General features: G+C 43.3%; 2 protein-coding genes and 1 long non-coding RNA gene across 3 annotated transcripts; 2 read left to right on the top strand and 1 right to left on the bottom strand.

The window, feature by feature from the left end:
- The first annotated feature begins 55821 nt into the window (after positions 1 to 55821).
- Positions 55822 to 121054, top strand: PPP1R16B (protein phosphatase 1 regulatory subunit 16B). Its single transcript, XM_075845444.1, has 11 exons — positions 55822 to 56011; positions 65231 to 65548; positions 101895 to 101965; positions 103477 to 103622; positions 109795 to 109898; positions 110032 to 110156; positions 111247 to 111372; positions 112835 to 112910; positions 113194 to 113323; positions 117029 to 117176; positions 119668 to 121054. Exons 2-11 carry the CDS (start codon positions 65293 to 65295, stop codon positions 120142 to 120144), a joined length of 1659 nt encoding a protein of 552 aa, XP_075701559.1. The 5' UTR covers positions 55822 to 56011; positions 65231 to 65292; the 3' UTR covers positions 120145 to 121054.
- LOC142665700 (uncharacterized) lies at positions 111430 to 115029 on the bottom strand. Its single transcript, XR_012851547.1, has 3 exons — positions 114885 to 115029; positions 113139 to 113234; positions 111430 to 111650 (listed from the first exon to the last, which is right to left on the bottom strand). It is a non-coding gene; the product is annotated as an uncharacterized LOC142665700 (long non-coding RNA).
- A 10739-nt stretch (positions 121055 to 131793) lies between the features above and the next one.
- FAM83D (family with sequence similarity 83 member D) lies at positions 131794 to 139285 on the top strand. Its single transcript, XM_075846605.1, has 4 exons — positions 131794 to 132400; positions 136446 to 136613; positions 136701 to 136825; positions 136927 to 139285. The coding sequence occupies exons 1-4, from the start codon at positions 131885 to 131887 to the stop codon at positions 137852 to 137854; spliced, it is 1737 nt and encodes a 578-aa protein (XP_075702720.1). The 5' UTR covers positions 131794 to 131884; the 3' UTR covers positions 137855 to 139285.
- Positions 139286 to 144179: the final 4894 nt, after the last annotated feature.

Raw genomic sequence — 144179 nt, 5'->3', positions numbered from 1 at the left:
CTCGCCCTTGGGACGCCACAAGCATTCGTAGCATCTGCTTGAGGGTCCCGTTAAACCTTTCACACAGACCATTAGTCTGAGGATGGTAAGGGCTGGCCACCAGGTGTTGCACCTGTATTTTCTTACAGAGGCACTGCATCAAATTTGACATAAACTGGGTCCCCTGATCTGTGAGCATCTCCCTGGGAAATCCTACACGGGAAAATATGGTCAGAAGGGCGTCTGCTACCTTATCAGCCCTGATGGAGGATAATGCTATGGCTTCTGGGTAACGTGTGGCATAATCCACTACCGTCAGGATAAAGCGCTTTCCAGAACTGCTGGGTATGGCCAAGGGCCCTACCAGATCCACAGCAATCCGTCGAAAAGGCTCATCAATTATGGGCAAAGGAATGAGGGGGGCCCGGTGCACAGGTCCCGACTTCCCCATCCTTTGGCACACAATACAGGAACGGCAGTAATCTGTCACATCATTCCCCAGGCCAGGCCAGTAAAAGTTGTGTTTTAGACGACTCTTAGTCTTACTTATCCCTAGGTGACCAGCTAGTGGTATCTCCTGAGCCACCCGCAGGAGTTGTTCCCTGAACTGACGTGGCACCACTAGTTGCCTGTCTTTTAATACATCCTGCTGGGGGTCAGTGGAAATACTTTGTCTATACAGTCTCCCCTGGTCCCAGGTTATTTTTTCAGTGTCCCCCTCCTCTGGGGTCCGATCAGCCAGCTGTCGCAGCTTCTGCAGACTATCGTCAGTGCGTAGGGCCGTCTGAAACAACTGACATTCTGCGTCTGTACTGGCTGATAGCAACACATTCTGACTAACTTCTGCCGCTGGCTGCGGGCTGTCAGTTGTCCCCACTTCCTCTGCAGCAGACACAGTAGGGGGCCCAGAACCCAGGTTTGTGTTACAGGCACCCTGACTGCGTGTCACAGGAGAAATGGACACAACCTTCTCCCCGTCTTGGTGAACTGGTGTGTGTGTGCATGTGACAGGGATTTCATGCATGTTTATGACGTTTCCCGCTACTAAATCTACACACAAATCATTATCTAACGCTATACAATCCCCACATCCTACATCATTGCTAGTTATACAGTCTATATCCAATGCATTGTTAGATGAGTCTAGGTTATCACTAAGTACAGTAACATTATGTAAGTCTATAACATTGCTGGACACAGGGTCATCACATTCCATAGTATTGACAGTTTCATGATTATCATATACTACCTGCGGTGACACACATGGGGCAGCAAGTACGCTAGAGTCCTCCTCATGGTCTGAAGAAATATATCTGGAGACTAAACGTCCCAGATCGGTTCCTAGTAACACATTAGTGGGGATTTTATCCGTCACTCCCACATCCATCATCCCTCTTCCCGCCCCCCAATCCAGGTAAACTCGTGCCATGGGTAAGGCCGGGATCAGACCACCAACTCCAGAAACAGTTAGAGTTTTTCCTGGGATAATGTCTTCTGAAGAAACAAGCTCTGGGTGGACAAGAGTCATTTCGGCACCAGTGTCCCTCAGTCCCATGGTAACCGTCTTGCCCACAGTGACCGCTTGTAAATTGTCACAAGATGCCCTCTCCCTCCCACCCACAAACAAAACTGCTGGGGACAAAATAGATGGTTTGGGCAAAGGGGTAGTTTTCCTCTTCTCTGGGCAAGCAGTGCTGATATGCCCCACTTGGTTGCATCCAAAACACCTGCGATTATCAACAGCAGGCCTGGGAAGTGGGGCAGGGGCAACACCTCCTGGTGATCTGCGAGTAGGGGCAAAAGTGTTAATAGGGGGCTTTCCCCCTTTCCAGCCTGGAACAGCAGGCTTTCGCGCCTCTGGCGCTCTGTTGGCGGCATATACATCCGCTATCTGGGCAGCTTTATCCAGGGTCTTGGGCTCACGGTCCAAAATAAACTGTCGTACTTCCATAGGACAGGTGTGGAGAAACTGGTCCAGGATCATCAGATCCTCCAAATCTTCAAAGGTGTTGACAGCTAATCCCTGCGTCCACTGCCTGAAGTGGTTCTTTAGTCCATCGGCCAGGTCTGAGTAACTGTCAGTACCCGTGCGCTGCAAAGCCCGAAATCGTTTCCTGTATACCTCTGGGGTAAGGTTAAATCGTTGGATTAAGGCCTTTTTAATAGCCTCATAATCTTGATCGATAGTTGTGGGCAGGGCTGCAAACACCTCCAGAGCTTTGCCTTTCAGCCCTGGAGTCAGATACTTAGCCCAGTCTGCAGGTGGCAGTTGGAATTGTCGGCAGACCTTTTCAAAACCTTTTAGATAAACATCCAGATCACCGTCTTTCTCCATGACAGGGAAACGCTCTAGACGGGGTTTAAGGTTGACTGTGTCCGTGGGCTCACCCTGAGGTGAGGATGAAGCACTTGGCAGCTGCATTTGGGTCAACTTGAGCTGGTACTCCCGCTCTGCCTGGCGTTCTGCATACTCTCGCTCCGCTTGACGTTCTGCAAACTCTCGATCTGCTTGGCGTTGTGCAGCTTCTCGCTCTGCTTGACGTTGTGCAGCTTCTCGCTCTGCTTGACGCTCTTGCATCACCAGTTGCATTCGCATATCTGGATCACAGTTGCCCATCTGCTGGAGGATTAGAGAAAGAGAAGACTCCATACCGTTTTGAGACCTGGTACTGCCATGCCCAGCCAGATCCTGACTAGAGTCTCCTGTCTGTTCCTCTGAGGCTGAAGTTTCCCGCTCTGGTCCCACGGAATGGTGGAGCTGTGTATCATCTGCCACCAATGCTTGGATCAGATCCGCTTTACTTTTGTTCATTCCGTCCAGCCTTCTCTCCTCACAGAGGACTAGCAGTTCATCTTTCCTCTTATTTCTATACACCTCTGCCATCTTATCAGTGGTTTTTAAAAATAAAAGAAAGAAAAGAAAAAACAAGAAGGGGAAGGGAAACTGTTTTGCACGTGTGTATGTTAGCTGACAAATAGTATGCACTGAGTTCTTCCTTGTGGACTGTTGTATTATTTTCAAAGATACTCCAGCCCTTAAGTGTAAAGGTTAATTTCTTAAACAAAACACTTAACGTCTTTAACAGTGTAAATGACAATAACACTATCCCACCGCTGTGCCACCAATCTGTGACGATCGCCGATCTCAGGTCACGTCACAGGGGTGAACTACACTACTGAGTTTATTAATTTACCTCATAAATCCACGCCCACCTACTCTAGATGACAGGATTATGCTAAATTACTCCCGTAGTTTCCAACACCCCAATAATTTATACCACAGTATGCTACCACCACCTATACTTATCTAGGCAATAGGGGCCTAAGTCTCTATGTTCCCTTAACACCAGTTCCTATAACACAGGTTATCTAAATTGAACATAAAATACAGGTAACGTTCCTCACCTTCGGAAGATTAAGTTCTGTAAGACTACAAGGAAGAGACTTATAAATATTTCAAATTTAATACACAATAGGGCAGTGCAATACATAAAATAAATGTCAGATTAAAAGATGAAAAATATATACATACAGTCACAATGCAATCAAACAGTTTATGAAAATAAAAGGGATAAAATAAAACAGAACAAAACCTTACTGATGTACAGCGGCGATATCCTGGCTGTGGGGGCAGCTGAAAATATGGGCAGTCACTCCAACCGAGATATGGATCCCCAACGACTGACCCTGACCCTCACTTCTCATGGCATTTTAAACCCAGTTTTTTCCCTCCAGTTCACTGGCTGGTGATGTCACTGAGAGGAGGCTGTTCATATGATAATGAAGGGTACTCCTCCCATTACACAGTTGTATTTCTATAGAGAAACATATAAGTGGTCATGTGTCCTTGCAGGAATCCCCTAGAAATATAATATTACCTGCATTCACCTGTGCAGACATTTACCAACCAGGGCATATCAAACACCACTATAATAGGCCCATGTTTTTAGCCAATAGCCAATCCCAGGTAGTTCCTCTGAGTGTAGGGATCTGAATTTGACATATATATGAGGGCTATTTTCCCTGATCATAACTAGCTATGTGGGTCATTACAAATATAAATTATGACGGGGTTTGCCTTGATGTATCATACTTTCTTTGAACACCATGCCATTCTCCCATGTTTCTCCTGGTCCACAGACAGACACACCACAGGCATCCATTTGCATAGCTTTAGATGTTTGGTCAGGATGTTTGGTCAGCCCTAGTGACAAATCCTTAATCAGCACATCTCGCACCTTGGTGAGGAAAGAGCCAATTAAACATTTGTCAGACAGTGGACATCCTTTGATGGCCAAAGATCTGCATTTCCTATGCAAATCAGATGTATCTTCTGTGTCAGAGGGAGTTATGAAATTACCTCCTAGTAACCTACTTTTGATTCTCTTACCTATAACACCACACCTCCCCCCTTAAGACATGGCATGGGATCATTGATATAGCCATCAATATCCCAAGCCGATCTCCGCAGCTTCCCCCTGGCGCGATAACCCATCTGCGTTGCCATGCTCACTGCCCTTTTTGTGCTGGATAGTGAAATCATATTGTTGCAAGGCTAAACTCCATCTCAGCAGCTTCCCGTTATCACCTGCTACCCTGTGCAACCAACTAAGTGGGTTGTGGTCGGTCACTACGGTAAATCTGCGCCCATAGAGGTATGCCTGTAATTTCTGCAAGGCCCATACAATGGCCAAACATTCCTTCTCTACAGTGGCATACGCAAGCTCCCTCGGTAGAAGCTTTCTGCTCAAATACATTATTGGATGTTCATGCCCTTCTGGATTTACCTGGCTGAGCACTGCGCCTAGCCCATAGGCGCTGGCGTCAGTCTGCACCACAAACTTACGAGTGAAATCCGGGCTTTGCAAGACTGGGGAGCTAGCAAGGGCAGCTTTTAAAGCTGACAGAGAACTCTCGCAGTCGGCAGTCCAATTAACTATTTGAGGCTGTTTCTTCTTTGTGAGGTCTGTCAAAGGTTTTGCTAGGGAACTATAGTTAGGAACAAACTTTCTATAGTATCCTGCGGTCCCCAAAAAGGACATAACCTGTTTTTTGGTCTTAGGAGTGGGCCAGGCAGAAATTGCATCAACCTTTCCTGGCTCTGGCTTTAGTGTCCCTCCACCCACCTTGTGCCCGAGGTACTGCACTTCGGTCATGCCGATTTGACACTTCCCAGGCTTGATGGTCAGTCCTGCATCCTGGATACGCCTGAGCACCTGTGACAGGTGGGTCAGGTGATCCTCCCAGGTCTGACTGAATACAGCAATGTCATCCAGGTAAGCGACAGCAAACCCTTCAAACTTCTCTAACAGCTTGTTCACCAAGCGCTGGAATGTGGCAGGAGCATTTTTCATACCAAAGGGCATTACCTTGCACTCATAGAGTCCAAAGGGGGTGATGAAAGCGGACCTCTCCTGCGCTTCCACGGACATAGGGATTTGCCAATACCCCCGACTTAAATCCATAATTGTTAGGTACCGGGCACCGGCTAGCTGATCCAAAAGCTCATCTATGCGGGGCATTGGATACGCATCAAACACAGTGATGGTATTCAACTTCCTGTAGTCCACGCAAAATCGGGTTGTCTTGTCCTTTTTGGGGACAAGCACTACAGGTGATGCCCAGGCACTTTGAGACTCTTGGATCACACCCAGCCCTAACATTTCCTCTATTTCCTTCTTCATGTCAGCCCTTACTTCTAGGGAAACTCTATAAGCTGCTTGCCTAACAGGTTGGTGATTCCCCGTGTCTACATGGTGAGTTGCTAGCGGAGTTCTCCCAGGTCTCCCTGTAAAAGTGGCAAGGAAGGGGTTAAGTACCTCCTGCAGCTGGAACTTCTGACCCTCAGACAGCTGTGAATTGACTACGGCATCTTCAATGGATCCTATCTCCTTTGCGGAAGCCACTAAATCCAGCAGTGTTTCACTTTCTCCCTCCTCTGGCAAACTGCAGACTGGCAGAGCGCACATATCCCGGTCATAATGCGCCTTGATCATATTCACATGAAAAACTTTGTGTTTCTTGCGAACATAATCGATCGTGACTACGTAGTCCACATCGTTGAGGCGTTGATGAATTGGATATGGGCCTTCCCATGCCGCCTGGAGTTTGTTTTGGGTCATAGGGACCAGTACCCATACCTTCTGACCCACCGCATACACTCTCTCTCGGGCATTCCTATCATACCACCTCTTCTGACTTGCCTGTGCCTGCACCATGTTCTCATGTACTAGGCCTGTCAGTTCCTGCATCCTCTCTCTGAATTTCAAGACATAATCTATCACAGAGACCTCTGGTGTAACCAATTCTCCCTCCCATGCTTCTTTCATGAGATCTAGGGGTCCCCGTACCCTCCTTCCATACAGGAGCTCAAAGGGTGAGAAACCGGTTGATGCCTGCGGTACCTCTCTGTAAGCAAATAGCAGGTGCGGGAGATAACGCTCCCAGTCTCGCCCTTGGGACGCCACAAGCATTCGTAGCATCTGCTTGAGGGTCCCGTTAAACCTTTCACACAGACCATTAGTCTGAGGATGGTAAGGGCTGGCCACCAGGTGTTGCACCTGTATTTTCTTACAGAGGCACTGCATCAAATTTGACATAAACTGGGTCCCCTGATCTGTGAGCATCTCCCTGGGAAATCCTACACGGGAAAATATGGTCAGAAGGGCGTCTGCTACCTTATCAGCCCTGATGGAGGATAATGCTATGGCTTCTGGGTAACGTGTGGCATAATCCACTACCGTCAGGATAAAGCGCTTTCCAGAACTGCTGGGTATGGCCAAGGGCCCTACCAGATCCACAGCAATCCGTCGAAAAGGCTCATCAATTATGGGCAAAGGAATGAGGGGGGCCCGGTGCACAGGTCCCGACTTCCCCATCCTTTGGCACACAATACAGGAACGGCAGTAATCTGTCACATCATTCCCCAGGCCAGGCCAGTAAAAGTTGTGTTTTAGACGACTCTTAGTCTTACTTATCCCTAGGTGACCAGCTAGTGGTATCTCCTGAGCCACCCGCAGGAGTTGTTCCCTGAACTGACGTGGCACCACTAGTTGCCTGTCTTTTAATACATCCTGCTGGGGGTCAGTGGAAATACTTTGTCTATACAGTCTCCCCTGGTCCCAGGTTATTTTTTCAGTGTCCCCCTCCTCTGGGGTCCGATCAGCCAGCTGTCGCAGCTTCTGCAGACTATCGTCAGTGCGTAGGGCCGTCTGAAACAACTGACATTCTGCGTCTGTACTGGCTGATAGCAACACATTCTGACTAACTTCTGCCGCTGGCTGCGGGCTGTCAGTTGTCCCCACTTCCTCTGCAGCAGACACAGTAGGGGGCCCAGAACCCAGGTTTGTGTTACAGGCACCCTGACTGCGTGTCACAGGAGAAATGGACACAACCTTCTCCCCGTCTTGGTGAACTGGTGTGTGTGTGCATGTGACAGGGATTTCATGCATGTTTATGACGTTTCCCGCTACTAAATCTACACACAAATCATTATCTAACGCTATACAATCCCCACATCCTACATCATTGCTAGTTATACAGTCTATATCCAATGCATTGTTAGATGAGTCTAGGTTATCACTAAGTACAGTAACATTATGTAAGTCTATAACATTGCTGGACACAGGGTCATCACATTCCATAGTATTGACAGTTTCATGATTATCATATACTACCTGCGGTGACACACATGGGGCAGCAAGTACGCTAGAGTCCTCCTCATGGTCTGAAGAAATATATCTGGAGACTAAACGTCCCAGATCGGTTCCTAGTAACACATTAGTGGGGATTTTATCCGTCACTCCCACATCCATCATCCCTCTTCCCGCCCCCCAATCCAGGTAAACTCGTGCCATGGGTAAGGCCGGGATCAGACCACCAACTCCAGAAACAGTTAGAGTTTTTCCTGGGATAATGTCTTCTGAAGAAACAAGCTCTGGGTGGACAAGAGTCATTTCGGCACCAGTGTCCCTCAGTCCCATGGTAACCGTCTTGCCCACAGTGACCGCTTGTAAATTGTCACAAGATGCCCTCTCCCTCCCACCCACAAACAAAACTGCTGGGGACAAAATAGATGGTTTGGGCAAAGGGGTAGTTTTCCTCTTCTCTGGGCAAGCAGTGCTGATATGCCCCACTTGGTTGCATCCAAAACACCTGCGATTATCAACAGCAGGCCTGGGAAGTGGGGCAGGGGCAACACCTCCTGGTGATCTGCGAGTAGGGGCAAAAGTGTTAATAGGGGGCTTTCCCCCTTTCCAGCCTGGAACAGCAGGCTTTCGCGCCTCTGGCGCTCTGTTGGCGGCATATACATCCGCTATCTGGGCAGCTTTATCCAGGGTCTTGGGCTCACGGTCCAAAATAAACTGTCGTACTTCCATAGGACAGGTGTGGAGAAACTGGTCCAGGATCATCAGATCCTCCAAATCTTCAAAGGTGTTGACAGCTAATCCCTGCGTCCACTGCCTGAAGTGGTTCTTTAGTCCATCGGCCAGGTCTGAGTAACTGTCAGTACCCGTGCGCTGCAAAGCCCGAAATCGTTTCCTGTATACCTCTGGGGTAAGGTTAAATCGTTGGATTAAGGCCTTTTTAATAGCCTCATAATCTTGATCGATAGTTGTGGGCAGGGCTGCAAACACCTCCAGAGCTTTGCCTTTCAGCCCTGGAGTCAGATACTTAGCCCAGTCTGCAGGTGGCAGTTGGAATTGTCGGCAGACCTTTTCAAAACCTTTTAGATAAACATCCAGATCACCGTCTTTCTCCATGACAGGGAAACGCTCTAGACGGGGTTTAAGGTTGACTGTGTCCGTGGGCTCACCCTGAGGTGAGGATGAAGCACTTGGCAGCTGCATTTGGGTCAACTTGAGCTGGTACTCCCGCTCTGCCTGGCGTTCTGCATACTCTCGCTCCGCTTGACGTTCTGCAAACTCTCGATCTGCTTGGCGTTGTGCAGCTTCTCGCTCTGCTTGACGTTGTGCAGCTTCTCGCTCTGCTTGACGCTCTTGCATCACCAGTTGCATTCGCATATCTGGATCACAGTTGCCCATCTGCTGGAGGATTAGAGAAAGAGAAGACTCCATACCGTTTTGAGACCTGGTACTGCCATGCCCAGCCAGATCCTGACTAGAGTCTCCTGTCTGTTCCTCTGAGGCTGAAGTTTCCCGCTCTGGTCCCACGGAATGGTGGAGCTGTGTATCATCTGCCACCAATGCTTGGATCAGATCCGCTTTACTTTTGTTCATTCCGTCCAGCCTTCTCTCCTCACAGAGGACTAGCAGTTCATCTTTCCTCTTATTTCTATACACCTCTGCCATCTTATCAGTGGTTTTTAAAAATAAAAGAAAGAAAAGAAAAAACAAGAAGGGGAAGGGAAACTGTTTTGCACGTGTGTATGTTAGCTGACAAATAGTATGCACTGAGTTCTTCCTTGTGGACTGTTGTATTATTTTCAAAGATACTCCAGCCCTTAAGTGTAAAGGTTAATTTCTTAAACAAAACACTTAACGTCTTTAACAGTGTAAATGACAATAACACTATCCCACCGCTGTGCCACCAATCTGTGACGATCGCCGATCTCAGGTCACGTCACAGGGGTGAACTACACTACTGAGTTTATTAATTTACCTCATAAATCCACGCCCACCTACTCTAGATGACAGGATTATGCTAAATTACTCCCGTAGTTTCCAACACCCCAATAATTTATACCACAGTATGCTACCACCACCTATACTTATCTAGGCAATAGGGGCCTAAGTCTCTATGTTCCCTTAACACCAGTTCCTATAACACAGGTTATCTAAATTGAACATAAAATACAGGTAACGTTCCTCACCTTCGGAAGATTAAGTTCTGTAAGACTACAAGGAAGAGACTTATAAATATTTCAAATTTAATACACAATAGGGCAGTGCAATACATAAAATAAATGTCAGATTAAAAGATGAAAAATATATACATACAGTCACAATGCAATCAAACAGTTTATGAAAATAAAAGGGATAAAATAAAACAGAACAAAACCTTACTGATGTACAGCGGCGATATCCTGGCTGTGGGTGCAGCTGAAAATATGGGCAGTCACTCCAACCGAGATATGGATCCCCAACGACTGACACTGACCCTCACTTCTCATGGCATTTTAAACCCAGTTTTTTCCCTCCAGTTCACTGGCTGGTGATGTCACTGAGAGGAGGCTGTTCATATGATAATGAAGGGTACTCCTCCCATTACACAGTTGTATTTCTATAGAGAAACATATAAGTGGTCATGTGTCCTTGCAGGAATCCCCTAGAAATATAATATTACCTGCATTCACCTGTGCAGACATTTACCAACCAGGGCATATCAAACACCACTATAATAGGCCCATGTTTTTAGCCAATAGCCAATCCCAGGTAGTTCCTCTGAGTGTAGGGATCTGAATTTGACATATATATGAGGGCTATTTTCCCTGATCATAACTAGCTATGTGGGTCATTACAAATATAAAATATGACGGGGTTTGCCTTGATGTATCATACTTTCTTTGAACACCATGCCATTCTCCCATGTTTCTCCTGGTCCACAGACAGACACACCACAGGCATCCATTTGCATAGCTTTCAATGTTTGGTCAGGATGTTTGGTCAGCCCTAGTGACAAATCCTTAATCAGCACATCTCGCACCTTGGTGAGGAAAGAGCCAATTAAACATTTGTCAGACAGTGGACATCCTTTGATGGCCAAAGATCTGCATTTCCTATGCAAATCAGATGTATCTTCTGTGTCAGAGGGAGTTATGAAATTACCTCCTAGTAACCTACTTTTGATTCTCTTACCTATAACACCACAACATACCTTAAAGAGGCTCTGTCACCACATTATAAGTTCCCTATATTGTACATGATGTGATCGTTGCTGTAATGTAGATTACAGCAGTGTTTTTTATTTAGAAAAACGATAATTTTTGATGGAGTTATGACCTATATTAGCTTTATGCTAATGAGTTTCTTAATGGCCAACTGGGCGTGTTTTACTTTTTGGCCAAGTGGGCGTTGTGGAGAGGAGTGTATGATGCTGACCAATCAGTGACCAATCAGCTCCACACACTTCTCTCCATTCATTTACACTGCACATAGGTGACAGAGCCTCTTTAAAGTACAAACTCTAGTATTAGTGACTATCAGGGCTTACCTTAGGTTTGCCCTTCGAGATTTCTGTGCTTTTTATATGCACAGACAGTAGTGTACCGTAGTATAAATACTGTATATGACTGTACATTATAGTTAAAACAAATAACAAAAAGTCCCCTAATGGGACTAAAAATAAATTGTTAAAATAATTAAAATTAAAAAATATGATTACAAAGTTACGCAGCAACACAAAAAAACCCCACAATAAATGCAATTTTTGAAAATCGATTTTATTTTAAGTAATTCAACAAAAAAAAGTGTTAAACATACATATTACGTATCCCCACATTCTTATTGACCTGGGCAATAAAGTTATGCGCTTCGTTAATTTTATTGATTAACACTGAAAACATTTTTGGGCAAAATAACTTTTATTACTGCATTCCGGCGTACTAAAAACCAGAAAACAAGGCCTTATAAAAATGATTAGTCTCTCAACAAACATGGCCTCAATTAGCTACATAGCCTTAAAATGAAAACGTTGTGGCTGATGAAATGCGAGAAGGCATTTTAAGAGATTAAAATTTGAAAATACAAAAGTTTGTCGGTCCTATGTGGTGACTAAGTTGTAGTAACTTTCATAGTGACACTGTCATGTGACCGCGTCTACCAATCTGGTCAAACTAGCAGGTCATCAGTTGGGTATCGACTCCCTGGTATATAGTAGTGCCTTGTGTATAAAAACGACTGCAGGTAGCAAGTGGACATAATGCCGATGACATCCAATGATTCCACTTGCTACGTGCTCCATTTTTGGCTGCACTGTTTTTTCCCTTGAGGTTCGTTATATCGAACGCTCTGAGTATATACCTTAACCCTGCAGATAATGCTCTTCGGAAAATTGGTCTCACCAGGCAGATATAGACAATTATGTCAAATTCTTACCATGGTAGACAGGAAGCGGGATGGAAACAAATGTACTTCAGAAAATAGTTGCAAGCAGTGTGGGCTATGCAAATAATGTGGGTAATGGAAGGTGCAGTTTATTACTACCTTGTCTACTCTCTAAAGTGCAAGCTGAACTATGTACAACCACTAATTCACGAGGGCACGCTCTCCATTTACAGCCATAAAACTGTTGTTAAAGATGAGCTGTTACCTCTCCTGACATGTTTAATTTAGTAAATACTTGCATTCCCCATAAAACAATTCTGGAACATATTTTCTTAGAAGTCTGTTAGGTCGTTCCTCTGCTATTCCTTCTAGAAACGTATAAATACATTGACAACTGGGTGTGACCATTCCCCTTTAAAAGGGGTGTGTCACTACAGTCTCAATCTGTCAGCACTGATTGGACAGTGTCAGACTGTGTAGGGACACACGCCCAACTGGTAACACCCAGCTGTCAATTTATTCATACATTTCAAGTAGGAATAACAGAGGAACGAACGGGAAAACGTAGAATTCTAAGAAAAGATGCTCCAGAATTGTTGTTTCATAGGGAACACAAGTATTTACTAAAACAGACATGTCAGGAGATGTGACAGGATTTCTTTAAAGAGGCTCTGTCACCACATTATAAGTGCCCTATCTCCTACATAATGTGATTGGTGCTGTAATGTAGATAACAGCTGTAATGACAGGGTAGGGAGACAGACAGGTGAGCCCTAATCTACCCGCCACTCAGTCCCTGCCTACTTGCAACGACCCGTCCTAAGCGACGGGGTACAACTGGGCGACGGTCCCTACGCTCAGTAAGTGTAAGACAGACAAACAGACAAGGGTACACAGAAGCTAGGGAAAACGGGGCAGCTGCCCACGGAGATACCGTGAGCAACAAGAGTAGTGAACGAGCCGAGTCAAACCAGGAGAGAACGAGGTACAAAACGCTGAGCAGGAGAGTGGTCAGCAAGCCAAGGTCAATAACAAGCAGATGATGAGTAGTACAAGCAGCAGCAGCAACAAGCCAGGAAACAAGCATAGAAGAAGCATAGAAGAATCACAGGCAAAGGAGGAACAGGAAAGGCAGGTATAAATAGACAGTGGGCGGGAGCTAGCTCCCTCTGGCCAGGCTGTGATAGGCTCTCCCACTCCTAAGCCTGCCATCCTGAGTGGTGGAAGATGGAGTCAGTCTCACAGACATAGGAGCAGGTGCAGACTGATTGCCAACGGGCGTCGACACAGAAGCTGTGTCTGGCAAATCCTTTACAACAGCAGTGGATTTTATTTTGAAAAACGATAATTTTTGAGCAAGTTATGAGCAATTTAAGATTTATGCTAATTGGTTTCTTAATGACCAACTGGGCGTGTTTTTACTTTTTACCAAAAAAAAAGTCCTTGGTGTTGCAGTTTCATTGTATGCTTAAATAAAAGCATAATATGGGAGAGTTGGATGTCGTCTATGTCTATGGCCATCTTAAGAGGATTCCCCCCTGTCAATATGCCCTATTAGTCAGAATGCAGAGCAGCTAGGGGATGTATGTATTATATGGTCCGCCATTGACTTGAATGGTTGGTGTGTAATATCCCCCACTTTTACTGCAGGAAAATTTGTGTAGGTGTTGGCTGCCAAACCCTCTGCGATCATCTCACTACAAGGCGCTGCCTAATGAAAGGGGGTGGTCATAATGACAGACCCCTTTAATCCCTTCCTGCAAAATCACATACAGTTACGTGATGGGCGCTAGTGTTTTAGCGAATTCCCACATAACTATACATGATGGTGATGGAGCTGGCTCAATAGCTGAGCCAGCGCCATCACTGCCAGGTGTCGGCTGTATATTACAGCCGACTCCCCACTGTAACGGCCAGAACAGGAGCTAGCCTCCGATCTGGCCGATTAACCCCTTATATGCAGCAATCATCTGCATCTAGATGGTTTCTAGGCTGTCGGAACCCTTGAGACGTAGTCTTGGGGATGCTGATGGTTGCCATGGCAACCGGAGGCCTAACAATTACCTCCAGGTCCGCCAAGTACAGAAGCCTTTTAGGCCCGACCCGGAGGCGAGGCCTAAAGGGCTTGCTATCAGGGCCAAGGAAATAGCGTAGGCTCAGAAGATGAGCCTGCGCCATTAGCTGCGGGTGTCAGCTGTTTGTCACAGCTGATATCCTGCTGTAACGGCCAGGACCGGAGCTAGGCTCAGATCCGGCCGATTAACCCCTTAGATGCGATCGCTGCATCTAGGTGGTTAGATTGCACCCAATGGTTGTTAATGGCAATGATCAGCACCCGCGAGGGTGCAAATTGTCGCTAAGCAACCGGTGGCCTAACAATGGCCTCCTAGTATGGAAGCATATTAGACCCCCCCCCCGGGAGGTGAAGCCTAATAGGCTTGCTGTCAGTGAACTGCTGACAGCTCTAATACACTGCACTATGTAGGTAGTGCAGTGTATTAGAATAGCGATCAGGGCTTCATGCCCTCAAGTTCCATAGTTTGACAAAAAAAAATTACCGCATTTGTTATCCAAACGGTTAACACCGTGAAAAAATAAAAATAAAAATAATTCCAGAATCGCTGTTTTCGGTCACTACCCTTCCCAAAACAGAATAAAAAAAAGTGATCTAAAAGTCGCGTGTACCCCAAAATAGTACCAATAAGAATCACTGCCCATCCCGCAAAAACAAGCCCTTACATAGCTTTTTTTGTCGGAAAAATAAAAAAGTTATGGCTCTCAGAATTTGATGACACAAAAAATTTATTATTTGAAACAAAAGTGATTTTATTGTGCAGACGCTGCAAAACATAAAAAAACTATATTCATATGGTATCGCCGTAATCGTATCGACCCGCAGAATAAAGTAAAATGTTATTTATAGTGCACGGTGAATGCCGGAAAAAAAAAGAATAAAAAACATTGTCACAATTACTGGTTTTTGGTCATCTTGCCCTCCAAAAAATGAAATAAAAAGTGATCAAAAAATCGCATGTACCCCTAAATGGTACCAATAAAAATGCCAGATTGGCTCGCAACAAATAAGCTCTCACACAGCTCTGATGGAGAAAAAAATAACAAAGTTCTGACTCTCAAAATATGGCGACTCAAAATGTGCAGTGTTCCAGAAGCGGATAAGATTGGCCGCCATTTATCACTGCGACACTGGCCCACTGTGCTTGCTGTCAGTGAGTAACTAACAGCTCTAATATACTGCACCACGCATATAGTGCAGTGTATTAGAATTGCCATCAGGTTGTCCTGCCTTCAAGTTACCTAGTGGGACAAAATATAAAAGTTAAAAAAATTTGTGTAAAAATAAAAGTTTTAAAGTAATAAAAGTTAAAATCTCCCCTTTTCCCTTATCAGTCCTTATATTATTAAAAATAATAATAAAATAAACTATACATAATTCGTATCGCCGCATCCGTAACGGCTTGACCGACAAAAGTATTTAATTAATTATCTTGCACGGAGAACGCCGTAATACAATAATAATAAACCGTACCAGAATCACAATTTTTTTGCTCACTTCACCTCCCAAAAAATGGAATAAAAAGTGATCAAAAAGTCGCATGTACCTAAAAATGCTTCTGATTGAAACTACAGTTCGTTATGCAAAAACAAGCCTCGCACGGCTTTCTTGATGGAAAAAATAAAAAGTTATGGCTCTTAGAATAAGGTAACACAAAAAGTTAATCATTTTTTTTTTAAAGGATTTTATTGTGCAAACGCTATAAGACATAAAAAAAACTATAAACATCTGGTATCACCGTAATCGTACCGCCCTGCAGAATAAAGTGAATATGTCATTTATAGCGCACGGTGTAAAAAAGGAATAAAAAACCATAGTAGAATTTCTGCTTTTTAGTCACCACGCCTCTTAAAAATAGAATAAAAACTTAACAAAAGGTCAAATAAAAAGTACAATGAATTCCTCAAGGGCTCTAGTCTCCAAAATGGGGTCACTTTTAAGGGGTTTCCCCTGTATTGGTACCTCAGAAGCTCTGCAAATACGACTCGGCGCCCAAAAACCAATCCAGCAAAATCTACATGCCAAATAGCGCTCCTGTCTTTCTGAGCTCTGCCATTTGTCCAACCAGCAGTTTATGACGACATATGGGATATTGCCGTAATCGGGAGAAATTGGTTTTCAAATGTTGGGGTGCTTTTTCTCCTTTATTCCTTGTAAAAATGAAAAATGTGGAAGTTTTCAATTGCCCAGCCTAATTTCACATAATGCAGCAAAAAACCTGTGGGGTCTAAATGTCCACTATACCCCTCGATAAATTCCTTGAGGGGTGTAGCTTTTCCAATGTGGTCACTTTTGGGGGGTTTCTACCAGTTTGACACCAAAGACCTCTTCAAAGCTGACATGGTGCCTAAAATATATTCTAATAATAAGAAGGCTCTAAAATCCTCTAGGTGCTCCTTTGCTTCTGAGGCCGGTGCTTCAGTCCATTACAACACTAACGCCACACGTGGGATATTTCTAAAAACTGCAGACTCTGGGCAATAAATATTGAGTTGCGTTTCTCTGGTAAAACCTTCTGTTTTACAGGATTTTCTGCATAAAAATTGGAATTTATAAATTTCACCTCTACTTTGCTGTGAATTCCTGTGAAACATCTAAAGGGTTAAAAAAACATTCTAAATGCCATTTTGAATACTTTGAGGGGTCTAGTTTTTAAAATGGTGTGTTTTACGGGGGGGGGGGGGGTTCTAATATAGAGGCCCCTCAAAGCCACTTCTGAACTGGTACCTAAAAAAAATGGCTTTTGACATTTTCTTAAAAATATGAGAAATTGCTGCTTAAGTTCTAAGCCTCGTAACATCGTAGAAAAATAAAAGAATGTTCAAAAAACGATGCAAACATAAAGTAGACATATGGGGAATGTTAACTAGTAAATACTTTGGGTAGTATAACAATCTGCCTCACAAGCAGATGCATTTAAATTCAGAAAACTGCAATTGTTTCAAAATTTTCTTTCAATTTTGCTATTTAAAAAAATTAAACACTGAATGTATCAACCAAATTTCACCACTAACATAGTCCAATGTGGCACGAGAAAACAATCTCAGAATCGCTTGGATTAATAAAAGCGTTCCAAAGTTATTACCACATAAACTGGCACAAACTAGGCTGCATCCTTAAGGGGTTAAGGCCAAAACAGGCTGTGTCCTTAAGGGGTTAATAATGCTCTGCAGTTGCTGCTGCACCTGTACAAACTCTTGTTTGGGGCTCTTCCCATGCTCTATGTAAGGGCATGTTCACATCACCGTTCATTTCCGTTCCGTTCCATTCAGTTCGTCACCATTCCTGCAGGTTTCCGTTTTTTTGACGGAATCAATAGCGCAGTCGACTCCACTATTGATTCCGTTGGAAAACCGGAAACCTGGTGGAATGGTGACGAACGGAAACCATTAGCGATGTTTCCGTCACCATTGAGATCAATGGTGACTGAAACGGAAGCTGTGCTTTCACTTTCCGTTGCGGGGTTCACCCGACGGAAACCTCAGACGGAACCCCGGAACGGAAAGCGAACGGTGATGTGAACAGGCCCTAAGTTACGAATGCCTCTCCACCCATCATTCACATAGAGCTTTGAAGTGTTTAGGGCACCGTTCGGAACACGCAAGAACTCCCAGAGATATTAAAAAACACATTTCCTGATGGGGCTACCCCATTAAGGTTTATAACAATTTTGAGAGTTGGCAATCGCTAGTCAGTGATATAAAAATTGTAACAATACACTTTAGACTGATGGCAGATCCGGCAGCAATATAATGTGTATGAAAGCCTCCCGCCTGTCCCCCAATGGCAGCTGTTTGTCTCCCTCTCCAAATTTAAATAAATGTCAAGCCGAGCCGAGGATGCATGTTTATGGGGAGGTCGGCGGAGATATCTCCGCCAAACAAGTGTTCGACCGACATCTGTCTTATGTGTATGGTCAGTCTGAGGGCTTATTTACACGAAAGCTGATTTTCACACGCCTCGCACGGACCTATGTTAGTCTATGGGGCCTTTCAGACAGTCCGTGATTTTCACGCAGCGGACATGTCTGAACGCACGACATGTCCTATATTTGTGCATTGTTCGCGCATCACGCACCCATTGAAGTCAATGGGTGCGTGAAAATCACGCGCAGCACACAGAAGCACTTGCGTGTGACGAGCGTGATTCGCGCAACAGCAGTCAAAATCACCACGTGCTTTACTGTTTACAAACATACAAACAGAGTGTCATAATGATGGCGGCTGCGCAAAAATCACGCAGCCACGCATCATACGCTGCTGACACACAGAGCTGTTATGTACCCTTTGCGCGCGCAAAACGCACGTTTTTTTGCACGCGCAAAATGCACACGCTCGTGTAAATCCAGCCTTAGGGTATGTTCACACGGCTTACTTTCAGCCATTTTTCAGGCCGTTAAAACGCCTCCAAACATCTGCCCATTGGTTTCAATGGGAAAATCGACGTTTCGTTCCGACGGGGCATTTCATTACGTGGCTGTTTGAAAAAACGGCCTGAAAAAAAACGCCTGGTAAAAAGAAGTGCATGTCACTTCTTGAGCTGTTTTTGGAGTCGTTTTTCATTGGGTCAATAGAAAAACAGCTCCAAAAATGGTCATAAAAAACGGCTGAAAATCAGGGGCTGTTTTCCCTTGAAAACAGCTCCATATTTTACGGCCCCTGTTTGTTTAGCGTGTGAACATACCCTAAGTCTCCAAGAAGCTGAACGCTCCAATCTCAATTTCACCACTTCTGTGCGGTGCCAATATTGCAGATTGGTTCTGTGCCCACTAAGCTGCAGGGGCAGGATGTGATGACGCTCGGCCTCTAATTGCTAAACATTGTGGAAATGAGCTGTAAATAAATAATGAGCTATCTATCACATACAGGATTTCCGTGGTGAGTCTACTTTGGAAATATTGATAACAGGTTTATTTATCTTGTATTACATAGTGATTTAACTTTCTTTTTACTAATTGGGTATCTGGTTTTCCAGAAAGGAATTTTCCATGGAAATAGAGCTGTTTAGCAAATGCACAGTAATGATGACATTTCGATTTGCTCCAACCCATTCACTGAGCCGCTTGTCTCATATTTATTTTGCCAAGTTGTAAGTTTGATTTAGTTTCTTGTCGTTAATAATCATTCTGTCTTTACTGGAAATCATTAGCTTGCCATACATTCACTTCCCGGTAAGCTTTGTGGTCAGCTTGTACTTACACACAGCAGGCAATTTCAGCAAGCAAAGCTGCAGTGTAAAGCATGAGGGTGGGAGAGTGCAATAGCCTGAAGATAACATGAAGAGGTCCTGCAACGTCCACGTTCCTGCTCACCCCTCGACGGCCATGAACTTGTGAGTGCTGGCCGGCATCTCCTTCCTAGGAAACGCGAGCACTCACTTCCGCTCCATTCTGCAGTGTCCCGTAGTGTGTGTGCGCGTGCGCTCGTGCCCGGCCTTAAAGGGCCAGCGAGCAGACATGTAAAATATTTTTAGTTAGCCCTAATCACCATGGACTATAAAAAGGGCTCTGCCCTTTCACTCCTTGCCTGAGCGTTTTTGTAGTCTTCCCATGTTCGTATTGCACATGGTCCCTTAGTGTTATCCTGCTCCCAGTGTTCCCATACCCTGCTACCTGTATCCTGTATCCCGTGCTGCATTTTGTTCCTGAGCCTGTCTAGTTTTGGAGTCGTGTTGTGCCGCCTGGTTATATGCCGAGGCCGGTGTTATCTGCCCCCCCCTGGTATCATCCGCCACGTCTGGCGCAACCTGCCACGCCTGCTGTCATACACCACGTCTGGTGTCATCTGCCACTCGTGGTATCATTTGCCACGTCTGGTGCAACCTGCCACATCTACCCCCATCCGTGCCAGAGCCTCTGCTATTGTCTGGACTATCTCAGGTACCCTTGTGCTATGAACTCTTTGAATAAAACTTTTCATAGACTGTGACTTGGCTAGCTGCCCCTCCGCTATAGCGGAGCGGCCTAGTGGGTCCACATACACCCGTCTCCTCCATTGCTTCTCTGAAAATGGGCCAAAGCAAAAGGGAGGCCGTTAGCATTTTAGGCACACATTTTCTTGGCGATCTCCATACGAGTCTATGTAGAGTGATCTAAACCAGCGAGTGCCTATATATGATATAACATACCATAAATGATTTTAACTAAAAAATATCCCCTCTAGGTTGTTTGGGCAAACTGGAGTTGCTGTTTCCAAGGGCACCTAACAGATTTTTTTTAATGCAGCAATGAACAGAGAAAACGACATTTAGACCAGGATCATACACAAAGATTTGATACAGGTTTTTGGCTGAATTTCTTGGGCCAAACTCAGAAGTGGATCCAAAAGGTGCAAAGGTATAAATGAAGGACTGTTTTTTGTTTTTTTTATCGCCTTTCTTTTATGTCTCTACTCCTAAGTAGGCTCAAAAAACTGAGCCAATAACTGCAACAAATCAGTGTGTGTGTGATCCTGGCCTAAGGTTTTTTTTTTGGGAAAAAGCACCACTGCAGTTTTAAACTTTGATCTAAAAGGGACTGCTTTTTTGTAGAAACCGTGCTGTCTTGAGCAAGTGCGGTGTCTGGTATTGCTGCTGAGTCTCTTTCACATGAATACCAGACACAGTCCATGGACAAGAGAGGTCTGTTTTCTTTCTGAGAAATATCGCCATTTTTCTAATCTCAGCCAATCCCTTTTAGTTTCCATCCAGCTAGAAGAGAACTGTGAATAATTAATTTTGTGCATGGTTTCTGGGAGTGCCCAGCAGGATGTGGATACTGATGAGATAACGCATTGCCCTTATGAACTGTGGCTTTAATGACGGATTTATAGGTTAACATGCTGGTCTCTGTCTGGCCTAAATTCTATAGATGACACATAGCATGGACATAAAGGCCCTTTTACACGGGCCAGTTATCATGCAAATGAACGAGCATATGAATGCTCGTTCCCGATCACTTCCCTGTGTAAACAGGGCGGCGATCACTGATGAACGAGCAAACAATCATTGGCTGATCATATCATTTATGCAACAGAAAATATTATCGTTGTCGGCAGCACATCTCCCTGTGTAAACAGGGAGATGTGCTGCCGACATGATAGAAATGTAGTGATGTCGAATGTAGAAATGTAGAAGTGTAGAAATTAGTGATTGTAGTAACAAGCGCTCGTCCCCATGCATTGCTCCTTGTGAAATGAGCCAACGAGCGCAAATCAACAAGCTGTCTCATTGATCGGCGCCGTGTAAGAGGACCCTTAGTCAAGAGGAAAGCGAAATTGAAGATCTAGCTCAGAGAGTATAGTTTGTCTATCTGTGATAGGCCTAACGGACATGGCCATATTACGGCTCCGCAATAGGGACACCCATAGAGGTGCATGGGGCCTTACTGTACCTTCTTATGCCTTCGATATGTACAAATTGTGACACGCAATTGTGGGTAATTATATAGTCTGGTCTGGTGTCTGAATCCTTTTTTTTTTTATCCGGGATCTGAATTAAGGTGGCCATACACCTTAGATGTTTATCGTCGAACCTGCCAATTTAGGTGGGACCGGCCGACCATCTGATGTCTGGGGAGAGAAGCATCGGGCTGTTGAATTTTAACCAGGGGCGTAACTAGGAAGCACTGGGCCCCATAGCAAACTTTTGACTGGGCCCCCCTCCCTTGGGTGCCACACACAGCCCGCCTTTGTAGATAGTGCCCCCCTGTAGATAGTGCCATACAGACCCCTCCTGTAGATTTTGACATACAGCCTTCCTGTAGACGGTGCTATACAGCACCCCCCGTAGACAGTGCTATACAGCCCCCCCTGTAGACGGTGCTATACAGACCCGCCTGTAGATGGTGCTATACAGACCCCCCTGTAGACGATGCTATACAGCCCCCCCTGTAGACAGACAGTGCTATACTTTCAAGTATCACAAAGAGGGACAACCGATGCGGGGCACAGCGTGTCACGGCAATTTTTTTTTCTTTTAAGCCACGCCTCTAACCCCACCCATATTCACCCGGTTCAGCCCACACAGTATCATGCTCCCATAGTTCCTCCCAGACAGTATAATACCAAATAGCTACCCCCACACATTATAATGCCCTCTAGCTGCCACCATACAATATTACGCCCCCATAGCTGCCACTAAACAGTATACTGACCCATAGATGCCCCCATACAGTATAATGCCAACACAGATGCCCCCATACAGTATAATGCCAACACAGATGCATGCCCCTATACAGTATAATGCCAACACAGATGCCCCATACAGTTTAATGCCCACAGATGCCCCCATACAGTACAATGCCCACACAGATGCCCCATGCAATATAATGCCCAAACAAATTCCCCCATACAGCATAATTCGCCATAGCCGCACCATGCTGTATAATGCCCCCATAGCTGCTCCATACAGTATAATGCCCCATAGCTGACCCCATGCAGCTTACTGCTCCCAAAGCTTCCCCATACAGCTTAATGCCCCCAAAGCTGTCCCCATACAGCATAATGTCCCCATAGCTGCCCCATACGGTATAATGCCCCCTAGCTGCCCTTATACAGTATAATGCCCCCTTAGTTGCCCCTAGTGCTAGTGCCCTTGTAGATAGTGACACAGTGCCCATGTAGATAGTGCCCCTATATAGTGCCACTGTGTCTATGTAGATAGTGCCACGTCTTCCTTGAAGATAGCACCACCCACCCTTCCCTGTAGATAGCGCCATTGGGACTCCCTCTAGGAGTCGAATCCCCAGCCAGAGCATAGGCCAGGGATTCCGCTCCTAGAGGGAAGCCCTCATGTCACTGTCCATATATGGACAGTGACATCAGTCGCTACTCCTTGAGCGGAATCCCCATTGCCGACTCTGGCCAGGGATTCCACTCCAGGACAGTGACATCAGGGCATCCTCGAGCACAGCGCTTAAAGTAGTGCTGTACCCGGGGAGTCCCCAGTGAGCAGAGGAGCGCCCTCTGCTCCTCCGCTCTGAACTAATTCTGAAGCAGGGAGCTGATGGTTCCCTGCTTCAGAATTGAGTTCAACTATATCTGCCCCCAACAGTCGGACATACCCCCGACCTCCCGGTACAGTGTGACACAGCCTGGACGGTTGGGAGGTATCTCCGTGCTCTGTCATAGCGTTCAATAGTATCTGCGTCGAATGTGGCGTCGCTACCGCTGTATCAGCCATAGTGGCTGCTAGCGGAGCCTACGGGCACTGGGGGCCCTGCTGGTGGGCGGCACAGACCCCTTCATGCCGCGGGCCCCATGGCTGCCGCTATGACTGCTACAGCGGTAGTTACGCCACAAATTTTAAAATGTCCAATTTCTTTGTTTGTAAGAAGATAAAGCGCTGTCAGAGGAGTCTGGCAAAAGCTCTCCCCCCTTCCCTTTTGAAAACACATGCGCCCGAGACGATTATTCGACCAAAAGCTATCTAAAGTGTATGACAAGCCTTAGGTTAGGGGTCTTAATTAAGTTAGGGGTCTTGTCTGGAGTCTGAATTATGTTAGGGGTCTTTTCTGAATTAAGTAAAGGGTCTGGTCTGGGGTCTATATAAGGGGTATGGTCTGAGGTCGGAAATTAATTTAGGGGGTCTCAATATATTAGGCATTAGGTATGATATTTGCATTAGGGCTTAAAGGGAATGTCTCATGTATCTAATTTTAGTATTATTAATTTATTAAAATGTCTGTAGAAGAGAAATAATGTTGTTCTTTTCTTTTTACATTTTAAATTTATATTTTTAAAAACACACACTTCCTTTCTGTATTGTCTATATAATCAGTGAGGCAGGGAGTGTATGCTTTATGGCAGCTGCGAAAAATAGGAGTTAAAAGGGTTGTCCAGGAGAGAAAAAAACTGCTTTCTTCTAAAAACAGCACCACCCCTGTTCATGGGTAGCATCTGGTATTACAGCTTGGCTCGATTAATGTGAATGGGGCTAGGCTGCAATACCAAGCACAACCTATGGACAGGTGTGGTGCAGTTTTTGGAAGAAAGTAGCTATGTTTTTTTTAATCCTTGACTACCCCTTTATTTTATAGAGAATTGTCATAGCCTATTACAGTCTCCAGGAAGTGATGTAATGTGTGTGGGGGCCAGATATTGGGGAAAAGAAAGAACGGGCATGTTGTATTATGAGTGAAAGAGAGAGAGCTGTTGGCCGAACAAGTGTGCCTGACCACTATAAATGTGGGTATGACCACCTTAACACCACCTGAGCTCTCAAAATGCATTGCCATCTAGTAACAGAAAGCCAGCAGACTTCTTAGTATAGTTAAAGTCCTAAAGAGATGAAAATACTTTATGGGAGACTTAATAAGCAAAATACTCCACAATTTCATCGCAAATTCATGATGTCCACCAAAAATAGTATGTGTTTTTTGAAATTTTGTATACCTACCTCGACAGATTTAATAAATGACGAGAGCAGGGCATGGCTAAGAGAAGTTGTAAATTACATCAAATTAATTATAGTGCTGCATTTTTTTTTTTGCAGATTTTTTCATCACCTCATCAGCAATGAGGTGATGAAATGTGCCTAACATGCCTGGTGAAGAGAGACCAACATAATATACCATGTGTGCCATTTTAATAAATTTGGTACGTTGTGCAATATTTTTTCGACAAAATTCTTAACTCAAATTTAGCACAAGGTATTCAAAGAGTTGACAAAGTAACACCCTGTATTATCTAGCTTAACCCATGAAATTCTTGTTGAAATGCAGAGTTTTGACATTTTTAAATAGAGCAACTTATTTTTTTCCTTGAGATGGAGAAGGAGCTTGTTTCTCTGTTTATAAGATTTCTCATCTTGATAACACTATGTGAAATGTCTCACATTTCTGTCAAGGTATTTGCTTGTATTAATATATTATTAAGCTGCTTTACTCCCAGTAATGATGCGCAGACATTTTCACCATATTGTAGTCCATGTAATATGTATGAAGACATATGTGGGGTAGCAATACAGAAGGCAGCACGATATATAAGGGGGTACTATCATATGATGTCCTAGAGACATAGCCAGTGTTAATGGGATTTTCCGACGTCAGACATTTATGGCATACCTACAGGGCCACTGGGACTCCCACCTATCATGAGAATGTTGGTAACCTGACCCCCATTCTGCAAGCTGAAGCAGACACATACTGTACAACAGAAGACCAAATTAAAGTAGCGGACGTACATGGCTCTCTCCATTGAAATCTATGGGTGTTATGGAAACAGCCAAGCAAGCGTGGCCACCTCTTTATTTTGTCTCCTCTTTTATGTATCGGCCAACTTGTCTTGCTGACAGGGGATCAGAAGATCCCTGTCCTCCCAGTATGGAGAATTCCAGAGGTCCTGTGTAAATGCCATAATGTCCGAACTGGGGAAAACCATTCATGTTGGTCCTCTCTTAGCAATGTATGGATCACCTACAACAAGAGTAGCTGCTCCCATGGTCCCAGGACTGAGGAATTCAACACTTTGGCCCCATGCACATGACCGTAAAATCGCCAGTAATTACGGGCTCATTCATTTCTATGTCTGACGGACACCTTCCCGTATGTCTACGGGAGGGTGACCGTGCCGTAGAAACCTGCCGAAAAAAATAGGACATATCCTATTTTTTAATTTTACGGACCGTGCTCCTATACTTTATAATGGGAGCACAGCTCGTAAAAACAGCCTGCTGTCCGCGGGCACGGTCATGTGCATGAAGCCTTACAGACAGGTGTAAACTCCCATATATCTCCTATGTACACACCACATGGACATTGAAACTAACAGTGCTGTGAAGTATTTGCCCCTTCAGTATGTCCCTTATAGTGGCAAGAATCACCTATGTGAGAAGATCTGCCCCCTTAAGCTGATTGTGCCATCTTTAACAGCAATGACTTCAATCAAACACATCCTATAATGTGAAGTCATTCTTTTCTGCCAATGTTGAAACTAAACACTAAAATCTATAAGGCTGGGTTCACACGTGGCGGAATTTCACTTAAATTCCGCTGCGGACACTCCGCAGCGTTAATCCGCAGCGGAGCCGTTTGTCCATTGACTTACACTTTAATTTAGCAGTGTTCGTTTAGACGAGGCGTAAAATTCCGCTGCGGAGCATAGGCTGCGGAGCGGAATTTGGTGTCCGCAGCATGCTCTGTCTGTTGCGGAGCAGTGGCGGACTCATGGCGGAATTTCTCCATTGACTTCAATGGAGATTCTAATTTCCGCAATGAAGTCCGCAGCTGTCATGCACATGTTATGTGTGCTGCGGATCCGTCTTGCTTTTTTAACTTGACATTTCTTCATTCTGGCTGGACCTATGTATTTCTAGGTCTACAGCCAGACTGAGGAAGTCAATGGGGCTCCCGTAATGACGGGAGCGTTGCTAGGCGACGTTAGTAAATAGTCACTGTCCAGGGTGCTGAAAGAGTTAAGCGATCGGCAGTAACTGTTTCTGCACCCGGGACAGTGACTACCGATCCCAATATACATGTATCTGTAAAAAAAAATGAAGTTCCTACTTACCGAGAACTCCCTGCTTCTGTCTCCAGTCCGGCCTCCCAGGATGACGTTTCAGTCTAAGTGACGGCTGCAGCCAATCACAGGCTAATAACAGGCTGCAGCGGTCACATGGACTGCCGCGTCATCCAGGGAGATCGGGCTGGATGCCGAAGGAGGGACGCGTCACCAAGACAACGGGCGGTAAGTATGAATTTCTTTGACTTTCACAAGGGAAAGTGCTGTCCCTTCTCTCTATCCTGCACTGATAGGGAGAAGGGAAGTACTTTTACCGCAGTCCGCAGCAGCTAGTCCGCATCAATTTACTGCACATTTTGTGCAGATCCGCTGCAGAATCTGCAACGCAGATTCTGTGCGGCATTGATGCGGACAGTTGCGGAGGAAATCCGCCAGTGTGGTCATGCCCTAATACTTTAAGGCCGGATTCCCACGGGTCGGATATGCTGATTAAAAATCATGCAGCGTGTCCGACTTGGAACCCGTAGCACCTTCCATCCCAAAAAATCACACCACTTTGTGGTGCGTTTTTTCTAACTGAATTTCCACTGCGGAAGAAATCACTTACACTTACCCCCTCCGTCTACTCTGCGCGTAGTCCGGCCTTCTACGATGACGCTGCAGCCTGTGATTGGCAGCAGTGGTCACATGGGATAAAACGTCATCCCAGGAGGCCGACTGCAGGAAGAAGGAGAGCGTTCTGGGTAATGATTTATTTTTTTCCCGGAGTTGCGTTTTTTGAGGCATAACCACTGCGATTGCGCCGCAAGAGTCGCAACACTTGGCTTTCTGTTGCAGGTTTTGCATCCCCATTGAATTCAATGGGGAAAACCCACGACAGAAAATCAACAGAAACGCAGCATAAATTGACATTCTGCGGAACTAAATTCCGCACCGCAGGTCAATTTATTAACATTTACGCTGTGGTTTTTTTCCACAGCGTTGGCATGAGATTTTCTAAATCTCATCCACTTTGCTGCTACTGTAAATGCTGCATAATTCTGTAGCGTTTACGCTACGTGGGAACCCGGCCTAAAAACTGTGTTATACGATTACTCAGCAGGAATGGGACAAGGTGCTCATGATCCTCTTTTCATGCTCCTGAATTCATAGACCATACATTCCATGCATTCTAACAGTATATGTATTTTTGGATCAGCGTTAAACCCTGCCCACACAATATTGTGCTGGAAAATATTGCTATGCAGTGTTTGAGTGCTTGAATATTACAGCCATACATTGCCCGATACATAGCACTATAATAGTATGCAAATAATACTGTCATAATGTCCAAACAATACTATAATGTTGTACTACCACCGTACAATGCCCAACAGGGGCATAACGAGAAAGTGCTTGGTCCCATACCAAACTTTAGAGTGCCCTCTCCCTTCCCAGTATTTACCAGCTCCATTTGAAAGTTAGGGTGAGGGAAGACGTGGTGGTACAAAAAAAAAAAAAAAAAAGACACAACTTCTATGAATTCTTCCAGCATGAACTGACAAATAATCAGAGTATTCTGGGCCAATGGTACCACACACAATATCTGCCACATAAGTAGGAAATGCTGGATGGGGCATGAAAGATATCAAACCCAAGGCTAGACCCCCAGATCAGGCCCCGGAAGTAATTCAGTCTTGACAAGATCCCTAAATAAATTCAGAGCCAAAAATTAATCAGACCCCCAGATCAGAATAAAAAAATAAATCCAGATCCAAGACTACTGTAGACCCCTCTATTTACTTACTGCTCTATGATCCCAACTTCTCTTCTCTTCTATGCCAGACACAGCTGCACACAAGGTCCTGACTCTGAACAACATCAAGACCTTGTGAGCCGGGTCATGAAGGAACTGATGTGGCATGGAAGCCTGTGGGCCCCCTAGGCTATGGGTAAGGCCAGATGTGGCAGATTTGCCACTACGACACCTGGTACCCTATAGTTTTGCCCAAATAATGCCACTATACTGTGCCGAATACAGCTGCTTTCCAACATAGTAATACGTGTAGGCAATCCTCTCTGAGCTATACATCCTGGAGTTCAAGCTAATACAATTTATGAACATTGATACTTTTTAGCAAATTATCGGTGGAGAATAGATTTGCGCTTCCGATATATCACCTCACAGAGGGTTAACTAAAATGTAGAAAATGTAGAAGACCCCCAGGTGTGAGAAGATTTGGATTTTCATTTCATCCAGCAAGCCGACATCTTTACCATGGTAAAGACTTCTAAGAGAAAGTGTATTAGAAAGTTTCTGAACGATTAATCTTTATTTACATACAACCGTTAAAACCGTTTTAATGTTTTGTTATGTCTGTACGACATCTGGGACTTCGGATTCTATTTCTGCTTTTCCAATAATAGACAAATAAGATTGTGTGCCGCCACGAGATTTTTGCAGCCAGGTATTAGAGGTATCATTTACTGTAAACATTCCATGTGGTGCTTGCCTATTTGTTATGCCTACATTACTGAACATTGTGTGCTTGGGAGTTATTTAGTTAATATAATGGCAATAAAAAATATAATGTTCTTTTTATCTTTTGGTTCAGAGGTGGGGCCCTAGCGATTTATACATTTCTCATCTCTCCTGTGGATAGGTTCCTTTGAAGGAAAACACCTTTAATTGTATTCTCCTTCCAATGGTCAAAATTTTCAACTTATACAAACCCTTAAATTGAGAGCTGATGCCGCCGTGAACACCTGGTCACCGTGCGTCCAGCTCCCACAGCTGATTTTCCCAGGAGGGAAAATGCGGCCGGTTGATCAGATGTAGCATTACATGGTGACCATTCAGATCATTCAGCCCGAGTCTGCAAGAGGTGCTGCTTATTAATCACTCTCCACTTTGGCTTATAGAGGGGGGTCTCGAGCAGGTAACCCTTCTATATAATGTCAATATACCCCAGTAGACGTAGAAATAAAAGGTAGGGTACATTAATTTTATGTTCTGGTTTCAAAGCAAGAGAGTGAATCTTGTCAATACTTTTTAACAAAGTAATAAAAACCCTGTTAAATTGTGCTTTTCTTCCTCCCGTTACCTCAGTTTAAAAGGGTTCTGTACCATTGCTAGGATATAGCACCAAAATGTGATCACATAGGTCTGACTGCTGGCACTCCCACTGAACAAGAGAACATAGAGGCCAATGAGCTCGGGGGAGCGACGTGGTGTCGTTGGATTTTACCAGATACAGGATTACCTTCATCCAGTGGCGTAACTACTGCTGTAGCAGCCATAGTGGCTGCTACAGGGCCCGCGGCATGAGGGGGCCTGTGCCGCATGCTATCACAGCCCCGCCATTTCCGGAGGCTCAGCTAGAAGCCGCTATGGCTGCTACAGAGGTAGTTACGCCCAGGGCTGGCCTTAGTGGTGTGCGACATGTGCGGGTGCACAAGGCGCTTCAGCCTCCCAGCATGTAGGGGGCGCCACTGTGAAGGTCATTTGAACTCTATATTCTCTGCTCCTCTTACACACACTGAGGAAGCAGAGGCAGAGCAGAGGAGGAAGCTCCACCCACAGCCCGTCCTGCAAGAAACCTGTGCAGCAAGGAGAGATGCTAAGTTCCTTTCTGTGTTCACATGTCTGTGTGTATATGTTCCAGCATGTGTGTGTCTATATGTGTATATATATGTCTCTGTATGTGTATATTTTTTTATGTGTGTGTCTGTTTGTGTGTGTATATATATATATATACATATATATATATATATATATATATATCCCAAAAGTAAATCCAGCAGCACTCCGATGTTTAAAAGTGAAAAAAAGTGGTTTATTATGCCAGCATGGCAGGTACAATGCAACGTTTCCGTCCCACCTTGGGACCTTTTTCAAGCAGCTTGAAAAAGGTCCCAAGGTGGGACGGAAACGTTGCATTGTACCTGCCATGCTGGCATAATAAACCACTTTTTTTCACTTTTGAACATCGGCGTGCTGCTGGATTTACTTTTGGGATATCTATATGGTCCTTAGATCAGGACTATCAGCTGGCAACCGTCTATTACTGGATAACTTCTGTTTGGAACCAGAGTGCTGCTGCTACTCTTTGCTGGTGTATATATATATATATATATATATATATATATATATATATACATGTTTGTTTGTGTGTGTGTATATGTATACATGCCTCCTGTGTGTGTATATGTTTACATGTCTCCTGTGTGTGTGTGTGTGTGTGTGTGTGTGTGTGTGGTGTGTGTGTGTGTGTTTGTGTATATGTATGCATTCCTCGTGTGTGTGTGTGTGTGTGTGTATATATGTGTGTGTATATGTAAACAAGCCTCCCGTGTGTGTGTGTGTGTGTGTGTGTATGTATACATGCCTCCTATGTGTATGCATACATGCCTCCTATGTTTGTGTGTGTATGTATACATGCCTCCTGTGTGTATATGTACACATGCCTCCTGTGTGTGTGTGTGTGTGTGTGTGTGTGTGTGTGTGTGTACATGCATCGTGTGTGTGTGTGTGTGTGTGTGTGTGTGTGTGTGTGTGTGTGTGTGTGTGTGTATATACGTGTTTGTGTATATACATACCTCGTGTGTGTGTGTGTGTGTGTGTGTGTGTGTGTGTGTGTATATATGTATACATGCCTCCTGTGTGTGTGTGTGTGTGTGTGTGTGTGTGTGTGTGTGTGTATGTGTGTAAGTATGTATGTATGTATGTACAGACAAATCAAGGGTAGGAACAACACTGTGATTCCTTGCCTGTTAAGGCTGGTGCTCAGCTTTCAAACAAGGAGTGACCTCTCCCTGCACAAACGTGTATCCAAAAAAGAGAGAAAGAAGCAGCACTCAAAAAAAAACTCTGGTTTATTCATCCAGCATCCACTGCATCGTTTCACCTTCTCTATGAAGGCTTTTTGAAAAAGCCTTCATAGAGAAGGTGAAACGTTGCAGTGGATGCTGGATGAATAAACCAGAGTTTTTTTGAGTGCTGCTTCTTTCTCTCTTTTTTGGATATATGTATGTATGTATGTATGTATGTATGTATGTATATATATATATATATATATATATTTATATATATATATATATATATATATATATATATATATATTATTTATTTATTTTTACCTGTGTGTGTTTGCATGCATGTCTAAATATATTTTTATGTACAGTATATTTGTGGTTCATTTATTTTTTTGTGGAGGGCAGCAATAGAGTATCCCGCACATGGCGCCATCCAAACTAAGGCCGGCCCTGGTTAAGCCACTGCGCGGGTAGTAGCTGTTAACTACGCCACTGAACACTACGACAGTGCTGGGAGGTATCTCCCCGCTCTGCCATAAAAGTGGTTGTCCCACAAATCACACTATCCACAGGAAAGGGGATACATGTGTGATCGCTGGGGTTCCGACCGCTGGGACCCCCAGCGATAAGGATAACGGGGGACCGAAAGTCCCTCGAAGTGCTCCATGAGAAAACTTGGACTTCCGGGGTCTGTGCCCGGAAGCTCCGTAGAAATGAATGGAGCGCTTGTCGCGCTTGTGCACATGCGTGGCCGGCGCTCCTTTCATTTTTATTTAGCTGCCGGACACAGACCCCGGAAGTCCAAGGTTTCTCATTGAGCACTTCGGGGGACTTTCGGTCCCCCATTCTCCTTATAGCTGGGGGTCCCAGCGGTCGGACCACCAGCGATCACACATGTATCCCCTAACCTGTGGATAGGGGATACATGTGTTTTGTGGGACAATCCACAGGCTACAGGCCATTTTTAGTTTTTTTTTTTTTGGGGGGGGGGGGTTGGGGATGTATGGCGTTATCTACGGGGGGCTGTATGGTGCTATCTATGGGGGGGTTGTGTGTGGCGCTATCTACAGGGAGCTGTATGGCGCTATCTACAGGGGGCGCTGTGTCGCAGAATCTACAGGGAGGCACTATCTACAAGGGGGGGCTGTGTGGCACCCAGGGGATTGGGGGCCCTGTCAAAAGTTTGCTATGGGGCCCAGTCTTTTCTAGTTACACCCCTGCCTTCATCCATGCCCTGTGTGTAGTATTGCAGCATCATTTTAGCATGACGCTATTGAATTTAATGGGGCTATGTCTGGTAAATGCCGAAGGGTACTCCTAGCAATATGCCATCAATAACCATTTATAAATAACCTGTAATATTCTGTGAGCTGAATTCTTGGTCCTGCCAAAGGTCCACTGCCAAGGTTGAACATCACGCAGTGACACAACAGATAGGGGAGACCTAAACTGCTGGATCTGTGAAACCATAAAAAATACACTAGAGTTTTGGGACAGACCTCTTAATCATTGAATTCAGGTATCTCATTCAGTCGCATTCCCACAGATGTATAAAGTCCAGCACCTCCAGCACCTCTCCATGCAGTCGCCTTTACAAACATTTATTAAAGAATGGGTTGTTCTAAAGAGCTCACTGAATTCCAGCGTGGTACTGTAATAGTGGAGACCACATAAAGTCACAGAGCGGTGTCGCCGAGTGCTGAGGCGCATAATGCATAAAAGTTGCCAGCTCTCTGCTGACTCAATAACTGCAGAGCTCCAAACCTCCTCTGGCATTAACATCCGCACAAAAACTGTGCGCAGGGAGCTCCATGGCATGGGTTTCCATGTGGAGTGATGAATCACAGCTCTATCTGGCAGTCTGATGAATGAGTCTGGGTTTGGCGAATACCAGGAGAACGTTACCTGCCTCACTGCATTGTGCCAACTGTAAAGTTTGGTGGAGGAGGGATAATGCTATAGGGTTGTGTTTCAAGGGTTGGTCTAGGCTCCTTAGTTCCAGTGAAGGGAAATCTTAATGCTTCAGCATAGTAAGACATTTTGGACAATTGTAGCTTCCAACTTTGTGAGAAGAGTTTGGGGTTCGTGCCTTTTCTGTGTCCCAGTGCACAAACAAAGGTCTATACAAACATGGTTGGGAGAGTTGTTGTGGAAGAACTTGACTGACCTGCACAGGGCCCTGATCTCAACAACATTGAATATCTTTGGAATAAACTAGAATTGAGAGTGCGAGTCAGGGCCCCTCATCCAACATCAGTGTCTGATCTCACATATGCTCTTCTGGATGAATGGGCAAAAATTCTCACAAACGCTTCAGAATCTTGTAGAAAGTCTTCACAGAAGGGTGGAAGCTGTTTTAGCAGCAAAGGGAGGGGGGAGGCTACCCCATAATAATGCCTATGGATTTAGATCTAGATGTAATAAAAGCTGCTGTAGGTGTCCCAGTACTTTTATCCATATAGTGTGCCTTGCTGCCTGTCTACACCAGCTGTCCTTAGGTTTTCATTAGAAAACATGAAATTGGCAAAATATTAGGTAGATCCCAATGATAAATTCTGTTATATAACCATGGTAATAATTCTGAGTATTAGTTGTGTAAACTGCGGACAGTTTATCTGCTGCTGAGTAGTCCTAACCATTAACTCGTGTGTAAACACTAGTATCCTCCTTCTGAGAACAGGAACATATGATTAGTAGGTCTCAAGGTCCCTACGCAATGCAACCTACTTGTATTCTCACTTTCATGTATACACTTCAATACTATACAGTTCAATAGGTAAAAGAAAAGTACTAATAATAAATATCTTTAGTACACTGATATCTACAACACTAGTGTCAATCTCAATGGAAATGGTCGCATGCTTATAAATTAGTGAACCACCCCTTCATGATTGTATAAATCCTGACATATTAGGGATGATCAAAAAAAAGCAGACCCTTATTTCTAATTTTTAAGTTTAAACATTATGAGCCCCACTCTCTCAACTAGTTGAATTACTGTGGCACAGGCCTAGACTGGCAATGTGGCATCTGCCAAAAAGGTTGGATGTGATCAAAGGTGGCATGGTCTGTAGGTTATTCAGACACAGTCATTTTCCGAGATCCTACCTCAGATATTATAATGAGGATCTGAGTCAACCGTAAGATCATATAAATATAATTGAGACCTCCAAATCCTTGTCCCCCACACTTTGGAGGAGAATTAGTTACCTGCAAGATATTTACTCCTAACCAGTATAGATGTCTGTGAGTATTCGTGACCGGACCTTACAAATGTGATTTTTCAGTGGTTACTCCGGAAGAGTTGGTCTCCAAGACCTACCTTAGACATTATGATGAGGATCTGGGGCAACTATAGGACTATAACAGCAGTGATCCTATAAATAATGTTTACTAGTCCCCACCCAGTTCTGATTTTATAAGCTGAGCTCTTCGCTCCTGGAAGATCTATAGTCCCCCCGATCCCTTAAACTTTTACATACGTTCTAATATAAATGAATAGAACAGGAGTAGATCAACTTTTTTTTTTAGCAAGAAGCTACATTTTGTGCTGTCTCTGAGTTAGTTGATGTACTTGGGAACCAGAGACAGGCATATGAGGTGCATAGAGGATGCTGGTGAACATTTTTTGCATTTCCCCTTTTAGATGATTAACATAAATACCAGCCACAGTTACTTTTCGCACTTGCTACATGGTCGTCTTCAAACATGACTGTGCTACTTTTCCCCCCTGCCCTGTTCTTGCTAGAGGATATATTAGGGGATGGCGTAAGAAACATATAACTTTTTCTACTACGCTGCCAGTGATAAAATAATATGACACGTGTGTATTTTTGAGGTACTGTATATGTACATATACATTGGTTACAACCCCACTTCAAAACGAAGGTCACAGTAGCAGAAGATCCTTTAAGTCCTGTAAGTTGTGAGGTGTGGCCTCCATGGATAAGACTTTCTAGTCCATCCCATAAAAGCTCGATCGGATTGATATCAGGGCCCGAGTAAGAACTTTGACCTCTTTGTCATGTTTCTCAAACCATACCTTAACAACTTCAGAAGGGGTGTACTTGGTCTGCAGCAAAGTTTAGGTAGGTGGAAAGTGTCAACGTAACATCCACGTGAGTGCCAGTTTCCCAGCAGAACATTGCCCCAGAGCATCATACTGCCTCTGCCGGCTTGCCTTCCTCTCTGAATCCTGGTGCCATCTCTCCCCAGGTCAGCCATCCACACGATGTAAAAGAAAAGGTTTTATCAGACCAGGCCACCTTCTTCCATGGCTCGATGGTCCAGTTCTGATGCTCATGTGTAGAGATGAGCGAACCGGGACAACCGAACCCGGTTTCAGTCCGAACATCGGGAAAAGTTCGGTTCGCAGCGAATGGGTTCGGCTGAACACGTTTTGACCGAACCCGGTCAAAAATATTATACAAATCGGCAGCCACTTGTCTCTATCAATCACTGATAGAGAAAAGAGGCTGCTGATTAAAATTAAAATAAAAAACATTTCATACGTACCCAGTCGTTGTCTTGGTGACGAGTCCCTCTTCTTCCTCCAGTCCGACCTTCTTTCCTGACGCGGCAGCCTGTGATTGGCTGCAGAGGCCGCGACAGCCTGTGATTGGCTACAGCGGTCACATGGGCTGTAACGTCATCCAGGAATGTCGGGCCGGATGTTGAGCGGGACGCGTCACCAAGGCAACGGCCGGGAGACCGGACTGGAGGAAGCAGAAAGTTCTCGGTAAGTATGAACGTCTTTTTTTTTTACAGGTTACTCTATATTCTGATCGGAATTCACTGTCCAGGGTGCTGAAACAGCTACTGCCGATCAGTTAACTCTTTCAGCACCCTGGACAGTGACTATTTACTGACGTCGCCTAGCAACGCTGCCGTAATGACGGGTGCACACATGTAGCCATCCGTCATTACGGGGCCTCATGCACATGACCGTAAAAACACCCGTTATTACGGGTCGTAATTACGACCCGAAATAGCGGGCCCATAGACTTCTGTTAGCCACGGGTACCTTCCCGTTTTCTCACGGGAAGGTGCCCGTGCCGTTAAAAAGATAGAACATGCTCTATTTTTTTATTTTACGGGCCGTGCTCCTATACTTTATAATGGGAGCACGGCTCGGAAAAAATGACCAGCTGCCCGTGGCCGGCCGTGCTCATCTCCTGAAATACTGAGAGCTACGTAATGGTAAGAGCAGAGTTCACAGCAGCACAGAATCTGCACGCTCCTCTCCTGAAATATTCTGTGCTGCTGTGAACTCTGCTCTTACCATTACGTAGCTCTCAGTCTGTTACCTCTCCTCCACTCCTGTCCTCAATAACACCTTCACATGATTGGCAAGTCACCACCCCGCACAAGATCCGCACGCTCATCTCCTGAAATACTCTGTGCTGCCTTAAACTCTGTGGACAGGTCAGGATCCTGTTTCTTTTAAATGCTGCTGGGGAACCCGCTCGATCCACTATATAAGGCTGCGCCTCCATCCTCTTCTGCCCCAGTCACTTATTCTCAAGCACTGTAGCGCAGCCTTAAACACTTTTACATTTATTTTTATAAAAAAAATATTAACTTTTTAAGATACAGTGTAAGGCCTCATTTACACGAGTGTGTGCATTTTGCGCACGCAAAAAAACGCAGCATTTTGCGTGCGCAAAAGGCACTTGACAGCTCCGTGTGTCATCAGTGTATGATGCGCGGCTGCGTGATTTTCGCGCAGTCGCCATCATAGAGATGAGGCTAGTCGACGTCAGTCACTGTCCAGGGTGCTGAAAGAGTTAACTGTTCGACAGTAACTCTTTCAGCACCCTCGACAGTGAATTCCGATCACCATATCGAGTAACCTGTTTAAAAAAAAAGAGGTTCGTACTTACCGAGAACTTCCCGGCCGTTGCCTTGGTGACGCGTCCTTGGTGACGCACCTCTCTTGACATCTGGCCCCACCTCCCTGGATTACGCGGCAGTCCATGTGACCGCTGCAGCCTGTGCTTGGCTTGTGATTGGCTGCAGCTGTCACTTGGACTGAATTGTCATCCCGGGAGGTCAGACTGGAGGAAGAAGCCGGGAGTTATCGGTAAGTCAGAACTTTTTTTTTTTTTTACACGTTCACGTATATTGGGATCGGAAGTCACTGTCCAGGGTGCTGAACCAGTTTAACTCTTTCAGCACCCTGGACAGTGACTGTCTCCTGCCGGGTTCGGTCAAAACGAGTTCGGCCGAACCCGGTGAAGTTCGGTTCGCTCATCTCTAAGACACTCCGTTCGGATGTTTGTAAACAGAAAAGCATGTGGTGCTTTTCTGTTTACATTCAGTTTGACAGCTCTTGCGCGAATCACGCAGTTCGCACGGAAGTGCTTCCGTGCGACCTTCGTGGTTTTCACGCACCCATTGACTTCAATGGGTGCGTGATGCGCGAAAAACGCAGAATTTTAGAACATGTCGTGAGTTTTTTTCAGCGCACTCACGCTGACCAAAACTCACGGACTGTCTGCATGCCCCCATAGACTTGTATAGGTCCGTGCGAAGCACGCCAGTCGCACGGATGTATATCACGTTCGTGTAAATGAGGCCTAAAGGATTTGCCTGACACAGCTTCTGTGTCGACGCCCGTGGTTAATCAGCCTGCATCTGTGCCTAGGTCTGCTAGAGTGACTCGTTCTGCTACCACTCAGGCTGGGAGGCTGAGGAGTGGGAGAAACTATCACAGCCTGGCCAGACGGTTCTAGCTCCCGCCCTTGGTCTATGTATACCTGCATTTGCTGCTTGTCCTGTGCCTGTGATTCTCTCTGGTTCCTGACTCTGCTGTTCCTGCTACTTACAATTGACCTGCTTCATATCGACCCTGGCTTGATTGACTGACTATTCTTCTACTCTGCTTTTATTACCACGTACTCTCCTGGTTTGACTCGGCTCGTTCACTACTCCTGTTGCTCACGGTGTTTCCGTGGGCAACTGTCCCACTTCCCTCTCTTCTGTGTACCCTGTCTTGTGTTGTCTGTCGTGCACATATTGAGTGTAGAGACCGTCGCCCAGTTGTACGCCGTCGCCTTGGACGGGCCGTGCAAGTAGGCAGGGACTGGGTTGTGGGTAGATTAGGGCTCACTTGTCCGTCTCCCAACCCCGTCATTACATACAGCTTCTATGTATCCTGTATACATAGAAGCTGTATTGTTTAGCTAAACTGGCAGCCCGGCTGAAAGCTGGTCCTGCATGTCTCTGCCACGCAGGACCCAGCTAATAACGATCACAAGTTAAAACATTGATTTATACAAAAAAATAATAATTGGGCTCAAAGGAAGGTGTACCTTTTAAGGCATAACAAATACAACCATTTCGCACATGTGTTTCAGGTTCACTCCTGGGTGGGATCAAAAGAAGTAACAAAGAATGTGAACAAGAACTTAAAATGTTTCACCATTGCAGTCAATTGTTAAAAGAAAAACAGAAACAATGATCAGGATTTAAAGGGGTTGTCCAGAATTTTTTTTTATTGATGGCCTACCCTTAGGATTACTGATTGATGGGGCTGCGGTGTGCGTCACCGCAGCCTTTTCACAGTTTGCAGGCACTGCGGCGTACATTTCTGTACCGGCTGTGCCTGGGATTGTAGTTCCGGTCCCATTCGAGTGAATGTATACGGCACTGATGATCTGTCGGACCACCACCGATCTAATATACATGACCTATCCTTGACCAAGGTATTTTAATACAGTGCTTGGGCTGCAAACTGAATCTTGGCCTTGGATAAAAGAGAAATTAGCTATTACTCTACGCTTTCCACATGGAACATGTATTACAAGAAATCCAGCATGCTCATGTATTTTGCTACAGGACAAGTATGGGGAATTTAAAAAGCCATGCAGCCTTGCAGGTTAGTGTCAGAACGCTCCTCCATGTGATGTGAATGCCTCCTATGATGGCTTCGTATATATTGCTATTTATATAATTCCTGAATATAACCTTTAAACTAGTTCCAAATAGGAGCTACACTCTAAGAAAACAGCAATCAAGCCAGAGTAATCACCTGCACCCACAGAGAGCACTGTATAACTCAATGTGCTGTCAATGTTACACAATAGTGGTACGCAATATGTCAGAATACAATTTACATCTCTTTTAATGGAAAATGAGGTTTGTTGCCATAATCACAAGGACTCACAAAAGTAGCCTCAATACATTCTATACAGCAGCTAAAAAAGGATCAGAACCATAACCAATGCACGTAGTTACTTAAAGAGGTAGTCTCATGAAGTCAACCCCTATCCGAAGGCCCTAGGAGGGCTTGGGACCCCCTCTATGAGCTAGAATGGAGAATCGCTCTATAGACTGGCAGGTAATGCTATATTGCAGTATGTATAGAAATACAAAGCTTTCCATGGTGATAAACTGACCATACACATTGGTCATAGCCAACAAGTCAAGTGTGATTGGCCAACTATCTAATGTGTACTGGGGCCTCCCGACTCTACCCAACTGCAGATGTCGGAGAAAAGTAGAATCAGGCATGTTGGATTTTAACATGCCCAATCCTTTGTTCCCGCAGGAGATGATAGACTGCCAGGGGTCTGGCAGCTTTTATTTCCCTCTACCAGATGAAATACTCATGAATGCTCATCAAAGCTGAGGAGCATGTTCATGATGGAGACGGGAGAAATAGCTGTGAGCAAAATGACCGTTCAGGTGAACGCTGTTTCATATGTATGGCCAACAATGGTTTTCCCGATTACATACTACAAACAAAGCCTGTATGTGGTCTCATCTGCTACTTGCTAACCAATAGACAGTAGAAGAGTAGGCAAATCAAAGGGAGTAAAGGCCCTTATACACGGGCAACTTATCGGGCAAACGCTCATTCATAGAACGCTCGTTGCCCATGATTGCACTGTGTAAACAGGGCAGCGATCAGCAGATGAACGAGCAAACGCTCGTTCATCTGCTGATCGTTTCATTTTAAAAATGAAAAATATTATGGTTGTTGGCAGCACATCTCCCTGTGTAAGCAGGGAGACGTGCTGCCGACATGATAATGTATGGGGACGAGCGAGCGGGGTAATGAGCGCTCGTGCCCATACTAGCCCCTTGTGAAAGGAGAAAACGAGCGCCGACCAATGAGCGACTTTGTTGATCGGCGCTCGTTTACATGGCACAGGATGGGCCGTGTAAGAGGACCTTAACACATAACTGCATGATCAGACTACATATAGTTTGTTTGTAGTCTGTAACCATAAAGACACATAGGTCTGCATCGTAGTCGTATACTCAAAACGGTAGGCTATTTGATCAAGCCTATTTGTAAAGTTGCTTTATTTTTTATGGTTGCAAATGTGAACATAGCCTTCAAAGGCTATGGAAACCATTGTAGGCACACAGGATCACCATATTTATAATCACATCTAAGTTGATCAACTAAGATGTGATCATAATTCTGGTGGTTCTGTGTGTTAGAGACATACAGGACCCGATTTTTTACCAAGCCGTCAGTTTACTTCACTGACAGATTCGGCTGGTAGGGAACGCTACATCTTCTATGTATAGAGGTAACATAGAAGCTGTATCGTAAAAACAAAACATATTTTTTTTATAAAAGTCAATTGATAAAATGTTTGTAATCACATAAAACATAGATTTAATAAAATAATGCCTACAAAGGTGTACAAAGGCTTTAAAATCAATTTGTCAATAGGGTGCGTCCCGACACAGTCTGACAGAGTGAGATTGTATGGAAACACTTCTTATCCACCAGAGGAATAGCAACGCCCAGTTGTCAATTTATAAGAGGAATGCATTTTCAATAGCAACAACGCAAAGCTATATATTAACTGAAGCAGACATGTAAGGAGACCTGCAGGACCTTTACAAAGGGCCATTTAGAAAAAGTCACTGGCAATAAGCTATAGTTTTGCCCGCTACAGTTTACTTCCCACATGATGAGTGGAGCAAAAGGTTTCCACACATGCATGGAGATTTTTACATATGAGCAATCAATTTTGTCAACAATTAAATATTTTTGTTAGTTTTTTTTGTTGATTTTGCTCCTATACATGGCAAATTTTGACTATCAAATCTTGTAATAATTTTGTCGATTTGTGTAAATTGGTAGCACTGATTGAATAATCTATCGCCTGAATAAAAAGAATATCATAGCTAATTAACAGACACAATTAATGTGCTAGAATTCTGCATCTACTCCTTGAGCCCGCTGCATACATTCAAGTCTATATACCCACCCTGCCATGGATTTTGTTATAAATGTAGGGTCTGAGATCTCAAATAAGACACTAAATGCATAATAAGTGCAATTTAATTGCAGTGTATTATAGCAGAATCACATACTCCTCAATGAAGGTGCTGCTGGCCAGTGAAAGATCATGCCATTGATTAGGTGCCCATATAGGAGGTGACTAAGAACCCATCTTTTTTCCCCAAGAATTTTGAGTTCTAAAAAGATAATTTAGGAAAGGGATAGTCTGGTGCCACGGTCGATCTCCCACTTCTCCACTATGAACCAAAGGATGTATCTGGTATTGCAGCTCAGCCCTATTCACTTAAAGAGGCTCTGTCACCAGATTATAAGTGCTCTATGTCCTACATAATCTGATCGGCGCTGTAATGTAGATAACAACAGTGGTTTTTATTTTGAAAAACAATCATTTTTGAGCAAGTTATGAACAATTTTAGATTTATGCTAATTAGTTTCTAAATAGACAACTGGGCGTTATTTAACTTTTACCAACTGGGAGTTGTAAAGAGAAGTGTATGATGCTGACCAATCAGTGACCAATCAGCGTCATACACTTCTCGTTGTTCCAGCCCAGCTTCTTTCACTGCACAGCGTGATCTCGCGAGATTACGCTGTGCTGTGAGTAGGTCCCACAGAAACGTTACCGAAGTGTCGGGAGTGTGAATAGACATCGCATCCTGGCTGGAGTCAATGTTTATTCACTCTCAAGGCACTTCGGTAAAGTTACTGTGGGAGTAAGTAATAGCACAGCGTGATCTCGCGAGATCACATTGTGCAGTGAAAGAAGCTGGGCTGGAACGATAAAAAGTGTATGACGCTGATTGGTCACTGATTGGTCACTGATTGGTTAGCGTCATACACTCCTCTGTACAACGCCCAGTTGGTAAAAGTAAAAACACGCCCAGTTATCTATTTAGAAATGAATTAGCATAAATCTAAAATTGTTCATAACTTGGTCAAAAATGATTGTTTTTCAAAATAAAAACCCCTGTTGTTATCTACATTACAGCGCCAATCAGATTATGTAGGAGACAAGGCATTTATAATCTGGTGACATAGCCTCTTTAAATGAGGCAGAGCTGCAATACCAGATACACCCCATAGACAAGGGTGGCGCTGTTTCTGGGATATAAAGAGACTCTTTTTCTACTCATACAACCATTTAAAGCTGTATGTAAACTACAAGGAGGTGTCTTTCCTAGGAGTTTTCCATCCTCCGTCCTGCCAGTAACAGGTAAATAATCCCCTCTCTTTTGCTACTAAGCCATTGTTTTAGCTATGTATTTGGTTATTTTCCGATAGCATCTTGTGGTTTCTGCTTGTGGATCACACTGTGTTCTAGACACGTTTCCTCTGCATTATGTGGAACCACAGCTCACATTACTGTGATTAAGTATACATTGTTGTAGCTGGTAGATTTTGATGGTCTCATTGGAGCTTATGGTTTTAAATATGTTTTAAATATATTTGTATGTACTAGTAATTGTGGGAAGGGGGTGTCCATGTCTATGGATGAATAAAATACAACTGTTTGGACTATACGCGTCTAAATTGCGTAATTGTTTTGAGACATATTTTGGTTAGTTATTATTTAATTATGTCTTGTATATATATTGATGTCTAAATGTATCATAGGTTCTACTGTACGTAAACTACAGACTATAGTTTATGGTATTATGTGGCCTGTGTTACGATTAGCAGGAGGACTGCTGCTAATCAATGATTCTGTTATCTCTGTGATTAGACATTGCTAGTCAATGCCTTTTGGTCTGAATCAGTATTTGGTCATCATTTAGCTTTGCCTGGTTGATTAGGGCGGAGTACCTTTCTTAGGCATATATACTTCAGGCCTGGATTACTCAGGTGCTGGTTATACTGTTTCTGGCATGTGCTAACTCTTTTCAGATTCTTGTTTGTGACTTAGTTCTTGTGTTTTTTTTTTGTTTTTTGTTTTTTTTTTAATTTATGTTTATTCAATACAATATAATATTCCATACAAGTAAGGAATAAAGAAAATACAATTATACACATATTTTTACATTTTCCTCCTACTCCCGCCCCCCACCCTCTCAAGACCGATCTTGGTTAAAGAAAAAAAACAAAAAGAACAAAAATTCTTACCACTCCCCCCAATAGGTTTTACAGTGTTTGCCTTGATTATAGATTTTCTCATATTTCATTATAATTTTCACATTATTTACCCAAGCATTAAACTCCGGTGGGGAGCTAGATATCCACTTTCTAACTATTAGTAATTTTGCAATAAATAATAGTTTTATTAATCCACATTTTTTTTCCTTAGAAATATTTAATTTGGAATCATCACCCAGCAATACCAGTTGAGGTTGAAACACTATATCTGGATCTATTTTTTCCAAAATGTTTTAAAAAATTCTATCCCAGTAATCAGCAATCTTAATACAATTCCATAACATGTGCAAGTAGTTTGCCTCCGCTGCACCACATCTGGGGCAGTTAGAAGCTTTATTAATCGAGAACTTACTCGAAAGGGCTGGCGTATAGTAAAGCCTATGTATCAAATTGAACTGAATAAGCTGATGGATCATGCTTATTGATACTTTACAAATATTTTGAAATATTATGTTCCAATCAAGAACACAATCTTTATTCAATTCCTTCTCCCATTTTATAACACAATTACATTTTTTTTTCCTTGACTTTATTTCCATCAGGGATTTATACAACCTGGAGAGAGGTTTTTTTTTCACATTTGTATTTTCTCAGTTTTTTGTAAAAGTTGTCCATATGGTCTTTATTGAGAGGATTGCTATCTTTAAATTTATCAAATGCGTGCTTTAATTGGATATAGGAGAATTTTTCCTTCTCCGTCAAGTCAAAATCAACTGATAATTTTTCCCATGTTTTGATTTTTCCTTCTTCCATTATATCTAGTACATATCTAATCCCTCTAAGTTTTAACAATGGTAACTCTAGGATAGCCTTACATTCTTCTTTATTAAGATTGTGCCATAACTTTGTTCTTGTCTAGTGTTTGTTTGTACTGTGGGACCTATTGGTCCTCTGAAAGATCTAGCTTGTTGTATAGTGGTTTTGTATGTATCCTGGGATCAGTAGTTCCACTAGTTTGTTTGCCTTCCCTGTGTGTTTTTTCTGCTGTCAAGCTGTTGTCTTACCCTTCTGTGGGACAGTATTCAGACAGGGTCAGTGAGTACTGTTAAAATTATTTTCCATTGTCTATTCATTTTTGAACTTCTTGCATGCTATTCATCTGCCATTCACTCCATTTGTGCATCATCTCTATCTTCTACTGCCTTCAGTGTTCGGTTCTGCTCATCCACTTGTGAGCTACTTGTGTCTTTAGTTTTCTGTCAGTGTTGATGCGTGCTTCACCCATGTGATAACTATGGTCTGCTGTTGCGGTCTTGGGCACCACCAGCGGCGAACCAGCCTGTTTGCATAATGCACACTATGGATTGTGCTCTGTGGTCTATAGTCTCTGACAAGATTCAGAGATTCAAATTCCTAAGCCATCTGCAACTTGGCCAATGGCAGTATATTATGGATTTCGTCAAGGGCATATACTACTATGTGGCACCCCCACACTTTATTTGATTTTGATGATTTTCTATAAATGTTTATCACTCTTGATCCATACACCTGGGTACAGAGAGGTAAATGATTATCTGGGTAGATCAGACCAGACTCTTGAGTGTCTGCATTTTTCAACTACTTTTCAATCTTTGTGAGCTGCTTCTTCTGCTGTCAAAATAATGTCACCAATATATCCTGACAAGCTCCTATGAAGGTTTACTGTACCTGTAATGGTAATGTAGGATTCGGCATTAACAAACATTAAGCTGCAGGATAAACATCTTAATCTAAGTGGTGGTGTACCAGTTCTATTGGTATGTGGAGTGGTAATGTTATATGAGATTTATACCCAGCATTTTCATACAGTTACGCAGACCTTGGTAACCAGATATGTTGTAGTATCGGCAAAGTCTTTTATTTTTATTATATCTGTTCTTAAGAGCACCTTGTTTGTTAGATGGTGGCTAATCCCCAGTTTCTATATTCCCATTTCAAGATGTATGTTAAATATATTGCACAACTATTAAGTACATCTCTGTTTAAGTAAGTAATATCAAGAGTACCCCCTGTGAAGCATTATATGTTTATGTAGCAATGAATATATGCCTAACTCTACTACAATAACTGCATTCACATAGTAAAATCATTTTTACATATTTTCTCTTATTTGGTGTATCCTGCAGAGTTTTGTCAGTTATGGTCGCCTCGCAACCACTTAACTTCCTGTCTGGGTGGCCACTAGTTGGGTACATACAGCTACCTATAGAAATGTACAAAACAATACACTGCTGCTTCCTGCTAAATGGACTTGTTTTAGGTTCCTCACACTCAAGCAATAACATCATTTAAGACATCATTCAGCTATAAGATATAAAACAGTTGTAAATCTAGACAAGGGTGTATTTTGTAACAAGGCAGCTGTGTTAAGCTGGTCATTCACATTAGATAAGTTGGCCAAACCTGCTCATTTTGGTGTGATCTACCGATCAAATGTGTATGGGGGCATCCTGACTGTAGCGTCCATGGCCGTGAACCGTTGGGTTTACTCACCCCCTGGCAGCTCACATCTCCTTCCCAGGAGATTCCAGTGCTCACTTCTGCTCCGGTCCACTGCGTCCCATAGGGTGCGCGCATGCACACTCGTTGCCGGCCTTAAAGGGACCACGCGCACAAATCGGAAATCATCATCATCAACTGCCCATGATTTCCTGGACTATACCAAGGGCCCTACCCCTTTACTCATTGCCTGATCGTTGTTAGTTTATCCATGTCAGTCTTGCAAATGGTCCCTTAGTATTATCCTGTTCCTGTTGTTACCCGTGCCCTGCTACCTGTATCCCGTAACCCATGTTGTGTCCTTGTTCCTGAGCCTGTTAGTGTTGGAGTCGTATCCTACTGCACCAGTGTCATCCGCCATGTCCAGTGTCATCCGCCACGTCCAGTGTCATCTGCCACATCCAGTATTATCCGCCACGTCCAGTGTCATCTGCGACATCCAGTGATATCTGCCACGTCAGGCGCAACCTGCTGCACCCACCTCCATCCGTGCTGAAGCCTCGGCCGCTGTCTGGACTATTTCAGGTACCCTTGTGCTACGTACTGTTATAGACTCTTGCATAGACTGTGACTAGGCCAGCTGCCTCTCCGCTACGGCGGAGTGGCCTAGTGGGTCCACATACCCTGTGATCGTGACACTGACTGTCCTTTTATTAGCAAAGTTTTTGGGAAAAAAAAGATTATGTATGTTGGATTTCAACATGACTCATCCTTTGTTCCCACATGAAATAAGCTGCTGCCAGACATGTCTGGCAGCAGCTCATGCCACTCTCCCCATTGAGTATTTTGGCTGTTTGCTAGACAGCTATATGAATGGCTATTGGCCAGCTTCAGTCAGGATTTGGTGGTTGGTATTCATAGAATTAAAGGGATTGGAAGGTTAAATAGGGAGAGGACTGCCAGCAATAAGATGGATATAGTCACAGAAATTTTGCCACTGAGAAACCCGAAAACCAAAACCAAAGATAGGGCATTCTGGAGAAATACTTTGCACATGAGGATCAGGACTCGGTGGCACCAGATAATAATAGAAAAAGGATTGAAAGACATTTTGTGAGCTGTAGAGTCCGTCCAAATGTGGCTTTCTGCACTAGTGGTCTTGTCTGCCCAATATTTACCCCAAGTAAACACGGATGGACAAACTTGTTGTGTTTTCATGGATTAAGGACCACCATGAGTTGATTGAGATGGTTCCTAGCTAGAACTTAGCTTAGCACTACAATTAGGTAGCTGATCCAGATACACTGAATATTTCCAGCATCAGAGTACATTATCATATTTTAAATGAAATGTGTATGGTTTATTATGTTATACCAATAAAAGTTAAGTTTCATGCATACATACACTTACAATTGTTACACCGGCGGCGGGTCCTGTTCCTGCCAGCAGTCCTCGCCGCCGGTGTCTTCTACCTTCCTCAGTGACCTGTCCTTTCACTAAGCTGCCGACATCCTCTCCTGTCTTCTGGCCGCAGATGCTGTGTACCTAGGTCTCTTAAAGGACCAGCACGTGCGAAATTAAAAATTCATCTTATTATCCCTTCTTCTCACTCCTGGACTATTTAAGGCACCTTTACCATCTCCAAGGTGCCTGAGCAGTTTTGGAACAACCTAGGGTTATACTGTGAAGGTTCCTGTATGCACCTGATACTGTCTGCTATTTCTACCAGTTATCAGCCTGTATCTTGTTGTCCGTTACCAGCCTGTATCCAGTCTGCTGTTGCTATACGCTGGCAGCCTGTGTCCGGTAATCTATTACCAGCCTGCATCCAGTAATCCGCCACCAGCATGCATCCAGTAATCTGCTACCAGCCTGCATCCAGTAATCTGCTACCAGCCTGCATCCGGTAATCCCCTACCAGCCTGCATCAAGTAATCCGCTACTAGCCTGCATCCAGTAATCCCCTACCAGTCTGTGTCCAGCTGCCAGCTACCTGCCTGTGTTCCGCTGTCTGCTACCCACCTGTGTTTCCGGATTTGCAGTCAAGCCTCCATCCATCAAGGTACCATCTACCTGTGCCTGTTTTGCATCTGACTGGCCAGTAGCTACTCCGTGGGGACCACCTCAAGAGGTCACGACCTGGCAGCCTCCTCGCAGCGAAGACCAGATCCCTGTAGAGGGGTTGAAGGATGAAGACCAGTGAGGCTGCTTAAACAACGCCCTTAGAGGTGGCCCTAAATCAATCCGGTGGAGTAGCCCAGTGCGTTCACAAACCTGCTGGTTATTACAACAATTAGGGTAACAGGAAAAAGGGCTTTTTTTTTTTGCCTTTTCGCAATTTTGTGCTATTGTTAATTTAATTTGCACACCAGTTACCTTGGTCTAATACTTTTGTGATACTGTAAAGGATCTACCAGGCACAACTTCTGTGGATATGCCCATAGGCAATCAGTCTGCACCTGAGTCTATGTCTCTGAGACTGACTCCAGCTTCCACCACTCAGGCTGGCAGGCTTAGGAGTGGGAGAGCCTATCGCAGCCTGGCCAGACGGAGCTAGCTTCCGCCCTCTGTCTATTTATACCTGCCTTTCCTGTTCCTCCTGGCTTGTGATTATGTAATGATGGGGGTAGGGAAACGGACAAGTGAGCCCTAATCTACCCGCCACTCTGTCCCTGCCTACTTGCAACGACCCGCCTTAGGCGACGGGGTACAACTGGGCGGCGGTCCCTACGCTCAGTAAGTGAACGAGACAAACAGACAAGGGTAACAAAGCTAAGGGAAAAGGGGCAGTTGCCCACGGCAACACCGTGAGCAACAAGAGTGGTGAACGAGCCGAGTCAAACCAGGAGTGTACGAGGTACCAAACGCAGAGCAGGAGAGTAGTCAGCAAGCCAGGGTCAGTATGGAGCAGGATCAAATAGTCAGAAGCTGTAGCTGGGCCAGGAAACCACACGAGAAGAATCACAAGCAAGGAGGAACAGGAAAGGCAGGTATAAATAGACAGAGGGCGGAAGCTAGCTCCGTCTGGCCAGGCTGCGATAGGCTCTCCCACTCCTAAGCCTGCCAGCCTGAGTGGTGGAAGCTGGAGTCAGTCTCAGAGACATAGACTCAGGTGCAGACTGATTGCCTATGGGCGTATCCACAGAAGTTGTGCCTGGCAGATCCTTTACAGATACTAGCTGGGAAAACTGTCCCGATCAACTGATGGAAAGGAATTATTCCATTTGTTTTGGAAAGATTTTCTAAAGTTGACATTAATTGTACGGAAGAAAAAATGTGAACAAAATATGGACCAACAGAACGGCGCTGCAAAACTGCAATGAGGATGACCAAAGTAAATGAATTAATCTTTGGTCATCCCTATTTACTTTGGTCATCCTCATTGCAGTTTAGCAGCGCCGTTCTGTTGGTCCATATTTTGTTCACATTTTTTTCTTCCTGATCTCTGGCGGTAACATCATCTGATTACCGGATCGGACCTTGGCAGCAGCTTACATTTGTCTCTTTACAAATAAACCCTCGCACACATCAGAGTTGTGTCTGACTAAGCACAACTTGTATAGGTGAGTATAACTTTCAGCTACCTTTGTATACTATTTATCAGTTTTACCTGCACTATGTGAATTCTCTCTTTTTTCCACAACACAGATTAATTGTACGGAGATAGTAGGCACATGTTTGGTTGTCCATTATGGATGAATTTGACACCTTTATTAGACTGTTTCTTAATGTATTGTGAACAGATCACCACCTTCAGAAAGAAGGATATAAAGTTACTTGGATTTGGACTTTTCTGTAACATATGGAACATGGATTGTTGAAATCAAAAGTTGACAATTCATAGTCTATAGGCACAGGAGATATTTTCTAAATATATGAAGTCTTGGGCTCCATGTATAGGTTTATTGGGATGGTTGGATTTAAGGTTAATGAGTAAGTCGTATGGTTTGTCTATTGGTAGTCCAGGGACTGTGTGCAGCCTGAGCCCCTGGGACGATATAACTAGAAGATAGGTTTATCATTGATTTGCGTATATCCACATAGAGGTAATGTAAGGTGTCACAAAAAGAGTTCAGAGAAGTTTTTATCAAAGTGTTTGATTTTACTTAACAATAGCATTGGAGGAAACTGATAAAGGAAGAGGAAACAGATAGGGAAGAAAAATAGGAAATAGGAAGAGGCTTATGCCTTTACAGATAGAAATTAGTAATAACAATAGATGACTTGCCACTCATTGAATAATTTCTTCAATAAGTCTCTATGCTTAGGCCTAGTTTCATAGCCTTTCAAAAAAGCAAAAAAAAAAGGATAAAATGTCCGAGGTAACATCAAAAAGTATAATATCTGTATTCATTATTTCATAGTAATGTCACAAATAAATATATTTTTAATAATAACCGGAGAAACATAAAAAAACGGGGTATTGAAAATTTTATCAGTTGGGCAGTGCTAGGAGGGCCCATAGCCCCTTGGTCTTAGAGATCTTTTTTTTTTTTAAATAAAATTGTGCATCAGTGTGATTGGTGCAACTTCCTAAATATATTGTGTTAAAAATGACCAGTGCAGACCTGCTAAATAAATAAAAGCAAAGAGTAATAAATGCTCCTTAAATCCATTTTAATAACCAAATAAAGTGTATCATGACTATAGTGATTAGTAAATGGCGTATGACCTCTAATGCCAAGATCATTGCTTGTCCACCCTGCAGCCTAATATTAGTAATAATGGTTATTTTTGTGACTTAGGAGAAATCCCTCACTTTAATGTCTCGAAAATAATGTTAAGAGATATATTCCATTCCTCACATTTAAGTAATGCAAACAAAACAAATTGCAGGCCGGTCCACAGCAGTGCTGATCCAACTTGTGTTTTTACAGCTGTTGCGAGACTACAACTCCTAGCATGCTGGCAAAGCCGCAGCTGGTGACCCACAAATTCTAGTCTATGGGCATATAGACATATTAAAAACACTGTCTAAAAGAGTTTATAAAGAATCAGAAACGGAAGCAGACTGGCTGTGAAACTATTTTATCTAAATACAGGAAGAAGATAAAGGCTTGCTGATCAAGTTCTATTTGTAGCCAAATGATCAAAAGGCTGAGAAAATTGCAAAAAGAAAAATTGCCCTCAAAACGACAAATGAAAGCAGTAGTTCTAAGGCTCCATTGTAGACACCGGGTCCTAGAGGATGAACTAATAATACATTCTCATGGAGGAGATTGGGGATCATGCGTGAAACCTTCTTTTCCAGTACCTGGAGGTACCAAAGTTAAAATCAATCTCCCACTTCCAGATATTCTTTTCTACCTTTTTAAAGAGTAGTAGGAGCTTAGAAGGGACTGCTTTTTCCTCATAAACAATATTGATCTCGTCCATGGGCTATGTCTGGTATTGCAGCTGAGCCCCATGAACTTGAATTAGGTTGAGCTGTAATACCAGACACCACCCATTAACAAACGTGGAGCTGTTTCTAAAAAGAAACATACTTAAAAAAAAAAAAAAAATAATAGAAAAATATATATAGATATAGAAGCAGCATTATGGGTATGTTTCCATTCTCTTTATGCAGATCTGTTTAGGCCTTTTTTATGTCACAGATGATTATACTTTTTTGTAAATTTACATGCTACATTTGCATTTCTATATGCGGGTTTACTCTTTATCTAAGGTCTCCTATGGCCTTGCAGATACACACATACTTGCTCTGTCTCGATTTGCTGTGTATTCCATGCCCCTGTTGCATTACTGCTTATACATGCTCTCTACATAGAAAGACGTCTTTTTCATGCTTTGCATGTCTCCTCTTTTAATTGTTTGTATACATTTCAAATAAATAATTTTTTTTATTTTTACATGCTTTATGTGTTAATTGTACCTCGTGTTTGTAGGGCATATATCTTCTCTAAACTAGACTTGCGTGGGGCCTACAACTTGATGCGAATCCATCAGGGTGACGAGTGGAAAACGGCATTTAACACTCAAGACGGGCACTATGAATACCTGACGATGCCCTTCGGCCTGTGTAACGCTCACGTGGTCTTCCAAGAATTTGCGATGACATTTTGATCTTCTCCCCAGGTCCGATAACACATCTGAGGCATGTCCGTCAGGTTCTGTTGCGACTAAGAGAGAATCGCCTGTATGCCAAGTTGGAGAAGTGCATTTTTGAAAAAAATTCCCTGCCCTTCCTGGGCTACATCATCTCGGACCAGGGCCTCAAGATGGATCCTGAGAAAATCAAGTCCGACCTGGAATTGCCACGTCCTCAGGGTCTGCGGTCCATACAGCGTTTTCTGGGATTCGCTAACTTCTACCGCCAGTTTGTCCCAAATTTCTCATCACTGACGGCTCACATCTCCACCCTTACCAAGGAAGATATGTACGCCAAAGTGTGGACTCCAGAGGGAAAATCAGCGTTTAAAAGCCTAAAGAATGCCTTAATTTCAGTCTCGATCCTCCATCATCCTGATGTGTCTTTACAGTTCTCGTTGGAGGTGGACGCTTCCTCTGTTGGTGCTGGTGCACTTATGTTCCAGAGAAGCTTTAAAGGAAAGATAGTAGTGTGTGGCTATTATTCTAGACTTTTCTCTCCTGCAGAGTGCAATTACTCTATTGGGGATAGGGAGTTACTGGCCATCAAGTTGGCACTAGAGGAGTGGAGACATTTTCTAGAGGGTGCTGCTCACCCGATCTTGATATACACCGACCTCAAGTACCTCCCCTATCTCCAGTTGGCTCAATGGCTAAACCCCGTCAAGCCAGGTGGTCGCTGTTCTTCACCTGTTTCAAGTTTGTGCTCCACTACCGTCCCAAAATGTGCCAAAAATGTGAGGGCCGATGCCCTGTCCAGATCATTTGAAACAGAGGGCACTGTGGAGGCCCCTCAATGTATCATAGACCCATCCTGCATTGTTTCTGCTAATCCTCTGCAAGTTCGAGACATCCCTCCGGGAAGGACTTTTGTTTGGTTGGTATACAGGAGAAGAATTCTTCACTGGGGACACAGCTCCAAACTGGCGGGACACGCGGGTGTTCGTAAGACTCGAGATCTGGTTGCTCGTCATTTCTGCTGGCCCACGCTGCCCAAAGATATTGTGGACTTTGTCTCTTCCTGCACTGTCTGTGCATATAACAAGGTTGCTCACTCAAAGCCTGCCGGCCTACTCCAACCTCTGCCTGTGCCCAACGCTCCCTGACAGTATATTGCGAAGGACTTTGTCACTGATCTTCCTCTCTCAGCAGGATGCAATACTGTCTGTCTGGGTGGTGGTGGACCGGTTCTCGAAGATGGTACCCTTTATCCCACTGACCGGCCTACCTTCTGCTCCTCGACTGGCAAATCTCTTCATCCAGCACATCTTCCGCTTGCATGGCTTGCCCCGACATATTGTGTCTGATCATGGGGTTCATTTCACTTCAAGATTCTGGAGAGCCCTCTGTAAACTCCTGGATGTGAAATTGGACTTTTCCTCAGTCTACCACCCCCAGTCCAATGGTCAAGTCGAGAGGATTAACCAGATCATGGAGTATTATTTTGTTCACTTCATTTCCATGCAGCATGATGACTGGGTACAGCTTCTTCCATGGGCCGAGTTCTCATATAACAACCACACAAGTGAGTCCACTACTTCCACACCGTTCTACATTGTTTACGGTCAACATCCGCGAATCCCTCTTCCTGTTTTGGCTACATCTCAGGTACCCACTCTGCATTTGGGGACTTTCTACAAATCTGGCAGCAGACCCGGTCCTCTATTATGCTGGCAGTTGAGAGCATGAAGCAAAAAGTGGATACAAGAAGAAGAGTGCCGCCTCAGTCTCTTCCTGGTACCAAAGTCTGGCTGTCCTCAAGGAATATCCGTCTGAAGTTGCCTTCGTACAAATTTGCTCCTAGGTTCCTCGGACCTTTAGAGATCCTGCAACAAATTAACCCCGTCTCCGATAAGCTTCTGCTGCCTCCTACTCTCAAAATCCCCAACTCCTTTCATGTGTCCCTCCTGAAGCCTGTGGTTCTGAACTGCTAAAGTAAGACTCCTAGTCCTGCAGTTGCTCCCAGCGGTTCTTCCGATGTGTTTGAAGTAAAGGAGATCCTGGACTACAAGAGAGTAGGAGGAAGGACATTTTATTTAGTGGATTGGAAGGGTTTGGTCCAAAGGAGAGGTCCTGGGAGCCAGAAGAGAACCTCAATGCCCCTACCCTCATTAAGAAATTCCTCTCTCGCTCTGATCCCAAGAAGAGGGGGCGGGAGAGGGAACTGTAACTTCCATGGCCGCGGATCGTCTTTCCTATTCACCCCTCAATGGCCGCGGCCATGGACTTGCGAGTGCTGTCCAGCATCTCCTTTTTAGGAGATGCCAGCACTCACTTCCGCTCCGCAATGTCCCGTAGTGTGCCCAGGCATGCTCGTGCCCGGCCTTAAGGGGCCAGTGCGCGCACATGTAAAATATAATTAACTAGCCCTAATCACTATGGACTATAAAAAGGGCCCTGCCCTTTCACTCCTTGCCTGAGCGTTGTTTGTATTCCTAAGTTAGTCTTGCAAATGGCCCCTTGGTCGTATCCTGTTCCCAGTGTCCCTGTGCCCTCTCTAGTGTTGGAGTCGTGTTGTGTCGTCTGCTATGACTGCTGTCTTCCACCACGTCTGCTGTCATCTGTTATGCCTGGTACCTCCTGCCACGTTTTGCATCACCTGTCGTCAAAGTACCATCTGTGCCTAAGCCTCCGCTACTGCCTGGACTATTGTAGGTACCCTTGTGCTTGGACTTTGTATAGATTTGGTATATATATATAATGTGTGTGTGTGTGTGTGTGTGTGTGTGTGTGTGTGCATTTTTAATATTCACACCTGCTGCATTTGCAAATTTTAAAATTACTATAGGGTAAAATTGGCACTAGAGATGGGATCCATTGATTGGCCAGCTGCTACTCTGCTATGGCGGTACGGCCTAGTGGGTCCACATACCCACAGTTTGTGAAACAATTGTATTGAACTGTTATTTGACCAATGTATGGCACTGTTATGTGGGCACCATCCTGTATGACGCCGACAGTTAAAGGGGTTGTCCACTACCGGACAACTGATGACCTATACGCCGGATAGGTCATCAGTATATCATCGGTGCGTGTCCAACACACAAACCCTGCACCGATCAGCTGCTCCAGTGGCCTGCGGGCACCAGATGTTATGGCACATTATGCAATGTACGGAACCGGAAGCAGTTGGCTTCGTATATTCTATACATCCTCTTTAAGCACTATATGATATCCTACACTGCATGACAGTTCACCATATGGATAGGGGGCAGGTGCACCAATATAAGGTACCACATAGGACACTATCCAACATAAGGCTGCCCTGATGAACAGAGTTTTAATGGTAAAAAAAACCTGACCCATTATTGCATATACAGAACCTAATAGCGCAAAACGGTTCGCTAAATAAATTAATCCAGACCAAATGTAAAAGATAAAAAATGATGCAAGATTGAACATGGAAATGAATGGGAGCCTTTGAAATATGTATTTAAATAATGTAATGTAAAATGCTACTGTAAACCTATATAGAGGGAAGTCGCAGGGTGCAACGCACGGTAGACGACATGCAGTCAGTGGTGTATGGTAGATGGAGCAGCACTAGGTTGTGCTGTAGGTGGAGTTGTATAATGAGAAGTCTCTGCACTCTCCCCCTCCTCTCTGGGTTGTGAGGCTGCAGCAGACGCCTCCTCTCTTTACCCTGCAGAGCTAGTAGCACTGTGTACTGTGTCTATACTGCTCGGTGCGGTGCTGTCTGCATTAGTCCCTCTATGCTGTCACTTAAATCCTTATTTGCATTGGTCCCCGAGTGCTGTGTGCTGTGCTGAATGCTTCCCGAGCCTTGACTACTGCTCCCAGACTGCTTATACAGGTATGTATGGATATGAATGCGCTGCTCACAGTATCTCAAGAAGATCTGTACCAGTATGTCTATGTATATTAGATTTCCATAGTCTAAATGTATTTATACTAGATTTAATATGATGATTTTGTATTTTTTCATAATGCTTATATTTATATAAAACACACACATTGTATAAATCAAATCATATAGAGCTGTTCGATCATATGTTATATATTATTATAGTGGAATATTGGAAATCAGAGTGTATTAATGTATAGGTACATATAGCTCCCATCACTTTGCTGCAGGTGCTTTATTCTCAATGGACACGTTTATACCTGTACACCAATCTATCGTGAACACGTGTAGTGGTCACCCAGGATAACTTACATTATATATATATATACATATATATATATATATATATATATATATATATATATATATATATATATATATATATATATGTGTGTGTGTGTGTGCATTTTTAATATTCACATCTGCTGCATTTGCAAATTTGCAAATTACTATAGGGTAGAATTGGCACTAGAGATGGGATCCATTGATTGTCCATTTATTTATTACCTATTTAGTACCACTGTATACAGAATGTGCTCACATTGATGCTTAATGGGGCTCTCAATCCAATTTCCTTACCACTTACTATGGCTAAGGCCGGGTTGCACTGCAGTTTGTACTTGCTTTTCTGGATAACATTTTATACCGATCCCTAAGATTGGAGACATACAAGGCTCTCCTTTTGCTCTCTTTGAGGTCTGTTCTCCCTAAAAATGTAAACCACCATCGGTTTGTAAGCCGGTCTGATACTTTATTCAGATCATTCTTACCTATTACCTTCTACCTATTTTTATAGTTGTAAGCATTTTCCAAAATCCTGGGACACAGCTGTTCAGCAGGTGCATAACTGCACAGGTGCTCATCTGTCTGATGTGACACTCATGTATTTCTATTCTGCTCAATAGACTTTGCATTTTTAATGTTCTGTTTCTCAAAATATTGTGTTGAGGAAATAAGTTATGGAATTTAAAGTTAAAAATGAAAATAGACAAGTCAAAAGAATCATACATGGTACATTTACAGGGATAAATACTTCTGAGAACATAGTACTGTCCATGAACAATATGTAAGATAGAACGAAGCAGTTCCTGCAAGATCATTGTTGGTTCTACAAAAGTGTTAGCTAGCCATACACATAAGATAAAAGCTGGATAGGGGAGGGTGGCTACAATACACATAAAGCCGGCCATACACATGAGACAATGTGGCCAATCAAACATCTGTGGGATCCTTGGGGCTGGCATAAAGTAGCAAATGATTGGCCTAAATGCAGCCAGTCATGCCATACATGTGTAGTTTCGGCTGACCACAGCCAAAATATTCCTATTTGGCCAATTTACATTTTCGGCCGACTCACCACCTTCCGACATCAAATCACTGAAAAAGGCCATGCTAACAGCATCAGGGGAAGGTTAAAACACCAGTTCCCAGCAGGATGCAGACACACCACAATGTTATATGAGGGAGGTAGCATAGGTCCAAATACTGATGAACATCCACTCACACACCTATCATCCATGAGGGGGTGACTGTTTAGTATTGTAATCTCACACAGATAACACTTGGTCATATGGTAACATGTAGTGCACCCTTCTGACTGGCAACCTATTAATCATGCCCATACTATTAGATTAGATGGGCTGCCCGCTCTTGACAGCAGTTGTTGAAGGAAAGAGGGTTTGGTCACTTTGGTTTTCAACGTGCCTGAGTCTCTGTTCCCGCAGGAGATAAACAACTGCCAGAAGAGGCTGTTAGTGGCTTATTCCCCTGTCCCCATTGTTACCGTCGCCTCTTTAGACAGCTGATCGGTGGGGATGGTGGGAATAGGACCCCCACCTATATGATATTGAACCCCTTTAAAAATGTTAAAAAGTGGGTTATAACAATGGCCACTTGGTCATATGAGCTCTTCATTAAAACTGTTTAATAGTCAGAACTATAAATTAATAGGAGAATTTTTTCCTAATTTGATCTGTTGGTTTCGATGTCCTGTCTTCTATTTAGGTCTACATGCTGGCCTTTTCTCATGGAAGAGGTATTTTCCAATGTCCAGACTAAGGCTATGTTCACACGGAGTATTTTGCAGGAGGAATATCTGCCTCAAAATTCCGTTTGGAAGTTTGAGGCAGATTTTCCTCTCCCTCCACGCCGATTTTCGCGCCGTTTTTCGCCCGCGGCCATTGAGCGCCGCGGGCATAAAATACTGCGAAGTACGCTTTCTCTACCTCCCATTGAAGTCAATGGGAGGTCAGAGGCGTAAACGCCCGAAGATCAGGCATGTCGCTTCTTTTTCCCGCGAGGCAGTTTTCCTACTCGCGGGAAAAAGACGCCGACGCCTCCCATTGAAATCAATGGGAGGCATTTTAGGGCCGTTTTTGCCGAGTTTTGCGACGCGGTTACCGGCAAAATACTCCGTGTGAACATAGCCTAAGCTTTGGTCTGGTCACCTGTGCCTGAAGTTAGACTGGAGTCAGTTTTCCTTATAATATTTGGTCTGACGGCGATTTGTTTTTCTTGGATAGTTTAATCTTTCGCTCCCTCATGGTCATCTGAAGGGTCACCAGAGAGTAAGGGCCCTTTTACACTGGACAATTATTGGGCAAACGGGTGTTTACAGAATGCTCTTTCCCGATAATTGCCCTGCGTTTGCTCATTCATCGGCTGATTAGCTGATTAGTATAGTTTTAAATGCCCAAAATATTATCGTTGTCGGCAGCACATCTTCCTGTGTAAACAGGGAGACGTGCTGCCGATATGATAGAAATGTATGGGGATGAGCAATCGGAGTAACGACCGCTCGTCCCTATACTAGCCCCTATACTAGCTCCTTGTGAATAGAGCAAACAAGCGCCGATCAACACGCTGTCTCGTTGATCGGCACTAGTTTACACGGCCCACATCGGGCCGTGTAATACTACCCTTAGTCTGGTATATTTGCTAGTAGTTAGGCTTTCTTGATCTGGGGCAAAGATTCCGTTTACTGCCCCTACCCTGTATCTAAATACCCTGGGCAAGACAGAGTGTCTTGTGGGTGCCCTCCCTATGCCTCATTTCCCCCCCTAGCTACGCCCCTGCACTAACCAAAATCTTCTAAAATGGCAAATTTGGAGGCTGCAGATTAAGTCAGGTAGGAGGTAGAATGTGAAAGGGTGGTAGCTCACCACTTCAGGCTTAGTGAATCAGCAACAATGAAAAAGATATCAATGCAGATTCTATGAAAACAAGGACATAGCTAGTACTCCCGCACACACCGCCTACTCGACTGAATGCTTGAGTAGGTGGAAGCAGCTGGCAGTCTTACCTGATCTGTCATTTTATTTAGTGGGTGCAAGTTTTTAAAGAGGCTCTGTCACCAGATTTTGCAACCCCTATCTGCTATTGCAGCAGATCGGCGCTGCAATGGAGATAAGAGTAACGTTTTTATTTTTAAAAAACGAGCATTTTTGGCCAAGTTATGACCATTTTTGTATTTATGCAAATGAGGCTTGCAAAAGTACAACTGGGCGTGTTTACAGTAAAAGTCCAAGTGGGCGTGTATTATGTGCGTACATCGGGCGTTTTTACTTCTTTTACTAGCTGGGCGTTCTGACGAGAAGTATCATCCACTTCTCTTCAGAACGCACAGCTTCTGGCAGTGCATACACACAGCGTGTTCTCGAGAGATCACGCTGTGACGTCACTCACTTCCTGCCCCAGGTCCTGCATCGTGTCGGCCACATCGGCACCAGAGGCTACAGTTGATTCTGCAGCAGCATCGGCGTTTGCAGGTAAGTAGCTACATCGACTTACCTGCAAACGCCGATGCTGCTGCAGAATCAACTGAAGCCTCTGGTGCCGATGTGTCCTCGCTCGTCCGACACGATGCAGGACCTGGGGCAGGAAGTGAGTGACGTCACAGCGTGATCTCTCGAGAACACGCTGTGTGTCTGCACTGCCAGAAGCTGTGCGTTCTGAAGAGAAGTGGATGATACTTCTATACACAACGCCCAGCTAGTAAAAGAAGTAAAAACGCCCCGATGTACACACATAATACACGCCCAGTTGGACTTTTACTTTAAACACGCCCAGTTGGACTTTTGCAAGCCTCATTTCCATAAATACAAAAATGGTCATAACTTGGCCAAAAATGCTCGTTTTTTAAAAATAAAAACGTTACTCTTATCTACATTGCAGCGCCTATCTGCTGCAATAGCAGATAGGGGTTGCAAAATCTGGTGACAGAGCCTCGTTAAGATAATTTATTTTTTATCAGATATCACTAGTTGACAATTAAAGGGGTTTTCCCACGAGGGACATTTATGACATATCCACAGGACATGTCATAAATGTCAATAGATTGGGTCCCACCTCTGGTACCCGCACCTATCTCTAGAACGGGGCCCCCCTAAACCCCGTTCTATCTTTGTCTGCTATCACTGACTCCCGGCCACTTCCCGACTTTATGGTCGGGAGTTCCGAAAACAGCAAAGCTACGCTTTTTCCGTAACTCCCATAGTAGTGAATAGCTGTTACAGAAGCAGCGTAGCATGAGAGCTACACTGTTTCCGTAACTACCATTCAGTTCTATGGGGCTTACGGAAACAGCATAGCTCAGCTAGTTACGCTGTTTTCACCTTCATGGTCGGAAATCAGCCGACACACAAAGAGGTAGAACGGGGTTTAGGGGCCCCGTTCTAGAGATAGGTGCTGGTTCCAGAGGTGGGACCTGCATCTATCTGACATTTATGACATATCCTTTATCATTTTATTTATTTTTTCTTCTCTGGATTGCAGTCTCTTAAAGGCATTGCTTTCCTTGTAATTTACAATTTGGGACAGGCTAAAAGATACATTTGGCCTCTTTTCTTCTCATGCACCACTAGCATTCTTTTTTGTTCATCTGGATTTTAGCCCAGGTAACCAGAAAATTAAAGGAACACACCATGCAAAACTGATACTCTCCGTTACGCCCGAGTGAGGCGGTGCATGACACAGAGATTCAAAGAACACCAAACCTTTACTTTTTAATTTATGGTGTGCTGGTAATCTTAGAAAATCCCTTGTAGATCTTGCCCCACACCCCCCACCAAAACTAATCTTTCTTTTTTTTTCATCTTTGTCTTCTCACTCTCTCTTCTACTTCTTTCTCTTTCACTTCCCTGTATATTTTTTCTTACCTTTCTTGGTTAGACACCTGTGCTCCATCTCCATTCACTGGTATTCCTTGGTGTTCACATTTGTTAAATTGTGTAAGACATTTCTGTGAATGTTTATTGCAACAGTTGCTCCTACTCCTTTGCAGGTTTTTGTTTTTATGTAACTATTCCATCGTTAAACATTCACATTTTTGTCAACCAATTTCCTTATTGTTCTTCTACAAAAATTTAATTTGTACTTAAAGGGGCCGCCGCATCCAGTCGAGGAATGAATGGAGAAGCTCTCTTCATTTATTTCTATGGGAGTTACAGAAACAACCGATCCCACAAGTACACGGCCTCCTCTCCATTCATCCTCCGCCTGAATGCGTCATCTAGACATGGAATCCACATCTATTAGACATTTATGGCATACCCTGTGGTTTTAAGTAAATAAGGTGTAATGATTGTAGAATGAAAAGTTCTGCAACTTTCCAATAAACATTTTGTTTTAATACCTCACTATTTAAATTTTAAAGATCTGTGCTTGCTGTGAGTAGATGGGAACATTCTTGTTTACATTTAAAAGCCCCAAAAAACAGGTACAGACCTCATCCGTCTCACAGCTGAGAGTTTGCTACTGGTGTATCCAGTTCAGACAATCCTATGTGAGTTAAACAATCTGGACACCAGGCGGACTAATTTTACTTATTCCTAGAAGGAAAGAGCAGAAGCACTTGAAAGGGCGCTGTTCGGCTCCCATCATCATTTTTGGGCTCCTTTTGTAAAGCCGTCTACAGCTTTAGAAAGTCTATAGCCTGTACACAACTGCCCCCTGCTAAGCAAGGCGTAAATTGCAGACGGGAGCCAACACAGCCAGCGCTTTTGCTCCTTCCTTCTACTGATTGGTCAGGCTATCACGTGTCCATTTATTTAATGGAGAGGTACCTTTTATTTTAATTAAATATTGAAATAAATGACAATTGATATAAATGAAAAATATGTATTGTCTAAAATGAACAAGACATTTTTGTATTTGCATGTGAGTCTTACCCACTTACCAAACCTCGCCATGTTTGTGGTTGTGTCTGATGTTTTTGTTTTTTTCATGTCTGTTGCGCGAGGTGTTAGACATAAGCCTTTAACTAGTGCTCAATAGGTTCAAACCTCAACGGAGAGCGTCTGGCATTCCACACTCTGTATTTATATAGGCTCCTTTTCATGTAATACTGCTCATACCCACAGTGGCATACAGTACTTGCCCCCCAGGACGGAAGGGTCTGGTATTTGTTCCCTACTCTGTGCCCCTTTTATCATCCTTGGGCCAATTCCCAACCCCTTGTTTGCACATAATGCAAAAGGGAGTCTACACAGGTTTTCACCACTCAATAGAAAAGGGATGGGACCAACCAGGGCTTGGCCCCTCTTTCCAAGGGCCCCTTTGCAGCTTCATTTGCTGCCTCTATGGTATGTCAGCCCTTAGCACTGAGATTTTCACCTAGTCCAAGCAACAATTCAATATTTCCTAGTAAGGTTGTCCAATCAAAATGTGAATGTATCTAAAGAAGAAGGGGAACATTCCTTAAGGAAATCTTTGGGAAGGTTACCCTTTCCCTTTGTACTAGGATTCAATCCCATTTTTGGGGAATTTTGACGTATAAGAGAGCAGATCTCCTGAACGCAATGCGAAGGCAACCTGAGATGTCTAGATGGATAGTTAGTTCCCTATTTGTTTTTCAAACATAGATCAATGTATACATGCAAATATATGATTTTAAAATCTATAATCCCCACAGTAATATTATTGCATTGGCTGCTTATCATTTACAGGATACAAGTTAAACAGTAACTATATCCTATAGAAAAAAATGAACACCAATGCATCAATAGTTTTTTCTCAATTGTAAAGAAATCTTTAATTGGTATAAATGCCAAGTATATCGTAACTAATGATGCTAAGAATTGATCATAACAACTATGTTATCTGTACTTATATGACTAGACTATAGAGATAAGCTATGTGAAGAAGTGGCATTCCGTAGCGGTCTCCAGTATTTCTAAATTATGCAGGTCACAGGACTGTCACCAGAATGCCCAGTAGAGAAGGCTTTGCTTTCAGACCAATAAACATCCCAGATCCATCTTTATTCGAGAAGGAACCAATATTGACCATTTTATTGCTAGTGACACTTGATAAATAGCTCCCTCTACGATTGCTTTTTCAGTTCTTTTTTTCTATATCACTGGGAGTTTGTTAATTTTCCTCCTTTAAGATGTGTATTTAGACTGCGAAGATTTTGGCAGCTGTTCAAGACACCTGGATTTGTAGGTAGTAAATTGCAGACAAGAAAAGGAATGCTTTTACTATAATTTATAGAACAATATGTCTTCAATGGTGGATACAGACCCGCCGGTCTATTCTTTATATCATCCTATTCCATTATATGTGCATTTTCCATTGTGTTATAATGGTTCATATTCTGCGCTGATCTGTGTGTCACTGCAGGAAGTCACAGCATGGCCCAGTCTGTATCTGTCTTTCCTGCTTTGGTTTCAATTGACGCCTCCGTCTCGGTTACTATACAGGATGTGTCACAGAGCTGAATGATCTGAGATTAAACCCCTTGCTATAAATTAGGTCATGTTGCTTTTACTGTGTTATATCAGTACTATTAAATGGGACACGGACACCCAGTGTCTGACTGGGGGATATCGGGCCCACTCATTGGGCCCACTCCATGTGATTATTCTGATAGCCTAACCATGAGCTATATGAGCTGCCCACACAGGTTTTATCATCAGTAATGGCTCAGTAAAGAAAACCATAATCCCCAGCAACAACTGAATTGCTAGTTGGTTTTCTTCTTCTGGACTACATGGTCCCTATTGCTGCAGAACCTGAGCCCCAAACCAGGATCCTCGAACCCAAGAGGGCCAGTCCAACATTGCTTTCACCGGTTGCAGTATGTATTAATTGTATAGATCCTTACGTTTAGTCATGGCTACCTAGTACTATATCAACATTCTCACTCAACTGTTCCAAGAGTAGTGTCTCATTTCATGACTTGTGTTACACGGGCCATACATGTTACAATCTGTTCGGCTGTTTTTTTTTTGTCTGTTCAGCTGCATCAATTCTGATGGATAGATTAGTCATTTATTTAGTCTCCAACTTGAGATTTGTGGGTGACCGGTGCCCATACTGGACATATCATGGTAAATACAATGGAAACTTATTTGAGAGACACCTTAAGGAACCACTGTGTCCTGCAAAAGGCTTTTATTTCCTTTGCAGCTGAACAGCATCCAAGTACACAAACCTCTTGGGGGACAGTCTATATGTATAATGTGAAGAGATGCTAAAAGGGATTGTTGGTTCCGATTATTGGACATGTTACCAGTTTGCTCTTTATGAAATAAGCATATGGCAGTGTACAGGTCATAAGGGTCATTGGAGGCCCATAAACATCCCCCGCTCGGTGTACAATGCAGATTATTTGCCATGCAATTGGCATTATGCCCCACACGACAAGTGGGAATGGGACTTCTCAGCCTCAGTTACTTTTGTACAAAGTTATTTCCATGGTGTGGATATTTTTAGGGCATTGGTGGCTCCAAAAGGAAAATAAATAATTAAAAACATATTGTGTAACTTCATTTTAGATCTTGTACTCTGTACATTGTTAGTCCTAGAGAGAGACTCTTTTGCTTACTTTGGATACTGGCTGTGTTTTAAAATATAATTTTTAATTAAATCTTCTGTTTAGACAATAATAGGTTGTCTCTCCAATGGTATTTTATATTTGCCTAGAAATGCTGTAAAGCAAGTACATGCTGTTGTAATATTAGGTCAGTATAAAGAGAGGGACTCTCCCAAGGAACATATAAAAATGATAAATAATGAATGATAATAAATGAAAATTAAAGCAATAGTGTCCCTTTAAGCCTTTTAGATAGTTTTTTTTTGCTTTAGGCATTTGAGTGTTTTCACTAGACACAAGACAATGCAGGCGTCTCAATGTCAGAGTTCTAAATACTTTTCTTTATTTAACAGATATGTCAGTGTATCTACATCCTGTTGTGAGAGAGCAGCTTATGCTTCCCTGACAGTGAGATATGGCCACGAAGCCAATGGACCTATTGGCAGAACTTCAGCTCTTGGAGAAAGCATCTACCTTAGAAAGACTACGTGCAGCAAAGAAACGAAGGGAGCAACAACTGAAGAGGTGGGCCCAGAATGAAAGGGAAGAAGAAAGCAGGAGACGGCGCCAGCAGAAAGCTCGAAGGAAGACCCCCACCAGGAGCAAAAGAGTGTCTTTTCCCTACCGTGTCACTCTACATGAGGCTTGTCTGAGGAATGACCCAGAAGAAGGTAAGTACAAGTCAGGGAGGATAGATGGAAACATATAGAACATCGTACATGAATATATGGCAGACAGGCAGTGATTGGCAGCAATTTGCGCTTTTACCGATAATCTGTCTCTATGGTAACAAAATTATTGTTTACGACTATCTAAAAATCTAGTTTGCAGAACAACAATCTGCTAAGAATTTCCCATGTAGAAAAGTAACTGTAGATGTATATTGTTAAAGAACAAACATTCTGCTACTGATTAATACAGATTGGATTGTTCATCGAAATGGCGCTATACCTTTGCGTCTATGACTGGATTAAGGAATTTGTGACATGCTGTGGATATAGTGTTTTTGGACTTTGCAAAGGCAATTGACACTGTCCCTCATAGACGTCTAATGGGTAAATTAAGGACTATAGGTGTAGAAAGTATAGTTTGTAATTGGATTGAAAATTGGCTCAAGGACCGTATCCAGAGAGTTGTGGTAAATGATTCCTACTCTGAATGGTCACCAGTTATAAGTTTCTATTTTTGCAGATGACACCAAGCTATGTAATATAGTTCAGTATATGGAAGATGTTTATAAATTACAAGTCGATTTGGACACACTAAGTGCTTGGGCATCCACTTGGTAAATGAGGTTTAATGTAGATAAATGTAAAGTTATGCATCTGGGTACCAACAATCTGCGTGCATCATATGTCCTAGGGGGAGCTACACTGGGGGAGTCACTTGTTGAGAAGGATCTGAGTGTACTTGTAGATCATAAACTAAATAACAGCATGCAATGTCAATCAGCTGCTTCAAAGGCCAGCAAGATATTGTCGTGTATTAAAAGAAGACTCGCGGGACAGGGATATAATATAACCACTTTACAAAGCATTAGTGAGGCCTTATTTAGAATATGCAGTTCAGTTCTGGGCTCCAGTTCATAGAAAGGATGCCCTGGAGTTGGAAAAAATACAATGAAGAGCAACAAAGCTAATAAGGGGCATCGAGAATCTAAGTTATGAGGAAAGATTAAAAGAATTAAACCTATTTAGCCTTGAAAAGAGACGACTAAGGGGGGACATGATTAACTTATATAAATATATTAATGACACATATAAAAAATATGGTGAAATCCTGTTCCATGTAAAACCGCCTCAAAAAACAAGAGGACATTCCCTCCGTCTGGAGAAAAAAAGGTTCAACCTGCAGAGACGACAAGCCTTCTTTACTGTGAGAACTGTGAATCTATGGAATAGTCACCGCAGGAGCGGTCACAGTATCTACAGTAGATGGCTTTAAAAACGGCTTAGATAATTTCCTAGAACGAAAAAATATCAACTCCTATGTAGGGCTGGGCAATTAATTGAAAAATAACCGGTTATTACATGCAGCCCAGTCTCTGCCGTCAGTAACTGCATGCTATCCAATTAGAATCTCTGATATATGATTAACATATCAGCGATTGTGATTGGATTGCATACCGTTAATGATGTTTGGGATAGCCAAAGGCAGAGCAGGCTCAATGTGACGGCATCGACGCTACTCCTCCAGCACGCCAAAGGTATGCCTGCCTGGAGTGCAGGGATTATCAGATACAGCACATTCAGGCTGGCTGCTGAGCCACAAGCAGACCCACCAAATCAGCTGGTGGGCCCCTCCTGAGCCAAGAGTGGCACCCCACACGAGCAGCGCACGGCACAGTGCCGTCGCTGCACTATTTACAGATAGTCCACTTTGTTTCGATCAGTCGCCGCTGCTCACCCCTCCGGACAATCCCCATACTTTTTGCTTTGTTCCGTCAGCTTCCTCTCTGCTACCGTCGGCGCTCACCCCCCCCCCCCCCCCGGATGGTCCCCATGCGGTGAGCGGCGACCGTATCAGAGAGGAGGCTGCCGGAACAAAGGAGAAAGTATGGGGAGTGTCCAGGGGGGGGGGGTGAGCGGCGACTGCAGCAGAGAGGCAGCTGACATTGCGCACCGAGCACGGCCTGACCACTTCTGGCGGCATACAGTATGTGAAACAGGCCTGTGATTCATCTCTTATAAATTGCTACTCTTCAAGGTTTGCGTAATTTTCTTGATGCTGAAAAGAAGCTGGGTAGAAGGACCTCGAAGATTAAGAACACACTAGTCTGGAAGAATCTGACTTTGAGATGCCTCAGCCAAGTGTTAGTGGAATGGTATACTACTGTATATAATTTATACCCCTTGAGCCTGCCTGCTGTATAATATATATGCTGTATGTATACCCCCTGGCTCTAAACCTTCTGTATACTAGTAGTATACAGCAGGCTCAGGGGATAAATATTAATTCAATGGCGTAGCATGCAAATAGGGGGATTGGCATGTAAAAAGGGGTGTGGCTTAAATAATTGTTCAATGATCGTAATCGAGGTTACATGTTCAATTAATCGTGATTTTTATTTCGGTCATAATTGCCCAGCCCTACTCCTATGTCAATGTGTAGAATTCTTGTTTCATCTCTTCCCTTTCTCCCATCCCTTGGTTGAGCTTGATGGACATATGTATTTTTTTAACCGTTCTAACTATGTAACTATGGAGGTATATAGGAATCAATGAATGGTGTGTGCTAATGTAGAGACATTTATAGAGTTATGTTTGAATTACAGATATAAGTTGCATATAAATCTGTAATATCAAAACTACAGTTGATGTATTTATGGATCTGTATTGAGATAAGACGAAAATATGTGAAAGCAACTATGTTAAACTGATACACTGTGTCATGCCTAGTGAAGTTCCTGAGGGGGTGGTGCATGACACCTCTCTTTGGTGTTATTTGAGTCCATGTGTCACGCACCACCCCCTCAGGACCTACACTACACAGTGTATTAGTTTTGCCCAAAGTAATCCTTTTAACATTTTTAGTATACATAGGAACTATTGTAAGCCGAGCTCGGCAAGGCAGGGAGGTCTTAGTCGCAATGATGACAGTAGGCCCAAATTTGATGCAAATCAACAGTCCTTTTGATTAGGCTGGTGGTCTCCTACAACTGGCCACAACAGGGTGCAAATATTTCTCCAGCTGAGAGGCAGAGTCTGTCTGAATATCTCACGATACATACGCAAATGTCGGCAATGGACAGATCTGCCAACTCCTATCTAATGCAGGGGTAATGTTGTCTTTGTATCCAGGCCGTTTGTCTCTCTGGTCCTTAGCAATCTCCGTTGTGTGGAGGCTCCCTGGCAACTCCTCCCTCCGAATCACTCTTACTGCTCGCCGGGACAAATCCCTGGCAACTCAACCCTCCATCAATGGACCCACTCCAGCTTCAGGGTCCCTCAATCTCATTGCCAGTGCCAACAGCACTCCCCTCCTCTCTAGGGCCATAACTCACAACGATAGGTGGGAACAGCCCCCAGTGAGAGGTACGCAAAGTCCCTATACAGGTTGCGTCCTTGCACCGCTATTGGCATAACAATGCCAGAACATGGCGTCCAGGTCATTTCTCCCAGTGCCACATTCAATAGCCACAATGAGCAACTATTACTTGAATATGAAAGCACAGCACAGAAAATAAAACATTTACAATTATATACTCCTAGCAATGGATCAAATCAATATCACATATAGAGCAACATTTCTTCTTCCAGGATCTGGACCTGTGGAAGAAAAACAGTTAAATTAACATAAAGCTTTACATTTAAAGCAACTATAGCATTCTCTTGGGGAGGGGGAGCTCCTTATCCTTACACTATTACCAAACTACTCATTTGTGTGGGAATGAGATTTACAAGTGTTTAGAAATTAGTTCTGTTAGTCATAGAATTCAGATGCTTGAAAACCATTGCAGTGTGTGGTATCGTGGGCGGATGCGCTTAGTGTTGTTAGTAATAAGCACTGAGGCTGAAAAAAAAATGCATTTAAAAATCCTGATAAATAAAGCACTTTACGTAATATGACTATAAACACGTTATCATGTGCTGTGCTGGCCACATAGTCATAGGAACAGGCACGTAAGTTGATTTTGGAATGGGGGCACAGTCTCAACTGTCATGTAAAACATTAAAGATAGCCTTACACTATAGATTCTTGTGACACGAACGAGAGTGACAGAGGTTAACTGAAGACAAATATCTGTGAAAAAGTTGATCTTGTGTGTTGGATTTTTTGGGCTGTTGTCAGGTGCAGTTGTAAAGTCGTTAATGCCCAAATGACAGATCTGCATCCCATCAATAGAAGATCGGACCAGGCCATAGATCAGGGCAGAGCTCGAAAACGGCTGTTGGAAATCACTAATGTATGGCCATCTGATCAGTAAAGAGCACTTTGGTTAAGCTAGTCTGAAGAGGGTTATAGACAAGCAATACTGGACTGTTGTGAAGACATCTCCTGACCATGACAGCGTGCTCCCTGTAGTGCTGATGGACATCTTCCTGCTTAACCTGAGTATGGAACGGTGGGTTTCAGTCTAGTTTTCTTAGAAATATCTACTTAAAACCAAGGAAATAATCTTTTCTTAGGAAGCCCTAAACCAACCAGAAGCGCCCTCCTCCGTAAAACTCAGTAATAGTCAAGCTAAGTAGGTAGTATAAGGCTGGGTTTACACTGAGTTTTGTGCAGGAGGAAAATCTGCCTCAAAATTTCATTTGGAATTTTGAGGCAGATTTTCCCCTACCTGCACGCCAATTTTCGTAGTGTTTTTCGCCTGCGGCCATTGTGTGTTGCGGGCATAAAACACAGCAAAATACGCTTTCTCTGCCTCCCGTTGATGGCAATGGGAGGTCAGAGGCGTAAACGCCCGAAGATTGGTCATGTCCCTTCTTTTTCCCGCGAGCCGGTTTTTCCGCTCACAAGAAAAAAACGCCTCCGCCTCCCATTGAAATCAATGGGAGGCATTTTTGGCCGTATTTTTGGCCATATTTTGGCGCATTTTGCTGCGTGGTTTCAGCGTCAAAAAACTTGTTAAAATATTTTTTTTGACCAGGTGCAAATGTCCTAAAGGAAAAAAGAATCAGTACTCACCTGTTCTTTCCCCCGGTAATCAAGCACTGACACTTCGGCGGTCCTCAGAGTGTATGTTTACATGCGGCCAGCATGTTACCACTGCAGACCATCAGAGGCCTCATTAGTTGTGTGCTGTATGCCTGGCATCACGGTGCCCTTCGCTGAGCAATAATGCCAGATATACAGAACATGACTACTGGGGACCCTGTTTGGCTGCAGTTGTCACATGTCTGCCGGATGTAAAGCAACACCGGTAGGACTGCCGAAGTGTCGGGGCTGGATTGCCAGAGGAACGAAGAGGTGAGTACCAATAATTTTTTTCTTTTAGGACATTTGAAGCTGTTTCTAAAAAAAATTAACAATTCAGATATTCCCTTTAAGGTCATATGAGACAAAAACATCAAATATCTCTAGAAATATCAGCATGTTTCATAAATAGCCACTTGTCCCTCAACTTGCCACTTCTTTGGAAGATCGCAAGGATGTGAATAGTGGATGGCATTGATGTCGAATGGTTGACTTGAGGATCCTTCACACCTTGCCACATAAACAGTGTATTTCCTAAGCCAACATAGTTGATTAGGTGGGCTCAGGGCAGTAGTACCCCATGCGATGAACTATCTGTGGGGGGAAACTAAGCTAAAATCTGCTCTTTCCAAACCAGACAACCCCTTTAAACCATTCTTTGAAAAGATCCACATCATAAAGATGTATTGATCAAGGCACACATCCATTAGGGTGTTTTTGCCCGGAATTACGTCCCAAAAATGCGGCTTGAAAGCGTTGACAAACATCTGCCCATTGAAAGCAATGGGCTGACGTTTGTCTATTCACACGAGGCGTATATTTACGCGCCGCTGTCAAATGACGGCGCGTAAATTGACGCCCACGTCAAAGAAGTGACCTGTCACTTCTTGGGGCATAATTGGAGCCGTTATTCATTGACTCCAATGAAAAGCAGCGCCAAATACGTCCGTAATGGACGCGGCATTCAAGCGCCTGCACATGCCGTTACGGCTGAAATTACGGGGATGTTTTCTCCTGAAAACATCCCCGTAATTTCAGCCGTTACGGACGCTGCCGTGTGAACATACCCTTACAAACCCAGGCGACTAAACATCCAGTGAAATGAGTCTTTCAAGTAGAGGACCCTTTACCATACTGTGCTATTGTGTTGTAACATGCTGATTCCAGAATGAGAGGGATATATAAATCAGGTTAATGGGATGCGCCAGGATAAAGGTTGATAACATGAAACCTGATATAATTGCTAAGCTCTGCTGACGTATACACCATAACGTTTGTTGATCCTGTCTAAATAAGATTTAGCATTATATTGAAATAGGATTGATTCCTGAATTAACGAGACTTTGATGGGAAGTAAAAAATAAAAACCAGGGTGTGAATTTCAAGGTCTCCGCAATACAAAGGTGACTGGGGTGGGTCAGTAAGGGTTAAAGAAGCACAAGGACACCTGACTATTTCTGTACCAATAAACCTTGTTATGCAGACTTGTTAGGAACCGGAGCAGGCGGGTTTGAGAGAGCTTAGTACCAGATCTTTGTTGAAGAGAACATAGGGGCTGGACGCTACACCTACACGAGGGAGATACAGTGTGAAGTTTATTGGATTCTCCAACTTGCTGGTTATGAAACGTGAGGGTTAAACGTCTTGTAAAAAACTTTTCTGAACTTATAAAACAGGGTATAACAGTCTACGGTCACCGTGAGGGGCACCATTAAAAATGTAATGTAAATGTTGTGTATCTAGAGTCCTAGGGTGTTTGCTGCGATTTGACCACGATGATGGGGTCTAACAACCTCCAAAAACAAGTGGCTAGTTCCAGTTGTATTACAGTATTGTATGTTGTTGCAGGACCGTTTCTATGCAGTGTGGTTTGGCTGTAGCCTTATATCTGACCAGATACTATTATGATTGATATTCTTAGGTCAGGTTTACTTAATATCTTGACCTCTGATATTTTATTATCTTTAATGATGAAAATGACTTCAACATAGTCTATACATGACTTTTCCTGTACCTTTTGAGACTTGAGTCTCGAGAAAAATAAACTGGTTTTATTGAACTATGGAGAACATTTGACATTTTCTGTATGTTGCGTCACCACCAGATTGTGATGATTATCAGCAGGACGGCTGCTAATCAATGATTTCTGTTATCTCTGTGTTTGGGCGTTGCTAGGCAATACCTATGGTAAGAGTCTGGATTTGGTCATCATTTAGCTTTGCCTCGTTAATTAGGGTATTAACCCCTTCCCGTCATAACAACTTTCAGATTTTCATTTTCGTTTTTTCCTCCCCACATTCCAGAAGCCATAACGTCTTTATTTTTCCGTCGATCTAGTACTATGAGGGCTTGATTGTTGCGGGACGAGTTGTAGTTTTTCGTAGCACCATTTATTTTGCCGTATAATGTACTAGGAAATGGGCACAAAATTATTTGTGAGGTAGAAAATGAAAAAAAACAGCGATTCCTCCATGTTTTTTGCGCGCCGTTTTTACGTAATTCACTGTGCAATTAAAACAACATTTATTCTGTGGGTCAATACGATTACGGTGATACCAAATATATATAGTTTTTTCTATATTTTACTACTTTTACATGTAAAAACCTAAGTGTAAAAAAGAAAATTTATTTTGCGTCGCCAAATTCCGAGAGCTATAAGTTTTTCATTTTTCCGTCGATTAAGTGGTATAAGGGCTTATTTTTTGCGGAATAAGCTGTAGTTTTTAATAATACAATTTTGGTGTACATGCGATGATTTGATCACTTTTTATTTCATTTTTTGTGGGAGATTAGTTGACCAAAAAATAGACATTCTGGCGTTTACAATTTTTACGGTGTTCACCGTGCAGGTTAAATAATGCTATATTGTAATAGTTCACACTTTTACGGACGCGGTGATACCAATTATGTTTTTTTGTTTTTTTTACTATGCTCTAGGGGGAAAATGGGAAAAGGGGTGTTTTTTTAACTTTAAATTTTTGAAATTTTTTTTTTATACAAAAAAAACTTTATTTAACACATATTTTTTTTTTTTATTAGTCCCCCCAGGGGACTTCAACCAGCGATCGTTAGATCGCTTGCATGATATACTGCAATACTAATGTATTGCAGTATATCGTGATTCTGACAGGCACCTATCAAGCCCTGCCGGAGGCAAGGCTTAATAGGTGTACAAAGATGGCAGACCTGGGGGCGTTCATTAAGCCCCCAGGCAGCCATAGCAACCATCGCCCCCCCCCCCCGCGATTGTGTTACGGGGGGCGCGATGAGCTGTTAGAGGGGGTCGCCACCCTCTTTCTGACGATTTAAATGCTGCGGTCGGTATTGACCGCAGCATTTAACGAGTTAAACTAGCGGGATCGCACTCGAGCGCGATGCCGCTAGTTACTCTGAAGTGTCGGCTGTAACATACAGCCAACACCGGCATCGTGTGGAGCGAGCTCACTGCGTGAGCCCGCTCCATACTTCCCCTACCCGACTTTGGCGTATGAATATGTCAAATGTCGGGAAGGGGTTAAAGAGACTCTGTCACCACATTATAAGTGGCCTATCTCCTACGTAAGGAGATCGGCGCTGTAATGTAGGTGACAGCAGTGCTTTTTATTTAAAAAAAACGATCAATTTTCACCACGTTATTAGCGATTTTAGCATTATGCTAATTAGTTTCTTAATGGACAACTGGGCGTGTTTTACTATTAACCAAGTGAGCGTTGTACAGAGGAGTGTATGACGCTGACCAATCAGTGACCAATCAGTGTCATACACTTCTCGCCATTCATTTCCTCCGCGCATAGGGATCCTGCTAGATCACTATGTGCTGTCTTATACTGACATATTAACGTTACTGAAGTGTCTTGACAGTGAATAGACATTCCTTCCAGCCAGGACGTGATGTCTATTCACAATCCAGACACTTCGGTAACGTTTCTGTGGTACTTACAGCAGATAAAAGCGTACTCTCGTTGTAACCTGTCATTTACAGCGTGATCTCGTGAGATTACGCTTGCTCTGCTGTAAGTACCACAGAAACGTTAACAAAGTGTCGGGATTGTAAATAGACATCCCGTCCTGGCTGGAAGAAATGTCTATTCACTGTCTAAACACTTCAGTAACGTTAATGTGTCAGTATAAGACAGCACATACTTATCTAGCAGGATCCCTATGCGCTGACTAAATGAATGGAGAGAAGTGTATGATGCTGATTGGTCACTGATTGGTCAGCGTCATACACTCCTAAGTACAACGCCCACTTGGTCTAAAGTAAAAACACACCATTAAGAAAGTAATTAGCATAAAGCTAAAATCGCTAATAACGTGGTAAAAATAGATTGTTTTTCTAAATAAAAAGCACTGCTGTCACCTACATTATAGTGCCCATCTCCTTATGTAGAAGATAGGGCATTTATAATGTGGTGACAGAGTCTTTTGAAGAGTACTTTTCTTGGGCTTATACTGTATATACTTCAGGTCTGGATTACAGGTGCTAGTTATACTGTTTCTGACGTGCTAACTCTTTCCAGATTTTAGTTTGTGACTTTGTTCTTGTCTGTGTGTTTGTTTGTACTGTGGGACCTATTGGTCCTCTAAGAGATCTAATTCTTTGTATTGTGCTTTTATGTGTATATGTGTATATGTGTATATGTATATGTGTATTATGTGTATCATGCGTTCAGTTCCTCTTATCCACTGGTGAGATTCTTGTGCCTTTTGTTTACTCTAAGTGTTATGCGTGATTCAGCCGTGTGAAAGCGATTGCCAGGTGTTGCGGTCTTGAGCACCACCAGCGGCATAACACAGACTAGATTATAGTCAGACAAACCTAATTTATGTCCTGAATAGCTGAGCCAACGGTCACACCTTGTTTAGGTTCTACGTTTCTTGGGACTCTTTAATCTTACTCTGTAGAGGAGAATTGCCCTAAAGGCCCTTTTACACCGGCCGATAATCGGCCGATTCAGCGAGCGCCGATTGCTCCGATCCCTTGTCTCCATATGTTATTATCATGTCGGCAGCGCGTCTCCCTGTTTACACAGGGAGATGTGCTGCTGACAACGATAATATTTAACTTTTTTAAAACGATACGACCAGCGGATGATCGAGCGTTTGCTCGTTCATCTGCTGATTGCTGCCCTGTCTACGCAGGGCAATTAAACCCCCTTAAGTCACAGCAGAAGCGACAGAAAAGACTTTTGTGTCTCCTTGAAAATTCCTCCCTGCCTCAAGATACATGTATAAAAAGCCCTACGTATTTCAATTGCTATTTCTAATCACAGGTCAGTATAACAATGTTTTCTTATGGCTATTTTGCTGCATAACAGTCATGACATTGATGTCAGCCGCATCTGATGGGATGTAGGGCAGCTCCTCTACAGGGCCAGATCTTCTATGTCTATCCCGTCTCTTTGGACCATGCACAAAATCTAAAAGTATGGGGGTCAACAACTGCCTCTTTTTAACCCATCTACTGATTCTAGCGCATATCAATAAAAGTTGTAATATTTACTTAGAATTTACTGACAGCCCATGGGTACAGTAGACGTAAACATCACATTATTCCAAAACTTAGAGCCTGAACTTTCTTTTGACCCTAAAATATGGTCATGGCCAATTTTTTAGTCCCAAGTCTTGAAACATCTCAATACTAGAGCATGCCTAGTGTATGGATCCAGAATGACACCCTTCAATAACCCTCTCAATTAAAACTTGTTTTTCATCCTTTCAGACTGGATAATATGAGTAGATTCTAGCTTTAAAAGATACATCTTTTGCCACAGTAAGTGCCCTAACAGGTTTAAAAAGATATGGCAATGGTGATCGAATCTCATGACACACCAAGAAACTCAATAGTCCTAAGCCTATCAACAAACACAGATTTAGCTAAGACCTTTGGTGGTTGCCTGTCTTACTTGCAAAACTACAACACCCAGCATGCCCTGATAGCCTGCAGAAGGGAATTGTAGTTTTGCAACAATTGGAGAGCCACAAGTTGAAAACCACTGCCTTTAACCGTGACTGTATCTTATCAAAATTCTACCTTGTACATATAATGAGACCTATATTGATTTTAGTGAGAGGCCAGGGAGGGAGACAATGGCCATTTTTGGCTTACAACCCAAGATTTTGGTTTATGACAGATTCTATTCCTTGTTTTATTTCCATGATGAACTAAAACAATCCAAACCAGCAAGCAAACCCAATATCTATCAAAGACTCTGTTACGATACAATTTTTATGTGGTTCTTACTGTAGAATTGATAGGATGTCCTGGTGTCCTCATCTTCTATTTACACCCCTTGTTTTGTGCTACTGAACATAGAACATACTGTAGTTGTGCCCATGTAGAAATTGTGGCGACCTTTTATTTCAACCTTTTTACTAATCTGTGCCTATTAAACATTTGATCTCAGATCGTTTCATGACATGCTTTGGCTTTATTTTTGTCTGATCTCTCTTAAAAAATATATCTTATGTGCTACAGACAATGGCAGATCATCATAGGGAGTTTTGGGCGGCAACCCGGGGCCCGTAGCTCCCCCCCCCCCCCCGGCCCACGACTGCCCAAAGTACAATGTAGCTTTGTCGCGTTTTTGCTGCGATTTTGCCACAAAACAGCATTGTATATGTCCTGCCAAACCTTTAGACATAAGGTCACATGACCTCATCTCTGAAGTTCTTACTTCTGTTTAGAGACCTACTGGTCACATGACCGCAGGTCCATGAGCAGCAGCAAGACTCCATAGAGAAGACTGAGGCGAGCTGCTATGTAAGTATAAGGGGATAGATTTGTTTAACAGGTCTGTATTTAGGGGGTCTGGTTTGGGGATTGTATTTTGGGGTGTCTGGTCTGTATTTAGGAGGTTTGGTGTCTGTATTAGTTTAAGGGGTCTGGAGTCTGTATTTAGGGGATTCTGAGGTCTATTAGTTTAAGGGGTTTAGGTCTATATATTTAGGGGTCTGTGTTAGATTAAGGGGTCTGGGGTCTGTATTTAGGGGGTCTGTATTAGTTTGACGTCTGTGGTCTGTATTTAGGGGGCCTGTTCCATGGTCTGTATTAGTTTAGGGGTCTTTATTTAGGGGTCTGTATTTAGGGGTCTGGTCCGGGGTCTGTATTAGATTGGGGGGTCTGGTCTGGGGTCTGTATTAAAGGAGTCAGGTCTGGGGTCATTATTAGTGTAGGGGGTCAGGTCTGGGGTCTGTATTTAGGGGGTCTGTATTAGTTTGAGGTCTGGGGTCTGTATTTAGGTGGTCTGTATTTAGGGGTCTGGGGTCTGTATTAGTTTATGGGGTTTGTATTTAGGGGGCCTGGTCTAGGGTCTGTATTAGTTTAGGGGTCTTTATTTAGGGGTCTGTATTAGTTTTGGGGGTCTGGTCTGAGGAAGTCAGGTCTGGGGTCATTATTAGTGTAGGGGGTCAGGTCTGGGGTCTGTATTTAGGGGTCTGGTCTGAGGTCTGTACTTATTTAGGGTGCTTGTTTTGTGGTCTGTATTTGTTTAGGGTGGTCTGGTGTGAGGACTGCAATAGTTTAGAAGGTCTGGGGTCTGTATATATTCTATGATCTAGTCTGGGGTCCGAATTTATTAGTCTGAGTAATAGGGGTTGTCCAGGCACATCGATAGGTCATCAGTATAAAAACCGGTCCGTGCCCGGACAACCCCTTTAATGTATGGGCCTGGGCCTTGGTGTCTAAATTTGTGTGTTTCTATAGAGGCTGGAAATGGCTGCAGAAGTGATGAGCAAAGATGTCTCATCAGGACACGTCGCCATAACGGTCTGCGTCAGATGGAGAAGAAAAGAAAACGACTCCCATCAGAGAAGACGTCACTTGTGAGTCACTGGATCTATAGAGGATCTGTCCCCTCTCCTGACATGTCTGTTATAGGAAATCCTTGTATTCTACATATCTTTGTGTACCCAGGACTAATAGACAAATGCGTGTTACCATTCCCATTGTCAAGAGGATGTATCCCTACACAGTGTGATACAGACAGCGATGGTTGGAGACTGTCAGTATGGAGGGACACAGCCCTTTGACAAGGGGAATCGTAACAACCATTTGTCAGTGCTCGCACAGAAAGGTGGTGTTCACTATAGACACGGCAGAGCAACGGTGAGAAAGGGGGGCCCAAGTTTGTGGAACAGCCCAGGGCCTATGGTCTATTTAATCCGCCACTGACTACAGTGCAAAACTGTGCCCAATAGCAGTGGCATTTCGGTGATGTCAGTTCTTTAGAGCTGACAAGCATCACATGCCTGGTATATGATCCCGACAGATGAACCAGTCATATGGTTCTTAGTCTGGTAATGCTATGGTATCTCAGTTGCTGATGGTGCACATTAATATATGAAGCTGCCAGAAGCATGGATGCTACATACAGGGGACCCAGGGGCCACATGTCATTAGCAGCCACTAGTTGGACAATTCTATATTTTATTCCAGGTTCTCATGGAGTGTGACTTTCATTGAAAAAATAAAAAAATGCAAGAAGAGTATTCATTTCTAGCTTCCAGGTTGCATTCGAGTTGTCATTCAGTATGGTAGTGCCTTCCCCTTATTAATAATAATAGGCACAGTGTTGTTACTATGGGAGAAACATTAACAAGATGGAGAGAGAAGAAGAGTAAGAAGAAGCAGAGAAGAGTCTTTTCATACTTTAATGTAGGTAGGTGACTAGGTGACAAGTGATAGCTGTCCAGAGCATCCAAGATGGCTGACTATGGTTACAACCTTCTGTTCCTAGTGAAAGTATGAAGAGGAGCTCTGAGCAAAAGCTTATGCAGAGAAAAAGAAGGGGAACATTTATACGTTTTATTGTTTTTATTATATATTAATTCCCTGCCAAGAATGAAAAACTCAGCTTAACCTGCATATTGGGCTTTTCAACATCCCCTTTCCAATCACAACTTTTCTGCCAACACTTAAAGGGGGTGCCCCATTTCTGAAGGTAGATTGAGATGGAAATATTGGTCTGGACCATGCAGGTGAAACATAATACCAATACTTAGATTTAGTCAGCCTTGTTCACTGATACTTAGACTAGTGCCTTATCTGCATGGACAAAGGGGAATTTTCTAGTTTCGACTGGATATTGACCTTAGCAGATCATTTATGTGGTTCTCACGTCATTAACTAATAATTTAATAAGCACACCTATGTATTACATAAATAGGAATAGGAATCCATGTACATCAATCCAAAACCAATTAAAGGAACACTCCAGGAAATAATGATACACTGTGTTATGCCTAGTGCAGAGTCTAAAGGAGCGGTGCATGCATGACTCAATGATTCAAAAAGATAATCCTTAAAGGGGTTTTACTATCAGGGACATTTATGACATATCCACAGGATATGCCATAAATGTCAGATAGAGGTGGGTCCCCCCTTTTAGTCCCGCACGTATCTCTAGAACGGGGCCCCCTAAACCCCATTCTACCTTTCTGTGCTCTGGCTGATGCGTGTGATTCCCGACCATGAAGAAGAAAACAGCAAAGCTCGCTGAGCTACGCTAATTCCGTAAATCCTATAGAACTGAATGGCAGTTACGGAAACATCATAGCTTGCATGCTACGCTGTTTCCGTAACTGCCCTTTACTACTATGGGACTTACGGAAACAGCGTAGCTCAGCGAGCTACGCTGTTTTGTTTTTTTCATGGTCGGGAATCACACGCATCAGCCAGAGCACAGAGAGGTAGAACGGGGTTTAGGGGGCCCCATTCTAGAGATAGGTGTGGGTTCGAGAGGTGGGACCCGAATCTATCTGACATTTATAGCATATCCTTTGGATATGTCATAAATGTCCCTAATGGAAAAACCCCTTTAAGCCATATACTGCCCCCCTCAGACCCTGCACTAGGCATAGCACAACTCTCAGTTCTGCCTGGTGTTTTCCTTTAAGATTTTTGTGAAACACTTTGAAAAGCTTTTTTTTGAAGGGGTGGGGGGCACATTCACGAGAACTGAAGCTTTAATCGTATTTGGAGGCTCGGCACTCTTCCATGTACCCTTTCCCTGTTTTTCTCAAAACATAAATGAAGGATGTCAGAAGTCCATTACAGTTTTTGATCAGATCAAACAATTTTTGATCTTGCTATAAATCTGTCAAAAATCAATCAATTAATGCTGCTATCCAACCTCAGATGTCTTTCAGTGATTTTCATAACTGTTTTCTGATAAAACTAGAAATGGGCATGTGTAAAAGACACACGAAGGCTACAAATACACTGAGAATCTTCATGCATCAATCTGCCATGTAAAACAGCTTTTTTTTTTTTGCTTCATTTCCATCAAGACATTGAACTTTGACATCACGTCACCTATAACACACTTGCACATAGAGCAGGTCTACATCATGATCCATGTTCTGCCTTATATCAACAGATTACACTGCTTGAAGCCAGTGTTAAAGGTTCAGACGAATGGTAATGACCTAGTTGAAAAGCCTTTAATAATTGTTGAGACAACTATAACTTCACTACTAAGTGTGCTCGAGTGGAAAGGTTACGACTAGCATTGATTGCTTGTGAGGTGAAGGGGTTAATTGGAACTTGGTTCTATATTAACCTTTTTGTTCAGAAAGTTCTACACTTCACTATGGTATGTATATTCAAATGTTATAACGTAAAAACAAAAGTAAAACAGTTAATACAAAAATATTCTGTTATATACATGTATTAGCAAAAATGGCTAGAAATGATTTAATGCTGGCCTCTTCTTCAGGTCAAAATGGAACAGGGGACTGACAGTAGAAAACTGCTAATATTGAGTTGATACCATCATCAAATGCTTTGGACAGATCCAGAGAGTATTGTTTCTACTAGATGTGGAAGCCAACTAGCCATTCCTGCAGTGTCTGAGGAAGTCATAAAGATTTGTTGTCGATGTTGGCCATACACTGTCATACCATCTAAAGTAGTGTAACATAACTGGGTTCCTTGGAACCTAGTTAGATGTCACCTAGTTGACAGCAATTGCTGTTAATTTTAGGCTCTGTTCACATCAGAGTATAGAGCCATGGGTGCAAGTTCCGTCCCTTTTTTATGTCAAGAATAGCGCAGCAAGCAGCGCTATTTTTGCAGTCAATACAACAGAAGCCATGAGAGAACCCCAACAGACACCGTTATAAGTCAATGGGGTTTGTCCATCGTACATCAGATCCAGCACAGCGTCGTGGCTTTTGTTATAAATGGAAGCCATAACACCAGTGTAAACATAGCCTAATAGCAAAATTGCAAAATGGCAAAATTATTTCAGTCTACTGAAAGATGCTTGGCATGGAGGCAGGCAAAGCAGTCTCAAATCTTGTTTAAAATTATCTCACCCCTACGCCCAAGTTCTTTAATGTTCTTTTATTAAGGTAACGCGTTTCAACGCCGGACTGGCGCCAGTCAGGCATTGAAATGCGTTACCTTAATAAATACTCCTTAAATGCTTAACTCAATTTCTTTCCACCTCCGGATGAAGTAGAGCTTCTTGACTTCCTCTAATATATGTATTTCATATATATATATATATATATATATATATATATATATATATATATATGTATATTTTCATTTTTATCGCACTGATCCAGATTCTCCATTAGGCGCAAGAGGTCCATGTCTAAGAGTGGCCCTGTGGGAAAGGATGCCTTAAGTCAAATATAGATCTTAAAAATTGCCCTACGCACCCCTCCTTTTAACTACATACTGGAGTAGGCAAATGTATGTGAGACATACAGTCCACCTCCAAGTCACTTTACCGCTATAACAGCCTGGAATGTCAATCCAATATTTTCCTTGGAAGTCGCTCCTCACTGTTCATACCATGTGACAGCCAAACGTACGCTGCAAGTGCCGCTTCACCGTGGATCGGCTGAGTTATGTGGTTCCACAATCAACAGGGATATCTTTGACCAGGATCCCCTCAAACGTCTGCAGCCCTGAGGATGTATGTAACATAGAGTAGCACTGCAAAGACAGCATATCAAGAGAATTTTATTATATTAACAAAAGCTACTCATCGAGATAAAAACATGAGGCATGCCCCAGTAGACTGGTATGCCACATGGTTTTATCTTGGCGCATCTTCAAAATGGCAGAGTGTTCTTAGTATGCAATAATTAGTATCTACCAAAAGTGGTCCAAGGAAAGACAACCAGTGAACCAGCAAATGGGTCATGAGCACCCAAGGATCATTAATGCGCCTGAGGAGCAAATCCTAGTCCATCTGGTCAGATCCAACAGAAAAGCTAGTGCAGCATAAATTCCTTAAAAATATGACTGCTAGCCATCATAGAAAGGTGATAGAAAGGGTGTAAGGTTATTGCCGGTTGCTGCATATGGGACTGGTATAGTTGCAGACCGGTCAGAGTCCAAAGTGCTGACCTGTATCCATCGCTGAAATCACTTATAATGGACACGTGACCATCAGAACTGAACCATGGAGCAATGGAAGAAGGTGGCCTGGTCTGATCAATAACGTTTTAATTTACATCATGTGGACAGCAAGATGCGTGTCCGTTGCTTGCCTGTGGTAGAGATGGTACCAGGAGGCATTTTGGGAAGAAGGCAAGACGGCGAAGGGAGTGTGATGTTCTGGGTAATGTTTTGCTGGGAAGACTTGGGTCCTGACATTCATGTGGATGTTACTTTGACATGTACCACCTACCAAAGCATTGTTGTATACCAAGTACACCGCTTCATGGCAACGATATTCCCTAATGGCAGTGGCTTCTTCCAGCAGGATAATGCACCCTGCCACACTGCAAAAATTGAGGAATGATTTGAGGAACATGATAAAGAGTTTCAAGTTTTGACTTGTTCTCCAAAGCATCTCCGAGTATCTGTGAGATGTGCTGGGAAAACAAGTCTGATCCATGGAGGCCCCACCTCACAACAGGAAAGGATTCTGCTAAAGGGAGAAAAAGGCATTTTTTTTATAAGATATATTACAACATTTTTTATATATGTTTGTACTATTGAATTACGCAGTGTGTAAAAAAGTTAGTGACCATTTAAAGTAAGTGCTGATAATGGCTAACGTCTTGATGCGAGACACCACAGGAGCCCTTTTAGAGGTCTTGTGGAGTCCCTGATTTGATGGGTCAAGGTTGTTTTGAAGCGGCAATTAGGCCGAATTGGAGGGGGGATCTACACAATATTAGGCAGGTGGCTTTATGTTATGGCTCAACAGAGTGCTGAGCCATAACACGCACACATATAATACGTACACACTCTGTTGAGCCATAACATTGCATATATATATATATATATATATATATATATATATATATATATATATATATATATGTACAGGGGGGTGCATAAGTAGGTATACAGGGAGAGATTTTTCAAGCTGTGTTTAGACTGTTTGATAAATCTCCCCAAAAATGTTTATTCCATTATTCAAATAATTAAGTATGGCCGGTAATTTAACAGATGAACAACAGAAGTAGATAATCAAACAATACTGGAAGACAGAGAATGCTAAAATGGTTCAACAGAAATGGGAAAATGTATCAGCCAAGATTAATCCATGGATTATTAGAGGATGATCCAGATCGGCGTTAACAATTTTGTGAGGCAATTTTGAATGAAGAAACACAAGGAGATGGAATCATAAGAAAAATGACTTGGTCCGATCAAACTGTCTTCAAACTTTCAGGTGCTGTTAAAAGGCACAACTGTGTTTAATACTCAACAGAAAAATGCCTTGCAACAATTGAAGAACAGTTGAATCACCATGGGGGTTACAGTTTGGGCCGCTCTTTCATGTAAAGGGGTAATTGGATCTTCTACAATACAACGGTTACCTCAGAGCTGTACCTTAAGGGTATGTTCACACGGCCTATTTACGGACGTAAATCGGGCGTTTTTGCCCCGAATTACGCCCGAAAATAGCGCCTCGATAGCGCTGACAAACATCTGCCCATTGAAAGCAATGGGCAGACGTTTGTCTGTTCACACGAGGCGTATATTTACGCGCCGCTGTCAAATGACGGCGCGTAAATAGACGCCCGCGTAGAAGAAGTGACCTGTCACTTCTTTGGCCGTAATTGGAGCCGCTATTCATTGACTCCAATGAATAGCAGCGCTAATTACGGCCGTAATTGACGCGGCGTTCAAGCGCCTGCACATGCCGGTACGGCTGAAATTACGGGGATGTTTTCAGGCTGAAACATCCCCGTAATTTCAGCCGTTACGGACCCCCGCCGTGTGAACATACCCTAACATGCTCCAAGAAAATGTAATCCCACAATTGCAGTGGGAGCATGAAGATGAAGACTTCTATTTTCAGTAAGATGGAGCCCACCTCACTATGCTTTAGCTGTGCATCATTTTCTTTACTAAAAATTACTTAATACGTGGATAGGTAGACAAGGCCCAGATGAATGTCCACCATGATCACCAGACTTTACCCTGATGGACTTTTTCTTTTCACGGCGGTCATTAATGGGCTTTATTCTAGGCCGTCGCCTTTTCACGGCGGCCTAATCAACATCCTGCACCGGTCTGCCGTGCAGGCTGGAGCCGGGGCTCGGCTGTCTGATGTCAGCTGGGCTCCTGTTTCAACGGTAGCGATCGAAGTTTACTTCGATCGCGGCCGTTTAAATCTTCAAATGCCGCAGTCATTAGCGACCACTGCATTTGAGTTGTTTACAGAGGGAGTGAGCTCCCTCTGTCACCCATTGGCAGCCCGCAAGTGCAGGCATCCAATGGGGTGCCATGGCAGCCGGGGGCCTAGCAAAGGCCCCCAGGTCTGCCCTGGACATATGCCTATTAGGACGTGCCAGAGGCAAGTCCTAATAGATGCCTGTCTGTTCTGTACTGACAGGCAATAATGCTCTGGTATACGAAGTATACCAAAGCATTATAGCAGCGATCTGAAGATTGCATAGTGAAGTCTCCTAGTGAGACTGAAAAAAAAATGAATGTGAAATAAAAATTAATAAAGTACACATTAAAAAAACAACAATATTTTTGCCATAAAAAATGGTTTTATTTAGTAAAAGTGTAAAAATAAAATAAAAACTACACATATATGGTATCCCCGCAATCATAATGACCCAAAAAATAAAGTTATCATATTATTTAAACCGCAAGGTGAACCCCGTAAAAAACAAACGCAAAAAAACAACGGCAAAATTGCTATTTTTTTCCAATTTTCCCCCAAAATAACAATAATAAAAGATTAATCAATAAGTCCCATGTAGACCAAAATGGTAGTAATGAAGTCCCGCAAAAAACAAGCCCTCATATGGCGACATTGACAGAAAAATAAAAAAGTTATGGCTCTTGGAAAGCGGCGATGCAAAATAAAATTATATTAGTTCAAAAGTGTTTTTATTCTGCAAAAGTAGTAAAACATAAAAAAACTATACATATTTGGTATCGTCGTAATCGTACCGACCCATATAATAAAGGTAGCATGTTATTTACGCCGCAATGTAATCGGCGTAAATGTAAAATGCATAGAACAATGGCTAAATTGCTGGGTTTTTTTATATCCCCCCCAGAAAAAGTTAATAAAAAAATTCTACATACAACAAAATGGTGCCATTGAAAAATACAACTCATCCCGCAAAAAACTAGTCTTCATACAGCCATGTCAACGTGAAAATAAAAAAGTTATAGCTCTTCGAATGTGATGATGGAAAAACTATAAAAATTGCTTGGTCATTAGGGCCCAGAATGCATGCAGGGGGAAGGGGTTAAAGGTAAATTTTATTCAGAGCATGGGAATAATGACATAGGTACTACAAAAAAGAAAAGCATAGTAGATGCATAAAAGTAATAGTATACACACACACACACACACACACACACACACACACACACACACACACACACACATATATATATATATATATAAAATTTAGGTATACAACATAAAACAAACATAAACATGTAAAAAGCAGCTTTCCATTGGTATACAGAAGAAAAAGAATAGTTGTTAGCAAAATGCAATGCATAAAAGTTGGCCAGCGGAGGAGCAGGCAAATCAACAGGAGACATTCCATAAGTGCTAATGCTATTAGGAAGTATGAGGATTGGCTATCCAGGGCTGCCAGATTTTCATAAATGTATCCGGGAATCCACGTGCTTCATAAGTGAGTTCGAAGAGAGGGAGATTGAAATTAATTAGTGCAATCCACCCTTGCAACGTAGGTACTTTAGTGTTCTTCCAGTTCAAAAAAATAATATTTTTTGCATAGAACAATAAAAACATCATAAGGGATCTGGTAGCTACAATATTAATGAGATCTTCTGCCAGGAGAAATAAGCAGACTTTGGGATCTAATATATGAGGATGTCCGATTTTTGACCCAATAAATTCCAACACTTCTGACCAAAAATTAGAGATAATCGGGCACTCCCAAAACATGTGAAACAAGGAACCCTCCTCCCTCTGGCAATGCGGGCATGTAGGGGAAGACTGCTTTCCCTTTCTAAACAGTTTAGATGGGGTGTAGTAAATTTGGTGGAAGAATTTGATTTGAATGAGCTGATCTCTAGCCAATATCAAGGGACCAATCAAGGCACTTAGCATTTCCACATGAACATCAGTAGATATAGATGGTAGGGTCTGAGTTCATCTATCTAAGGTTCTGTCAAGTTTATTAGAAGACCTGTAATTATTGTTTGTAAAGTGTGGACATTGGTTTGGTAAATGTCTCCTGTGTTACCCAGTCCTCCACCGGGGATGTGCACAACCATAGATCATAGCCCGCAAATTGCAGCCAGAGGGCATGTCTAAGCTGAAAGTATAACCATTTCAAATGAGCTGGGACTTGATGCTTAGTCATGAGTTGTGTGAAAGTGACAATTTTAATCTCTATCACCACATACTCCAAAATTAGTTTGCCCAGTTCCGCCCATATATTAGGATTGGAGAGTCTCCGTATGTGTGTCAGAAGTGGATTATACCAAAGAAGCGTCCTGGGTGAACAGGATACCTCCTTGGATTGAAAAAGGAGGAGAGACCTCTGCCATACCCTCAAAGTTGTCTGCATCGGTATTGTGAGCAGGTGACCCGGTGGGGGTGCCTGTCGGTATAAAGAATTTACCGGGGCCTTCTAGGATCCCTGCCGGGTTGCCTCAATATCTGTAGATGGTTTAGATGTCTATGAGTAAACCACCACCAGACAGACATATACCAGTTGACTAGCCAAAAAGTTTAAGTTCGGTAGAGCCGGACCTCCCTGCTTCGTAGGCAGTTTACCAAGGGCAATTCAAGGAATACCACCTGCTCAAATAAAGGATCTTAGAGCCTTGTCTACTTTCGAGTAAAATGTGAGAGGCAACCAAACAGGGGAGTTAAGAAAGAGGTATAGGAATCTAGGGATATATTTCATTTTATACAGATTGATAAGACCTGTTACCGAGAGGGGCAGGTGTCTCCATTTGTCAAAATCCACCTTAAGCCGCTGTAATACTGGAGATATGTTATCGGGTATAAAAGTTTGTGTGTCAGGGCTAATTACTATACCTAGGTATGTGATTTTATTTGCCCATTGTAGCGGGGGAAGGAAGAGTGGCCCCATGGCTCCCGCATTCACTGCTATTACATTATCAATGACTTGGACCAATTAACCCGCAGACCAGAAAATAATATAAATTTGTCAAATAATGTTAGCAAGGCTTTGGCTGGGTTCACACGTGGCGGAATTTCACTTGAATTCCGCTGCGGACACTCCGCAGCGTTAATCCGCAGCGGAGCCGTTTCTCCATTGACTTCCACTTCTATTTAGAAGTGTTCGTTTAGACGAGGCGTAAAATTCCGCTGCAGAGCATAGGCTGCGGAGCGGAATTTGGTGTCCGCAGCATGCTCTGTCTGTTGCGGACCAGTGGCGGACTGGTTGCGGACTCATGGCGGAATTTCTCCATTGACTTCAATGGAGATTCTAAATTCCGCAATGAAGTCCGCAGCTGTCATGCACATGTTATGTGTGCTGCGGATGCGTCTTGCTTTTTTGACATAACATTTCTTCATTCTGGCTGGACCTATGTATTTCTAGGTCTACAGCCAGACTGAGGAAGTCAATGGGGCTCCTGTAATTACGGGAGCGTTGCTAGGAGACGTCAGTAAATAGTCACTGTCCAGGGTGCTGAAAGAGTTAAGCGATCGTCAGTAACTGTTTCTGCACCCTGGACAGTGACTACCGATCCCAATATACAGCAACCTGTCAAAAAAATAGAAGTTCATACTTACCGAGAACTCCCTGCTTCTGTCTCCAGTCCGGCTTCCCAGGATTATCTGAAGAGAGAAAAACGTACACAGCGCCACATGGTGCAAGATAAACCATAAAAGCTAGTACTGGCAAGTACAGCTTAATGTAAAAGTCCGTTAGATGAAGATAGGTTGCAGCTTTCCGTATCCAGGTACCGGCATCAATGTGATTGAGCCGCAGGAGAGTAAGGGTAGTATATTTCAGTGAAATATATAAGTAAAACTGGATGTTTTTTGGAGAGCGCTACTTGATATCGATTTCTTTGCCTGACGAAGACGCATGTCCTGCGTTGAAACGCGTTGCATAATAAATCAACTCATGATTACTCATCTGCCTTTTCTTCATATCAAGTAGCGCTCTCCAAAAAACATCCAGTTTTACTTATATATTTCACTGAAATATACTACCCTTACTGGCTTCCCAGGATGACGTTTCAATCTAAGTGACGGCTGCAGCCAATCACAGGCTGCAGCGGTCACATGGACTGCCGCGTCATCCAGGGAGGTCGGGCTGGATGCCGAAAGAGGGACGCGTCACCAAGACAACGGCCGGTAAGTATGAAATTTGTTTACTTTCACTAGGGAAAGTGCTGGCCCTTCTCTCTATCCTGCACTGATAGAGAGAAGGGAAGCACTTTTCCCGCAGTCCGCAGCAGCTAGTCCGCATCAATTTACTGCACATTTTGGGCAGATCCGCCGCAGAATCTGCAACGCAGATTCTGTGCGGCATTGATGCGGACAGTTGCGGTGGAAATCCGCCACGTGGGGGCATGCCCTTTCAGTGATGGACCCGGGTCATTAAGGAAAACAAGAGTACCATCACCGTTGTTATTATTATATTTACCTATTATTTAAGTATACCTACTTATGCACCCCTTGTGTGTATGTATATATATATATACAGTGCATTCAGAAAGTCTTCAGACCATTTCACTTTTTTCAGATTTTGTTATGTTGAGGCCTTGTGCTAAAATAAAAAATAAAAATTTTCCCCATCATTCTGCATTCAATGCCCTATAATGACTAAGTGAAAACCGAATTTTAGAAGTTTTTCCAAATTATTAAAAATTAAAAACTCAAATTTCGCAAGTATTCAGACCCTTGGCTATGACACTTGAAATTTAGTTCTGGAGACCTCCCATTTCTCTGGATCATCTTTCAAATGTTTCTACACCTTGATTGTAGTCTACCTGTGGTAAATTCATTTGATTGGACATGATTTGGAAAGACACACCCCTGTCTATTTAAGGTCTCACAGCTGGCAATGCATATCAGAGCAAAAATCAAGCCATGAGGAGGAAAGAACTGCCTGTAGAGCTCAGAGACAGCATTGTGTGGAGACACAGATCTGGAAAAAATTTCTGTTGCACTGAAAGTCCCCAAGAGCACAGTGTCCTCTATAATTGTTAAAGGACCAGTGTCATGAAAAAAAATTTTTTTATATCAATATGCTTTTAGTGTTTTATTAAAAAAAAAATTATTTATTTGTGTGTTTGTGTTTTACTTTTTATTATTTTTTAACTTTTTCTTGTCTATGGGGGCTCCCATTTTTTGGGGGAATACGGCACATACAGCCCCATAGTGAATGCGAACGGGGCCCGTTCCATCCACTATGCTGTACGCCGCTCCCACACAGTCCAAATTGAAGGTCTTCGGCCGAGTGACGTCCGGCGCAATTTTCTTGTGGACCGGAAGCCGCGACCGGACAGTAAGATTACTACTTCCGGTCGCGGCTTCCGCACTTGTGCACTTGGAGCGGAGGGAGCAGACGGAGCGGACGGACCTGAGGGAGCGGCGGCGGCAGGAGCAGGTAAGTTAGGTCTGTGTATGTACGTGTTTTACTGTGTGTTTACTACTGTATGTAAACCTACTACACTGTGTGTTAGCTCAAAAAATGGCGACACACAGTGTAGGAGGTTTGACCGTTCAATCCCCTCCTTTCTCCTGGCACTAGCCAGGATAAAGGAGGGGGGATTCTGTGAGCTCACTAGAGCGAGTGAGTTTTCTCAAATTTTGCAGCATAAAGCAATGTGCACATGCCAATGCTGCAATTTTGGGAATTGCTCCATCTAGTGACCAGCACTGGGAAATGTTATAAATTAGAATCTAATGTATAATATTTCCTGACTCGTGAAAAAAAATAAAAAATTAGAACAATGTTTAATCACTTATACACTAACTGTTTAACTAGTTAAATGGAAAAAGTTTGGAACAACCAGGACTCTTGCTGGCCGCCCCACCAAACTAAGTAATCGGGTGAGAAGGGCCTTGGTAAGAGAGGTGACCAAGAACCCAGTGGACATCACCAAACGCTGGGTTTCCTCCTTTGTGATGCTTTGCCAGGCGTTTACTGCAGCCGTCTTCAGTTGTTGCTTGTTTGTGGGTCTTTCTGTCTTAAGTTTTGTCTTAGGAAAGTGAAATGCAGCTCGATCGGGTTGAGCTCTGGTTATTGACTTGGCCATTGCAGAATATTCCACTTCTTTGCCTTAGAAAACTCCTGGGTGGCTTTCGCATTATGTTTTGGGTCATTGTCCATCTGTAGTGTGAAGCGACGTCCAATTAACCTTGCTGCATTGCCCATGCCATCACACTGCCTCCACCATGTTTTACAGAGGATGTGGTGTGCTTTGGATCATGAGCCGTTCCAAGCCTTCTCCATACTTTCTTCCTCCCATCATTCTGGTACAGGTTGATCTTAGTTTCATGCTGTTCCAGAACTGGGCGGCTTCTTTACATGTTGTTTGGCAAAGTCTAATCTGGCCTTTCTATTTTTGAGGCTGATTAATGGTTTGCACCTTGTGGTGAACCCTCTGTATTTGCTCTCATGAAGTCTTCTCTTTATGGTAGATTTAGATACTGATACACCTACTTCCAGGAGAGTGTTCTTCACTTGGGTAGATGTAGTGAAGGGGTTTTTCTTCACCATGGAAAGGATTCTGCGAACATCCACCAATGTTGTCTTCCGTGGACGTCCAGGTCTTTTGGAGTTCACGAGATCACCAGTGCGCTCTTTTTTTTCAAGAATGTACCAAACTGTTGATTTGGCCACTCCTAACATTTGTGCTATCTCTCTGATAGATTTCTTCATTTTTTTTCAGCCTAACGATGGTCTGTTTCACTTTTACCTGCTTAATTGATGATAGATTCACTAGGGAATAGCCCATGCAGCCTATTAAATAGCTTTTGAGATAATTGACCAATTACCTTTTGGTTCCTTGAAAAAGAGACAGCTACATATTAAAGAGTTGTAATTCCTAAACCCTTCCTCAAATTAGGATGTGAATAACCACAAATTAAAGCGGAGAGTCTGCACTTTAAGCCCATGTTGATTATAGAACTGTATATTCAATATGTTTTGGTAAACAGCTAAAATTCCAAAACTTGTGTCACTGTCCAAATAATTCTGGACCTAACTGTATACAGCGTATATATATATATATATATATATATATATATATATATATATATATATATATATATATACAGTGAAGGAAATAAGTATTTGATCCCTTGCTGATTTTGTAAGTTTGCCCACTGTCAAAGACATGAACAGTCTAGAATTTTTAGGCTAGGTTAATTTTACCAGTGAGAGATAGATTATATATATATATATATATATATAAAAAAAAAAAAAGAAAATCACATTGTCAAAATTATATATATTTATTTGCATTGTGCACAGAGAAATAAGTATTTCATCCCTTTGGCAAACAAGACTTAATACTTGGTGGCAAAAGCCTTGTTGGCAAGCACAGCAGTCAGACGGTTTTTGTAGTTGATGATGAGGTTTGCACACATGTTAGATGGAATTTTGGCCCACTCCTCTTTGCAGATCATCTGTAAATCATTAAGATTTCGAGGCTGTCGCTTGGCAACTCGGATCTTCAGCTCCCTCCATAAGTTTTCGATGGGATTAAGGTCTGGAGACTGGCTAGGCCACTCCATGACCTTAATGTGCTTCTTTTTGAGCCACTCCTTTGTTGCCTTGGCTGTATGTTTCGGGTCATTGTCGTGCTGGAAGACCCAGCCACGAGCCATTTTTAATGTCCTGGTGGAGGGAAGGAGGTTGTCACTCAGGATTTGACGGTACATAGTTCCATCCATTCTCCCATTGATGCGGTGAAGTAGTCCTGTGCCCTTAGCAGAGAAACACCCCCAAAACATAATGTTTCCACCTCCATGCTTGACAGTGGGGACGGAGTTCTTTGGGTCATAGGCAGCATTTCTCTTCCTCCAAACACGGCGAGTTGAGTTAATGCCAAAGAGCTCAATTTTAGTCTCATCTGACCACAGCACCTTCTCCCAATCACTCTCAGAATCATCCAGATGTTCATTTGCAAACTTCAGACGGGCCTGTACATGTGCCTTCTTGAGCAGGGGGACCTTGCGGGCACTGCAGGATTTGAATCCATTACGGCGTAATGTGTTACCAATGGTTTTCTTGGTGACTGTGGTCCCAGCTGCCTTGAGATCATTAACAAGTTCCCCCCGTGTAGTTTTCGGCTGAGCTCTCACCTTCCTCAGGATCAAGGATACCCCACGAGGTGACATTTTGCATGGAGCCCCAGATCGATGTCGATTGACAGTCATTTTGTATGTCTTCCATTTTCTTACTATTGCACCAACAGTTGTCTCCTTCTCACCCAGCGTCTTACTTATGGTTTTGTAGCCCATTCCAGCCTTGTGCAGGTCTATGATCTTGTCCCTGACATCCTTAGAAAGCTCTTTGGTCTTGCCCATGTAATAGAGGTTAGAGTCAGACTGATTAATTGAGTCTGTGGACAGGAGTCTTTTATACAGGTGACCATTTAAGACAGCTGTCTTTATGCAGGCACCAAGTTGATTTGGAGCGTGTAACTGGTCTGGAGGAGGCTGAACTCTTAATGGTTGGTAGGGGATCAAATACTTATTTCTCTGTGCACAATGCAAATAAATATATATAATTTTGAATATGTGATTTTCTTTTTTTTTTTTATATATAATCTATCTCTCACTGATAAAATTAACCTAGCCTAAAAATTCTAGACTGTTCATGACTTTGACAGTGGGCAAACTTACAAAATCAGCAAGGGATCAAATACTTATTTCCTTCACTGTATATATATATATATATATATATACAATACCGTTTAAAAGTTTGGGGTCACCCAGACAATCTTGTGTTTTCCATGAAAACTCACACTTATATTTATCAAATGAGTTGCAAAATGACTAGAAAATATAGTCAAGACATTGACAAGGTTAGAAATAATGATTTTTATTTGAAATAATAATTTTCTCCTTCAAACTTTGCTTTTGTCAAAGAATGCTCCATTTGCAGCAATTACAGCATTGCAGACCTTTGGCATTCTAGCTGTTAATTTGCTGAGGTAATCGGGAGAAATTTCACCCCATGCTTCCAGAAGGCCCTCCCACAAGTTGGATTGGCTTGATGGGCACTTCTTGCGTACCAGACGGTCAAGCTGCTCCCACAACAGCTCTATGGGGTTGAGATATGGTGACTGTGCTGGCCACTCCATTACAGATAGAATACCAGCTGCCTGCTTCTTCCCTAAATAGTTCTTGCATAGTTTGGAGGTGTGCTTTGGGTCATTGCCCTGTTGTAGGATGAAATTGGCTCCAATCAAGCGCTGTCCACAGGGTATGGCATGGCGTTGCAAAATGGAGTGATAGCCTTCCTTATTCAAAATCCCTTTTACCTTTTACAAATCTCCCACTTTACCAGCACCAAAGCAACCCCAGACCATCACATTACCTCCACCATGCTTGACAGATGGCGTCAGGCACTCTTCCAGCATCTTCTCAGTTGTTCTGCGTCTCACAAATGTTCTTCTGTGTGATCCAAACACCTCAAGCTTCGATTCGTCTGTCCATAATACTTTTTTCCAATCTTCCTCTGTCCAATGTCTGTGTGCTTTTGCCCATATTAATCTTTTCCTTTTATTAGCCAGTCTCAGATTTGGCTTTTTCTTTGCCACTCTGCCCTGAAGGCCAGCATCCCGGAGTCGCCTCTTCACTGTAGACGTTGACACTGACGTTTTGTGGGTACTATTTAATGAAGCTGCCAGTTGAGGACCTGTAATGTACTTGTCTTGTTGCTCAGTTGTGCAGTGGGGCCTCCCACTTCTCTTTCTACTCTGGTTAGAGCCTGTTTGTGCTGTCCTCTGAAGGGAGTAGTACACACCATTGTAGGAAATCTTCAGTTTCTTGGCAATTTCTCGCATGGAATAGCCTTCATTTCTAAGAACAAGAATAGACTGTCGAGTTTCACATGAAAGTTCTCTTTTTCTAGCCATTTGGAGAGTTTAATCGAACCCACAAATGTAATGCTCCAGATTCTCAACTAGCTCAAAGGAAGGTCAGTTTTATAGCTCCTCTAAACAGCAAAACTGTTTACAGCGGTGCTAACATAATTGCACAAGGGTTTTCAAGTGTTTTCTAATCATCCATTAGCCTTCTAACACAGTTAGCAAACACAATGTACCATTAGAACACTGGAGTGATGGTTGCTGGAAATGGGCCTCTATATACCTATGTAGATATTGTATTAAAAACCAGACGTTTGCAGCTAGAATAGTCATTTAGCACATTAACAATGTATAGAGTGTATTTCTGATTAATTTAATGTTATCTTCATTGAAAAAAACTGTGCTTTTCTTTAAAAAATAATGAAATTTCTAAGTGACCCTAAACTTTTGAACGGTAGTGTGTGTATATATATATATATATATATATATATATATGCAGTGGCGTAACTACCACAGTAGCAGCCGTAGCAGCTGCTACGGGGCCCGCGGCATGGGGGGGCCCATGTCACCCTGACAGGCACATTACATTATGTGCCAGGCCTGGAGGCACGGGTCCCCTCATGCCTAGTAGTAGCATCACTAATGTTACACTAGGCATCCGGGGGCGGGGGCCCGGTAATAGCCGCTGCACTGCACACTGTGCGCTGATAGTCTGCCACAGTTGATAGGTGGTAGGAGGAGAGCTCAGGCGGGGGAGCGGACAGGGGGCGGAGGCCACTATGTGTGATCCTGCAGTCATGTGTTGCTCTCCGTCTTTTGTAACCTGCAGACAATAGCACAAGGGGCAGATGTGTGGTGAGCTCGGATCCACTGTCCCGTCATGTGATTGATATTTGCAGAGCGTGAGTTTTCCCCTTTAATTTATCTTTGCTCTGGGCTCCTTGCGAGTATTACAGGAGGTAGAGGCTTACAGGAGGCTTAACATGTGTCTGACCTTGCCGTGTAGACTCTTTCTGTTCCCACACTCAGCATGTACCGTGGGGCTGACCACCATTCTGTGCCCTGTTATTCTTGGCCTCCGCTGGCTGGAGAAGCGCAGTTTGGGGTGACACAACCCTGTTATATGTTATTTGGAAGTGACTGACCACCCACAGCTGGGAGCGGGAACAAAGGTGTCCAGCTGCCGGTTCACATGGAGTCTGTTATTTTTGTATTAAACCTTCTATGTTTAGAGCTCAAAAAGTATAAATTCATGTAAATTCACAAAGACAAAGCTGAAATCATCATGTCCTTATGGTTCAGGTAGAGCATGTGACGACCCTGGCTTCTTGCAGGGCTATGATGGTAGCCTTGTGCCAACTATATGAAAGACACATTTTATGTAATGTAGGGTATGATGCCTGGTGCTAGTTATATGAAGGACACATTGTATGTAGGGTATGATGCCTGGCAGGGGCATAACTACCGCAGTAGCAGCCGTAGTGGCTGCTACGGGGCCCGCAGCATGAGGGGGCCCGCTTCGCCCGCCGGCACGGGCCCCCACCATGGCCGGAGGCTCCGCTAGCAGCCGCTATGGCTGCTACAGCGCGACGCCACTGAAGGGGTTGTTCCTACAAAAGAGATGTATCCCCTATCCACAGGAAAGGGGATACATGTGTGATCACTGGCAGCGATAAGGAGAACAGGGGACCGAAAGTCCCCAAAGTTCTTCCATGACAAACCTCGGACTTCCGGGGTCTGTCTGCAGCTCCATAGAAATTACTTGAGCAATGGTCGCAGACGCCAGAAGTCCGAGGTCTGTCATGGAGAACTTCGGGGGACTTTCGGTCCCCTGTTCTCCTTATCGCTGCCAGCGATCACACATGTAACCCCTATCCTGTGGATAGGGGATACATCTCTATTGTAGGACAAACTATAGGCCGTTTTTTGTTGGGGGCTGCATGGCGTTACCTACAGGGGGGGTTTAGGGCTGTATGGTGTTATCTACTGGGGGGCTGTCTGGCGTTATCTACAGGGGGGCTGTATGGCGTTATCTACAGGGGGGCTGTCTGGCGTTATCTACAGGGGGCTGTCTGGCGTTATCTACAGGGGGGGGCTGTATGGCGCTATCTACAGGGGGGGCTGTATGGCGCTATCTACAGGGGGGCTGTATGGCGTTATCTACAGGGGGGCTGTATGGCGCTATCTACAGGGGAGGGCTGTATGGCGTTATCTACAGGGGAGGGCTGTATGACGTTATCTACAGGGGCGGCTGTATGGCGTTATCTACAGGGGGGGCTGTATAGCGTTATCTACAGGGGAGGGCTGTATGACGTTATCTACAGGGGAGGGCTGTATGGTGTTATCTACAGGGGGGTCTGTATGGCGTTATCTACAGGGGGAGGGCTGTATGACGTTATCTACAGGGGGCTGTATGGTGCTATCTATAGGGGTGCTGTGTGGTGGAATATATAGGGAGGCACTATCTACAAGGGGGGGGTTGTGTGATACCCAGCGGAGGGGGGGCCCAGTCAAAAGTTTGCTATGGGGCCCAGTCTTTCCTAGTTACGCCCCTGTATATATATATATATATATATATATATATATATATATATATACATACAGTTTATTGTATATGCATATATATGTATATATATATATATATATATATACACATACACACACACACACACACACACACACACACACACACACACATCCTTTGATTCAGAGGCTGTGAGGCCCTGTTTGACTATTCTGAGCACCATCATTGCTCTGCAAGTAGCTGTTCTCTACACAATCAATCACACAGTTAAATTGAATGCAGTATTAAATAAAGCACGGATCGATCAATGGGTAACTGGTGACCTAGAATTAATTGATATCTCTGCAATAGAAATTGAAGTATACAAATACATGGTCTCTGGAGTGCATGAAGAGGCTTTCAGAAAATAATGGTGTAGATCTTAGAATAAATGTTGGAGCGAGATGTACATAATCGTATATAAGGATAGGATATAAGGATCTGCATCGTGGTAAGATACACAGATAGGTAACTATGAATATCAGATAAAAATAATCTGGTATGTTTAATGCCGTGCTTAAAGGAGTTGTCCCAGAAAACACATGTATCCCCTATTAATGGAGCACTTCGGGGGACTTTCAGTTCCCTGTTCTCCTTACCGCTGGGGGTCCCAGCGGTCGGACCCCCAGCGATTACATATGTATCCCCTATCCTGTGTCTTGGGGATACATGTGTTTTGTGGGAGAACCCATTTAAGTCAGATAGGGCTCTATAATAGGCCAAGGGTTCCCTATTTTCACACAGTATGTGTAAACTTACTCTTTGCACTAACCTTAAAGGGGTTTTCCGGAACCAAACAATTCAATCCATTTAAACTAACCAATGCCAAACAAATCTTTTTGCAGTATACTAGTACTTACGTTTGAGCCGATGTTCCTAGCGGCGTATTGCATCTTCTGTCACGTGACCTCTCGCTAACCCGAAATCCAAACTTCCTCCTCAGCCCCGTCCATGAGCTCTAACTTTCGTTTTCTTGTTGTCTGAGTGTACGGTCACGTCATAAATGACGTAACTGGACACTGTGGTTAGGGGTTGTACAATGTACTAATCCTCCTATTCAGAGCATGCGTGGTTGATACACACTCCGAGTCCAACACGCATGCTCTGTTATCTGTTGGCGCTTTGAATCATGGGATTTGTAGTCTTTATTCAGTAAAGGAAATGGCTGGTTACAACAAACTTGCATTGGAGACAAACTGGAGAATAACCTCAGGGAGCGTATAATGAAGAAAATGAGACATAAAGAGGTGGGGAACATAGGTTTAACAGAACTAATAGATGTAAAGGTTTATTAAATTAAAAAAACAATGTCGGAAAACCCCTTTAAAGATGATCTGTCACCTCTCCCGACATGTCTGTTTTATTAAATACTTGTATTCCCCATAAAATAACAATTCTGGAGCATCTTACCTTAGAACTATATGTTGTGCCACTCCTCTGCAGCTGTAGGAATACATTAATAACTGGGGGTTACCATTCCCCTTGTCAAAAGGCTGTGTCCGTCCCTACCGATAAGGAAATCTTGATAATAAACTATCTGGTTTCACAGTGAAATGAAATGAAAGCTTTATTATGAAAGAAAAGTTACAATAATAAGTTAAGAGAGAGAGAAGTAAGAAATAAGAAAGACATGGCCATGGAGATCCTCTCAAGAGTTAGACTGAAGACCTAAAGAGTGACTTTTAGATTAACCTTTTAAAGGTCTTTTCTGGCTGACTGTCTTCAAGAAACCAACTTACAAGTTATTAACCACACAAGAAATGTGTACTAATAACACATTATTCTATGTACAAGCTTTATGTTGTCTAGAATATCATGTCTGTCTTCAGAACAGCCTTGAAGTCCTGGTAAGGAGGCCAGCAAATGATATTCAGAGAATACTGTTTAAGAACAAACTTTAGCTAGCAAGATTATATAGAAAACATTTCAGAGGCAAAGTATACATATATGTAGCATAAGCATATAATATTGGCAATTGAATATTAGCAAAAGCTATAATTATTTTTCTTTATCAACTCCTCTTTTGTTTATTACACAAACAACTATATGAACACAAACTTAATGCAGCTTTTATGAGCTTTTGGAGGTACACAGATGACAAATGGACTGAAAAATGTGAAATGTGAAATAAATTTTAAAAATAAGAACAATTATCGCAAATCCCACTCAACCAAACTTTTGTTGAACCCATCCACAAAAACAGGTTCCACTCTAGTTCGCCAAACTTTGATGTTGACCCTTGAAGCTCTTTTACCTTCTGTAAATGCCCTGCTACAATATGAGAGCTATCAGAAATATAGGAACAGCCCTCTTTCCCGCCATCGCACACACCAACTTGCAGAGCCAGTGAAAAAAAATCATCTGCTATCCTATTTTGCAAAGCTATCCTGCGTGTCTTGATTAAATAAATTCGTATTTGATCAACCTTGCATGGTCACTACAGATGTCCTGTTTAAGTCTGAAACTTGTGTAAAGTAAAGAGAATGTGAACTACATAGAAAGGGTCAGATTTTATATGATCCGCACAGCTGGAACCACATTTCCTAAAGTGCAATTACCTACTGAACCTATAGGTAACCACTTATAGGCTTTGTAACCAGTAAGCAAATACAGATTTCCTGGCAAAGTCAAAGATTGGTTAGGGTATGTTTACACGCTTAACAAAAATACAGAGCTGTTTCCAGGGAAAAGAGCCTCTGATTTACAGCCATTTTTTATGCATCAAGCGTTTCTTGATGTGTTTTAGACGGTCATTTTGGAGCTGTTTTTCTATTGACCCAATGAAAAACGGCTCCAAAAACAGTTCAAGAAGTGACATGCACTTCTTTTTTACAGGGCGTTTTTTTACGCGCTGTTTTTAAAAACAGCCGCGTAAAAAAATGTCCTGTGGGAACGGAACGCCATTTTTCCTATTCAAATCAATGGGCAGAAATTTGGAGGCGTTCAGCCCCCTTATTTTCAGCCGTTTTTTGGGGTGAGGGTGTTTACGGCCCGAAAAATGGCTGAAAATAAGTCATGTGAGCACACCCTAACTAATAACGCATAATAACGCAGCAAACTATATCTAGTCATAACAGTCCTTTAAATGTCCAGCAAAAACAGCTTTGTTTATAGCAAAAGAAACACATACTTAGCCATTCAGGAACATCTAGATATCAAGAACATAAGGAACACATAAAAACTATCACATACTGTAATACACGGTCCACTCATTATGTGTCCTTAAAATGGAGACTATCTAGCCTACAGAGAAAAGGGGAAGTCTGGTCCATTACTTGTTCAAACTCTGTAAAGGTGCATTGTGAACACGTGACACATGACATAAAACACATGGGTTAAACAATAATCTGTATTACACATGCAGGATACTTGAACCTCCTAGGCCACTTAACCAGTCATTTCTGGAGCTCTCTGTCTCCATTGATTTCATGCTTTCACAGGTCCCAGACCACGTATGTCTCTCATTACAGTGAGCGGGCTGGTTCCCGGTACCTCTAAAACCGCAAATGACCCACTTTGCACCATTGTGCTAAAATCTGTGTCTCCCAGAGCCCACAGACCCAGTTTGCAGAACTGGTTCAAACTCAGGCCTGCTCTTTGTCACCAATGGTCAGTAGGCCTAAACTTGCCGGGTCCACTCATGTGGAACAACTTCTAAGTGACGACACTATAACACTGTCCACTCAGAGCCGACAGTGTCAGATGTGTAAGGACACGCCCTGGTGACAAGGACAAGGATGACTCCTAATTGCCAAGTTATTCCTATATTTCCAGGACTAACAGAAATGGTAGAATGCAGAGGTCTAAGAATGTATGCTCCTGCTTTGCTATTTCATGGGGAAAACAAGTATTTACTAAAACAGACATGTCAGGAGAGGTGACAGCTCCTCTTTAAAAGAACACTCAAGACATAGTGGATACACTGTAGATTGTCTCGTGATGGTCTAAGAGGCTGCTGCATAACTTAGGGATTCAAGAACACATTCCCTCAGGCCCTGCACGAGGCGTAACAGAGTGTTTCCACTTTGGTGTGTTCCATGAAGAAATTAATCGTATATTTCCTTTCATTATTATCCTTTGCTTAGTAGTTGGTGGACATGAGTTACTGCACTGAAGGAACAATACGATTCATGTATCCCAAGAGCTGTGTCAATGCATTGAATAGAAGCAGAAACCATAGGGGCTATCTGTATTTTTGGGGACGATGTTGCAATATAGTGTGTCTTCCAAACATCCTATTGTTCAATGTACTTGTCCTATTTTTCTATTTTTCCATCTCTCACAGTTTGATACATAACCTCTTAGTGCTTGGGAGTATTGTTACATATGTATTCTATTATTTTCTGTTTTGCAGTCCTCTCTTTGCTGCAGACTAATGTGGACCCCAACCTGAGCAACGAAGATGGCCTGACAGCACTACACCAGGTATGAGGAGATGTAGATCAGGATATGTATACGGTGTTCATCCATTATTGACTTCATTCCTGAGCATTATCTTAACCTCAACCTAAAGTGTGTTCCTGTATGTGGCCCTCCAGCAGTTATAGGGTTAAACCATGTCTGTACCACTCTTTGTAGTGGGAAAGAACTTCAGGCTTCAGCACATTCCTTGCTCCCTACATGAATTTCACCATAAGGAGGGCATTGTGTGCCACCCACTGTTTGTCTGTCTGATCTTGTAATAGTTCTGCATCTTCTATGATCTACTCAGTGTGGGAAATAATGGGGCTTGTTTTATGACGGTCCAAGGGGGCAAGTTTCCTTGCTCTGCAGAAAGGGGTCACTGACCAGGACTTGCCTTGCCCTCATGATAATGTTCATGCGTTTTATATGGCAATGTGTAATTTAATGTTTTTGAATTTTTTGTTTAAGAAAACGCTATTTTACAAGTGAAGTCTGAGAAATCTGGGGGATAACCAAAATGAAGGAGTGCTTTCTCCGAATGAGATCTATCTAGTAAATAGCTGAAGAGAACTCTAACCTATATTTATTAGAGCATTGTTTATCTTTTTATTTTTGGGCAAAATACTTTTACAGGGGTAATCCAATCTGTGACACTAATGGTATATCCACAGGGTAATTCCTACATTTCTGGTAGGTGGACCCCGATTTTTTTGGGAGAAGGAAGGTACCTTGACCATCATTTCATCCATCCAGCCAGACTTTTCTCATAACTCCCATAGACTTGAATGGAGAGAGACACACACGTGTACCACCTCTCTATTCAATGCTTGGCCATTTTTTTCATAGGTAGGTTTCCCAGAGGTGAAACCCCCATCTATCAGACAGGTGACCACATTGTGACAGACGAGGTGACCACATCTAGCTACAGACTCTTATCATATCTCCCATTTAGTCTTCCTTTTACTCCCGTAGATTTGAATGGAAAGAGCTGGGCACATGTGCAACCACCTCACCATTCAGTCCGTGGCGCTACCGGACATCTTACCTTGTAGAACGTAGGTCAGGTGATCTCCGTTCTTCCGATAGGTGGGAATCTGAGAGGTGAAACTCACCTTTATCAGACAGGTGACCCCTGTTGTGCCAGACAAGATGGCTGTATCCAACCAAATACTCTTTTCATTGCACTTATCGGCTCTTTCCGTAAACTCCATAGACTCCAATGGAGAGAGCAACGCACATTGATTTTATGCAATTTTATTGTTTTATTAGTTCAAGTGCGATTTTTCTTTTAACTATTTTAGACTTTGGTGCAAATGTGTCACATTCTGAGCGTCCATAGCGCTGCTAAACACGTCAGTTCGTTTCATGTACATTGAAGGAGATGCCATATTTTTAGCCATATACTTGCTGTGAAGTTGTCATGTCTATGATGGTCTCCTGTGTCTTTCTTTATCTGTCATTATGTCAGAAAATCTGTTTAATCTCAAATCAGTGTTATATGCAATGTCACATAGTCCTTCCTGTCCCCTCAGTGCTGCATTGATAACTATGAAGATCTTCTGAAGTTGCTCTTATCACATGGTGCTAACGTTAATGTCACAGATAATGAGCTCTGGACGCCCCTCCACGCCGCGGCCACATGTGGTCACACCAACCTTGTGCGGATACTGATTCAGCAGTAAGTATGTTTTTTAGAAATATTCTGTACTACTCCATTGTTCATTAAATATGGGATTCACATATATCTGAGCAGTGCAGCAGAGGTCCTGGGACTTTGTACACTACTGGGAGCAACTTAAAGGGGTGGTCCGGGCACAGGGCGGTTTTTCATACTGATGACCTATCCACAGATCCTATTTTCCCCCAAGCACAGTATAAATTTTTTTTTTTTTACATAACTGGTATCGACACATCCGTAAAAGTCTTAACTATTATAATATATCATTATTTAGTCTGCACGATAAACGCCATAAAAAATTAAACCGCCAGTATCGTGGTTTTTTTGGTCACTTCATCACCCACAAAAAATTTATTCAAAAGTGATCAAAAAGTCTCATGTATTACAAAATGGTATAAATAGAAAATACAGCTCATCCTGCAAAAAATAAGCCCTCATACCGCAATCGAGTATGGCTCAGAATATGGTGACAAAACACAAATTTTATTTTTAACTATCAGTTTTTTCCATGTATATGTCGTAAAATATAAAAAAACCTATATAACTTTGGCATCGTTGTAATCGTACTGACCTGCAGAATAAAATTAACATGCCATTTTTACCGCACGAGGAACGCCGTAAAAACAAAACCCTCCAAAGAATTGAGGGATTGCTATTTTATTACCATTGTACACCCCAATTTTTTTTTCCAGTTTTCCACTACATTATATGGTACAATAAATAGTGCAACTTGTCCCAAAAAAAAACATACCCTTATACGACTATATAGACGAAAAAATAATAACGTTATGGCTTTTGGAAGGTGGGGATGGAAAAACTAAAGTGAAAACTCGAAAAATGGCTACTGGAAATGTATGAATATATTGAGAACTGGGGGTGTGTACCTTCATAGTCTCACCTGTCGGCCCTGATTGGACAATGTCAGTCTGCGTAGGGACACATCCCCATCTGGTAACATCCACTTGTCATTTTATTCATAAACTTCTAGGAGGAATAACAGGAACCAGACCAAAGAGCAAGAGTACATTATAATGTAGCGCACACCCAATACAATTTTAATGAAAATAGTACAAATTTTATTTGAAACAAAAGAAGTTAAAAACATCTCAAATAGACTATTTCCTACAGTCAGCGCGGATATAGAGTACTTCCTACAGTCAGCGTGGATATAGAGTACTTCCTACAGTCAGCGTGGATATAGAGTACTTCCTACAGTCAGTGTGGATATAGAGTACTTCCCACAGTCAGCGTGGATATAGAGTACTTCCTACTGTCAGCGTGGATATAGAGTACTTCCTACAGTCAGTGTGGATATAGAGTACTTCCTACAGTCAGCGTGGATATAGAGTATTTCCTACAGTCAGCGTGGATATAGAGTACTTCCTACAGTGAGCACAGATATAGAGTACTTCCGATAGTCAGCGCGGATATAGAGTATTTCCCATAGTCAGCGCAGATATAGAGTACTTCCTACAGTCAGTGTGGATATAGAGTACTTCCTACAGTCAGCGTGGATATAGAGTATTTCCTATAGTCAGCGCAGATATAGAATACTTCCCATAGTCAGCGCGGATATAGAGTACTTCCCACAGTCAACGAAGATATAGAGTACTTCCCACAGTCAGCGTGGATATAGAGTACTTCCTACAGTCAGTGTGGATATAGAGTACTTCCTACAGTCAGCGTGGATATAGAGTATTTCCTATAGTCAGCGCAGATATAGAATACTTCCCATAGTCAGCGCGGATATAGAGTACTTCCCACAGTCAACGAAGATATAGAGTACTTCCCACAGTCAGCGTGGATATAGAGTACTTCCTACAGTCAGTGTGGATATAGAGTACTTCCTACAGTCAGCGTGGATATAGAGTACTTCCTACAGTGAGCACAGATATAGAGTACTTCCGATAGTCAGCGCGGATATAGAGTATTTCCCATAGTCAGCGCAGATATAGAGTACTTCCCATAGTCAGCGCGGATATAGAGTACTTCCCACAGTCAACGAAGATATAGAGTACTTCCCACAGTCAGCGTGGATATAGAGTACTTCCTACTGTCAGCATCGATATAGGGTACTTCCTACAGTCAGTGTGGATATAGAGTACTTCCCACATAGTCAGTGTGGATATAGAGTACTTCCTACAGTCAGCGTGGATATAGAGTACTTCCCATAGTCAGCGTGGATATAGAGTACTTCCCATAGTCAGCGTGGATATAGAGTACTTCCCACATAGTCAGTGTGGATATAGAGTACTTCCCATAGTCAGCGTGGATATAGAGTACTTCCCATAGTCAGTGTGGATATAGAGTACTTCCCATAGTCAGCGCGGATATAGAGTACTTCCTCGAGTCAACGCGGATATAGAGTACTTCCTACTGTCAGCGCGGATATAGAGTACTTCCTACAGTCAGTGTAGATATAGAGTACTTCCTACAGTCAGTGTGGATATAGAGTACTTCCCGTAGTCAGCGTGGATATAGAGTACTTCCCATAGTCCAGCGCTGACTCAGTTCCTTTTTTTGGCTCTCAAATTGTCACATTGTTCTTTTCATAGGTATCTTGCGTCACATCACAAAATACAGAATTTGTCTCTTCTATGTTGTTGGATATAAATGTATATGTGACCTTATTATCATACCATCATATCCTACACTAGGACTTAGGCCTCATGCACACGACCGTAGCCGTGTGCACGGCCGTGATTTTCGGGTCGGCCGGCTGCGGACTGTCAGCGGACTGTCAGCCGCAGGCCGCCCGCACATGCACATGGCCGCGGCCATTGTTTTCAATGAGCCCGGACCGCAGAACCGGGCCGTAATAAGACATGCCCGTTCTTTCTGCGGTCCGGGCTCCCGGGCCGTGCACGGACCGCAAAAACTACGGTCGTGTGCACGGCCCCATAGAAAAGAATGGGGCCGCAAGTCTCCCGTGGATTTTCGGGGGAATTGCGGCCGCAAAAACACGGTCGTGTGCATGAGGCCTTACAGTCCAGTCCTTGGTAATATAACAAATTGTTCACAAAGTGTATAGAGACCCAGGTTTAATGCTACATCCTTTTTTGCTGTAGCCGTCCTGTAATACATTACAGGCATTCAGTCTTTGTATGTTTTTAACTGGTTTTGTATCGAATAAAATTTGTACTATTTTCCTTCATTTGTATTGGGTGTGCGCTACTTTATAATGTTTTCTTTTGTCTGGCAATTGCATTTTTGCACATTTTTGTGTCACCCCAAGCTATTCAACAGTTTTTACTGTGTGTAGAATAGGTACATTTTAGGCTTCGTTCACATCTGCATCAGGATCCCGTTCTTTCCATCGGAACGGAGCCCTGACTGAAACAAACGGAAACCATAAGTTTCCATTTCCATCACCATAGATTTCAAGGGTGACAGATCCAGTGTCAATAGTTTTCGTTTGTCTCCGTTGTGCAGGGGCTCCGTCGTTTTGACAGAATGAATAGCGTATTCGACTACAATATTGATTCCGTCAAAACGACGGAGCCCTTGCACAACTGAGAAAAATCCGTCACCATTGAAATCTATGGTTTCCGTTTGTTTCAGTCAGGGTCCGGTTCTGATGGGAAGCTCTGATGGAACGTCAGAACGGGACCCTGACTCAGATGTGAACGAAGCCTAAAGGGTATACACCACTTTGTGCGCATTTTTAGCTATATCTTCTGATATATCATAAAGACATGTTAGAAGATCAACCAGGTGCAGGTGCTGAGTTAGGGATTGAAGTCAATAGAGACCCATTGACTCATCGATATGGAAGTTTCTGTGCCAAGATAAGGGCACATCACCCGGACGAGGGCCACAGCCCATTTTGTTTTAGACATCTTCTGACTTGTCTCTGCATGCGAAAACAGATATATTTTCAGTATGCGCCCCACTGTACAGCATTTTAACGTTCACGTATAAATATTAGGGGGGACTTGGAGAGTGAGTGAGCTGCTCTGCACTGGTTTTAATAGTGTGTGGGTAACATGAAGCAAAGAGCCAGAGAACTCCAGCTTCACAATTTTTTTTGTACATCTCCGCAGCCCTGCCTGTAATGAGGGAATACTCTTGTTTATTCTCTTCAATATGGAATTTACTTAATGTTATTAAAGAAAAGAACTCCCTTCAGCTTTGCATGAGAATGTATCAGACATATACTACCATATCAGACATATACTACCGTAGGTCCTGCTAGTCGCTCTGCCACCTTGTGGTCAGAAACGTTATTGATCTTTATTCTAAGTATGTAATTAAAGTAGTGAGGAGATTTATAGCCCTATTAGCGCCAACAATTACATGCGTATTATGTTACCATGGTTAATAATCTTCCATAATATACGAAAATAGCTTCAGGATTTACTGGGGTTATGTTCATTTCTAAAAGTAATCCTATATACACACACACACACACACACACACACACACACACACACACACACACACACACATATATATGTATATATATAAGGGCACATATACTGTATATGAGTTTAGAGATGTGTATTATAGAAAATGTGCACATATACAGCGTTCTGAAGAGAAACAGAACATTCTTGACAGCATCTGACATCTGACCCCCTTTAAGGTTCATCCTCTCTTGAAATATATAAACGTATAAATGTAATTCCATGTTCTTTCTATTGTGCCAAGTTGGACCGCACTAAAAATAGAATAAGGATGGAAATCGACAGGGAATAGAATATAACGTCACTTACTTATATACTTTATGGAGCAATTCGCTTTGCCCCTGTAAAATTTTGTATAGGAAAAATGAAGATGTTGCCTTTTATTTGACTGATTTATTAAACAATCTCCACCACTTCTGTTCTTTGAATAGTGGTGTTAGTGTGGACTGTTGGGGAATATATCCAACGCTGTGCTACTGCCTCAGACTGATCAGATCACTCGATCAACCCGTACGCCAGTCTTCATGCATGACCCAGATCATTGCTAGATGACATGATAACATGATGACATGATAAAGCGCCACAATGTCTTGTGGAGTCATAGATAGACTTACCTAGATACAGTTCTCTTCCCTATCCTTCTATCTAAATATCCTGGCCAAGGCACATTGACTCATTGGTGCCCCCCCCATGGTACCCAGCACCTCCGGCACAGGCCTTGCAAGGCCCCCCTAGCTATACTCCTGGTTTCTTGGATATCTGCCTGGCCTTCCTTCTTGCGCATCTTTAGTATGTAAATGACTAGATCACTTTACATGAATGAATAAATCACCTTAAATCTTATTATTTGTCAACTTTGTAAATGTCAATTATAGTAAATTTCAAGTAGATTTTTATTCTGCAAATACTTTTTCTAGTTCCATCTTTTTTAATAACTTGATAGTGTCAGGTACATACGTTTCACATTGATGTCTGTTACGCCACCAGTCATTGCAGTGCTGTAAAACCAGGCAGTGGCTTCAGGAGAAACCATTAGCCATGGACTTAGGTTTTCTTTATTGATACAGAACAGCTACCACTTCTCCAATCCTGTTTCTATATGGAAACTAAATCTAAAACGTATGCCCACCTGATAGTAGTGTCTGCCCAATCCAAGATGAGGGTAAATGCATCATATAGGAGATGCTTGGAACTGGAAAAACGAAATATTAGAGGTGCTATTATGTCCTAATATAGTCACTGTCATAATATGGTATCCGGGGATGTGAAAGGGACATTAATAGGTGTGGGACACATACACAGGGATCTCTTCATGAACAATGTCATTTTCATATGTTTTAATTAGTTAACAAATGGCCACTCATGTTCAGCATTGAATTCAGTAGAAGTCATATAAGTCTATGGAAACGCACAAATCAAAGCCAATGGGGTCTGGCAGTTTAGGGCATTGGTGGCCTACTTTTAGAATAGGACCCATGCAGGAGACTCCTCAGACATCTCTTTACACCTGATGAAAGTTCGTATGTTGGATCAAAGTTGCAGTATATTAAGTAATGCTCGGAGATTTCAGCTCTAAAGCCTGCAGAATTGTGAATGCAGCTCTGGACTATAATCCAGGCTGTAACTCAGAAGTCAGATAAGTAATGCAATGTACGCACAACTTTTTATGTAGATTAATTTTCTATATGTCATGTTCAGAGGTGGACAGTCACTTTAGGCCTTCTGTTTATGGCTAATACTGAGTTTTGATTCTTTGCTGTCTCCAGTGGTGCAGATCTGCTGGCAGTAAATGCCGATGCTAACATGGTATATGACCTGTGTGAGGATGAAGCTACGCTGAATGTTATAGAAAGCTGTATGACCTACAAAGGTGAGTGGCAAAAAAAAACACCTTTCTCTCCTTCAGACTGTGACTCTCGGTTAATTAATACAAGGACGCATTATTGGTTTCCCGTGTTAACTCCACTGACCTCAGTAATCTTCCCGTGCCCACCTCACTCTAGGCATCACACAAGAAATGGTTAATGAGGCTCGGCAGGCCCCGGAGCGTCACATGCTGAATGATGTTAGAGCGCTGGTGGCAGCCGGAAAGGACCTGAACCGAACAGACAGCCAAGGGGCCACTCTGGTGAGATAAATAGTGGGGTCATGTTACTTTACCTGGGAGGGATTACCCAATACTGGTTATGTTTTCACATTCCCTAGGGACTCGATCACATATTAAAGCCAGAATAATCCATTACACAAATCTGTGAATATAAACGTTATAATGTAGATTCACCTTTGGTGGCACAAACAGCAATTCCCTAATGTAAACTTGTATCAGAACCATATAAATTCCAGGCACATAGCATCACCGCCTGCACAGACCATGTACGGAGGCACATTCAAGTCCCTATTATGAACCTGTCTGAACTTCGCATGCCATCATATGTAGCAGAATACCTCCGTAATACGGTATGTGTTGGAGCATGACGCAATTTTTTTCCCACATATTCCATATTAATCTGTATCCAAATTCTCTGTAAGCCTCTGTATAAAAACCCGCACATGGAAGTACAGTATGGGCTCTCAGCAGGCTAGGAGTAGTGTATTATGGATCTGTACAACACGGATCTGTATTACAGCAGTGTGCATAAGGCCTTACAAGTAGGGATGATCCAATAATACAGTCCATAAATTGGATAGAATTTTCCCCGCAAGTCCATCCATAGAATACAGGTATTTTTATGGCAGTCTGCAATGATTCCCTGGAGTGGAGGATACAGGCTGTTGTAAAACAGCCAGCGTCTGCTACTGTGCCAACCAGGAAGCCGATGGGAATTTGTCTTCGCTGTGGTTGCCCTGTTGTCCCATCAGAAGACTTCTGTTTGTTAAGGAAAAAATTCCAATAATCTGTTTATATTTGGGAATTGTCTTTTATGTGACGAGTGTTGGTGTCAGATTGCTTCCTGCTAATACTGTGAAACAAGCATCATGCAAAGGCGAAGGGAATATTCAACCTTCAGAGCAACATAACTCACTGTACAACCGGATGGACAACTGAAGCCCATTTGGAAACTCAAAATATCAGATCTTAAGTGTTAATACATTTACCGGTTAATGACAGTGAACTCTTCTGTTGTATGGCTGTAGCATTCTTTAACTTGACTCTTAACACATTGAATACGTATATATACTATGAATATGGACTTACATTGGGTTCCCTGTTTCTACAGCTCCATGTTGCAGCCTCTAGGGGCTTTGCAGAAGTGGCAGAGACGTTGCTTGAAAATGGGGCTTGTGTGGATGTGAAAGATCCTGACATGTGGGAACCTCTTCATGCTGCAGCTTTTTGGGGACAGGTACGGAGTGTTTACATTGTGACATAACCTCTACTAAAGTTTCAATTTATTGGTTTGAATTTTTGATTTTTATTAACTTGGAACATGATAAAAAGCCTTTAGACCTCTACAGGAGCATACATCTGGACCAGTTTCTTCATTAGGCAATTACACACTTGCTTGACTAAGGAGTTAGGTCAACTTCGAGTTTTACAACTAAATCCTGTGTATTCCAAAGACACAGCAACGCTGGTTGTAGCTTCCCTGGCCTCCATTGGGATTTCCCTTTCCCCGACATTCTGGAGGGAACAAAGTTGCAATATGTCATGATATGTGCCGATAATCATACACCTTTATATGAACCTCATTACCTACAGTCACCTGCAACCCTGCTGACCTATTAAGTGTCCATTGAGTCACTTCAGCTACATTAGTAAAACTATTCATATATTAGGAGACTGCATTAAGTGTAATTTACCGATAAAATGTTATTAGAAATGCTCCCATTTACATGTGGAAGCTTTCCAATCATACACATTCAACTGCCATATGGATCCATCAGAGGAAGACAGGCTGCAGTTTATAGAAGTTGTAATGGTTGCTGCTTCCTGCACTTCCGCCGCAATGTACAGACCGGTCGCCAGCATCTTCTGACTCTCTGCCAGCACCGTGTATCTCCTCCACTCCATGCTTATTGCAGTTGTCCCCAATGCTGCTCTCTTTCAGATCCCCGAATGGCCACTAGTGTGCATGCTGACACTCTCTTTCTTAAAAGGCTAACGCATGCCAAATTCACCCAGGTTTCTCAGGTATTTAAGGTACCTCTTTGACTGAGCAATTAGGTTCCAAACCCTAGATTGCTAGTTGTACTCTCCTCTGACTTATTGGGATTATCTGTTACCAACTCTGCATGAACTTGATCTCGCCTGCCTGACCTTTTGCCTGCTCACTGTGACAACCGCCTGCAATGACCTCTAGCTTTGCTAAACGTGAATGAACGTCTGCCGACTGCCCTGATCTACAGCTTAGGTCGGGCCTTGCATCTGTCTGCTGTCATTATACCTCGGCTGTTGCCAACGAAGACTATTCTGGTGGTAGCCACCTGGGGATACTAGCAACCAAGTCCACATCTCCGTGCAGAGGTTAAAAGGGAAACACCTATCAATCCCTTGGACTCTTCTCCCTAGTTTAGCCCTAAGCCAATTCCGTTGGTAACTCAGTGGTCCACACCATCCTCTTTTGGCCCTGTGACAGTCACTAATATCTATGGGCCCCGTGACAGAAGCCTGTAGTATGTGACCCAGGTACAGACATTCGTAAAATAGCCCATACCTGCCGAAAGATGGATGAGCATCTAATAGGAAGTTATTTTTTTTATAGAGAGCAATTTCAATAATGTCATACTATAGTTTTTCAAATGTGAAGCTACATGTTTTTATTTTTCTTCCAGTATGATTAACTTATATTTACTATTAATTTGCAGATCTATGTGGCTGAGATTTTAGTGTCACATGGTGCCAGTTTGAACCGTAAGACTTCCTTGGATGAAACTCCTCTCGGTGAGTGTGGTTTGGCATACATCCTGTAGTGTAGTTCATTCTAAGCACACATGGAAATATTCTTCCTCAATCGCATGTTTAATTAAAGTAAATTTAACTCATCCCTATAAGACCTTCTTATCATGGGTCCTCAATTTTCAAGATTAGATGGGAAGGACTAGTCCTGTCCTGTATTTGGCAAGAGTGCCTTCTATCTATTATTGTGTTTGATATACCTAATAAACTTACTCTTGTACTGTTTCTTCACATACAGTATATATATGTCTCTATAATGTATCCCCAGATCTGTGTGAGGACGAGGAACTCCGCTCTTTACTCCTAGAACTGAAGCACAAACATGACCTTATAATGAAATCTCAGCAGAAAAACAAGTCTTCTCTGAGCCGCAGGAGCTCCAGCACTGGAAGTCATGGGTCAGTAAGAAAATCACTCTTAGTTATTACATTTATAGCCTACTTCAAAAAATGACTGCTCTGCTTTTTATAAAAACCGCTTAATCTCCACCCCTCTCAATGTCAGCCCCTAACCATCATGAGAGCTAATATGGCTGACAATAATAGATGTCAGACAGCTACTTCCTGTCCCAGGAACTGAAAGAAGGATAAGTCTGGAGCTTAACCCCTTCCAGACCTAAACAACTTTCAGATTTTCATTTTCGTTTTTCCCTCTCCACATTCCAGAAGCCATAGCGTCTTTATTTTTCCGTCGATATAGTACTATGAGGGCTTGATTTTTGCGGGACGAGTTGTAGTTTTTCGTAGCACCATTTATTTTGCCGTATAATGTACTAGGAAACGGGCAAAAAATTATTTGAGGGGTAGAAAATGAAAAAAACAGCGATTCCTCCATGGTTTTTTGCGCGCCGTTTTTACAGAATTCACTGTGCAATTAAAACAACATGTTAACTTTATTCTGTGGGTTAATACGATTACGCCGATACCAAATATATGTAGTTTTTTCTATATTTTACTACTTTTACAATTAAAAACCTAAGTGTAAAAAAGACAATTTATTTTGCATCGCCAAATTCCGAAAGCCATAACTTCTTTATTTTTCCGTCGATTAAGTGGTATGAGGGCTTATTTTTTGCGGGATAAGCTGTAGTTTTCAATAATACCATTTTGGTGTAAATGCGACGGTTTGATCACTTTTTATTTCATTTTTTGTGGGAGATTAGGTGACCAAAAAATAGACATTCTGGCGTTTACAATTTATTTTTTTTACAGCGTTCTTCGTGCGGTTTAAATAATGATATATTGTAATAGTTCAGACTTTTACGGATGTGGCGATACCAATTCTGTATATTTATTTATTTATTTACTATGCTCTAGGGGGAAATGGGGAAAGGGTTTTTTTTTTGAACTTTTCATTTTTTTATTTTTTTTTAACACCAAAAAAAAACTTATTTAACTCATTTTTACTTTTTTTATTAGTCCCCCTAGGGGACTTCAACCAGCGATCGATAGATCGCCTGCACGATATACTGCAATACTAATGTATTGCAGTATATCGTGATTCTGACAGGTATCTATTAAGCTCTGCCAGAGGCAGGACTTAATGGGTGTACAAAGATGGCGGACCTGGGGGTCTTCATTAGGCCCCCAGGCAGCCATAGCAACCATCGCCCGCCCCCCAAAGCATTGCGGGGGGGCGCGATGAGCTGTTAGAGGAGGTCGCCCCCCTCTTTCTCACGATTTAAATGCTGCGGTCGGTATTGACCGCGGCATTTAACTAGTTAAACTAGCGGGATCGCGGTCAAGTGCAATGCCGCTAGTTACTCTGAAGTGTCGGCTGTAACATACAGCCAACACCGGCATCTGAGTGAGCCCGCTCCATACTTTCCCTTCCCAGCTATGACGTAACTGGATGTCATATGTCGGGAAGGGGTTAAAGAACCACTCCCACAAAAATTGCTATTCTCTGGCCTGTTGGAAAGGCATATTATATAAATTCTGGTGAAGGTAATTTTTTTACCGGTGTCTGTATTTGTGAGTTATCCACTCCCTTCTGGTCCTCAGCTGTGTCATGTGACCAGCAATAAGGCTCTCCAACTGCCACAGCGTCTCACAGCGTGGACAGGAAGTCAGTTTCATGATAATTAGAGAAACTGACTTCCTGTCCGCACATGAGACGCTGTGGCAGTTGGAGAGTTCTATTACTGGTCACATGACACAGCTGAGGACCAGAAGGGAGAGGATAACTCACAAATACAGACACCGGTAAGAAGATTACATCCACCACAATTTACATCATGTGCCTCTCTAATGGGCCAGAGAATAAAAAAAATAGAGGGAGTGCTTCTTTAAGCAGCCACAGAGATAGATCACACAGTTACTGCATGATGATTCGGGAGCCCCACGTGTTCACTTTGGCTGGGGGTATCTTGTTCAATTTAGCATTTGTGATCATCCGCTTCTGTGTTTTCTCCTTAGTGATCTAAGCTGGCCATACACTAAGATTTCAGAAGGCGATTTTCTGAACGACTTGTATGCAGGGTCAGTCGATGAAAGTTCTTCTGGGTGACAATGCCAAAGTTAAAACGATACAACAACTGGCAGTTCGATCTGTACCTGGATCTGTTACCTGGTCTGGGCTTCTATTAATGGGTTGCACATCTGTCATTTGGCACAAACATCTTTCCAAGTATTGCACCCGGGAGCAACCTAAAAAGTCTAACCTTTGCAAATGGACTTTTTCACAGATATCTGGCTTTAGTTGGCTCTAAATATTTGTTTATCCGAGATATCTGGTTTTGTCACACTTGTTTATGTCGCAAAAAGGTGCCAACTATTCAGTAGCTTATCTACATGATTAAGAAGATGACAAAAATATAATCGTTAGCTCACTTCAAGAAGTAGGTGTTTAAGGAGGAATACATACACTAAGAAAGCAATGAAAATATTCTATTCTCAGGAGATTGCCATGTTGATTTTCCCCTAGAATGACTAGGCCAGGGATCTCCAAGCTGTAGGTCAATGTTCTCCAACTGGTGACTCTCAAGCTTAAGCAAACCTACAACTAACAGCTGGAGAGCCACCAGTTAGAGCCCATTGGTCTAGGCTGTAAGCCTCAGAGCAGTGTAAGACAGGGGCAGATATACTATTGGTGCTGCATCAGAATTCTGGTGTAACTTGCACCTTCTTGTTGGCGCAAATCATTTTAGACAAATTTATTAATGAAATGCAGCAAAAAGAACAGATCTTCGTGACTCGCCTGGCAAGGGGCACGGCTTAGCGGGAGAGGGGAATGGCTTAAAATGCATAAAACTGCGGAAAAAAATTGGGCGAAAAATGGGGTCTAAAGTAAGTCAAGAGGTAGTATAAAGTTAGACAGAAGTGTCTAAAGTTGCACCAAATTTATCATCCAGCTTGAGCCACTATAATAAATTTGCCGCATCTAGTATCGTTCATAGCTGTCGGAATTTTAGACAGTATTCATCAATCTACCGCACTATGCTCACATTGCATGCCATTGTAGGATATACAGTATATCTAAGCTAAACCTTAAGGGGGTTTTCACCACAGAGCATCGCTTCAAGGATAAGCTGGTTGTCGTTGGTCCTGCTGCAGCAACCTCCAGCGATCAGCTGTTAATACCAGGGTAGCTGCAGGTGACTGCACATGTAGCATGTTTACATGGCGCCCTTTTAAATGTAGAGGTACTCTACTCTCACTAATAGAGGGGGTTTCCTTTATTCTGTAGCATGCCTTCAAATCCGCAGAAGAAAAATCTGCTACATGGGAATGGAGTCTTGAAAACTCCAATATGAGTATTGTACTGTACATTGTCTGCAACAAATCCGCCACATCTGAACATGGCCTTAAGGGTTGGATATATTAAAACCCAACATGTCTGATCCTGATCCTAATTTCTCCAGCACACATTGGGTGATAGTCGGAATATGTCTGTCATGTGAAGTAACAAGCCTACTCCTATAAATATACTACGATTTAGGAGGAACTGAACTAATCACAACTCTGGTCAGCATTCTGGAATGGTTATGAGGTCCTGTTATTATCTGGATGAGAAATCATTTAAAATCTATATATCTATTTATTTTCAAATATCACAACCAATTAAAATACACTTTTTATTGTAACTGTCTTTTAATCTTTCAGAAAGGTGGTACGACGTGCCAGCTTGTCGGAGAGAACAAATATGTACAGACGGGAGTATGAGAAGGAGGCTGTAGTGTGGCAATGCCTTGTCTCTGCAGGAGATAATGAGGGGACTCAAGATGAGGAAGAAAGTCCTGACATGCAAAGGGTAAATACTGAGCTTAAACCCAGAATGGATGAAGGGATTATTGAAAGAATGAATGCAGGGCCGGTTTTAGACAAAGTGTGGACTTGGGCAAAGTTGTAGTGCCCCAAATGCTGAATTATTGTATCAATAATACAGTCAATTCAGAAGGCGGTGTGCAGAGCACATATATATCCAGTAACTCACAGGTGATGTTTTCTCTGATTAGAGTCGTTCACTTTCCCTTTTTTTCTCCATCCGGCCCAGACCACTTTGGCGACTTATTCCAGCCACTACTTGTCTCTGAACATTTTTACACACAGACTTGTTTGTTTCTCGCTTTTCCAGAACCCTCCCCACCTATTCCCCATCCTCTAAACAAACTCGTAATCCACAGTGCCCCAGATGGTAATAATGAACCCTTAGTGCTCGACCCAATAAAAATGCCCCATCAGTAAACCGTGCCCCCTCTGTGCCCTTGTAGATAGTGCCAATGTAGATAGCGCCACAGGATCCCCTGTAAATAGTGCCACACACATCCCCCTTATAAAGTGTGACACACAGCCCCCCTTGTAAATATAGCCACACACAGCGCCCCTTGTAGATAGTGCCACACAAACCCCCCTCGTAGATAGTGCCACACACAGCCCCCCTTGTAGATTGTGCCACACACAGCCCCCCTTGTAGATTGTGCCACACATAGCCCCCCTTGTAGATTGTGCCACACAGCCCCCCTTGTAGATTGTGCCATACAGCCCCCCCTTGTAGATTGTGCCATACAGCCCCCTTGGAGATAGTGCCACACAGCCCCCCTTATTGATAGTGCCACACAGCCCCCCCTTTGTAGATAATGCCACACAGCCCCCATTGTAGATAGTGCCATACAGCACCCCCTTGTAGATAGTGCCTCACAGCCCCACAAACAAATAAAATTGTACTCACCTAGCCCCCTTCCCACGATGGATGGAGCTGCTCAATAGCCTCAAGATGCTGAGACAAAACCCTTGCGTGATCCAGTGATATCATCAAGGATTTTGTGCCAGCGTTTTATAGGCTGCAGGCCTAACGTGGCCTGTAGCCTAGTGAATGGCGGAGCGGGGAGCTGCTCCACTACAGTATTCAATTGTATCTGCCTCCTGAGGACACAGATACAATTTAATGTGGCAGTCACTAGCACCGGGCTTCCCCTGGTGCTAGAGACTCCACTGGGCATGAGGGGTCCCATGCCGCCGGGCCCATAAATGTTATGAGCAGCGCACTGGGAGCATGGGGGCGCTGGACAATTGCTCAGTTTGCCCCCCCCCCCCCAACGCCAGCCTTGAATGAATGACAAAACATACAAATTAAGTCAAATGTACTGTGAACATTCTGCAAAGCACAAATATAGCCAGTTACCTTATTGTGCAGTCATTAAAAAATTATTTTTGTTAAAAGGATCTGTGACAAAAAAGTTGATAGCTGGTTATCCCGCTGCTTGGATCCCCAGCAATCAGCTGTAATCTGTGTGGGAACCAAGCAGCAAGTGTTTAATTTCCCTGCAGCGCAACCACAGGAAACTTAAGCATAACACAGTGCCCACTCTAACTAATAGATGAAAGTCCAAAATGCCCCTTCCCCCATTAGTTGGGAATTTCAGGGTCCAAGGGCAGTCACTTGACCGAGCCATGATTAAGAGCACAGCTAGTGCTTGAAACGCGTAGGCTATTTTATTGCCATAAAACTACCACCTTGTCATCCCTCCTGGTGTTTTTTCTAAAGCTTTGTTTTGCTTGTATCTGAATAAAGTGGAAATTGAGTTTTTCCGATTCATACCACATATCGCTGGATCTTCTCTGTTTTTTCTCCAAGGGCAGCTCCTATAGCAATGCCCCTGCCTTTCAGAACACAAGTAGCACATACTTATTCTTGTTCCCATATGTCATCATCTCTCTCGTTTAAAACTACATGACATCTAGCTTCTAGCTGGCAGAGTGGGAGAAGCATACAACAAAACTGAGTACAATATATGCAATGTAGTCTAATAGCAGATAGATGTAACTACTTCTGTACATGTAGCAAATGGTAGTCACCCAGACTGGAAGATTATTGGTTGCTAGGCAACCTAAATTTACACACCCTGAAGAATATTCTATAAGTCCCCATGCACACGACCGTGCCCGTAATCACAGACGTCTGCATTTGTGGGCTGTGCTCCCAGTATAAACTATGAGAGCACGGTCTCTAAAATATAAAAATGGGACATGTCCTATTTTTTATGGAAGGTTTCTATGGCACGGACACCTTCCCGTAAATATACAGGAAGGTGTCTGTTGACTATAATGTCTGTCGGTCCGTAATTATGGACGAAATCTACGGTCATGTGCATGGGGCCTAATGGAGCATCAAGAAAGAAAAAAATAGATCAACTCGGGTTTGACTGATGAGGAGACTCAAACCATATGTTTTTGTACAATTTTGGTGCATTAATGAAATAAGCAAAAATCAGTAATTTCCCATATATGTGTCTACTTTACAGAGGGATTCTTTGGATCTCAACATAGTCCTGTCATCTCCAGAGACCTTTCCAGAAACCCCATATCGGAATGGGTACTGCTCTCCACTACCTCCTTTCTATTGTTCCCAAACTATTACTGATTCACCAATCCCCACCCAACTAACCAATGGTAACAGCAAGCACCCCTTGTCCTCGTATTCACAAAGTCCTATATGGAGCGGAATCCTGGACCAGGCACCTCTTACCCTTTCTGAGTTGAAAAGACAGAGGATGGCAGCCAAGCAGGGGCGATACCTAGCCAGGAGTACTAGTGAGCTGCTTGGATCTGGAAGTATAGATTATTCTAGTGACCCTGGAACCCCACCATGGTGCTCTAATGGGACCCCTGTATACTACACACCAACCAGTGGAGACCCACCGATTTTACAGCTAAAGTCTCCAGTTGAAGATGAAGAGCAAGAGGCGGGAAGCATGTTGCGTTGTTGTCGGTTGTCCTAACTGCAGCTGTACAATATTTTCAGAGTATTGTATCTGTGTTATACGCAGAGCATGCGTTTTGTGTATACATTCAGAGCCGTGTAGATAAATATGTAAAAAAATCTGAACCGTACATATACCGAGTTACAAGTATGTGTACACAGAATTATGTAGATCTGTATATAACAGACATTATAAACATGTACATAGATAGGAGTCATACCCACCTGTACAGCGAGCACAAAGTTCACAGATGTCACTCTGAAGACATGCACCTAAATAATAGAGTACTTACATAGACACCCCTATGGCTGTTTCTTTTCATACAGCTAAAGAATATTTGCCCCTATAATTGGAAATCATCAATAAATATAAATCCTTACATTCTCGACTGTCAAGCTGTTAAAAATACAGCCATTTTTATTTTAGTTATATCTATTTCTGAGATGTGACAACCAATATGGCCGTCAATACAACTCAAACAGGGGTTGTCACTTTTAATGTCTGATCAGAGGGGCCTGATCGCTGTGATCCCTACTGATCGTTTGAAGTGGCAACGGTGCTAGGAAAGCACTACACCATTTGTCTCTTGTCGGCTACGCTCAGCTTTTTCCGGAAGCTGCATGAACGGCTATTGACTATAATAAGCCAATGGGGCTTCTGGTAAAAGCCTATCTGACAAGAGACTTCGTTTTGTTACCACTTCGTTCTAGTGATAGGAGAAGGTCACAGGGGTGGGACCACCACTGATCGGACATTAATGGCATATCCGAGCAATGGGCCATCAAGGTCTGTACTGAGACAACCCCTCTAATGATCATATGTAAATGTTGTATATAAATGAATGAATATTTATGGAGCTACATAATTCTGTACATGCACAGTATTGTATATAGAAAGTTGTATATAAAAAAGAAAAAGGATGTACGTATTCTAAGACACACAGGATTCTGTATTTGAACATTGGTAAATGCAGAATAGATAGCCTTGCGGATGGGTAAGCGTTAGATGTGCAATTCAAGATGGCAGTGCCAGTATCTACTTGATGCTAATGTACATGTAAATGAGTGGCACTAAGTACTACTGTACATGTATCTCACACATCACAGCAGGGGATGTGATCATGTACAGTATGTGCAGACTGCAGCATGTCTCAGGGCAGGGGTGAGCATTATTGTATTGGAGGATAAACACACGCACTCTCATACAATTTGTATTCTCAGAATAGAAACATTTTAAAATTAAATTTAATAAATCCTGCATCATTTGCTTTTGTAATAAAGTTGGTTTTAACAAAGAAATTTGCTTTTTCTTCAAAATACTGAACGAAAATTAGCCAGTTTATTATGAGCAGTGAGACGTTTTATGTGAAGTGGTTATTCCGCAGATATTGTCCATGTTAGATCAGTAGAAGATATAAGGAGGTGAAAGTGACCAGTGTTCAGTTCAAGACATAATAATATACAGCCGATACCCACTGCATATTGAGTGGGCTCAGCTCCTGAGCCTTCTCCATACATCCCCCTGTGACTTCTGCTGTAAATATACAGAGTATGACTCCAAGGGGTTAAATCAGTAGACCGTAACTCAGAGAATGCTTCATACAAGTCTACCTCAACATCTCCCCAATGTAACACTATACCAGGGACGGACATACCATATTTGCAACCTGTGCTGCTGCAAAGGGGACCAGAGGGTAAGGGTGGCCTCTGCCACCTTAAAAGCCGGCGGCAGCAAGTGCATGTAAGGAATAGAGCTGACGACTTTCATAGATTACAAGTACTAGTGGATTGTTAGTGAGACATAAGTGGAGTGCACTATAATGAGCTATTGGGGAGCAAGGGGCCCATATATACTGTTCGTACCTGTTAACATAGCCAACAACCTTAAATAAGGCCCTCTTCACATCGCATTTTAGCCTTTCATCAGAGGTAGACGTCGAGACTCCCGGCGTATACCTCCAACGGAACGCTGCCACATATCTCACTCTATGGCATGCAGTGGAATAGGTGGACTGTGGACTCCGGCGCTGTGGTAGCTCCTGACGTCAGTGTCCAGTCATAGGGCAAAGCATCTGTGCAGGAAGCTCCAGCGACGTAACTGTCCTTATATGGACAGTGATTTCACTGGAGCTTCCCGACATATACGTATAATGTATACCTGTGACATATGCTTAAGAGTGGCATCCATCACCCATAGGCGCCCATCTAAAATAAAATGTATACCACATGATATACGTCCTTTCATGAGATCCCTTAGGATGGAATAGCGTAGTCTACTATGCTATTCCATCCTTCAAAAAAAAGGTACACTGACGTATATACTGATCGACAGAAGCTAAGAGGACACTCTTTTGGCCTCCGTTTATAGTGTACATCAGGAGCTTTGCCGACATACAAGATAGGTCATAAATGCAATGGGAAGAGGGCCTTAAATTTAAAAAAAAACAAAACACTAAAACAATAAGGGAATTATCAATTCATTATTGACTTTCAAGTGAGCAATAAATACATGAATACAATAGTCCTTACTCACCTACAATTTAGACTGAAATTTTACATTTTGGAATAATTTCTACTCTGAATGGAACAGGGCAGAAAGAGGAAAATTGTTCAGCAAGTAGCTAACTAGCTTTGCACGTAGTTGGCTTGAAGTAATAGTTGCAATGTTCGAACATTAATTTGGTTAAAACTTGTATCTCTGGCTACCTCAAGTACAACAATTAAAGGGTGATATATTTCCAGCCTGGACAGCGGGTGAACGTGGAGATAAGTATCAATGATCCTGATCCATATTTAGACTGTGCCACAACAGAGGTCGACACCTTTAAAATCTCATTAAAGAGGACCTGTCATCTCTCTGACAACTCAGTTTTAGTAAATTCATCCATTTCTTATAAAAATACCAATTATGGGTCATCTTTTTCTACAGCTCTGCATTATGTTGTTTCTCTTTTATTCCTCCTGGAAATGTATTAATAAACTGACAACTGGGTGCTACCGTTATACTTGTCAATGGAGCGTGTCCCTAAGCACTTACAGGTCCTTCTCAATGAATTAGAATATCATGAAAAAGTTAATTTATTTCAGTAATTAATTTCAAAAAGTGAAACTCATATATTATATAGATTCATTACACACAGAGGGATCTATTCCCAGCATTTTTAATTTTAATGTTGATGATTATGGCTAACAGTTAATGAAAACCCCAAATTTAGTATCTCAGAAAATTAGAATATTGGGTAAAAGTTGGAGATTATAGACTTGTGGTGTGACACTCTAATCAGCTAAAGAACACCTGCAAAAGTTTCCTAAGCCTTCAAAAGGACTGGTCTGTTGCTCAGTGGTCCAAAGTCCTGATTTCAGATGGAAGTAAATTTTGCATTTCATTGGGAAATCTCGGTCCCAGAGTCTGGAGGAAGAGTGGAGAGGCGTCAATCCAAGTTGCTTGCGGTCCAGTGTGAAGTTTCCACAGTCAGTGATGGTTTGGGGGCCATGTCATCTGCTGGTGTTGGTCCACTCTGTTATATCAAGTCCAGAGTCAGCGCAGCGTCTACCAGGAAATTTTCGAGCACTTCATGCTTCCCTCTGCTGACGAGCTTTATGGAGATGCTGATTTCATTTTCCAGCAGGACTTGGCACCTGCCCACACCGCCAAAAGTACCAATACCTGGTTTAATAACCACAGTATCACTGCGCTTGATTGGCCAGCAAACTCGCCTGACCTAAACCCCATAGAGAATCTATAGGGTATTGTCAAGAGGAAGATGAGACACCAGACCCAACAATGCAGACGAGCTGAAGGCCACTATCAAAGCAACCTGGGCTTCCATAACATCTCAGCAGTGCCACAGGCCGATCGCCTCCATGCCACGCCGCATTGATAACACCTCAGCAGTGCCACAGTCTGATCGCCTCCATGCCACGCCGCATTGATAACACCTCAGCAGTGCCACAGGCTGATCACCTCCATGCCACGCCGCATTGATAACACCTCAGCAGTGCCACAGGCTGATCGCCTCCATGCCACGCCACATTGATAACATCTCAGCAGTGCCACAGGCTGATCGCCTCCATGCCACGCCGCATTGATACAGTAATTCATGCAAAAGGAGCCCCGACCAAGTATTGAGGGCATATACTGTACATACTTTTCAGTAGGCCAACATTTCTGTATTAAAAATCATTTTTGAACTTGGGCTTATATAATATTCTAATTTTCTGAGACACTAAATTTTGGGTTTTCATTAACTGTTACCATAACAATCAAGATTAAAAGACAAAAATGCTGGAAATAGATCACTCTGTGTGTAATGAATCTATATAATATATGAGTTTCACTTTTTTGATTGAATTACTGAAATAAATTAACTTTTTGATGATATCGTAATTCATTGAGGACCAGTATATAGCTCCTTCCAGCTGACTAAAGTACATCTCCATTGTTGCAGAGATTTTTCGCTTCTTATCTCCATAACTGCCATGTACTATTCCTAAAAAGTCCTTTTGAGTTTTTTTGCAACAAATTAAGGGCAAACTGAGAGGAGAGATATGATTAAAACTTAGTGCCAAGTAGTTCAACCATGTCTCCCAAGTGTCCCGAATCCAGCAGGAAAAGTTTGGTTTTCATGTGCTGTCCCAGATTGTACTGACTGCGTGTATGATCAGAGATATTATTAGTTTTATGCGGTGCAGCCAGCAGAGGGCAGCATTCTCAAGGCAGAGTTCAACAGTGCAGGAAGCTGGAGAGGTAAGTGGTTACTAGATTCATCAACAGAGTATAGCACATTCTGGGCACGGTTTGGCACTATGTGGACAGTATTTGGCACTATGTTGGCCAATTATTATTTTCTGGGTACTATTTGACAGTATGTGGACACTGAATAGCTGTCTGTATGAGCAAAACATAGCACAATATGACACTCTGAGTAATGCAGTAGGTACTAATTATTTGGGCAGTGAATAATACCAACTGGGCATTGCATGCACTATGTATGTGGGCAATGTATTTATGGCATGCAGTAAATGGGTGCTGTTTGCCATTGTCTGCCCAATATGGGCACTTTTTATCACTTTAGCAGACTATTAATTACTATAAGTTTGGATTCACACACAGAGTTTTGCAGCGTTTTTGTGATTTTTTTTCGTGGGGTTTTTAACTGCGTTTTTTTAGCGCCACCAGATTTTAAATTAAAGTCTATAATAAAATATAAAATTCATTACACACAGCTGCATTTTGTTTTCTGGGGTTTTTGAGGCAATTTTGCGGTCTGTGTTTTTTTCCCCAAATGCAGCAATCTCTGGGTATGACGTTTTATTTGGTGTTTTCCCCATAGGCTTCTCTATAGGACTTCAAAAACTAAAGAAATAGAGCATGTAGAAAATGTCACAAAATAAAAATTGCCACCAATAACCCCCCTTAAAAATGCCATTCAAAAAGCACTGTGATATTTAAAAAAAAACACTGGCATTTTAACATGCATATTTTTATGTCGTTTAAAATGGCAGAAAAAAAAAAATCTGTGTGTGAACTTGGCCTTAGCATTGAAAATGAAACCTTGGTAATGCAATTGCTAAAATTCTAACTGACACATGCGATTAAGCCCGAGCAATCCAGGACTCAACCTAAAACAAGTGAAAATGTCATAATAGCTACAAATCAGGATGAATAAGAAACCACACAATAGACAAAGAACCATTTCGGGCAGGTTTAAAACTGTCCCATAACCCCTGAAGGCGGCAGTTGTGAGTATGTGTCAAGAAAATATTGAAGGCAAAGTCACAGAAGCTTATGGAATCCCCCGCAAGCGGTATCAGATGTTCTACTGTCTCACAACAAGGAGAAAACGGTGAAAATGGGATTGTGGATTATTGCTACATAACTAGGCAGATTTGTAGAGGCTTACCTTGCAGGTCCTGGGCTCCAATGCAAAATCTGTAACAGGACCCCCCTACCTGCCATGTGCCATTTCATTTATAATGCTAGTGCCTTCTTATGTGGCACATGAGCCCAGGTGGGACTATTACCACTACACTCTCTAGAGCTGCGCCCGTGTAGACATGCCATTCTAGAGTATGGTAAAGCCAGCATTGATACCTACCTTGACAGCAGAAACCTTTAAAGAAATTTTAGAATTGCCTTTATTTGTATCACCTGCAGCTAACAATAAACGTATTCAAACATGTATACTATAGCAATATTACTTAACTCCGATCCGGTTACATAAAATGGGGAGAGCGCCCTCCACTGGATGTATTAGATGTGTTTGTACTTCTTCAGATTTATGGCACATGATTTGGGACTGCCCAATGATTCAGGGCCTTTAGAAGGAGGTTAGATATCTCCTCTCCGAGGTTCTCAATGTACCACATTCTCCAGAAGTTGATCTATCTGGCAGCCTAGAAAAGAAGATATGGCACCACCACATTAGAATATTTCTTCAGAAAAATCTTTTTGACCAGAAAAGCAATAGATCTCTGTTGGATGGATCAAAGAACCCTCTTACTCTCTATGTGGAGGAATATAGTAAAGTCCATAGTTCCATTTAACCTCATAGAATATAAAAGACGAGGTCTTCAGGTAAACTTGACAAGATGTGGGGCATGTGGTGTGCCTCTCCACTTACCTTACACACCCCTCAATTATATCCCTCATAAAGCTGTTAGACACACTTTTTAAAAGGTTTGTACCAGAATCAACAATTATCACCTATCCACGGGATAAGTAATAATCAATTGTCTGATCGCTGGGACCGCCACTGATCGCTAGAAAAGGGGTCCTGAACCATCCCGTTCCGCATCCCCTCAGTGAAGAGGAACTTGAATGGTGTGGTGGTTGAGCATGTGCCAGCCTATCCATTCAATGTCCTCCATACTGCGGTCAAGTAGTAGGGAGAAACAGGGAGTTCGGGGCATATCCTGTGGATAAGCATGCCTCCCAACCGTCCCTGGTCCAGACAGAAAGTTCTAGATCCCGGGCGATGACCTGCTGTAATGGGCGACCGACGGCATGTCCTGGTTTTAACTGCATCTAAATTCTCAGGACGCAGATATAGGTGAATCCGATTGTGGAGTGGTGAGACTCATCTCCCTGCTCCACCATTCACTATGTAACACCAGCCGTAAGAGATGTCATCGCGCTTGTCTAGGCTGAGCCACACACAGCATAGACCGGAGGATCTTCTCTGTTGCTGTGGGACGGGGGCTAGATGAGTATTTTTTTTATTATGAACTATGGGGGCATTATACTGTGTTGGGGGCCACTATAGAAGCGATGTACTGTGTGGGGTGCCACTATGGGGGCATTATACTGGGTGTGGGGCCACTATATGGGCATTAAACAGTGTGGGGGGCACTATTTGGTGGGGAGGTACTCTTGGTTCATTATACTGTGGGGAAGCACTGTGAGGGTTTTATACTGTGTGTGCTGAACAGAGTGTGTATGGATACCGATGGTTGTCATGGCAGCCTGCGAGCCTAATTTAGGCCCCCAGCTCTGCCACCTTTGTTCTCCTATGAAGCCCTTAATAGAAGCCTGTAAAAATCAAAATATACTTCAATATATTAGGAGGTGGAGACGTTGGCAGGATGAGAGGGGTCTGCGGTCACGCCTTTCAGCAGGTAAGGGGAGGCGGCGGTTCGCGACCGTGGCCGTTACAGTACCCCCCCTTATGCCCCCTCTTCTTGGGTCCAGAGCGAGAGAGGAATCTCTTAATGAGGGTAGGGGCATTAAGATTTTCTTCTGGCTCCCAGGACCTCTCCTCAGGACCAAACCCTCTCAGATCCACTAAATAGAAAGTCCTTCCTCCTACCCTCTTGCAGTCCAGGATCTCCTTTACGTCAAACACATCGGAAGAACCGCAGGGAGCAACCGCGGGACTAGGAGTCTTACTGCAGCGGTTCAGCACCACAGGTTTCAGGAGGGACACATGAAAGGAGTTGGGGATTTTGAAGGTAGGAGGCAGCCGAAGCTTATAGGAAACAGGGTTAATCTGGATCTCAAAAGGACTGAGGAACCTGGGAGCAAATTTGTACGAGGAACCTTCAAGCGAATAGTTCTTGAGGACAGTCAGACTTTGGCACCCGGAAGAAACTGAGACTGCTCTCGTCTTCTTGTATCCACTTTTCGCTTCATGCGATCGACTGCCAGCAGAATAGAGGACCGGGTCTGCTGCCAGTTTTGTAGAAAGTCCCCAAATGCAGAGTGAGTACCTGAGATGTAGCCGAAACAGGAAGAGCGATTTGCGGATGTTGACCATAAACAATGTAGAACGGTGTGGAAGTAGTGGGCTCACTTGTGTGGTTGTTATATGAGAACTCGGCCCATTGAAGAAGCTGTACCCGAGATGTAGCCGAAACAGAAGGAGGGATTCGTGGATGTTGACCGTAGACAATGTAGAATGGCGAGGAAGTAGTGGACCCACTTGTGTGGTTGTTATAAGAGAATTCGGGCCATGGAAGAAGATGTACCCTGTCATCATTCATTCAAGATGAAGTGACGGAGATAATTCTCCATGATCTGGTTAATCCTCGCAACTTGACCATTGGACTGGGGGTGGTAGGCTGAGGAAATGGGGGATGGGGTGGGCTGCATCCTCAAGCAGATGTCTCCACTCCTCCAGAAACAATTTGATGGCCAGCTACTCCCGATCCCCAATAGAGTAATCGCGTTCTGCGGAGGAAAAAAGTCTCGAGTAATAGCCACATACTACTGCCTTTCCTTTAAAGCTTCTCTGAAACAGAAGTGCACCTGCACCAACAGAAGAAGTGTCCACCTCCAATGAGAACTGCCGAGATACATCAGGATGATAGATGATCGAGGCTGAAATGAAGGCACTCTTGAGGTTATTAAATGTTGATTATGGAGTTCACACCTTGGCATTCATACCTTTCTTGGTAATGGTAGAGATGGGAGACTTCAGTGAAGAGAAGTTTGGGATAAATTGCAGGTAGAGGTTGGCGAATCCCCAAAAAAGCTGTATGGACCGCAGGCCCTGAGGACTTGGCCCTTCCAGGACAGACTTTACTTTCTCGGGATCCATCTTGATACCCTGATCCGAGATAATGTAACTCAGGAAGGGTAGAGAATTTTTTTCAAAAGTGTTTTTCTCCAGCTTGGCACATAGACGATTCTCCTTTAATCGCAGCAGGACTTGACGGACATGCCTCTAATGTGTCGTCGGATCTGGGGAGAAGATCAAAATCATCGAGATAGACAATCACACACGGCCGTCCTGCCCTGCAGTGACCATTAGGGCGCCCTCGTGAGCTCGTTCCCGGCCTTAAAAGGCCAGCACGCACACATGTAAAGAATTAGCTAATTATCCCCATATTACCCTGGACTATAAAAAGGGCCCTGCCCTTTCACTCCTTGCTAGAGTGTTGTTTGTATTACTACGTTAGTCTTGCAAATGGTCCCTTAGTCGTATCCTGTTCCCAGTGTTCCTGTGCCCTGTGTAATGTCCGTGGCTGCGGGCTATCAGCTCCAACCTCCCCCTGACAGCCGCAGCCACGAGTCGGCAAGCGCTGGACCCAGCCTCCTCCTCAGGAGACGCCAGCGTTCGCGTCCACTCACCTTTGCCGGATCCCCATAGGGTCAAAGTTCGTCCATGAGGTCCGGTGCGCGCGCTGCCCCTTTAAGAGCAGGCACGAGCGTGCACGCGCACCGGACCTCATGGACGAACTTTGACCCGTGAGTACCCTGGACTATAAGAGGGGTCCAGCCCCCTAGTTCTATGCCTGAGCATTGTTGTGTTTTCCTTAGTCTGTCTATGCAAATGGTCCCCTAGTGTTTCCTGCTCCCAGTGTTTCCTGTTCCAGTACCTGTATTCCGATCTAGTGCCGTGCTTGCTATAGTCGTTCTGTGCTGGATACCACGCTTGTCTGCTTCTCCACGCCTGACGTCCACCTGCTGCCTAGTTCCTGCCAACCTACTGTCCGTGCTGCCACAGGTACCCTATATCCTATAGACTGACCTGCGCCCTGTTGGCCAGCTGCCTTACCACCAAGGCGGTACGGTCCAGTGGGTCCACAGACCCTTCGTGACACCCTTATTCCTGTATCCCGTGCTGTATTTGTTCCTGTGCCCTCTCTAGTGTTGGAGTAGTGTTGTGCCGTCTGCTACGCCTGCTGTCTTACACCACGCCTGGTATCATCTGCCATGCCTGGTACCTCCTGCCACGTTTTGCATCACCTGTCGTGAAAATACCATCTATACCTAAGCCTCCGCTACTGTCTGGACTATTGCAGGTACCCTTGTGCTTGGACTTTGTATAGACTTGGTACACTGTTGTTTGGCCAGCTGCTACTCCACTACGGCGGTGCGGCCTAGTGAGTCCGCAGATCGTGACACTGTGTAAGAGATCCAATGATTGCTGGTTCAAGTCCTATAGGGGGATTAATAAAAAAAGTTAAATAAAGTTTTATATATATATATATGTATATATATATATATATATATATATATATATATAAAAACACCCATATATATATAAATACCCTTTTCAGGGATGATGTTTCCCATGTGACTGCTGCAGCCAATCCTGGGATGGTAACAGCCCTTAGACTGCCGTATTAAACACCAGTGTTAGGCCCCATGCACACGAACGTAAAAACGCCCGTAATTACGGGCCCATAGACTTCTATTGGCCATGGGTACCTCCCCGTATGCTTACGGGAAGGTGCCCGTGCCGTTAAAAAATATAGAACATGTCCTATTTCAGGCCGTAATAACGGCACGGGCAGGCCCATAGAAGTCTATGGGGCTCCCGTAATTACGGGTGACTACGTGTGTGCACCCGTAATTACGGGAGCGTTGCTAGGCGACGTCAGGGGATAGTCACTGTCCAGGGTGCTGAAAGAGTTAACTGATCGGCAGTAACTCTTTCAGCACCCTGAACAGTGACTACTGATCACAATATAGATCAACCTGTAAAAAAAATAGAAGTTCATACTTACCCAGAACTCCCTGCTTTTTCCTCCAGTCCGGCCTCCCGGGATGACGTTTCAGCCCATGTGACCGCTGCAGCCAATGACAGGCCAAAAACAGGCTGCAGCGGTCACATGGTCTGCCGTGTCATCCAGGGAGGTCGGACTGGATGTCAGGAGAGGGACGCGTCACCAAGACAACGGCCGGGTAAGTATGAATTTCTTTTACTTTTTCTGCGGAAAGGGCTGCCCCTTCTCTCTATCCTGCACTGATAGAGAGAAGGGGCTGCCGATTACTGCAGTGCAATATTGCAGCGAAAACGTGCCCGTAAATACGGGTGGAATACGGGTGACACCAGACCCGTATTTACGGGCACGGGTCCGTAAATACTGGTGCAATACGGGTCGAATACGTGTGACCAAGGACCCGTATTTACGCCAGTATTTACGGGAGGACAAAAATACATTCGTGTGCATGCGGTCTTAGTAAATCTGCCCCGTAAGGGCGACATTTTGAGGAACAGCGCAGACTAGTGACAATATTGGCACATGACACTCTTTTCTTGTTCATTTTGTTAAATTTAACCCTTTCGCTCCCACCATGTTGTGAGTACAATGTCGTTATAAGAGCCCGGGGTTGTTCTGCACGCATACTCTGTACAACGTGGTGAGACATGTCAATCACGGAAGTGGGCGTGTTCTTCAGAACATTTACTGCATAGGGGCGTGGTTTATCGCCTACAGTATGCCGAACTGTTTTTTTTCATTTTTTATCATTGGTCAGGGGTGTGTTTATTTGTCCAATCGGCTTCCACCCCGGGTTTGTTTGGATTTAAATGTCCTATAAATATGAATGGCTCTATGAGGCGCTCAGTAGCAGGGATTCACCGGTAAACAGATCCATGGCGAATCTCTCGCAGTGTCTGGATGACTTGCCCATGGGCTCCCGCTGGCCCGCCGCCCCCCCGGACCTGTACAGCGAAGCCCAGCGGCTGGCACTGGAGGAGCTTCTGTCCGGGGGTCCTGAGGCGCTGCGGGGCTTTCTGCTGCGGGAGAAGGTGCCGGGCTTCCTGTCTGAGCCGGAGGTCCGTGAGATCCTGAGCTCTACTGCCGCTGTGCCTTGCGGGGAGGACGAGGTGTCCGTGTCCGCCTCGGTGGATTGTTCTTCGGTCACTTATTACCCTGAGATCTCGGATGTGGAGCCTCCGCTGCTGGAGCTCGGGTGGCCGGCGTTCAGCGCTGGCTCGTACCGTGGAGCCACACGGGTGGACGTGCATTTCCAGCCCGGCTTTGGAGAAACGATCTACAGCTGCAAGGAAGCGGCCAGGTCCCTGATCAAAGCCGCCAGGGAGGTGGGTGTGCATGGTGGATGGTACTCTGATGAATGACTGTACCCCCGTCACCTGTCAGTGCCCCTGGGAGTCACACGTGCAGTCTAACAGACTAGCCCTATATTAAGATCGTATCTGTGGAGAGGGCAGAAAAACGCTAGACCTCTGACACCTGGGGGTGCAGGACATGGGGGGGGGGGGGGGGGAGAATCTGAGGCCTCATGCCCACTCCAGTTATCTTCAGGGCGCTATACAGATTTTGTTTTTTTCTACGGATAGCACACTGACCCATCCATTTCTATGGGGCCATGCTCGCTTCCATTGTTGTAACGGAACCGTGTGGCTGTTCTGACAAAAATGGGACAGGTCCGACTCCTGTACCCTTTTGATGGAACAGTTTCGGCCTTCTCATTCATTTGGTCCATTGAACAACGGACTTCACACGGAAGCCATCCGTGTGCGGTCTGTTTCACGGATCCGTCATTAGCGACTGTACAACGGCCAACGGAAGTGTCCACGAGGTCGAACGCTGACCCCTTTTGGGAAGGAGGTGCACTACAGCACAAGACCGTTGTAGACGCTTCTGGATCTTGTCTACCTCCCTTTGATGGGGGGGGGGGGGAGATTATATATATATATATATATATATATATATATATATATATATAATCTTATACTTTGAAGTTCCTACCTTTTTGTTTTCTTTTGAACAAAACCTGACTATTACATTATTATTATGTTGCGAGTGAAGATAAAAAAACAAAACGCTATAGAGTCCAGACTGGCTGAGAACGTGGTTTTATGACCGCCTACTGTTTACACTGCAACCGTTCCTGGATCATAAGGCCCAACCTTCATATTAAGCAGTAACTTAGTAACTTTGGATTTTGTGGGAACAGTTTCAATAGAAGAAATAACTGCTTTGAATGGCGTCAATATTGACTTTGGTCACAGAGCCTGTAATTCTCCGCACGTGTTACTTTTATGGAAGGAGATCTTTAATATCCTGTTAATCCGTTTTTTTACGCCCTATAACTCATGTGGGGATGTTAGGTGCAGATCACCAGTCCAGAGGGTGTCCTGGGGTTATCAAACTCCAGTCCTTCTATTTTTCTTACTAGTGTTAAACCTTAACGGGTTAATAAGAAATATTTTTCTTAAGAAAAAGTTCTTGTTTCTTGAGCAAATACTACTTAGATGCGGAATTTAACAAGGCATTAACTGAATTACAAGGTTAGTGCATTATTTTGGGGCCTTTACCCATTATGTTATCTGACTTATTAGACTAGTTTTGGAGGCGGCTTGTCGTGACTCCTGTCATAAAGTAAAATATGACAGAATATGAGGAAAAAAAAGAAGAGACATAGAGCGCTCCCCTGGGGTAATACCGTGGAAACAGGGTGGTCAGTATCACTAATATGTGTATGAATAATACACTCACCTTTCGGAGTTGTGCTAGGTGGTCGGCACAACTGTATCATCAAGCGTGTGGAGCCTTAATGCTCCGTATATAGGCAGTCTGCTGGCCCTCGTAGTGGACACCGACGGCTGAAGAACCAGCCGGAGTCTATGTAGAGAAGAGGTTACAAAGGATTTGAAAAAAACGATCACTCTCCGTAGAAGGTGCTCCTGCACTTATGTGGAAGATTCAGCCAAAACCCCAGTCGAGGCAGAATATCTCAGTGGGTAGGAAATATAGAATTTATTTCTTTTAAAAAAATGACGTGTAATGAACAGCATGTGTTTCAATAGTGGTGCAAGGAGCTACGCGTTTCGACCTCAAACCAAGGTCTTCATCAGGCTTGTCAAGTCATTATAAAATCAAATATGACGCTGCAAATTAGTGGCTTTCTAATACTTTGAAATGATGACTGCTTTTTGGCCTCAGTGGTGAAGGTCATATTAGTGCCCCTCTGATTTTCCATACTAACAAACCGTTTACAAAATGTAGGAGATGGACCATGTGGATCTTTCTCAAACTAGTATATGGTTAATTTTAGGGTATGTTCACACGACCTATTTTCAGACGTAAACGAGGCGTATTATGCCTCGTTTTACGTCTGAAAATAGGGCTACAATACGTCGGCAAACATCTGCCCATTCATTTGAATGGGTTTGCCGACGTACTGTGCAGACGACCTGTTATTTACGCGTCGTCGTTTGACAGCTGTCAAACGACGACGCGTAAAAATACAGCCTCGTCAAAAGAAGTGCAGGACACTTCTTTGGACGTTTTTGGAGCTGTTTTCTCATAGACTCCAATGAAAACAGCTCCAAAAACGGGCGTAAAAAACGCCGCGAAAACGGCGTGAAAAACGCCGCAAAAAATGCGAGTTGGTCAAAAAACGTCTGAAAAGCAGGGTCTGTTTTCCCTTGAAAACAGCTCTGGATTTTCAGACGTTTTTGTTGACTACGTGTGAACATACCCTAAGATGTTAATAATGCGGGTGGGGAGCTCATCATCTTGGAGCTTTAATGTAATGGTAACGAAGGTTTTACTGCATGGGCATATCTGTTGGAGTCTTGACTGGCTATTGCTTCCGAATTCAGGCACCAGCCTAAAAGCCATTTGACTGGCAGACACGTATCAGGATTATATACAGTAACATATATTGGACACACCAGATAACCGTGTAGAACTGAACAAAGAACCCGAACAATTGTTAATAAATGTAACATTAAAATTTGTTACATTTCAGATCGTTGATACTTGGGTGCCTATAGATTCAGTCTCCAACAAATACATGATTTTACCAATTTGTTTAGGTTAAGATACATACATTTTTAGTTAAGTTTCATCGTATAGGCAGGTTGTTTATGTATATTTTTTGCACAAAGTGCCTTTTGCTATCCATAATCCTTAGGGCTCCATTTTCTGCATATTGGGCATTGATATGTCCCTACAAATCCAGTAAAGGCCCCTTTGACATGACTTGTATAAATGCCTGGGGCTGTTATTAAAATACCTGTCCAATGAACTCCATATCTATTACATGGTTAACATAACATCAGCATTAGTGGCACCCTCAGGGGTCTGCTGATTCAGCTGGGAATCTACTTTCTCCAAGACCTCCATTCATCCCGTGTCTCAACTTGTTCACCCCAAAAGCAGATGGCATCCCCCTTTACAAAATTGTGCAGCGATGCATCATTCTTCTAGGTGACACTATGCATTCCTTCTGCTCACCTGTCCCCTTGAATAACTTGTCAGGAGGAGGAATGTTTCACAACCGGGAAGATACTGATCTTCGGGCCACTATTGCCAATACATGATTTTGAGAACTTTTGCATTTATAGATTATTAAGTCGTAGTATGAACAGCCCAACAAGTCTAGACTTGACTTGGAGTCTTTGTATCGTTAGCCAAGTTAGATCTGTCGTATAATCTAATACCTGTCACGTTCCATGTAAGGTTTTTGTATTCTTACCTTAATCCACCGGTAATTTTGAGAACAAATGAATTGTCTTCTAGACATCAGCCAAGCAATAACTTGTTCAGGGCAGTTTCTTAAAACCCATTCCTCGAGGAACTTCACTGAGGGTTTCACATAGAGAGAGAACACCTACGGCCCAATAAAGCTCCTGGATTCAAGACTCACTGCTGGTTGTAGGGCAACACTACGACTTTGTAGATCCCCCGACAGTTTTCATTATGTTTATTATATATAGATGTGTTATTGTTGAGCTATCGATATCTATTTACAAGAAGTCATAGGTATTACATTCTGGCGTGCTTCCTTGTCAAGTAAGGCCTCGTTCACATCTGCATTGGAGGCTTTATTAGGGGCCTCTATTGCAAACCTGGCTGAAAATACCAGAAAAAATAGCACTGTGGACAACAGAAACTATTAAAGTCAATGGGTGCCGCCGGTTGTCTGTAGCGCAATATAACCAGTGCTTCTGGTTCCTCTGACGTAACACAAAAGAATGCCGATCACTGGTGTGAACCCAGCCCAAGCTAGATAGCTGTGCAGATTTCAGTGGCAGACATTTTTATGGTTTCTTTTTTGTTTTAAGCGATGGATGATTCTATTAAACTTAATTTGCCACTTCTCTTATTCCACAGGTTATTGCAGTGGTGATGGATTCCTTTACAGATAACGACATCTTCCGTGATATTCATGAAGCTTGCCGAAAACGCAGGGTCCCAGCTTACATCTTGCTGGATGAGGCACAGCTGCCACACTTTCTTACTATGTGCCTGAACCTTGGAGTTTCTATAGAAAATGAACCGGTATGTGCGTGGCTATTTTACCGTAACCGGCTCTTTTTTGTTATATATTCATGGCTTAGACTGAAACCTCATTAACTGTCTTCTCAGCTTATGAGGGTCCGAACATTAACCGGAAACAACTATTACACCAGGTCTGGTGCCAAGATTGTAGGAAAGGCCCGTGAAAAGTTTCTGCTTGCGGATGGGGTGAAGGTTGCTACCGGAAGTTACAGGTGCGGTGTTGACACATGTATCATACCAAGTAATAAAGATAAATTGTATGTTACATATCCTGAATGGTATGTTATCCCGTAACTTTTTCTTGTCTTCACAGTTTTACTTGGATGGATGGGAAACTCAACAGCAGCAATATGCTTGTATTAAATGGACAAGTGGTGGAGAAATTTGACCTCCAGTTTCGGATCCTCTATGCCCAGTCCAAACCAATCAATTCTAAGCTTATTTCCAGCATCCGAAACCGCCTAGCTACAGCCAAGCTAACTTGTGATCCATTATTGAACAATCTTTTGCATTTGGAGATGGCAAAGCTCTCTAGCACTCCAAAGAGAATAAATGCAGAAGCTAAGCCAGCGTGGGACAGGAACTGTGATCTGTCTACTAAGGTGAAGGCTATTGAAGATGACTCGAATTGTGAAATAATCTCTGGTTTTAAGGAGACTTCAAGTATAGCTACTCAGACTGATCCATGGGTTGGTTGGAGGACCTTGAAAGCAATGGATGCGGCCACCCAAACAAATGTCTCAACCTCAACTGCTGGAACACAAACTTCAGTCCTGGCAAGGGTGGCTTCTACGCAAACTATGGTATTCTCCAGGTCTATGACTACACAAACCGCTAGTGTCCCAGAGTCTTCAGCTGGTTATAGTCAAACCATGTCCAAGTCTTCTACACCAAAGTTATCATCCTCTTCTTTCACATCCTTGTCATCCTCATCTTCTGCCTCCACCACCAGCACTAGCTCCAATACCTCAATCCGCTCTTCTGAGATCACAGGCAATGGGCTGAGTCTTTCAGAATATCCAACGCGCGATTCTTTTAAGAAACTTACAAAGGAACGTCAATATCACTATACTTCTATAAGGTCTAAACTAGACCACATGGTATCCATTCTTTCTAGGAGAAACCGCTTAGCCAACACGTTCTTCACCTGTCAACCCACTGGTTATGGCTTACAAAGAAGTGTTATGCACACTAGTATGTTAAACCTCCGTGATGGTGCTCGTTTTACTCACAATATGTAATAAGCCAAAGAGATTTACTATGAGGCGTATGTCTTAACTGTGGGTGGGAGACTAGGATGTTTTATTGAGTTATGACGGTCAGTCTTCTGGACTGACGTTCCTTGTGCTCACTACTTAAATATCTGCTGTTCCTTAGCACTTTAGGCCTATGTAACTAGTTAGAAGATACTGAGTACATCTCCTAGTGCTCAGGATGTGTAACACTAATGCCTCTCTTGCCCCTATACCTACACTAATTTCTATCAGTGTTACTAAAGAACTTTCTATATAATTGCCAACTTATCACAACACCTAGTATGTAGACCTGAGTGTTTTCTATGGAGAATGAGATGGAGCAACACGGAAGGTATGTGCCGGTCTTGCCTACAGCCATGGATGGCTGATGCTTCGCCTCCCGCAGAAGAAGATCCTATCGAACATGAGTCATTCAGAATCTCCCGAGGCACAATGTGGAACAGGTTTGGACTCCTACCGAAATGCAGTTTTCCGTCACCTGCTTTTAACACATTTTTGGAAACTGCAGCCTACCTGCCATGATTTTGTAATTTTTTTTTTTTAATGTATCTATTTGCAATACACTACTGACCGATTTTAATACTCCTAGTGTGGAATTATGCAATGCCATGGTCTTTCAATAGGTTAAACAAGCTGCCCAAGAGGGTGCTATGTGTTACTTTAATCCGATACTTCCTAAGGAAGTTTGTAAGAGCCATCTAGCTCTGTGGGTGCGATCATTTATTAAAGAGAGTGTTGTGCTGGAGGTAGTGTACTTGGAAACTGTATGTATGGAACACAAAAATCTGGATCCTAAGAATATATTTGTGAACGAAATACTAAAATAAACAAAAAATATCGGGCTTGAAAATAAGTGTATAAATGCAATTCTTTTTACTTTTTTGTATTGCTCTAAAGTATCAAAAAAAAAAAGAAGCAATTTTGCAAATACTCTTGAATAAAAATATCAAACACTTTTGGTATACAGCTCTCATGTGGACCTATGTGTGCCAGGCGGTTGCTGCACCATGGTTATGGACTACAAACAAACCCCGGTGTGTATTCTGAGCCTGCAGTCCCGTATTTACTTGCTTCTTGATAACTTCCTCTTGAGTGCTGGAAAACCTGTTGAATAACTAATGTTTACAGTGGCAATTATGTTTTATCATGCACTTTTGTTCTTTGAGTCTATCCTTTGTACTTTTTTATTGAGCTTCGTTTGGTTGCAGATGTATTTTATAACTATGGGAAGGGTGGAGGTTGTGTTAAATTTTTAGAAATATGTTCGAAAAGTTGTTTGTAGGAATATGAGTACAATATTGTGTATGCACTTTGGTGATGGTACTTGCCGCACTTTCGTATGTTGCTATGACTGAATACTTGTTTTCAAACTGTAAAATAAGGAAATAATAAAACCTGATGTTTTGTGTCCAATTATCTGCTGTGTACAAGTGATGAGAGCAGGAAAGATGTGATCGGAAGATTGATCGAGTTGTATGAACAGCTATTTGAGTCGTACAACAATACATAGTATAATTCTACCCTAAGGGGAACCGGTCACCAGCATTTTACCTATGAAACCAGCGATACCTGGTGGTAGTGGGTGAAAAAGTAACCGATCATTATCTACTAACGTGGCTCTGTACCTTTTTTAGTATTGTGTGTTTTTTTTGTGTCCCTATACTAATGACCATGATTCATATCTGTGTTTCTCAAACCTTGCTGAGTAGCAGGGGTTATCTGGGGACCAAAAATTGCCTTGCATCCATATTTTTATGTAAAAAGAAGTCCCTTACTAATATATTTAAAATAAAAATTTGATAGTAAATGGTGCCGTTCAAACCCGATGAATTGTTCCCGGAAGTCCTGACGCTTTTCTAATATTGATGACGTACTGACACGGCCCCACATGACTGAGGGCTTGCTTTCTGCGCTGTTCATGTTGGCATGTTATCAATGGCATGACCGCATGGGGCTGTCACATTACCTATTGCTGGAGTCCCCGGCTAGAGCATCCGGTAGCGCTTTGCTTGGGACTCCAGCGCTGCTCCCGACATTTGGTCAGTGACTTCAGGGGTTTCTTATACCTGGAGTTCCTGAGCAGAGCATCGGCTGATGCTCTGCCCGGGGACTCCAGCACTGCTGCAAATGTCACTGTCAGGGCCCATTCACACGAATGTGAATAACGTCCGTGTGATGCGCATGGAAATCACGCACAGCACACGGACCCATTGATTTAAATGGGGCCGTTCACACATGCGTGAGTTTTCACTCGGCGAGCGTCCGCTGCGTGAAACTCACTACATGTCCTATATTAGTGCGTTTTCACACACCCATTGAAGTCAATGGTTTCATGTTTTGCGCATCAATTCAAGTGGAAATAATAATAAAAGAAAGATGTGCTTTGTGAGTGCGTGAATAACGCGTGCCATTTGCAAAGCACACTGATGCATAACGCAACCCCCACGGACCAGATTCACGTGTTTTTCACGCAAATTAATCTGATACGCTCGTGTGAATGTAGCCTCATTGTTCATATATGGGCAGTGATGTCGGCAGCAGTATTGGAGTCCCCGATCTGAGCATCAGCATAGAGTTCAATAGGTGAAATGCCGGTGACAAGTTTCCTTTAACAACATGTCACGTACCAGTACGTGACAGCTGTTAAGGGGAGGTATGGATCAGGCCGAGTGTGCTCCATACTCATTGGGTGATGGCTGTGTGATACAGATGACACCTCACTGTAACGGTAAATCGGAATTCCTGCATTTAAATTGTTCGTATCAGGCGTGTGCCGAGGGTTGTCATGGGAGCCTAATGAAGTCCCATGGAGTAGTAAAAAAAACAGTGAAAGATTTGTTTTTTGGTTCCTTTGCTGGCTATCGGCAGAGCGATGATGCTGAATGCCCTACACACTCACCGATGCAGCGCTGTCTTCAGGTGTGGTCTCTAGTCTTCACGGGTTCTGCGAAGGCGACGAGATGACGTTATTGTGCCGCCTTCGCAGAATCCGTGAAGACTAGAGACCACGCCTGAAGGTATTTTCTGCCTCCTATTAATTTCAATTGGAGCTCAGGGGTGGAAACCAATCGAAGACTATCAGCCCCCCACTCACAGTAAAATAAACATCAGCCCCCCACCAACAGTAAAATGACCATCGCCCCCCCCCCCCACTCACAGTAAAATGACCATCGCCCCCCCACTCACAGTAAAATGACCATCAGCCCCCCCACTCACAGATTCCCCCTGTAAATAGTGCCACACAGCCACCTTTTAGGCAGTGCCACACAGCCACTCTAGGCTGTGCCACACAACCCCCTGGTAGATAGTGCCACACAGCCCCCTGTAGGTAGTGCCACACAGCCCCCTTGTAAGTAGTGCCACTCAGCCGCCTGGTAGGTAGTGCCACACAGCCCATGGTAGATAATGCCACACAGCTCCCTTATAGGTAGTGCCACACATCCCCCTTGTAGATAGGATCCCCCCTTACTGTAGATAGTGCCACTGTAGCTCCCTGAAGGAGCGGAATCTTCCTGTGGCAGGGGATTCCGATCCTGGAGCGCTCCGCTTGATGCCTCTGTACAGTGGCGTAACTACCGCTGTAGCAGTCGTAGTGTCTGCTACGGGGCCCGCGACTTGACAATGACACCCCCCCCATATGCCCGGTGGCGCCGCTATCAGCCGTTATGGCTGCTACAGCGGTAGCGACGCTACTACGGGGACCGTACCGCTGAGCCTCTAACATGTATGGGCCGTGCGACACAGACACTCTCATGCCCGGCGGCGTCGCTAGCACCAGAGGGAGGCAGTAATTGTACCTACGTCTATAGCACGCAGGTACAAATACATGCATTAGCGCTGGATATCCGGGCACGTTCTGTGCCTGACCATTCAGCGCCATACGTTTCTGTTCTTGAAAGGCGCTGATTGACGGGGCAAGTCATTCTGCCCTGCCAATAACCGCCTTTGAACGCGCTGCTTGTGTCGTTCAGCTCCAGCAGACCTGCTCAGAATAGAGCAGATCTGCATTGCCACCGGACAGCACGGGAACCGGATCAGAGTATGTAGTTTTTTATACTGAAACTGAGTGGTGGTACCTAGTGGGCCACTATATGCAGGGGGGTCTATATGTGGGGCACTATCTACAGGGGGGTCTATATGTGGGGCACTATATACATGGGGAGCTATATGTGGGACACTATACAGGGGTGGGCTATATGTAGGGCACTATAGGGGAGCTATTTGTAGGGCGCTATCTATAGGGGTAGGCTATATGTGGGACACTATATACAGGGGTGGGTTACCTGTGGGGCATTATCTACAGGGGGGCTATATGTAGGGCACTATCTACAGGGGTGGGAGAATATACAGGGGGAGCTATATGTGAGGTACTATCTACAGAGGTGGGCTATATGTGGAGCACTATCTATAGGGGAAGCTATATGTAGGGCAGCACGGTGGCTCAGTGGTTATCACTATTGCCTTGCAGCTCTGAAGTTCATATGTGGGCACTATCTACAGAGGCAATGAAGAGGGAAAGGCGGTATATCTAGTGCTGTATATATGTACTGAGCTTGGTTCTGGTACTGTACACCGCATTCCAAATTATTATGCAAATGTTATTTTTCGCTGATTTTCCTAAATAGTCGATGCAAATGACAGTCAGTATAATCTTCAAGCCATCAACCGTTGGAGTATAATGCACATTTTATTGAACAAATCTAATGATAACAGAATTTTTTTTAGAAGTAAAAAAACTCAAAATGCACTGTTTCACATTATTATGCACAACAGAGATCAATACATTTTAAAGGTTTAAAGAGAACTAAAATGGTCATTTGTTGAATTTGCAGCATCAGGAGGACATATTTACAGAAATCAAAAGCTCTTTCAATCAAAAAAAAAAACTTAACAGGCCAAGTTACATGTTAACATAGGACCCCTTCTCTGATATCACCTTCACAATTCTTGCATCCATTGAATTTGTGAGTATTTGGACAGTTTCTGCTTGAATATCTTTGCAGGATGTCAGAATAACCTCCCAGAGCTTCTATTTTGATGTGAACTGCTTCCCACCCTCATAGATATTTTGCTTGAGGATGCTCCAAAGGTTCTCAATAGGGTTGAGGTCAGGGGAACATGGGGGCCACACCATGAGTTTCTCTCCTTTTATGCTCATAGCAGCCAATGACACAGAGGTATTCTTTGCAGCATGAGCTGGTGCACTGTCATGCATGAAGATCATTTTGCTACGGAAGGCACGGTTCTTCTTTTTGTACCATGGAAGAAAGTGGTTAGTCTTAAACTCTATGTACTTTGCAGAGGTCATTTTCACACCGTCAGGAACCCTAAAGGGGCCTACCTGCTCTTTCCCCATGATTCCAGACCAAAACATGACTCCGCCACCTCCTTGCTGACGTCGCAGCCTTGTTGGGACATGGTGGCCATTCACCAACCATCCACTACTCCATCCATCTGGACCATCCACTACTCCATCCATCTGGACCATCCAGGGTTGCACGGCACTCATCAGTAAACAACACGGTTTGAAAATTAGTCTTCATGTATTTCTGAGCCCACTGCAACCGTTTCTGCTTGTGAGCATTGTTTAGGGGTGGCCGAATAATAGCTTTATGCACACTTGCAGCGTACGCTATAGTGAATGGAACGGCTCCCGTTCACATTCTCTATGGAGGTGTATGTGCTGTATTCCATCTCTGTATGTGTCGTTAATCGACACATACAGAGATGAAAAAAAAAAATGGCAGCTCCCATAGAGAAGTAAAAGTAATAAAAAAGAAATAAGTACAACACAAAAACACAAATAAATAAAATGTATTTTAATAACATACTAAAAGCAATAATAAGCAGCACTATCTACTAAGGGGGGGGGGGGCTGTGTGGCACTATATACAGTGGGAGCTGTATAGCGCTATATACAGGGAGGCTGTATGGCCCTATTTACAAGGGGGAGGTGGGGGGCGCTATCTACAAGTAGGGTGTGATACTGTCTATAGACGGGGCTGTATAGCACTGTTTACAGGGGGGCAGTATGGCATATTCTACAGGGGGCACTATCTATAAGGGGTGCTGCTTGTGGCACCTGGGGGGGGGCCCAGTCAAGAGTTTGCTATGGGACCCAGTCTTTCCTAGTTACGCCCCTGCCTCTGTACATATATGGACAGTGACATCAAGCGCTCCGTCCAGGAACGGAATCCCCGGCCACACAGGGATTGCGCTCCTGCAGGGAGCTACTAGACAGCAGAGCAGGAAGATACCTCCCTGCTCTGCTATAGTGGCGTCGCTACCGCTGTAGCAGCCTGCCATGGGG

This window comes from Rhinoderma darwinii, chromosome 13 (genome assembly GCF_050947455.1).
Source record: "Rhinoderma darwinii isolate aRhiDar2 chromosome 13, aRhiDar2.hap1, whole genome shotgun sequence".
In the NCBI taxonomy this organism is placed as follows: domain Eukaryota; kingdom Metazoa; phylum Chordata; class Amphibia; order Anura; family Rhinodermatidae; genus Rhinoderma; species Rhinoderma darwinii.
This window is presented reverse-complemented; position numbering and strand designations above follow the sequence as displayed.

What these genes read in the sequence shown, in the direction of transcription:
- PPP1R16B (XM_075845444.1), top strand. Translation starts at nt 65,293, where the DNA reads ATGGCCACGAAGCCAATGGACCTATTGGCAGAACTTCAGCTCTTGGAG. An exon ending in AAGCTGTATGACCTACAAAG is followed by an intron (nt 109,899 to 110,031) that starts GTGAGTGGCAAA and finishes ACCTCACTCTAG; the next exon opens with GCATCACACAAGAAATGGTT. An exon ending in ACAGCCAAGGGGCCACTCTG is followed by an intron (nt 110,157 to 111,246) that starts GTGAGATAAATA and finishes CTGTTTCTACAG; the next exon opens with CTCCATGTTGCAGCCTCTAG.
- FAM83D (XM_075846605.1), top strand. Translation starts at nt 131,885, where the DNA reads ATGTCCTATAAATATGAATGGCTCTATGAGGCGCTCAGTAGCAGGGAT. An exon ending in TGATCAAAGCCGCCAGGGAG is followed by an intron (nt 132,401 to 136,445) that starts GTGGGTGTGCAT and finishes CTTATTCCACAG; the next exon opens with GTTATTGCAGTGGTGATGGA. An exon ending in GTTGCTACCGGAAGTTACAG is followed by an intron (nt 136,826 to 136,926) that starts GTGCGGTGTTGA and finishes TTGTCTTCACAG; the next exon opens with TTTTACTTGGATGGATGGGA.